We start from the raw sequence: 119,781 nt of genomic DNA, 5'->3' as shown, positions 1-119,781 counted from the left end.
GTAATAAATGTTATTACATTTAATGTAATTGTACAGTAAAATACTGTTAAAAGTATTTTTTTTTTGCATGACACTTCATATTTGATGTTTATGGTTGAAATAACATGTTTCTTAGTTTTTCTTATCAGTTGTGTACATAAGGGTTTAATCTTACATCTTACACCATGATGGGGTTTAGTGTTTGTGTAAATAAGACACTGTGCATTTTCTATATATAAGTATTGGCCTCCTCAGCTCGTAGAAAAGCTGTTTGTGAATTCTGGTTCATCATGTGAATTTTCCATCAGTTTTTGGTGGTTATCAGTGCATTACAATGGTTCAAGATATTAACACTTCAATATGTTAATATGTCTAAAATGTTGCTAACACATTTTTTTACGGTGAAGTTCTGGCAACCACTGCTGCTGGTATTTTACTGTAAATGTCACAGATTTTTTTTTACAGTGATAAGCAAATCACACAGTAAGATTAAAAAAAATGAATATTTCAAAAACGTTTGATTTAACCAACATGTAGCAAGCTCTGTTGTTGCTTTTGTTAAATAACTTTTTCATTAAAGCTGAGGTTTGTTCAATACAAATCTATGACATGAGATTTCAAATATTCAGTAACAAGAAAAGCTCAATCTTACCAACACACAATACAAACTGTTTGAGGTAGCCTATTTGTTTGCTGTTTATTTCTTCCAGAGTTTCTTACATGGCCAAAGTGAACAGAACCTGCGTACTGAGGTAAGTCAGGTCTTATTTTCACATTCCTATGACATACAACATTTATAAACCTCATAACATGCATTACATTTGTGCATTTATATACAAATAGAAAATAATTGCCTATGCTGATAACAAATAATTGTGTTAATGTTGGCTAAAGACTAATATTATATTGTATTAGAAGTTTTTTTTCCCCCATTCTTTGCCTAATTTTACATGCTTTCAATAATTAACTAATAATACAAATATTGAAAAAAAAAGACAATAATGGCAAATACCGATTATATACCCATCACAAATATGCCCCACGTTATATCTTTAACAATTGTACACACTCTTGCACACCGGTCAGAGTAATGGTAGTGGCAAAAAATGGCATGTTCCTGTGGCTCAGTGGTAGAGCATTGCATTAGCAGTGCAAAATGTCATGGGTTCAATTCCCAGGGAACAAACATACTGGTAAAAAAAAAAAATAATAATAATGTATAGCCTGAATGCACTGTAAGTCACTTTGGATAAAAGTGTCTGCTAAATGTAAAAATGTAACTCTAACCAATTAGAAATACCTTTATTCATGCCCACTGCTCCTGCCTGCAGTTATCCTTACTTGGCAGAAACTCAGCAGCAACATCATTTGGTGGTAGTGTGTGCCAGTTATTTTGATTTACATACTTTTCATAGAAGGTTGGAACAATATGTTTTTATGTTAGAACAATGATCCTGGGATTTATAGCTTCTCCAGAGTGTGAATGAATAATACAAATGTGTCAGACAATCAGCTAATTAACTTAGCATGGTTGACCTAATTGTTTAATTTGTCAGTGGCAGTTCAGCTTTTGCACACTATTTTGGTCTTGTTTGGTTATTTTGACTCTTTTAATTTTCGAACATTTAATGTTTAACATTGTCAAAAAATCCAGGTGATACCAACTCCAGGGCAAAAGAAACATGGCTGTTAAATGTTCTTCACTGTTTCCATTTGTGCAACAGATACAGATACATACGATTTGGATTTTGTTTCTCACAAAATCTGACTTTTCCATTCAGGATTCAGATTTTTTTTTCTCGCAATTCCGAGGTTACACTACGCAATTCTGAATTGTGAGTTTATATCTCCCTTTTTTTTAATCTTCTTTAGAATAAAAATTAAAAAGGTAATTGCGAATTCTCACAATTCACTTTTTTCCCTGCAATTGCAAGTTTATGTCTCACAATTCAAATTTATGTCCTGCAATTCTGACTATATATGCATATATATATATATATATATATATATATAGCAAAAAGAGTCAGAATTGTGAAAAAGAGTTGAAATCATCTTTTTAAATTCTGTGGCGGAAATGGGCTTCCATATTAAGCATTTTTGAAAATCAATAGAAATCTGGTCATACAAGAAAATTAAGTTGTTACTTCAGAAAAAAAACAACAGATAATGTGGAAAATCTCTTGAAGGCAATGACTCATGAAAGAGACATAAGAGTCTCTAAAAGAGGTATTAAATACAGTTCCTGTCGTTTTCAATCAAAATTCATGTGATCTCCATAAGATGAAAACCTCCATTGGCCTCTCGTAATTCCTCTTTCTTACGGGCCTGAACCAGGGAAAAGACCACGGCAGCAAGGGTGTTCCTCCCGAGAGAGATCCCTCTGCTGGTGCTTCTCTCAGCGTAGCTTGAGCTCTGTTCCCTGCTGCTAACAAAGTACGTGCGGACCCCACCCCGCTGTTCGCTAACCCCTTTGACGTAGATATCTCCTCTAAGCTGTAGCACAAAGCCGCGGTCAGCCAGGATACGGCTTGTGGCCTCTGGGACCTGAATACGCCCACTGAGCCCTGTGCTGTCCATTCGGCTAGCAAGATTCACAGTCATGCCCCAGATATCATACTGGGGTTTAGTGGCGCCAATCACTCCGGCGACTACAGGCCCGTGAGAAATACCTGTAAGATAGAAAAACAGCTTTATGCACAATAAAGTTGTTTCAGGAGAAGATTAATAAGGTACTACATTTTTTTTTTAAGATTACAAAGCAAACATTTTCTCTTGGAATAAAATGCATCAGTTGTATATAATAAGACCAGGAAGGTGCATCAAGAAAGTAAAACAGGGTCAAGCAACATGTTGTAATTTTAGATTTCAATTCAAAGATTGTATTATTGTTATAATAATCTTAATTACCCAATGCAATCACATGAAAATCATATTGATGGTTTTGTTTAAGCTCATTAGTGTGTCTGAACTGGCGCCGAGCAGGTTAAATTAATTCACTTCATAGCAAGTAGTCATCAAACAAATAAAGCAAATCTTATTTAAAGTGATATGTTAATTACCAGTAGATTTTTGTTTATTACTAGTAGAGATGCTAAATACAAGAATAGCACAATCTTACCGACACGCAACTGGAAGTTGTTTGAGGTACGTTTGTTTATTTGTTTCAGAGTTTCTTGCATGGCCAAAGCGAACAGAACCAGTGTACTGAGGTGAGCCCACTCATCTTCACATTCCTATAAAATACACATTAATGAAACGGAGCCTTAATTTAGAAAAAAATTTACTTTTCAGTTACTACTTAACTGCTACTTAATTGCTAGTTATATTTCTAAATTGTAAATTATTTGTGATTATTTCTGAATACTTTTTCTATGTTTTATCCTGACCGACCTGGCCAGAATTGAACAGATAGTTCACCCAAAAATGAAATTTACCCCATGATTTACTCACCCTCAAGCCAGGTGAATATGACTTTCTTCTTTCAGATGAATACAATTGGAGTTATATTAAAAAATGTCCTGGCTCTTCCAAGCTTTATAATGGCAGTGAATGGTGGTTGAGATTTTAAAGCCCAAAAAAAGTGCATCCATCATAAGAAATGCTCCACATGACTCCAGGGGGTTAATAAAGGCCTTCTGAAGTGAAGTGATGCATTGGTGTAAAAAATATAAATTGAAAAACATCCTTATTTACAACTTTATAAACCATAATCTCTACCTTTGTTCACCCCTTGGAGCTGTGTGGAGTGCTTCTTATGATGGATGGATACACGTTTTTGGGCTTCAAAATCTCGACCACCATTTGTTGCCATTATAAAGCTTGCAAGAGCCAGGACTTTTTTTTATATAACTCCGATTGTATTTGTCTGAAAGAAGAAAGTCATATACACCTAGGATGGCTTGAGGGTGAGTAAACCATGCTATTTTTCATTTTTTGGGGTGAACCATCCCTTTAACATTTTAATATTTTTTATTATATATTAATTATTAATATTGTATTTATTTATAAAAAAATCTGATTACAATATTGATCTAATCAAACATATTGTAAATGGTAAATGCTTACAATACTATCAGCAACACTGGCTGATACTGATTTTGTCACCAGTATAGGTGGTGCATCTAGTTATATTGTCAGGCATACAGCAAATCAAACGAAGCACAGACCTGTTTTCCAGGAGACAGGCCAGATGCAGCCATGTAGCAGCTGCCAATGGTTTTGATTTTCTCTAAGTCCTGGAAGTAAGGCTCTTCCAGTAGCTAAGGGGACAACATGGAAAAAGATTAAGCAAGCCTGTTTTGAAATTCCTGCCTGCATTTGAAATTTCTCACTTTTGCAATGTCTTATGATAAAGTCAACATTTGCACATTTGAAATACATTCCATTAGTAACATCAGAGTTGTCTGGTCTTGGGCTTCAACATTTTGCACAATTTCACACACCTCATCAAAGTCAGCGATGATCTCATTAAGAAGGCGCAGACATTCCACATCTTGATGAATCAGCTCTTTCTTCTCGTAATAATCTGTAAAGCCTGGAATGGAAGCAAACATCACCCCTACTCGCTCGTAGGATTCAGAGAACAGGTCCTTGGAGCCAAAGAATTCATACAGAGAAAATGTAGGAGTGTTAATTATTATTAATGGATAAATGAAAATGCTCCATAAGTACTGAAATGATTGAAATTCTTCAAATTAGCCTCAATTTGAAAACAAACAGCTGGATAATTTTATTACATATATTATTATTATTGTTTTTATTTCTAACCAAAGTTTAACCAAACTATTAAGATTTGTCATCAATAATCATGCAACTACCTCATTGTTCCTGTCTCTCTCAAGAAAGTGGCGTGCGACATGGGCAGGAAGGATGTTGTACAGCAGACACTCATTATGCTCCCTCAGTTCCTTCATGTCCTCTACCTCCTGTCTGGCCTGAAGACGCCACAGGAAGTCAAGTCTTGCTGTAGTTTCTAACTGTAAGAATAAGTAAAATATTAATTAATTGTTAAAGGAACACTCCACTTTTTCAAAAATAGGCTAATTTTCCAACTCTTAAACTTTAGAGTTTAACAGTTGAATTTTACCTTAACTATCTTAGTACACGATGTAACTACAAAAGAGTTAAGTTTTAAATAGGAAAAATATAGAAACTCTTTGGTAATTTTTGAGCGAGATGCGAACGGTCTAATCAGATTCAATGATCTATGCTAAGCTAAGCTAAAAGTGCTACCGCCAGAATCTGAGATCGGCTGAATGGATTCGAAAACAGTAAAACTCAACTGTTTAACTCTAGGGTATTTGGAAAATGAGCCTATTTTCAAAAAAATTGGAGAGTTCCTTTAAATATGTAATGATTAAATTATTATTCAAATCACTAGCAGTAGCATGTGATTTTGAATTCCTATGATTAAATACTTGAATAAGATTTTATTATAATACCTGTCTACTGTTGTAGAGGACAACCACAACAAACATGGCCATTAGCAACACAGAAACGCCTTTGCGTCTGAGGTACTGATTTCTGGGCAAAACACACACATATAAAGCTTACATAAGCAAGGCCACAACAATTCAACAGTCCATGAAGTAAATAGTTTTCTTGACTTTCTAAACAAGTTTGATGTAGTATATGAAAAATAATAATGACTAAGATTGAAAGGATAAATCTTTGAAAAATCTAGTGCGTAGACATGCAATGTTAAACTTTTGAAAAACATGCATACAATTTCCAAGAAAACAATTAGCAGATCTAAAAAATATAAAGTGGCATACATTTTGTAAAAAACCTAATCTTTGAATGCACAAAAAAAACAAAACAAAAAAACAAAAAAAACAAACAAACACAAAATCATAATTTTAATATTTAACTTTTTTTTTATATTTACTTTTTTATTTAAGTATATTGTCAAGTTATGGTTGGTGTTATTTGACTTTAACTAATCTTGCTTATAAAGTATAATTTTGATATTTGACCTGGAAATATACTGTAACTTTCAAAACTCAAAATTTCCTCTATATAAAAAAATAAAAATAAATGTCTAGTTCAAAAATTGTTGGATTGTCGGTGTCAAAGTCAAACACAGTACCACATTAAGGAAGACTGTTTGACATAACTTCTTTGATAAATAATTCTAATATTGTACCTCTGAATTTGGCCGTTTTGGTGTTGGCGGACAAAGAGCACATGGAAGGCTACCTCAATGAGGTATGTGTAAACTGCAATGACTAACATTAGTACTGCCAACTTCAACAGACAGCTGAGCCTCAGGAACACAGCACACGTCACCATGGCCACCATACCACTCAAAACAAAGAACTGCAGAGAGACGGACAGTTTTACTGAATTTGGTGCAGTCATAAGCATAGGCAATAATGAAATGTGGTAAAATTAGGTTGGCTGTATCAGGATAAGCATTACTGGAAGTTGTCTCACTTGTGACACATTTGTATTAAATATGTATCTACTGTACCTCAGGATGAGTGCAGATGTTTACTGGCCACTGTGCACCTTGTTTTGAGTTCTTGTTACTTTCATTAGCCTCTCCAACCATGTTACACCACAACTGTACAAATCAATAGAGAAATAAACAAAGGCAGACAGGTTTAAGAGAAGTTTTTTAATTTGGCCAAAACAACTAAAAATTCCGGCACTCACAATATCACAGGAGGCCACACCAAAGTTAATAGCAATAGCAGTGAGGGTGAGCAGGTTCCGGATACTCTTGGTCTCATGTATCCAGCAGCACAGATGTTGTAAGTACGGTGGAGAGCGTTTAAATTCCTCAGCCAGTGTTATTAGAAGCAGTAGCACGTAGACAAGCAGGAATACTAAAAACTGGATTACCATAGGATAGATTCTGTGGGACAGAACAATATTGAAAATGTAATACTGCTACATTTCAAAAATCAAAAAAAGTGCACATTAGGCTTGAGAGAATAGTAAGAGCTCACTGTGGTGAGGGGAAGAGGACCTGAACAGCCATGATGAAGAGGAGCATTAGGAATGAGCAGGCCAAGTTGGACTTGAACATCTCGTCTCTCATCTGAGAAAACTGAAAGTGCAAATCTTTAAGCAAAAATGCCATGCAAAATATAAAAGCTGTTCTTCGGTGGTCCATACCTTTCCCTCGATGTGTCTGTCTTTGAAGACTAGTGTGATGGGTGTGATGTGTTCTTTGCGCATTCGCTCACTACTGCGCACCTCAATGGCTTGCTTGATCCTCTTGTTGATTTCTCGAGAGCCAGCACAATGAGAAGTAATCTGATTGGGCAACTGCACTAGGGAGCCATTGGTGAAAGTGGCTAAGATCTAAAAGATGACAATAAAAAAGCACTGAATGCATTTCATGTGGGGAAACAAATTATACAACTATTATCAATACAGATAGATGACTGTTATAAGTTTGTTTATTTGTTGTTAAATCATTTTGGTCAATATATTGCCAATATATTTAACTATGTACTAATTTCTTTAGCAAATCGTAAAAATATTGTTTATAATTAGAATGATATATTGCTTTTTTAAGTATCAGCATCAGTTACAAAAGGATTCACTGAATAACAAATTGTGGCACTATTTAAAAGGTTTGAAAACTTTTCATCTTATGACTAACTAGAGAGGACATTCAGATCTAAGTGAGGTTTATGAGGCCAACACAGACTCACGCAGTTCATTCCAATGATGTTATCAAAAGGAAGCTCAGCACTCCATGTCGTCTCATCTTTGCTGGTCTTCCGGACTTTAGGGGGCTCCTTGTCTTCCTGTGGCGTGTGGCAGATCAGAAAAGTATCGATCTTGTGTTTGCGTAAAAACTCATTCCGCTGATAGCCTTGACCTTCTTCTGTCTCATATACCCCATCTAGACAGTCCAGGGTTGCTCGTGATATATGAATCCTCCTATTATTATACAATTTGATACATTATTCTAATATCAATTTTATTTGGCTAAAGATATGACCATGCTAATGATTTGATGTACTTGCCCTGGGACCCCTCCAGCTTCTAGCATGTTGGCAACATCAACGTCCCAAGACCACACATCAAACTGCCATTTCTGCAGACCCAAAACCCCACACAGAACCGAGCCAGAGTGAATGCCAATACGCATGTCCATATCTCTCTTCAGCTCCTTACGTACACAACTGACAAAGAAAGAGGGACGCTTAACATCATAATCTCTTTTGTTTTCATAAGCAGATTTAGATGTAAATCGTCATAAAGCATCAATAACAATGCAGGAAAAATAGAATACAAATGTTCCAAAATATCAGACATGTCCAATCCTGCTCCAGGAGGGTCAATGTCCTACAGAGTTCAGCTCCATCCTGCCTCAACATGATGTTTCCAGTAATCCAGAAGACCTTGACTAGCTGTTTCAGGTGTACTTAATTAGGGTTGGACCTGAACTTTGCAGGACAGTGAACCTCCAGGAGCAGTATTGAACACACCTGGAAAAGACCTATGAAAGTAAAATTTTGATACAGTTTTGATAGCGCCACAGAGCAGAAATAATTGCATAAAAGGCTTGCTTATAATCTTTGCACATTAAACTGGGAGAAACCTTTAAGTAGATGGACAAAATACATAACATACACACCGTATAGTGTTGATCATTGCCAGACCCATCTCTACACAGCAGCGGGCATGTGCAGTTTGGGGCTCTGGGACCCCAGACACACAGTAATAACAATCTCCAAGAATCTTTATCCTCATACAGTGATTCTCCTAAAATATCAAAAGATATCTTTCAATTAGCTTCAAACCTTGTATAATTTTGACACTAACTGTTTCCAGCTGTCTGTGAAACTCAAAATTTAATCTTTCTCACCTCAGCTAGGCGATCAAAGCGACCAAACAGCTCATTGAGTGTACGCACCAATTCCTGAGCTGACATGGTCATGGAGAGAGAGGTGAAACCTTTTATATCAGCAAACAGGATACTGAGACAAGAACAAATACAAGTTCATTTCATGCACCATTCTTGCAACCTAAATATACTGGAGGAAAATACTACACAGGGAGCTATGTGTACCTGACGTCTTTGTATTGATGAATGTAGGTTTTATGGAACTGTTGAGGAAGCAATTCATCTTCCATAGCAGTCATATCACCAATCATCTCCGTAGCAATAAATCGAGGAAGAATGGACATCACCAATCGCTCCTAGTGTGAAATGATTCCTCTTATCTTCTGAAATTTCATATTAATGATCTAAGAACATCTTATTAAATCAAAAATCTCAAACCTGTCTTTGGTTCTCTCGTTCCATTTTGACTCGTCCTTCAATGCAACGCCGTGTCTCAAGGAATGCCTGCCTCTGAGCACGATCCGATAAGTAGTGGATGAACAGCCCTGCAGTATTCATACCCATGTACAACAGACTTTTTGCTAGTAACTGAAAACCAAGAGTAAAAGTTAGCACAGTTACTGAAATGAACAAGACAAGCTTCATTCATTCTTGTATTTATCTTTCAAGTTGACAAATGGTTGAAGATTTTTTTGAGATTTTCGTTTATTCATGTCCTAATAATGGAGCATTTATCAAAAAGGAGACAAAGTACAACTCAACAGATGCATAAAAATCTGAAACTGACTGACTCCATATTTAACGGGTTGGTCCTTGTGGTGATCTTCGCTTTTAAGGAAACATTGATTTCCTTTTACTTTTTGACACAGCTGAGAATCAAGAAGTGAACTTTGAAGTTAAATGAGCTTTGAGCTTGAGCACAGAACCTTTATTTACCTTTCTTACAATGGCCGTGTCATTGTAGTTCCTAAGGGCATCCACCAACAGGTGCAAGGCAGCGGTGGAGAACCCTATGAAGATGGACCACAGTAGAGGTAGGGGCAATAGTGTGTAGGTGGCGAAAAGGGTGAAGAGCACATACCAGGATTGGTTCTCCAACCCATATGCCAAACCACCCAGCGCCTGCACAGTCTGGGACAACCAGCTTGCCAGCCCAGCATAGCGCAGGTAATCTGGAGTCATCAATCCTTTACAGGTCAGAACTAAGACACATATGACTGCTCCAAGTCCCATGAAGAGCCCAGCCAACCATCCTTGCTGAGAGTCCACCATCTCTGGGGCCACAGCCAGGTAGATGAAGAGAATATGGAGTTTGGTTAGGATATCAATGACATTAGTGACTACAAGTGAAGTTCGGCGCTGACCAGATGAGTGTTGCTGGTATAGATGCTCAAGATCATGAGATTTGAATTTGTGGTGGAGAACTGGAAGGAAAATGCCACGCACTGTGGAGCCCCAGCTTACGAAGAAGTCAGCATCACTGAGTGAGTCAGTGGACTTGCGTGTACAGGTGGAGTTGCGCTCTCGTAATGGGTGAACGCGAGCTGCAGAGGAACGCCGCTTATGTGTGCCTGCGTTGCCCCGCACAGCTTTGCTACGAATCTGCCTGTTGATGTCATCGATGTAGGCATCAGTAACAATGATTTTGTGAGAACTGGCTGCTCGCCCCTCATGATGCATTCCTCGTTGGTCAATAATGTGACGTACTGCATTCTGCCACATTAGTTGCTTGCGTTTCAGGTTGGGAGAGGGAGGCATAGCTGAGCATACCTTAGGCGAAAGAGTGACTTCTGTGAAACTCAAAGCCATGATCTGAACCTGATTTAAACAGGCTTTAGATCCCAAAACTTAGCTCAAGATCTCTATCAACTGCACAAACCTAAAACAAGACAGAAAAGAAAAAGGTTTAATAGTCTGGATGGAACTTTGAAGTTGTATCAGAATGAAAACCATAAACTTTAAAATGAAACATGACAATAAGCACAGTACACTGTAAAAAAAAAAAAAACAATTGTGATTTTATCATTAAAAGACTGTAAAATGCTACAGTGAAAACCTGTTAACTGGTTTACAGTAAGTTTCCATACTACTCTGAACAAAATTATAAATGCAGCACTTTTGTATTCCCCCCATTTTTCATGAACTGAAATCAAAGATCTAAGAATTTTTCTATGTACACAAAAGGCCCATTTCTCTTAAATAGTGTCCACAAATCTGTCTAAATCTTTGTTAGTGAGCACTTCTCCTTTTCCGAGATAATCCATCCACCTCACAGGCGTAGCATATCAAGATGCTTATTAGACAGCATGATTATTGCACAGGTGTGCCTTAGTCTGGCCACAATAAAAGGCCACTCTAAAATGTGCAGGTTTATCGCACAGCACAATGCCACAGATGTGGCAATTTTTGAGGGAGCGTGCAAGGTTGCAATGTTGCAACGAACTGTATACAAATCCTGGGAGCTGAAAATATTTCAGTCCGTGCATTGGCAAGCATACTCAGTGGACATGTCACCTATTGAGCATATTTGGGATGCTCTGGATCGGCATATATGACAGCGTGTTCCAGTTCCTTCCAACATCCAGCAACTTCGCACAGCCATTGAAGAGGAGTGGACCAACATTCCACAGGCCACAATCAACAACCTGATCAACTCTATGTGAAGTGATCACACCAGATACTGACTGGTTTTCGGACCCCCCCAATACAGTGAAACTGCACATTTTAGAGTGGCCATTTATTGTGGCCAACTTATGGCACACCTGTGTTTAATCATGCTGTCTAATCAGCATCTTGATATGCCATACCTGTGAGGTGGATGGATTATCTCGGCAAAGGAGAAGTGCTCACTAACACAGATTTAGACAGATTTGTGAACAATATTTGAGAGAAATGGGCCTTTTGTGTACATAGATAAAGTCTTATATCTTTGATTTCAGCTCATGAAAAATGGGGGCAAAAACAAAAGTTTTGCATTTATAATTTTGTTCAGTGTATATTCAGTGAATAAATTTAATTACACACAAAATATGGTAAAATTCATTGTATAATTTACAGTGACAAACCGTAAATTGATACTCCCAGATTTCACTGCATGACACTTCATATTTGATGTTTTTTTTTGTTGAATTAACGTTACTTCTTAGTTTTTTTCTTTTCAGTTGTGTTCATTATGGTTTAATATTACATCTGTTAAATTAGTGTATTATTTCAGTATCATGTGCGTTACCATGATGGGGTTTAGTGTTTGCATGAATGACACTGTGCACCTTCTATATATTAGTTTTGCCTTCTTCAGCTCGTAGAAAAGCTGTTTGTGATGAGCCCTGGTTCATCATGTGACTTTCTCATCACTACCAGTTTTTGGTGGTTATCAGTACATTACAATATTTCAAAACAGATAGTAGTACTTCAATATTTTGGTTTATCAACATTACTACAGTTAATGAAATATGGTATTTTATAGCGAATTTAAGTCTGTAAAACCTAAAATGTTGCTACCATTTTTTTTTACGGTGAAGTTCTGGTAACCACAGCTGCCGGTATTTTACTGTAAATGTCACAGTTTTTTTTTTTTTTTTTACCCTTAAAATACCCCCAGAATACACTCTAAACAAGTTCAATCCTACCCAGAGTACCCCCAAAATGAGTTGTATTCAAATTTAATACTCCCCAAAATACACCTAAAACAAATTCAATACCCCTTAACAACTACCAAAACAAGGTCAGTATCCAAGAGAACCCCAAAACAAGTTACCCTCAAAACTCCCACATATATCCCTATAATTTAACCAAAACAACAGTACACAATGCACAAAATTTGTGCATTAAACTGCATATTAAAATAAGGAATATTGCTGCAATAGGTCAGACTATTCATTCAGAATGATTTGCAGAAGATATTATTCATTTATACTGTGCATATAAATGCAATAAAAGTAAAAGCAAATGAAAGGATACTTGCCATTGTTGTGGTGCTGCAAGCTTGATAAATCATGTAATGATGCATGCATCTGCTCCTCCATGAACAATAGCCCAGTTAAACTGATCCAGACCCCAGCAAATATCTAATACAGTACATTCTTGTCTCTCAAAGGTGGGATACTCTGCATCTGAGTGCAGAATGAGTCTACTTTGACAGTTTTCCTGTCTGCCATGCATCATAACTATGCTTTGCATTATTTGTTCGGATACTTTTCAACCATGTTATCCATCACTCCGCCTTAAAAAAAATAAAAAAAATCCTTGGCATTGGATAACGTCAAGGCCACCCCAGTCCTGTCTGCAGCTGATTGACTCAGTTTTGAGTAGCACTGTCTACAGGTAATGAAGTGACTGCTTGGCCAGATGGTCTGAAAAGCTGTCCTGACCCTTCTGAGAGGTAGCAGAGCACAATCTGCTGAAGCTTATCCTATGGAAGAATCTCGACTCTTAATGGAAATGTTTAGAGGCAAAAATAAGTGGGCTTGAACTCTGCGCTGAGGCAGTGATAAAGGGGCTTGGGATCTAATGCACACAAGCACACACACACACACACACACACACACACACACACACACAGAGAGAGAGAGAGAGAGAGAGAGAGAGAGATAATAGGTTGAAATATAAGGGATTATCTACTCAGCAAAAGCACACGTGATCCATTAAGGCCTCATGGGCACAGCTAACAGGATAAAGTCAGTGACAGTTGAGTTTACGTGTGGAGGTAATTGCTAGGTTAAAATCTAATTGCTCTGAAAATCTAGTTTATAGAAAGCTATTTGTTTATTCCAAGTTTCAAAAAGTTGTTAAGTCTTAAATATAAGTTTATTTTCACAAAATCTACAGGCTATCTTGCCCCATTGTTAGACTATAGATAGATAGATAGATAGATAGATAGATAGATAGATAGATAGATAGATAGATAGATAGATTAGATATGTTTATAGATTAGTTATTATAGGCTAGATATTATTAGGAAAAAATGTGCTCGTTTATGATTGGCTGACATCTGCTCTTGAACAGACACAGTGGAGGGTTTTAGTTAGCAGGCTAGGCCACTGATTCAAGGAATGTGGGAAGTAAGCTGGATAAAGTGCTTCTCACTGATCTGGTTACCACCGATATATGCCAGGTCAGAAAGTGACTGAACCATCTGTTTCCTTTAACACATAAATAATCATTATTTTCACTTGAGTGGATGACTTGAGCTAAAAAAGGTTGAGCTGCCTCTACCTGCTGCCTTAATTTTTACAGTATTTATATAATATAATAGCCTAAAAGGCCATTTATACAAAATGTGTTTTTGCATTCCACCGTATTGCTTTTCCAATGTTTTTCTATGTAAATATGTGCTAAATGGTCAAATTTGATTGTTGTGTCTGTTGCATTATCTTGAGTGTCATGGTATTCTAAAAACGTGGCACTTAAGTTAAAAGCATTTAACTTTTATGAAAACACACCTCTAGACACCTCCTTTTTTCACTCCACTGCTCTCATTTAAAAAAAAACAAATTCAATCTGTGTGAATGGCCCATCATTTTGTAGCTTTTGTGTTTTAGTTTGTAATGTTGAGGTTATACTGCGATTTTCAAAAACAAAAGGCAAAAGTGATTTACAATTATTCATTTATTTCGCTATATAAGCCGAATGGAAAAAGTATATGCTTCTGTGCATAAAACAGAGCCACTTTTTCCATTGAGCAGTGGCCTTGGCATTCATGTAAACAGGCCTCATCTTTGTATTCTGCATAATTACAAACATGCTTCTTACTCATGCCTCAACGCATTTTACACTCAAACAAATCAATGTCACAGAATGAAACAAAAGAAAACAAAAGTGCCTCCAGTTAAAAGATTCGCTATTATGTAGTGAGTGTAGCTAATGAAACATTTAGGAGTACAACATTACGGATGATGAAACTAACATTGGTTGGGTAAATGTTACATATTCAAACATAAAGAACAAGGCAGCTCATTATCAAATGCCCTTGAAAATAAACAAATGTAATAAAGATCACAAAACGTGTACTTTCAGGTAAATATTTAAAAATATAAATAATGGTTACATTGCACATATAGACTCACATTGTGTTGTTAACACCACAGTTCCATAAAAATTACAGTGCATTACAGTGATTGTTACCTACATAGAAGTGTTCATATACAAGGGCCAAATAAATCATTGTTGAACTAATGCATGTTGGCACATCTACACAGCTCTGCTAATGTAACAGTTTTATGTTAGTTATATTTATTCCAGTGCTGTTGTAAACAAAGCCCCTTTGTTCTTGTGTTATCCTTGGACCAGATATCATTACTGTGGCAGATTTACAAATAGTTTCTTTCAAGACTACAACACTTCAGAAAAAAATTAAATAAAATATAGCTTGAAAAAAAAAAAAAAACCACCACCATATTTCTTAAACTGGTTGATTTATATTATCTCTATTAAAATTGAATTCTCTTCAAAAGACAAGCAACATTCTAAAGAGCAGATGTTAAATGTGAGTAGCCTTACATAAAAAATACATTTTATTCATTTATTTGTAACAAAAATGTACAGTACATTTTTGTAAATAAATAAATAGATTTTAAATAAATTATATTGCACTGATGTAAATGTATTGGACACGTTACATTTTCTGCTCATGCTTTTCCTCCTCTTTGGAGTGAACTAAGGTGAAGAACTGGGAATCATGTAGGTCATAGCGTCCCTGTGAGGTGCATCGGGATTAAACAACAGCACTAGAATGCTAAGTCCGACTAACAAATCAGTTGGTAAATAAGTGGTCTTTCACCTGTACATCTATGGGAGTAAAGAAGCACAACAGACACAGGACATACTGGGAAAGGAAGGATCCACCAATTTCATCCTCATGCTCCAAGCTAATGTGACATGCACATGATTTGGGCTGAAATCTTACAGCATTATTGTTGTTTCCCTACTACAACTTTTAACATCAACATGTATTTTACATTATAAACAGGACAGATGTGTGTCATAGTATAAACAGTGTCGTAGCTGTATGTCAAACTCTGCTGTTACTAAGTCTTTGTTGGAGTCCAGAGGCTTCTCCGTGTGTCTTAAGCGTAATCCTCACTGAGAAGGGAACTCTGCAAATGCGAGGTAACTCTCCAACTCCAACTAATGGCAATGTGAAGCTGATCAACTTAAAACAAGGGAACATAGTTAAGTTTCGGCCTTAAGGAGTCATTTGTTGGTTTTTGATGAAATCTTGAGGGTGAAAACACTTTTGTGGTGCCACAATGATATTTGTACTTCAGACATTCTGATAGCATATTTAAACTGCCCTGACAATTGTTTTAATGCACATTTAATAATCAAAAAAATTAATAAATATATAATTAATACAAATTCAACAAACAAAACACCACAACAACCAATCAAAACAAACACAAAGAATGTTCATTTAAAAAAAAAAGAAGAAGAAGAAGATTTAGATGGCACAATGAAGATGAAAACAATCTGTTTATGGCATATCTCAGACACGATGTGGAGATTGTGTTTGTAATGGAAACCATGTGAGATGCACTTGTGTGTGGGCATACACTCCTACTTGATATTCTTGAGCAGCGATGTGCGAGCATTAACCACTGCTTTAAAGGCATCCTCACTGCCTGGGGCCACACACTTGTCCGGGTGCAACAGTACAGCCAACTTCCTGTATGCCTTGTTAACTTCCTCCCTACAAGCACAAAATGAGAAAAACCTGTTAGTGTCATGTTGCACACATCAAATAGACTTTTAAAATGATGATATGGCAAACCACTGTGGTCCCACTAAAGAGGGATCACAGCGAAGAATCAGCTAAGGAACTAGCATTGTGATTGGCTGGGAATGAGAAATGACACAAGCTCATGATTGGTTTCTCAGGGTGTTGGGGAAATCTCAAAGAGGTTAATTAAGCTGGCAGGAGAGAATTTAGGGATGGTAAGTGGATTGAAGGCATTCTCTAATGATCTGACCCACGTGAATAAACCAGCCAAGCTAACACAAATGGCAGTGTTGCATCAATAATACTGAGACAATAGAATTCATTGGGAAATAACAGTATCAAACTTGTTGCTTGCTATTAAGCATCTGACATTCTGTTAAATATTTCAGAGAACAGGAGAGTAAATACTTAATGGTTATTAAAGTAACATAAAACACATTATGTCCTCTGTCACTGGTGGGGATTCCGTATGTGCGAAAGATGGGAACACATTAACTTATAAACATCAATTGACTCTTATAACTTAAGAGAGGTTAGGTGGGGTTTAATAAAACAGAGCCAAATCAACATGCTAATCCAAATGCAACACAAGGCCTAAACAATGGACATCTGCTATTTTTAAATGCCCAAAAACGTATAGATTATTAGTGCTGCAATCCTGATTTTTGATGGCATGATATCTGGAGTACATTGTTTACAAACAAGCTTTTTATTGCTGGTTAAAACTTTAGAGAACAAAGCCTAGTGGCGTACTGTATAAAATATAGTACATTCAATATTTACATTTATTTTATTATTATTAAACTATGTGATATATTACATTTTTGGCATTTTATCAGCCATCAGCAACCATGCATGCTTTTTTAAATATCCACACTATTTTTTTCAGTCCACCATATCACCATCAAATAAATTTCTAATATACAAAAAATAAATTATACAATACATCAGTTGTATAACATTGTCAAATCACTGGTCAGGCATTAACAAAAATGGGATGCATTGCATTAGACAAATTCATATATTCACCATATATACACACACACTACTGTTTAAAAGTTTGGGGTCAGTTAGATTTGTTTTTAAATAAATGAATACTTTTATTAAGCAAGGATGCATTAAAATTGACAGTAGAGACATTCATAATGCTACAAAAGGTTTCTATTTCTATTTACAATAAATGCTGTTCTTCTGAACTTTCTATTCATCATTGTGAAAAAAAGATTCCACAAAAATATTAAGCAGCATTACTTTTTCAACATCGATAATAATAAGAAATGTTTCCTAAGCCACAAATCAGCATATTAAAATGATTTCTGAAGGATCATGTGAACACTAAAGCCTGGCGTAATGACTGCTATGCCAACACAGGAATAAACTGTATTTTAAAACATATTATACAAGAAAATAGTTATTTTAAATTTAATACTATTTCACAATATTACTGTTTTGAATATTTTTGATTAAATAAATGCAATCTTGGTAAGCATAAGAGGCTTCTTTCAAAGATGGGTAAATGGCATGAAGTAGAGTGTAGGAAATCTATCATTTAATTAATTTACCACGATACTGTGCAACAGAGACTATTATACAGAGCAACAGTTAATATCTAAATAGCAATTAATCCAGAGTATGATAAACAAAAGTTCAGCAGCACTAGCAAACACGTTTAGCATGCAATTTACCTTGTGGCCCCAGGTTTAACCCCCAGCATATCCCAGCTGTCTTTGCTGTTACGGATGCGTCTGATGGTGTCGGCCTGTTCTTTAGTAAAACCTACATTGACCTCTGGAGTGGGTCTCTTCCCTCCATTTTCACACATGTCAGTTATGGATGAGAAAAAGGACTGTGGAGGTGGACACACATTAAATAAACAACAGTCAACAGAATGACAGGGGTGTAATCTGTAGACGCCCATGAGAGCAAATACCTGAAACATTTCATTGATGCCTTCACCACTCTGAGCAGAAGTTTCAAAGTAGTGAAATCCTCTGCTCTCGGCCCAAAGTTTCCCCTCACTCTCATCCACAACTCGTCTTTTCGTCAGGTCAACCTTTATGGGTGAGAGACCACACTTTATAACAGTCTCTCTCTTATGTTAAATCACAGATTACACATTTAAGCGCCTGCAGCACCTTGTTGGCACACACGACGAAGATGATGTTCTCCATGTTGGCCTGTGAGCCCATTTCCTGCTTCATCTCTGTGAGCCAGCTGTCCAGAGCGTCAAAACTCTCCCTCAGTCCAACATCATAGACCAGAATCACCCCCTGAGAGTCCTTATAAAACTCATTGCGGACCTGTAAAACACCCCTCATCAATTCCCCCCAACATCAGACTCTCACAGCCATCACAAGCAAATAACCTGTGACCAATTTCTATACATGGCAACAAGAAAAATACTAAATGCTGATGCCATAAGGTTCTCCAGGGAGGAAATTACATGGACAGCAGCTCAATACTACCACACTGTGGTTAGTCTGATGTACTCATAAAGCTATAACAAAAAACTATTCTTAATTTCATTGTGTAATTAAAAGAGCCATTTGTTTACACATTTTTTACATTAATTTGAAACACACTTAATCATGTGCATACACATACAACTATAAAATAAATCAAGCAATACCTCATAAAAGAAAGGATGTCCAGCCATATCAAAAATGTTTACTTTTATCTCCCTGTCTCGAACCTGAACCCTTGAGGTGAAGAAAACCAAAAGAAACAAACAAAACATTTCATTTTCATTCCATCAGTGAATCTCTCTAATTGTACTTTATTAATAGACACAACTGTCTTTTGCATCTAAAAATACGTTTTTTTTGTCCTTTTAATATTAAACATCCATGCAAAATGGTAGATACAATCAATGAATAAATAAATAAATAAATACAATTAAATGATAATATTTCCAGCCAGTAGAACCTGGTGTTTATGTGCCATTGATATGATCAGAGTTACATTTAAATTACATTTATTCATTTAGCAGACGCTTTTATCCAAAGCGACTTACAAATGAGGACAATGGAAGCAATCAAAATACAACAAAAAGAGCAATGAAATTAAGTGCTATAACAAGTCTCAGTTAGCTTAAACGCAGTACACGTAGCAAGTGCTTTTAAATAATATAATAAATAAAAAGAAAACAGATAGAATAGAAAAAGAATAGCGCAAGATAGTGTTAGAGGTCTTTTTTTAATAGTATTGTACATATAGAACTGTTTAATAAATGAAAAGAAAATAGAATACAAAAAGATTAGAAAGGTAGTTTTAAAGAATAGATTTTTTTAAAGAATAGAATTAGAATAGTGAGTGCTAAAGTTAGAGGGTCAAATAAAGATGGAAGAGATGTGTTTTAAGCCGATTCTTGGAGATGGCTAAGGACTCTCCTTGGATTGAGTTGGGCAGGTCATTCCACCAGGAGAGTTGAATGAAATTCTTGCCTTCTGCCTTTTGAACCTCATATTTAATAATAATTACAAATAGAAATCATTTGTCAAGTCCACATCACTTACTTGGTTACACCATAATCTATCCCAATAGTGGCTAGATACTTGGGCACAAACCTCTTCTCACAGTACCGTTTAATAATACAGCTCTGAAACAATAAACAAAAATATTATGAAATATTACATGCTTTAGGAAACCTCGTATGCTACTGTACCTACTGTGCAGGATAACCTAAAAACAATATCATACTAAATGAATAGCTCCTAAATGAAACAAACAGATTACTAACAAAAAATATATTTGCAGTATCAGTATCCATGTACATCAAATACATAATAAAACATGTATAAGGGGAAGGCAGTTAGTTCTTAGAGAGAACATTAAGTGAACATCAAACTACTGATACGTTCAAACACATGTATCATTAACACACAGATCATCTTAACAAACACATGTAAAGAACCACCTGATCTATGAAGTCTGTATGGTTCACAACAGTCTATTCTTACCTTCCCCACCTCTGCATTTCCCAAACTAATGACCTTAACCCGTAAAGACTTCTTGTTTTCTCGCCTCTTCTGAACATTCGTGTCCATATTGCACTTATTCGCAAACCTCGTTCAAAGGAGAAGATGAAATATCACTAGAATTCACGTATGTTTATGTCTGAGTCGGTCCGTGGACACAGTGAGCAGCTGACTGTGTGGCTAACAGAGAGCCAGTGTATCACGAAATATCACGGATAACATTTTTTTCCTTAAACCCAATGTACATTTCACGCATGTTTTCCCCCGGACAAAAAACGCATATATTTTAGGAGGTAAAATTATTTAATCTCGACATGCTAACGAGCTAGCTGCGCTAGCAACGACTATTTGCTTAGCTACACGATTAAAAACAACAGATTCAACAGAGACTTGTAAAAAAATATATATATATATATATGTATATATATGTAAACTAGTGGTCTTAAAACAGCGTTTTACATTATATATTTCATAAAGACGTTAAAGTCAATTATAAGAAATAAGAATATTCTGTGTAATAAAAAAAAACTGGGGGAATTTATAGCAAACAGATTAGGGTTTCTATGGCAACCGCAACCCTCATATACAGATTCGACAGAGGGGAGTCAATAGGCGATGTCCGCTTCGTGAACAAATAATTTGAAGAGGAAGAAACGGTTGAATCGGTTCACAAGCTGTTCTCGACTCACTCACCAACTAAATCAAAAACTCTATCATGTCCGACTCGTGATTTGTCGAGAAACGATGAGCAAGCTGATTCATTTAATTTTCAGTGAATCGAAAATTTGACATATGGAGCGAAAAGTAAGTTACTTTTAAAGCTGATTTGTGTGCTCACGACTTAATACGGTCGTTTGATCATCACGCATATAAAAAAACGAACATACGAGTTGTTTTAATAAATTACATTTTATTAAATTGCCAAGCAAGCTTTAAGAGTTTAATATAAGTGCAGTCTGGGACACATAAACACACTTAATAAAACAAGCATTAACAAGAATATTTGGTTACAAATAGCTTAATTGTAATGTTTTAGAAGGGTAAATATGGGTAGATTAATTACATGAAAAAGGTAATGACCTATGGTATTGACAAGAACCGTATGATTTAGGATTTTATTTTTTGAATCGGTTCTTTGAATCTAATTGTTCAGAAGAACCGATTCGCGGAAATCACTAGAGTCAATTAGAAGAAAATTCAAACTACATAAAAAAAATATAAAAAAAAACAAAAAAAAATTCTGTCAAATTGACAATTCATTTATTGTCCTAAAATAGATCTTAAAGGCAACGAGAGGGATATAAAAAACTGCTGGAACACTATAAATGAGCCAAGTGAGTGACAATGGGATGGAGAGAGAGTGCAACAAACCAATAGGCAGGAAGGAAAGGAGGTGGTTTTAGACTCTCATTAACATACATAGCCAACAGTGGATGTAACTTTACAGCTCTAAAATTAACAGTCAAGTACTCCCATGATTTTCCAAAAAGGATTCAGATATAGATTTGGTTATAAAAGTATAGATTAGTCTCATTAGTTATTCTGATGAGAATAGTCAAGAAGATGCAACTTCCAAGTTTTCCAAATATTTCAGGTGTTCCAGATTTTTCAAGACGACTACTCGTGGATTGCAGTACACTGTTGGACCATCAAGTTGGAGGTGGTAAGCTAATTTTTAGGCTATATAATTTTTTTTCTTCTTCTTTTTCTCCATGCTATTGTTTTCATTTATAGCACTTTAAATACATTTGATGTTTTGAAATAGCCTGATTATTCATTAATTTAATCCATGAATTATTGATATAGGAATGCTCATACAACATTTAGCAACTGCAAAAAATAGTAAATGGTATTTGGTAATATGCTGCTATAAATCAACCATGTTTTCATTAACAATTCCCAGCTGTGTGTCTAAAACTGAAACACGTTCAGATTAACACTGAGCCGTTTCACATGCCATGGATCAGACGCTAGAGCTTCTCCCAGGCCAGACAAGAAAATGCACAGTAGTATCCTGATACTAGGTTTCTTTTAAATACACCATTTCTGACTTAGGTTTCTTTTAAATAAGGATTTATTATTATTATTATTATTTGTTGCTAAAAATAGGACATAATAGTAAAACTAAAACAACATGCATTATAAATTAACAATTCAAAACTGAATTTCCTTCTGTACAAAATATTCCTTTTTCTCTTTAAATCAGATAAAATATTAAAACCTCTAGACAAAAAAAAATCAATGTTTTATTAGACTCTCTTTATAGCAGTCAAAAAATAATGCATGTTTTATTCATTATAAAAACAAAAAAGACAACAGAAAATAACAGGCAACAATCAAATACTACTAGAGAAAGTGAGGAACAGGAGGCGGGGTTAGTTGACTGACGCATTGCTGCACCAATTGATTCCTTCCCTCTCTCATCCTGTGTCTTCACACTTTCCATCTCTCTAACGCCCTCCTCATCTCCCTCCCTCTCTGCCTTTCTCATTGTTAAATGGTCAGGAGGTGTGTGAGTGTATTCATCTTGGCTGAGGAGGGGCTGCATGTGAGCAGGAGTGTGTGTGAGTGCGTATTCATATTCGTATGCATGTGTGTGTTCACCTGTGTGTTAAATCAGCATTGTTCCAGACAGAGGGAAAGCTGTGCCGCGCTGTTTGGAAAATCCAAGGTCATTGGAGCCTGGTCACATGCGCTGTATGAGAGCGTGCATGTGTGATTGAGTGTCTGTGAGAGCGTCTCTCTCTCTCTCTCTCTCTCTCTCTCTCTCTGGCTATGTGACAGAGAAAAAGGCTTTAGGCAAAGAACAGAGAATTTCATCAGGTTTTCCATCAATGTACGGTAAGGGCAATTGTGTGAGTGTGTGATTTTGTGTCTAAATTATAATTCCCTGCCTGTGTTTAGGAAGGAAAGATTCATGTGCATCACAGGAGATCATGGCAGTGACAGCAGAATGATGCTGAAGCAACAGATTGCATGCAGTATTGCAGCTGTGCTCTATTAATTGTGCATATTTGATTTCAGGCTTTACCGATTTAGCTTCATCCACACTACTTTGCACCGAATACTCAAACACACAGATCTACTGCAACATTCATTTATTTCCTCTAAAGCATGTACACATATTATATTGCCTGCTGTATTCATATTATTTCATCTGACCAGCATGTTGAGGATGTTTCAAACAAACTACAGGCAGTCAGGCTGGGACTTTGATTTCTCACAGCGTGGATGCCTTAGAGATGACTGGCTTTAGCACTTCAAAACCAGATCGATTGCATTTTTAACAGCCTGAGAATTTTTCAGCCAGATTTCTCCACTCGTGCTAGGAAAAAATAGCTTTTTGAGATTAAGTCAGTTCCATATGCTGATCTATTATGCTATGCATCTTATACTTAAGGAGTTCAAAAGATTATTTAATCAGCAATGAGATATCATTTAATATTTTTCCAGTAGTCTAGAATAACAAAACTGATTTGTGTGTGTGTGTGTGTTTTATATTGATTATATATATATATATATATATATATATATAATCATATAGAGAAAAAAGTTTACAATGTTACAAAAACAATTTTTATTTCAAATAAAAGCTGTTATTTTAAACTTTCTATTCATTAAAGAATCCTGAAAAAAATATGTAACATGGTTTCCACAACATTATTAACTGTTTTTAACATTGAATAGTACTGAGAAAAGTTTCAAAATCAGTATATTAGAATAATTTCTGAAGGCTCATGTGACACTGAAGTCTGCAGTAATGACTGCTGAAAATACAGCTTTGCCAGGAAATACAGCTTTGTGCAGGAGTAAACTGCATTTTTAAATATATTTAAAAGACATTAGTTATTTAAAGTTATAATATTACTTAACAGCATTATCTTTTTTTACTGTGTTTGTGATCAAATAAATGCAGCCTTAGTCAGCATAAGAGATTTCTTTTAAAAACATAAAAATATGTACAGAACCCTAAATTTTAGGTCATTAGTATGTCATAAACGATTCTTTATTTTATTTTTCTTAATCCTACATTTTTGTGTTGATCCCAGTTTAAATTAGATTTTTAACCACAGTTTTCAATATATTTTCAGATATTTGGACCCTTACTGCATGTTATTTAGATTGACATTTTGTCCTCAACTGCAAATGATTTTGTAGGATGATATGTAATGTTTTATTAGCAATATAAAAAAAAAAAAAATTAACTATATCCTAAAGCTTCTTCAAAAAGGCACAACATTGTTCTCATACAGAGTCCTGAGTATGCAAATGATAGTTTTAGATTAACTACTAGATGCTCATAAGTAGAGCTCACAGTGACAAGGTTAAAGAAGTAAATGAATAGATAACATTGTTCGAAGTTCGCTTTCTGTATTTCTGCTTTTTCACTGTGACACCAACGTATGAGATTGAGTCTCTTTAATATTTTGTCCCGTTTTGGGCAATCTGAAGGGATATGGCATCTGTGATGGCTAATGTGCTAAATATAGCAGTCATTTCAAGAAGCTCTCACAATTCAGGGGAAATGTATTTAGAGTGACTGCGTCATGACGAGAGAGACAGTGCCCGGAGTCTGTGTTTCGGAAAGATTGATTTTCCATACTGAGTTTGATTCATTCACATGCATAGTGAGTTGTGTGTTATGTAAAGCCCTGTTAAAGCTGGATGTCTTCTAGTATGCCTATGGCAGCTTGGAGGATATCATATCAGCCATAGTAGTACATCCCAGCACGACTAGTTCTTTATTATGACATAATCTTCTTTGTCACAGTGCCAGCTATAGCCTTTGTTTTGCAGCTTATGCAGATGGTAGATGTGCGTGTCAACAATGAGAGTTGTTCCTGGCAACAAAGTATGCACTTACTTCCCTAGTGTTGATAACACACTCCTGGTTTAAATTATTTAGTTGTTTTTGCTTTCTGAGTGTAACATGTTAACATTTATTTATTATAGTTGTCATTATACAGCATTCTGATATAGCAAGTTAAAATAATAAATCTAAAAGCACATATTTTTGCCTATGTGCTTAGTTGGTGTCAGATGATTGTGCCAGGTGAATGATAGAGGTGAGTACACAGCCATAAGAGAATTATGGGGGTTGTATAAACCAGAGGGAACTGTTACCACCCTGTCTGAGAAGAATCAGAAAGCGCTTGCATTTAATAAATGTAGCTAATACAGTACTAGTAAAACAGTTCCTGTTGCTGCTCTTGTATGGAGTTCTGATTTATAAACTCGATATTTACTTCATGCTATACTTGAAGATGATTATAAAGATCTTCGGTAGGAGCACAAATGCTCGGGACAGATCATTTAGATTTCTTGCAAATCACTTGTTTGTCGAAAACTTAAATAGAAATGTTTACGATTTATTTTTTGTCTCCTACTTCTCTTAAAATTGCCTAATGATTTATTGACAGTACATTCATGCATTTAGCAGAAGCTCCAAAATATTTGAGGAGAATTCACTCTTTACACTTGATCATAATTAACTCCCTGGAAACTGAGCTAGACTAAGCAACATGGTTCATAACAATTAAATAAAAAACTAATGATAAATTTATTGTTTTAATGCACTGATGTTTTACTAGTTTGAATCGGTTTATTCAATTTTGATCTTTATTAAATTATAAATATAATATAAAATATAATAAATAAAAACAAAACAACTTTTATGTGTAGTATTATTTTATTATTACAAATAATTTAATAAAATTGATAAGAAATGTGGTATATTTATTTATTCATTTTGTATTATATATATATATATATATATATATATATATATATATATATATACACACATGACAAGTAAAAATTGATTGCCTGAATACACTGTAAGTCGCTAAATGCATAAATTTTAAATGCATATATATACTGTATGCATGGCTATCATTCAAAACCAATTAAATCTATTGTTTTGAAAGTATTTTCCAAAACGACAGCTCAACAGTAAAACCACATTTCAATTAAAATGCACAGCAGTACATGTAGATGGCTGATTGTTTGTCATTTTTAAGTGATTGCACATTTCAGTTGTTAATGACCCTGTTTTTTAACTGCACAATCACTCTAGGAGTGAGAAACTTGGAGAGCGTGAGAGGATTCACTGCAGTCTTGAGTGTGTGGGTGGAAATTTTCAGTGTCGACTGTCAGGGGTTTTTTCTTTCACTTCTGCTTCAGTTGCTTTAGGCGTAGAGGTGTCACGCTGATGTGTCAAAACACTAGCAGGAAGGCCAATGTGTGACTCACACTCTAGCTCCTCTCCCATCCATCCAATCGCAGTGTAATTGCCAATCACAATCTTGGTGAACGGCAGCTTGACAGTAGCTAGTCGCATAGCAGGCTTGAGTAAATAAACCTATGCTGAACTTGTATTGCATTTAAAATAAAAAATTTGAGTGAGTTTTGTAGACTGATGCTCTTACTGATATAGTTTAATATCTGTCTGCTCTATACACACTATTACATATTGTGTGTGATCTGATCGTTAATATTTGTTGACTAGAATGAAAAGCCTGTGTCAGTTTTGTGTGGGTGGTTGAACGCTGCTGTCTGATCGCTCTACTTGCCCTGGTTTGTTTACTTTCCTCCATGACGAAGCTCTTCTCTATGGTAATGGTGTAAACAGCCTTGTCCTTCCCAGGGGTCCTGCCAAGGTGCTGCCTAATAAATCATATTAAATAAAAAAAAAGATGTTTAAAATGGATGGATGGTGTATAGTTATAGAGTATAGATGGATGGAGTTGAGTATATACCTACAGCTTACAATAAGGTTAAGAAAATTAACCTAAGTGTTGCTATTGTTAACTAAAACAAAATATATTCAAATTATTTTTGGTCACTGATATTAAGCTGAAATAAAATGTAAATATTAGATGAAAAACTAAAAAATGTTGCCTTGGCAATCAAATGAAATAAATAAGTTTAGGTTGCAGTGCTAAAATTAATAAAACTAAAACTTAGAAATAATTTAAAGCTAAATAGAAATAGAACTAAAAATAGATAAAATAAAAAAAAAACATAAAATTACTCAATTGTAAATGTAAACTGAAAATATAAAAATAAAAGCTGATTTAAAATAATAAATAATTAAATACAAAAAAGAAAAGAAAATTCTAAATATTTAATTAAATAAAAGCTTATGTTTACCAGAGTTCATATTACCTAGTGCAGTAACTAATGTAAACATATTCAATCTTATTTTAAAATTAAAATATTGTTATTCTCCTGAAATCATTTGCAACAAATTGATGACAATCGATGAATTATCCTTGTTACCACTTTTCCCTGTGATTTACAGTGTGTTTCTTTATATTTCTGAATAAGTTTCTTAAAACCAAAACAATTGTAAATGCTTTCAACAGATTATTTTCAAATCCATTTAACTGGCACACCAAGCTGCAGACGTTTCCTAAATGCAGATTAATTCCTTTCCCCTGAATCGACTGGCCTTACTTACTAGATTACAGCACACGGGTCTACTTTATTTAATGTGTCGATGCAATAAATAAACCTCACCTTGAGTATAATTACAAAGACTCTTGATCAATACTGCCCTACATACCGGAGATGAGATAAACAAAGGGGTCTGGAGAGATAACCTTCCAAACTTCCTTTTCCTTCACGTATATTATTTCTGTCCTTGTGTGCTCAGTTATTGTGTTAGGGTCTTCTTTTGTATTGCTGCCAGTCTAATTCACTTTCTCCCATTGTTTCAGGTGTTTGTGGATGCTGTGGGGCACTAAGACCCCGTTACAAGAGGCTGGTGGATAACATCTTTCCGGAGGACCCTGAGGTAAGGTCAGAGGAAATAAAAGCCGCTGAGCCAGAGAAAGGGATGCTTCACTAGGTTTCGAGTGGTTATCAGTCATCAGTGATCAATGCAGTGATGTAGACACAGGCTTTCAGTGACATTCATTAGTTTTAAAACCACTGTGACAGATCTGCTGCATGCTCACCTGATTGCATTCATCTGTTTTTACAGATTAGTTTGTCTGTTTCAGAGATTTTCATACTCAGGGTTGGAAAATATTAGAGAAAACCAATAATTTATACATCGTATTTTAAAACTTGTTTAGGAAATAAAAAGGTGTGTGTGTGTGTGCGTGTGTTTAATGTCTTGCAACGTATACATACATTTTCATCTTTAGCTTTCTCAGTACTCATTAATGAATCGAATTTCTATTCACGATTACAATTATGGATGCCGCAATTACGTAATCGTTCAAAGCAGCAATTAATTTGTTCAAAGTCCACTTATGTTATTCTGCGTGCTTGAGATGCATTTTTTTTCTTTTTACATGTTATCCTAAGGGTTTTTCTCATTTTTAAAATTTACATAAATAAATCTTTTTATGTCTTTCTCTAATGTTCTCTCTTTGCAATGTTCTCTTGCTCTCTGTCTGTCTGCTGTCTTGTCTTTTTGTGTAAAGGATGGTTTGGTGAAAGCTAACATGGAGAAGCTTACTTTTTATGCCTTGTCCGCTCCGGAGAAACTAGACCGTATCGGTGCCTACCTGTCAGAGAGACTATCCAGAGACGTTGCCCGGCATAGATATGGGTAAAAACAAAAATTGGAAGAAAGTGCAGTGATTGTTTCTGTCCGGCTCTGTGATTTATACCTGCTTTAAGAATCTGTGGTCATCACTGGGCAGTATCATGTTTGTGTCTCACAGGTATGTTTGTATTGCTATGGAGGCTTTGGACCAGCTACTGATGGCCTGTCACTGTCAGACTATAAACCTTTTTGTGGAGAGTTTCCTTACTATGGTGCGCAAGCTGCTGGAGGCAGACAAACCCAATTTACAGATCCTGGGCACTAACTCAGTGAGTGGAATTTACTGCCTTTACTCTCTAGTCAAATTCACTTACAGACCCTATTGATGTAGTTACAGATTTAGAATGCCATGTGAAAATGATCACTTGATAAATCTAGCTTGAGTCTTTGAAACTTTGAACTTTTTATGTACTTTTACTTTATTTTATTAGTTCTGTATTAAAATATTGCACTTATTCCATTACTTACTTCAGGCCCTCTTCATTCAGTATAATGCCATTCCATCTAATGTTATTTCCTTTTACATGACAAGCTTTTACAACAAAGATGAATTTATCCTCTGTACAGTAATGTGAAACTTCAACATGGTCCCTGAAAGCTTAGCACCAGCCCAACTCAATTGCTTATGATAATATATAGAGTTCTCAAGTTCAAAACCGCTCACATTTGATGCTTCCGAAATATAAGATTAATAAGAGATTACTTTCACAGACAGAGGCCAGATGGGGCAGGGCTTAAACCGTGTTGCCAATAAATGTTGAAAGATGTGTGCATTTTTTTTTACAGAATTTACGGGTTATGCAGTGTCTTCATCTGAGCTTAAAAGCGTGAAGGTTCTCTCTGTAGGTTTTGTGTTGGTGATTTTGGTGATTGGCAAATTTGCGTAATCAGTCTTCTGCAATATTGGTTGTTTGGCTTCTAAATGCCCCTTGAATTTTTATAGTTTCATGTTCTTGGCAGCCAGTAATTAACAACATTTTATTGCAAAAACCATGTGAGACACACACAATATATATATTCCGATTTTTCCGGAAGTGCACCGGCCTGCACATACTACATTGTAATCATTTGCTATATCATTTGTGTGGAAGTATTTCGAAATCTGTGCATAGGACACGTGCAGCAGTTCATCACTGGAAGTGCAGAGCTAGATACATGTCTAAGGCACATATAGCAGGAAGCGAACAGACGTTGGTGTACTGGCGCACAAATAAGAGCCTTTCCTGCGCATACTGAAGCTGCGCGAGCGTACTGTACCTGTCCGCGCCCTGCACAAGCGGAGACAGTGAAGGGATGTTCAGCTCAACTTCTCACCTGTTGGATGAGAAACGAAACAGACTAAACATGCAAACATCTGAAGACAAGAACTCCAAGGCACTCGAATATCTCAGTGAAAAAATTAAAAAGCCTTTATTACATTCTTGGTTTGCTTTTTTTTAAAATGCTGATATTATTATATTTATAATGATAGTTTCACACTTTATGACTTTTGTGTAAGAGATGCAATTTGAATTTCCTTTCTTTTTTTTTCTTTTTTTACCTCTCTCTCTGAGTTGCTTTACACAGAGTGACCAGGTGTTTCTAATTTGATTAATTAGCTGTTGTTAAATGAACTGAGACATTGTTTGTAATACACACCCTGATGAAGGCATGTAGCCGCAACGCGTAGGTGTACCTCTCACCATTTTTAAAAAAAAGCAAGCCAAGAATGTAATAAAGGCTTTTTAATTTTTTCACTGAGATATTCGAGTGCCTTGCAGTTCTTGTCTTCAGAGATTTACTATCCCACAACCAAAGAGCACCGAGACTTTATACCCCATGCAGCACTTTTGTTTTTGCATTACTTTAAACATGCAAACATGTTTGAAAAGCCATAAGTAAACGTCAGTTCTGTACAGGACAATTATTTTTATGTTACCTTAATATTACATTGACTTAATTTGATTTAAAAATCACCTGCTGTAGCACACTGAAAAAAGTGTTTCATTCATCCAATTAAAAAAGTGTAGGGTAATGATTCACATCTATGTTTTTTAACTTGAGACAATAGTTATTTATTTTTCACTGGCTCAAGTAAAAAAATATAGAAGTGAATCTACCCTAATTGTTTTTTTTTTTTTTTTAATTGGATGAATGTAACACTTTGCATCGTTGTTTAATTCGCATTATTTGATTTGAACATTTTGGAATAATGTATTTATATAGCATACTTTTATTTAGTCTCACTGGTAAAGACCTTTTTTAAATTTAAAACCAAATTTAAGAACTAAAATACTGAATGCTGATTAAGAAACCTCTTATTGAATGTGTGTTGATTGTATTGTTTGGACTGTAGAACTATGCAGTTGTTGCCTTTAATTTCACATGGTTACAGTTAATCTTTTCATTTAAGGCCAGTTCAATGTAGTTTCAACCCAATTCAAAAACAAAAGTAAATGCTGATGTCTGTGCCATCTATGTTTGTATTGAATGTAGTCTACTTACTGTGCAGTTACTGCCGTTAATTTCAGATGGTTACAGTTATTGTTTTCAATAGCCAAAAGCCAGTTTGGCCTATTAAATACCAAATAAACATCTTGTTTCTGCATACTTTCCTTCTTTCTTGTTTGTTGCTTAAAGAAAAAAAAAAAACGGAAAATCGGTATCGGAATCGGCCATGAAAATCATGATCATTAGTTAGTAGAATTAGTTCATTTCTCTTGGTTCAAAAGTGCGACTTATAGTCCGAAAAATACGGTACATGCATTTAATTAACATTTAACATTAAAAATTAGCAAACCATACCTCAAACTCATTAGCCGTAAATATATGTGACCGGTCTTTCTATATTTTTCTGCTCTTTCTCTTTAAGTTTGTGAAGTTTGCGAACATAGAGGAGGACACACCGTCATACCATCGTAGCTACGATTTCTTTGTCTCACGCTTCAGTGAGATGTGCCATTCCAGTTACGAGGATCCAGATATTCGCACAAAGTGAGCACCTCATTCCATTTTTTCTTTTTCAAATTATTATTACACCCAAAATTATGTTGAAAATTTAGTTTTTTTTTTGTATTATACAGTTTTAACATAAACCATAAAGTATGATGATTCACACTTTATTTTAACGTTCAGTTCTTATTATTAACTAACAATTAACTACAACTTTTGTGTCAGTAAACACATATTTAATGCTTACTAGTTAGTAAGGTGGTTGTTAGGTTATATTGTTTAGCATTAAGGATTTATTATATGGTCACATAGAATATGTGATTTATAAGTACTAATAAACGGAATATGCTGGTAATATGCATGCAGCATGATAAGCAACTAGTTAATAGTGAGAATTTGCCCCTATGCTAAAGTGTTCATCTTATGCATAGTTGTCAGTTGAAAATGAAACAGGTAAGATTTCTGTAATAGTACTAATAAACAAAATGCATTAATCTTAAATTAATTTTAATATATACAGATCATATTTAATATAAATAAGCTGTAGAATCAATAGATATCGCTTTAAAAGTTACTACATTTGACCTCACATGTTCAACTCTCTATTGCTAGATTATGTTAAAACTGTGTAATCTAAATGGATGAAAAATATATGTGCAATTCAATATATATATTAGATTTAATATATGTAACTTAGAATTTTTTTTTTCCACAAGAGTAATCTCTTACATATTACTCTTACTTATTTTAATTTCTTAGACTTGAAGTTAAATATATTATAATATTATAATGATACCAATATGAAATTATATTATGAATAATAAGAATGTTAAATTAATAAGCAATTAATTAAACAGTATTATTTATAATTATATGATTTACTGGAAACATCAAGGCTTTGTATTAATAGAGCAATTGGGATATTCAAAAAGGAAATGCATGAGTATGTGCACATCCATGTACAAGTATGTGTGTGTGTGTGTGAGAGAGATTTTGCCACATACTGATACAATTTAATCTTTTCTGCTAAGGGATAGAGTAGAATATGATTAGAAATTAAATCTGCTTTTGATATAAAAGGATTTTTTCCCCCTTTGTGATTTAATAATTCATGCATCAGAATTGCGCCATGCTGTGCACATTAATAAAAATAGCAATATATAAATCCATGTCTCATAAATGTGACTGAAGTATGTTTGGGCTGTGTGTGTGTGTGTAAGGATTCGTATGGCAGGGATCAGGGGTCTTCAGGGGGTGGTGAGGAAAACTGTCAATGATGAACTGCAGGCAAATATCTGGGAGCCTCAACACATGGACAAAATCGTGCCATCTCTCTTGTTCAACCTCCAACAGGAAGAAGGCGTAGAGAGGTCTGAAACACACTTACACGCTTGTACACACAATCACACGCGAAGAGAAATTGACACTTTTAGTCTAATGGAAGTGTGAATTTTCTTTCAGAGAAACAGCATCTTGCTAATAGCTATTAGCCAGTCAGTGTGATAACCTAATGAACTCCTAATCGAATGCTAATGACAACTGTGATATAACAGTAGACTGACTACAATTGAGGTGCAATAAAAAAGTCATTTTTCTAGAAGCTGCCTTACTGCTGTAAACCTAATAAACCCAAAGCCCGAGGGTCAGAAGCAGACCATGAAATCTGAACTGAACTATGAACTCAGAACCATAAAACTCTTCACATCTTCACCTCTGTGGAAATAGCTGACCAACAACAATCGGCCTATTGATTCAGCCCTGATGTGTGTGTCTTCTATTTTTGATTCCTACTGATAGGTCTCCTTCCCCAGAGACAGAGAAGGACAAGGAGAGTCCAGTGGAGCTGACAGAGAGATGCTTTCGAGAGCTGCTAGGACGAGCGGCCTATGGCAACATCAAGAATGCTGTGAAACCTGTGCTCATGTGAGTGTTTATGCACTACCCTGATTAAACACAAGAGGACAGCACAGAGAGACACATTAAGTATACCAGTTTAGTCTACTACTGTAAAAGTGCAATTGCAGAGTGTATAAGTACATAAATATGTAAAGGTACTTGTGGTAAACTTAGCATGAAATTAATGTATTTCAAATACATTTTAGTATATTTAGTTTTCATTAGGGGCAGTAGAAATATAGCATTGGAATGAAGAAAAAGAATTAAACAAGTTGTCCTCATTGTTAGCCTGAAACAATCTACACAGTAAAAGTAAGTGTAGTGTCAGTTACGCCAGTGTATTTTTTGAATTGCTTTGCCTGCTCTTTACTGCTTTAGTTCTGTTTGCTGAAGCTAATCATTAATTCACTTATTTCCAGGCACCTGGATAACCATTCACTTTGGGAGAGCAAAACATTTGCAGTCCGCTGTTTCAAAATCATTATGTACTCCATTCAGGTAGATGCAAACAACTGTGCTGAAATTTGTGTGTAAAAGTATCTGACACAAAATACAATGGAAGACACACTTTTGAGGAGCATGGCCTATTGCTACTAAATAATTATGTGTTCGAGGACATATTTAAACATCTTTAGAATATCTTAACTTTGAAAGTCTCAGAACACTAGTGAAACTATTTTTATATTTGCATTATTACATATTTTCTACAAATTATCTCATCAGCTCAACAGTTGGAGTTAAAAATCTCATAAATGTATTAATGAATTCTTATTGATTCGACATAATAACATTTCTTTATATATATATATATATATATATATATATATATATATATATATAAAAAGAGATGTTTGTTCATCAGTGTTACGGTAATATTAACTCGTCTACTGCTCCTCCTCAGTCCCAACATTCACATCTGGTGATTCAGCAGCTGTTGGGCCACTTGGATGCCAACAGTAAGAATTCAGCCCGAGTGCGTGCTGGGATAGTGGAGGTGATCTCAGAGGCAGCTGTTATAGAGGCCAGTGGATCCATAGGTACCAGATCATCTTTTGACCATTAGAGGGAGCACTAAAACCATCTCAGTAGACGAGCACTTTAAATGATTTCTGTCTGATAATACTTGTCCATTTTTGTTATTTATTATCTTTTTCCTTCAGAAGAAAAGTGATATACACACTTCTTATTTCAAATGTATCAGTGTTTATATGTTTGAGAAATAATTAGATTTTATACACTAGAAATCATACGCATTGACAGTGTTCCCTAATGCAGTTTTGGCTCTGTGCCGTACCGCTCCACAGGGCCCACAGTACTGGAAGTGTTTAATACTCTACTGAAGCAGCTTAGACTCAGTGTGGACTACGAGCTTACAGGATCCTACGACTCTTTTGCAAACATGGGCTCCAAGGTCATTAAAGTACACGAGGAGAGACAACTCCAAGAGGCCGTCATCAAAACTGTTGGTGGGTGAACACTGAATGTTTGTGAGGAAATCCTGCAGTCGTGGCAGTCAGATATTTTCATAAAATGACCATGGCTAAACTGTATAACTGGCTTGTCTCAGATTTCCTACATAGCTGTGCTCAGCTTCATATCAGCCCACATTCTTCAAATTATGACAATTTTATCTCAGTATTTAAATAGATAGATAGATAGATAGATAGATAGATAGATAGATTTATCAGCTGTGCATTATTCCTCTGTCTTTCTTTGTTTTCAGGCTCATTTTCAAACACACTGCCCCCCTACCAGCGCTCAGAAGTCATGTTGTTCATCATCGGTAAAATTCCTGTGCCAGGCATGTATCCGGCTCTGGGCTCAGCCAACACTGGGTGAGACAGGGTTACAACCTAGATTCTATCAATTAGACATGTTTACGATGTATTTTCTGCTGGCCCAAGAAGAAATGCAAATTTGCTGAGGAATTTAGCAGAAACGCTAACATAGCAAGCTTAATAAGATAAACGCTAACGTAGCAAGAAAATTGTGATTTGTCAATAAGTGTCTGTTTCTGTTTTCAGGGTTGAGGGCAGTAGGATGATCCAGGTTATGCTGCTAAAGTCTCTGCTGCAGGTGAGCTGGTTTGTGTCAGTCATGATCTCACGCTGTGCCATGCGGAGGTCATTTACTCCGCCTGCTTCCATGATATCCACAGTTGCTGATGCAGTCGAAACCCTCTGATGGTCTTGTGTGCCTCTGTTTCTCTATTAGGTTACAGCAGGATTCCAGTCTACAAACATTTTGACAGCCCTTCCCACCTCATTCCTGGAGCCTCTCTTGTCCTTCACTTTGATGGAAGATGCAGAGATCCGTCTCCTCGTTCTTGACATCCTCATCGGCATCATTGATCGCCATGACAACCGGCACAAATTCTCCCCTGTCAGGTCAGGGCGCACTGACAAACTCAAGAAAAATCTAGCAATCTACAATTTCCCTCTTGATAAATGATTAATGCTATGAAATATAGAAGGAACATGTTGTTGTAGTGCCTCTCAAAATTATTTAAAGTTTTTATATATATATTTAAAAATTATTTAAATATATATATATAACAAGTTTTAAGGTTACACTAGAAAACAAAATGGTTTAGAAACAATTTTCACTCAGAAATGAATAGTAAATTTGACAATTACAAAGAAATGCAAAGTAACATATTTTTGAAACCTGAAATGGTATTTATAATTTTCAACAAAAATAACATTTACAGTGTACCTGACAAAACACTTTACATTTACCATAGTATTGTAATGCATAAATCATAAATAATGATTAAAATGATGGCCAAATGACCCTTAAAGATGGCCTGTGTTAATATATTCTAATACCATGCTTAAAATAGCTTGTTTAAAAATGTATTTCGTGCTATCATACATTTCACAGTATGAATTGCTCTTATATATGTTTTGAAAATTGATATTATTTAATAGCACAAAGTGTTTTGCTACAGTAGGTCCCTGAGAGTCACCTAACAAAAGATTTTACAGTGCATTTTGCTATCGTTTTCAACAGAATTATCTCAGATATCTCAGCACTGAAGCTGAAAGTAGACAAGTGCTCCAGGCAGGATAACCTGTTCATGAAGAAACACAGCCACAGGCTATACCGCCACATTTACCTAGCCTGCAAAGAGGAGAGCAGCGTCCAGCGGCATTTTGAGTCTCTTTATACACTGCTGGGGTTGATCTGTGTGGAGCTGGCCAATGAGGAGGTGGTGGTGGACCTGATCCGACTGGCTTTGGCATTACAGGTCATTTCTCTCACCTCTATGATTTGTACATGGCTGTGGGGCTGAATAAATATGCCAATGGACACATAGGGACAGCATAATGATATATGTTAATTAATAAACCTAACACAAGTCGACCTTTACTTGGCATCTCTTTACATTATGCTCAAGTACTCACTGTATAATAATCAACTATATGTCATAAAAGTGTCAAGTGACTATACGTCATAAAAGTTTCAGTACAATAACAATAGACTTTTTTTCATTTCCCCTGATGTGTCCTTTTTCTCAGGACCTGGCCTTGATTGAAGAGGATCTTCCTGTATATACCCGCTGTGCCATTCACGCTCTGTCAGCTGTGTACCTGAACCTCATCAGTCAGCTGACCACAGTGCCTACCTTCTGCCAACACGTCCATGAGGTGAGACCAACTGTCTGTCTGTCCGTCCTTCTGTCGATCCATTTATATTTCTGTCTGTGAATCTATATACTGTATATATAGATCTATCTATCTATCTGTCTCTCTGTATTTTTTCCACAGGTGATTGAGTCAAGAAAGAAACTTGTTCCTTTCCTGCTGCCAGAGAATGTTTTTGTTGAGAGCTCAGAGTAAGAAACACTTACGTAGACTGTTCAAACTACCATAGTGTAAAACTACCACACAGCTTTTCTGCCGTGGTTCACACTAATAAACCAACAGAAATGCATACACGTTTCTTACAAACGTATATACTGGGTAGGGAACATACTATACAGTTTTTACTCAGTTCAGTGTCTTTCAGTGCACTATAACATCGTCCTGGGGACATTTTCAACTGTTATTTGCGGAGCAAATGGTTATGAAAGGCATTAAACCCACAACACATTCAGAGATCTCGTATCCGCCTGGTTTCTGCTAGCTCAGAAAAGTGTACCCATATAAAGCTGAAGAATATCTTTAGCCTCTTTTTCTTTCAGGATCCCGGAGAAGCTGGAGAAGGTTGAGGGAGAGGTGCTGTTTGCGCAGACTAAGATAGCAGAGATACTGGGTGGCAGCGGATACAACACAGAGAGACTGGCCACTGCATACATCCCACAGATCACAGGTCTGACCCTGAGCTTGAGCTTTAAATACAACGAATGATACAATGATACAGTTATATTCCATTAGACACATTCAGTGAGGGCATTTCACATTTAAATGTTATAGTACAGCTGAGCTTTTTTTCTGGAATTCTCCATAACAAAGTACTTTATGAAAATATTATTTTCATAGATGAAGACAGACTGTCCAAGAGGAAGAGTATTGGAGACACTGTCTCCCTGCAGTTAGAGATGGAGTCCAGAAACAGTCCAGAGAAAGAGCAGGTAAAACATCCTCGTCTTCACTACACTGTGTCTGCACACGTGTGTCCACGTTTTAGAATCATATCTAATATCAGCTGTGTTTATTTTTTATTTTTTACCTATGTTCGGTGTCTTTACAGAGATCCACAGCAGAGCAGATAACATTTGAAACTCTTAAACAAGCCATTGGTAAGTCTGCATGATTTGAGAGTATACTTGCATTAACATTGTACACACACTTCCGTTCAAAAGTTTGGGGTCAGTAAGTATATGTGTGTGTATTTTCTATCTTATATATACTATATTCTATTCTGTATATGCACCAAAGAATCCTGAAAAATATTGACATTTAAGACTGGTGTAATGGCAGCTGAAAATACAGAATACAGTTTTAAAAACAATTAAATATATTAAAATTTGAAAGCATTTATTGTAAATTGTATTTTTATTATATCACAATATTACTGTATGTAAGACATCATTTTAATTCATTTTTAAGTCATTTTTAAGTCATTTGTTATATTGACTTTTATAGTGTAGTTATAGTATTGGCGCAGAACTGTCCCTCTGATTAATGATCTCTATAAAAAATTGTTTTAAATCATTCTTATTCAGTAATCACAAATGACTGGAGAAGACATGGTACTAAAAATATATTGATAGTAGCAATATCCATAAATTGAACTTAAATTGAAAATTTGAAAGGGACATTTTCTAGGCTGGTCAATGTCACTTAGCACAGAATCACCTGTGTTTGTGTGTGTGTGTGTGTGTGTGTGTGTGTGTTTGTTCAGTAGACAGTGTGAATGTGGATGAGCAGGAGAGAGAGCGTAGAAGGCAGGTGGTGGAGCGGTTTCAGACCGCCCCGTTTGAGGAGATTGCAGCCCACTGTGGGGCCAGGGTGAGTCTAACATCTAGCTAGCATACACACTCTAATTTTATCATCACAAAGCACAAACACAGCTCTTCTGTTCAGCTCCTACATCTGTTTGCATCGTTTTACTTTGTGCATGAACTGTCTGCTTGTACTATTTCTCTCTAGGCTTCCCTGTTGCAGAGTAAACTCAACCAAATCTTCGAAATCACTATCAGGTACATAATATAAAAAAATTTTCTGTAACATTTTATAAATTAGCTTTCCTAATCATTCAATTGTGCATAAAGTACAAATATTTTAAGTAATAGCCATTTACAAATATGTAGAGTAGGAAACCACTACAGTGGAAAAAGGCTGAATTGTCTGTCTCATGTGATTGACACTTGTTCCATCAGTTTTTTTTCTCTCTCTCTGTTGGATAGGCCTCCACCGAGTCCATCTGGCTCTGTCGGAAACGGTCACGGCCGGAGCCACTCCATACCAGTCTATGAAATGCAGTTTCCAGACCTCTGTGTATACTGAGAGACCCAGGAGCCCTAGTCACCACATACAGCTGTTTTCATCCCACTACAATCGCTCCTTTCTAGTGTAATATCTGACTTTAGATAAGGATTAAGGCTGTACTTTATCCTGAAGTCTATTTATGCCAATAAAGCAAGATTATATACCATATGTTGGTTATATATGCACTTAAAAACTTAGTCTAGATGAAGAAGTCCAGAATTTATCGACAAATGATCGTATCTTGTCTGCTAGCGTAGAGAGCAGAATGAGGTTTTCATGTTCAGGTTACTGTGTAAGTGTGTACAGTCTGTTGTTCAGAGCAAGTGATTGGTACAACTTGTACAACTAAAGAGTAAAGCTGCCTTAAATTTTGTATCTTAAGTTAAGGAAATGTGTCCAAAAATGTCCCAGATGTGTTTCCAAAAACGACGTTCTTTTGTGTCTGTGTGTGTGGGTATGGACAGTTTAACTAAGTAAAAGCTTTGATCGCATGTTTAAACCGTCTCTACATGCTGCAATAACAGCTGTATTTAAAGCAATAATTATTGAATTAAAAAAATAAAACCTTTTGGGTAGAAGCTGAGGAAGCATACAGTAAATACTTAGTTACTAGTTTAACTCAATGCAGTATTCCAGTCAGAACTGATGGCTTAATGTCACTGTGTGTAAGAAAGTAAATGTGTTACATTCACATAGTGAAGTCAGACCTGTATCATTATTCATTATACTCTTATCGCTGCAGTTTCATACGTGGAGGGGTCATGATGTATAAACCACAGTACACACAGAAATAGCTTTCAAACCAAGCAGCTTTCCCTTGAATTAGCATGGCCATCTTGAACCCATTGTGAAATCTGCTTCGGAAATTTTTTTGCCTTTGGCTCAAATTCCAGATTGTGTGTATTCCTATTGGAATTTTGCTATATTCACTTTCAAACCAAGCAGCTTTCTGTAGGTCAATGCATGCCATCTCACAGGAAATTCTGTTGAGGTAATGACATTTTGCCTGCAAATGTGATCACATCTTTTCAGACACTACCTTTAGGGCCTAAAGGGATCGATTATCTACCCCCTTTTTATTTTATTTTATTTTTTATAATTTGTGTGTTTCATTTGTCTTCTGTTGTACTTAAATTTGTAAATAATTTCAAGTTTATATCAAGATTTTGTTATCCTGGATTTAAATGCAGCACTTTAAAGCTCACCGTGTACTGTAAATGTGGTGTATGCTGAAAAATACTTCATGTTGTGTTAATTTCATCTTAATGTGTTCTTGTCTAAAACCACCAGTTTTTTTTTTTTTTTTCCATAAACGCCCTTGGTCTTTTTTGATGTTGTTTGTATTTTAAATCATGAAGTAATTTTTCATGTTGTATTTTATTTTATATATGTTTTTGGTGATTTTTGGTGAATTTATTTGCAAGTATAAAAAACAAGTGGGTTTTATCTTCTCTGTCAATTTGGCTATGATGTTCATCTGATGGAATATTCTAGACTGCTTAATGTGAGGTGATTTTGTATGTATGAAATATAAGAGTTTAGTCTTTCCTTGTCAGCTGCTGCATGCACTGGGTGTTTTGACTGTGCTTTTACTATTTTTCATTCAAGTGAGATCATTACAACATGTGGATAGTAATTAGTCAACATAGTTCCTGTTATGTGTTTTTAGATACTGTCACTGTAAAATGAGGAGACTTCAGAACTGTGTTCTGTGAATGTTTGCCTACATGAAATCGTTAAGTGATGTACATATGTGATGTGGATAATCTGAATATCAATTAAAGACTACTTTTATGAATTCAAAGTCTGACCTGTGTTTATAGCTTTATTGGCAACTGCACATACTGCTGAATGATTCTGATGTCTGCTTATTTCTCAGAAAGGAATGATTTAGTTATTTTCTGCTTGAAACAATCATTCTGTATCACAATTTCAAACTTTACAGTATAATACTGTACATTTCAATAAATAATCTAAAAAGTATTTAATCACCACAGCATTTCTATGTACAGACTTCAGAATTTATTGTTGAATACAATGTGAATAAACTAAGCGTGAAGAATTAAGTACTACTGGCAACACCACCCCTCTTTTTGTTGACTATGCATGATAGGTTTGCTGGGAAGAAAGTATATTAAAAACAATCCCCTATCCACTCATCCAATTAAAACCCCCTCACTGGTCCTTTTTCTGATGCTCTTTGTTTATGACGTTTTTGAAGAGGGTGAGAAGGGGTTTCTGACTGCGCTCCTCCCAGGACTTCATGAAGCTTGCCAGTAGGCGGGCTGCTCCAGCGGAAATGGTTCATTTTGTAGGAGCCGTCTTTCTTCCCCTGCTGGTTTAAATCACTCTCCTTTTGAGGATAGTTGACCTTGTTGGTGGCCAGCTCTCGCCTCATCTCGGCTGGGAGAATCTCAGCAGATTCCTCCTCCACGCCGTTTGCGTACACCTTGATAGGCCGCCGCTTGCGACCCACTGGCTTTCCCCAACGGAAATGCTCCATGGAATAAGAGCGCTTGTGATCGTGCCGAGGGCTGGACTCAGGGTCCATTTGCTCAGCAGGAGCGAGGGCAGCAGGGGACAGGGGTGCGAAGACCTCGGTTTGCTCGAGTTCAGAGGGAGGCTGCAAATGGCTTTCTCCTGGGTAGACTGGGGTTTCATCTCTCAGATCAGACCTGCATACCTGTATGCAGTTCTTAGGAAGAGCAAAAGAAGAAGCTAGAGAGTTTTACATTTTCTACTTACATTTTCTATTTACAAAACAATTGTTGTGGTGTTGCTGTGCCCATTTTTCAAAACCAGACTGTATTTACTAGAACTTTTCTGTCATGCCTTCATCAGCATTAGTTAAATGCAAAAAGACAAAACAGAGAAGCTATTGAAAAGGCACCTACCTATCATGTTGTGTTTTTTATTTTAACCTTTTCTTTAGTGTGTAATATAATTGCAAATTATCTGCAAAGTTACACAGCACAAAGTCCACACCAAATGGAGTTAATTTCTCCAACAGAAAACACGAGCAACAAAAAACGAAATGTTTGGTCAGTCCTGCTATTATTTCTGTGACTACCGCAACACGTTTAAAACATTTGCATAATGCCTGCCAAATGGCTGCTTTGGTCTGTCTTCGAACACCAGTTGGGTAAGTGAATTTGCCACTTCACGGAGATTTATATATTTTTAGAGGCAGAGGGTGAAAAGATGCTGCAACACTTTACAGTATCAGGAAAAAAAATTTTTTGAAATAATGTGAGCCTCCCAAAAAGCATCACAAGCTCGTAAATTAGCAAAATATGGGCATGTAGTGACAAGGCCAAAAAACAAGCTAAGCATTATAACTGAAAAATAAACTGGCAAATGGTGGAATTGTTCATAAAATGGTCAATATGAAGACATAGAACATACCAAATGCAAACAAACTGAAAAGAAAAACAGCAGAAAATTTGAAAAAATAAAACTAAGACGAAACTTTTACATGCGGCCACAGTTGCATAGGTTACATCACACTGTGCTCTGCTTGTAAATTATTGACAAAGGTGACTTAACCAAAATGTTAAATGAATGATCTTTTTTTCTCCATACTAGCTGATGTACCAGAAACCCTTCAGGTAAACAAAATGCATTTTTGTTTCATTAGTGGCTTCTGGCACATTGCTAGATGGTTGCTTGCGTGTTTGGAGAGATTACACACTGACCCAAGTCAAAAAAGTCCAATCAAGAGTCTCTGTGTTGTTGATGTCCCCCTTTTTAGATACAAGTCTCTCTAATGTCTAATGTAAAGCCTTTTTTGCCCTCTTCTATATTTTGTTTGGCCACAATCATTAATCTGATCACTTAGTAAAAATCAACCTCTTCTCCGCAAGCCACATGAATTGAGTCATCATTCTGGGTTGTGGTTCAAATCCGTAATCCTAAACAATTAGCAATCATAGTAGTGACGCTTGTCTCACTATTAATCAATAAGACGTGTTTATTTGAATTTGAATTTAAGAGATAACTTGCAAATTGAGCTAAAAGAACTAACATTAGAAAATAAGCAGTCATTTGTGCAAGTAATATTGTAACTCACCAAGATGTTCTCGTCAGTTGTGAGGTCTCTGCAGTGGGCGTTCTCCCAACACTGAGCTCTGACTTCAGACCCACCCGCACACAGAACAGCCAGAGCCAAGAGCCAAGCAGGACACAACATCCTCACTCCCCTCACCATATCTGACAGAACACAATGGCTCATGTCAATATTAATAACATAGCAATAATCATATTTATGCACACTCAATCACATTTAATGCATGCATAGTTATGCAAAGCATTATTTCATTGCATGTCATAATTATAAGAACAAAGAAAATATTGTGATTTGAATGCATGTTTGTGAAATAACACACACACAAAAACTGTATATATGAATGATTAAACAAATAAATAAATAAATGTAAAGCTGAACCTCGCTGGATGAATTTCTTACCCACCTGTTGTGCAGAAAGAAGTCAGCCAACCAAGGTTCTACTCTCTGAGGATCTCTGATCTGTCTGGTTATGTGTGTGTTTGCTTGTCTCTGATGTCTGAAACCCTCATCTAGTTTTCTTTTATAAGCTACCTGTGCGTCAATTCCTCAAGGCCACCAAACTCTGTCATTTTTAATGGGTGGTGCAGGTAGGAAACCCGGTGCATCATCAATGATATGGATGAGTAATCCATCAAAGAGTGTCAGTCAACAGTGAAAAGTCAGTTGTGACTGAGTGTGGGATTAGGATTAGATTTTCACCCAGGTGTCAGTCTTATCAAATCATGATGGTCTTTCTCATTATGTTTAAGGGCATACGTGTCAGTTTACATGACTTAGGTGATTAAAGGTTTAACTCACTTCAAAAAAGCTTTAATTAAATTAAGGATTATGGGGCATGTTTTTGTGTATGCTAGGGCACATAGGTGCTAAACTTGTGTTGAAATGAATTGGAAGGTGAGGGATTTGAACAAGGAAGCCATCTGGGTACAGTTTTAAGGTTTGTGTTGTAGAAGTAGAACAAAAGCTCATAATACAAAATGACCATGTTTTGATAGGATTGAATGCCAGTAACAGATAAGGTTGAGCAGAAAATGCATTGCTGCATTGCAGTACCTTTGTCAAAGTTAAATATTCTTCATAGAGAGAAAATAATACTACTACTAATAATAATAAATAAATAAAAATATACAGCAATAAATAGATGCCTTACACTTTGTGTGAGATAAAAAAAAAGTTTTTTTTTTTTTTGTGGTGAGGAGATTCCAGGGGGAACTACACTTTAAAAAAGTAAAAGAGATCTGATCACCAACAACAACAGTTTTTTTTTTTTTTTTTTTTTTTACCAAACTTTGTATAGGCCTAAAGATAATTCTCATTATATTTAAATCTAAATCTAATTTGCATATTATAGTGTTTTTGGGGAACGTAATGAAAAAAGAAGTGTAATAAGGGGAGTAATAATTGACAAAATGTTCATAATAATATTTCATAGGAATATTGAAATATAATTTATTTCCCTATTAATTTGTTGTGTCTCCCAAAATGCGTTATAAACATGCTTTTAGACCCGGTGTCCTCATATGAGGACATGTATGAAATCAACATCCTGTTTTGTAACATTTTGATTTGAAACCCCATAACATTTTCCTGAGATGTTGATTTATGACACACAGGTAAAAAATTAGTCAGATTTAAATGATAGTTACAAAATATTATCATATTTCCATAAGATTATCACTAAATTAATATCAGACATTTTTGAAGACAGATGATAGGAAGTGGTCATGGTGAAACATCCAAACATTTAGAATCTCTGAAAAGCCCTGAATGTGCTCTATACAGGACATCAAAACAGTGGCATGTATAATCTCAGAGAAATTCACTAAAATACAATGTCATCATATGAGGATACAGGGTCTCAGGAGGTAAAAAAAAAAGGGTGACGTATAAGAGTGGAGGAAGGTGCACACTATGGGACTATGTTCTATGCAGGAGAAGAAACCTGAATGAGATCAAAGACTCAAAGGTGGTGGCAGGGGATTGTGTAGCTAAACAGCATATGATGGTGGTTTGTAGGATAACTTTGAAGGTGAAGAGGAGGAAGAGATTGAGGGCTCAACTCAAGGATAAGGATAAAATGGTGGAAGTTGATGGAGGAAGACTTGCTTGAAATTCAGGGAGGAGGTGAGACAGGAACTCAGTGGCGGTGAAGAGTTAACGAATGACTGGGTGACCACTGCAGAAGTGGTGAGGGAGACAGCTAGGTAGGTACTTGGTATAACATCTGGACAGAGGAAGGAAGACAAAGAGGCTTGGTGGTGGAATGAAGAAGAACAGGAAAGCATCTGGAGAAAGAAGTTGGCAAAAAAGAATTGGGATAATCAGAGAGATGAAGAAAGTAGGCAGAAGTACAAGGAGATGTGGTGCAAAGCTTAGGAAGAGGTGGCAAAGGCTAAAGAAATAGCGTATGACAAGCTGAATTAGTAGTTGGAAACCGAGGAAGGGTTAAATGACCTATACTGATTGGACAGACAGAGAGATAGAGGTGGGAAGGATGTGCTGCGGGTTAGGGTGATAAAGGATGTAATTGGAAATGTGCTGACAAGTGAGGAGATGGTGTTTAGAAGGTGGATGGAGTATTTAGAGGAACTGATGAATGTAGAAAATGAAAGAGAGAGAAGGTTGGATGATGTGGAAATAGTGAATCAGGAAGTACAGGGGATTGGTGAGGATGAAGTGAGGGCAGCTATGAAAAAGATGAGGAGTGGAAAGGTGATTGCTCCAGACGAGAGATCAGTGTAGGCATGGAGATGCTTAGGAGAGATGGCAATGAAGTTTTTAACCAGGTTAACCTTAGTATAATCTTGGAAACTGAGAGCATGCCTGAAGAGCGGAGAAGAAGAGTACTGGCAGCTAATTTGCAAGAACAAAGGAGATGTGCAGAGCTTCAGTAACTACAGGGGTATAAAGTTGATCAACCACACCATGAAGTTATGGTAAAGAGTAGTGAAAGCTAGACTGAGAGGAGAGGTGATGATCTGTGAGCAGCAGTATCGATTCATGCCAGGAAAGAGCACCGTGGATGCAGTGTTTGCTCTGAGAGCGTTGTTGGAGAAGTAGAAGGCCAGAAAGAGCTGCATTGCATGTTTGTGAATTAAGAGAAAGCTTATGACAAGAGAGGAGTTATGGTACTGTATTAGGTCAGGACTGGCAGAGAAGTATGTGAGAGTGGTCCAGGATATGTTTGAGGACAGTGTGACAGTGGTGAGGTGTGCAGTAGCAATGGCAGACTGGTTCAAGGTGAAGTTGGGATTGCATCAAGTTTCTGCTCTTAGCCCTTTCTTGTTTGCAATGGTGATGGACAGGTTGACAGATGGGATCAGACAGGAACACCCATGGACTATGATGCTCGTGGATGATAGTAGTGAGTTTGGAGAGTTGGAGGTATGCACTGGAGAGAAGGGGATTGAAAGACAGTAGGAGCAAGACAGAGTACATATGCATTAATGAGAGAGAGGGCAGCAGAACTGAACGGTTGCAAGGAGCAGAAGTGGTGAAGGAGCAGGAGTTTAAATATTTGGGGTCAGTTGTCCAAAGTAACAGAGAGTGTGGTAGAGAAGTAAAGAACTGAGTGCAATCAGGGTGAAGTGGGAGGAGGAAAGTGTGAGGAGTGATTTGCAACAGAAGGGTACCTGCAAGAGTAAAAGAGGATGTTTACAAGACAGTAGTGACACCAGTTAAGTTGTATGGCTTGGAGGTGGTGGCACTGACAAAAAGACAGGAGAAGGAGCTGGAGGTGGCAGAGTTGAAGATGCTGCGATTTTTTTTTGGGAGTGACAAGAATGGACAGGATCAGAAATAAGCATATAAGAGGGACCGCACAGGTAGGAAGATTTGTAGACAAAGTGAGGGAGGCGAGATTAAGATTTGGAAATGTGCAGAGGAGGGATGCAGTGTATGTCGGGAGAAGAATGTTGAAGATAGAGTCACCGGGCATGAGAAATGGAAGACCAAAGAGGAGGTTCATGGATGTGGTGATGGAGGACATGACAGGACACAGGTTGGTGTGACAGAGGAAGATGCAGAGGACAGAGCAAAATGGAGACAGATGATCCGCTGTAGTGACCCCTAAATGGGAGAAGCTGAAAGAGGAAATAGAAGATTTATAATCGTTCCATTTCACTATGCAACATGTACAGTCATGGCCAAAATGGCAGTGACATACATTTTGTGTTTTGCAAAGTCTGCTGCTTAAGCTGTTCTGGTGTTCATTCACATTGTTTCTAGATAATTGTCTAGAGTGATGCATTTTAAATAATTGATAAAAGCTTCTTTGGCCAAAAAATTAACTTTTCACAAATAAGTAAATAAATACAAAAATTGACTAATCATATCAGCATCACATGTGAAAGTGTGAATGAGTAATACTCAGGTGAAATCACTATCATACTGATTAGATTTGTTAGAGCAGACTGATTGTTATAAAAGGAGGAAAGAAATTGTAATTGTGCTTGTAATCATTGTGTTCTTGTTAGCAATGGTTACCTCCAAAGAAACATGAGCAGCCATAATCGCTTTGCATCAAAATGGCCTCACATGCGAGGAAATTGCTACAAAGATTATTGCACCTGAAAGAGCCATTTACCGGATCATCAAGAACTTCAAGGAGAGAGGTTGGACTGCAGTGAAGCAATCTTCAGGGTGTCCCAGAATGTCCAGCAAGTGCCAGGACAACCTCCTCCTAAGGAGTCAGCCATGTAATCGTATCACCAGCAGTGCAGAGCTTGCTCGGGAATGGTTGGTGTAAGAGCATCTGCACGCACAGTGAGGCCAAGACTTTTGGACAAGGCCAGGTGTCAAGAAGGGCAGCAAAGAAGCCACTACTCTCCACGAAAATCCCAAAGAGAACCTGTGGTCTAAAGAAAGTGGTCATGTCAATTATAAAATCATACATTTGGACACAATATGATGTTTAATTTAAGGGAAAAGTCACATCCAATTAGTAAGCTGTAATCATATCTCTATTTTATCTTTATTTTTTATTTTATATTTGCCTGTCTCTTTACAGGCTATTCACCCACATTGCACAGTGAATGTAATCCTATTAGAAAAGATTTAGAGGATAAGATGTCTGTCAACCCATAGTGACACTGTTAATAGCGCAGCATTTCCTACTAAAAGTGAGTGAGGATGAAGGGGAAAGGATGATATACTTTCTTGCAACATTCACAAAGACAAAAGGATTTGCCTGCCTAGTAAAAGGTAACTTTATGTATCTCATTTGTTAATTTACCTTTTCATTCAATTAAATACATTTGTATTTGCTATTTTATTTTAACCTTTGGAATTACAGGATTTATTATGCACATTCTTGATGTGTGCATCTGTTAAGTTGCATCTGTTTTCCTTGAATGTCCTCTAAATGCACTTGTAAGGCAAAACTTTTGATGAATATGATTGTGTTAACCTTGACAAAGAAGTTGTAATAAACATCTAGAAATGTTCTAGTTTATCAATAAAACATCAACAATTTTTCTTCACACCATTAATACATGTGAGTGTTTGTTTATTTATTTTTACAAATATTATGTTTTGGGAGAGTCATACTACAGTTTTGCAATCTGAACTTACCATAAAAAGGCTAAATTATTTGATATGTTAAGAAACTTATTGATATTGTCATAAGGGCTCCAGAGGTCCTCTCTTTCACATGACAAATATTAATAGGATTTATTATTATGATTATTATTATTATTAAGAAATAATAGTAAAAACTATGGCGAACTACAATAATGTGTTTCTTTTAAAGATACTTTTTAAATAATGTTAATGAAAAAAAAATGATCTGACATTTTTGACATTAAGCCCCACAAAAAAATGTCAAAATGAATTTGAATTCAGAAATCTACTGTTTAGTGAAGACGTGCATGAACTACATTTTTTTAAATCTACTGAATAAATTAAACAGTGTTGTGTCATAGACCCATCAATTCTATTATTTCTTTGTGCAGGATGCTGGGTGGCAATTTGTTGAAGATTTTTGGCAAATGTCAACCCAATCAGCTTCCTCCATCTCATTTACATCCCATCTGCCCTGGAGAGATCTAGTGACAGCATTAAACCATGAGGAAATAAGCTTTGCCAATCTAAGGACCCAAACAGGTTTCAGGGTCTGATGAGGATTTCACTCTCTAGTCCTTACTTCTTCTGGAGAACTTCAGTCTATTGTAGAATGGTATCACTGCTGTACGCTTTGTTACTCTGGGCAGCATGGGCTCAGTTTCCTGTTGTCAAAACCAAAGAGGCTGTTGAAGAGTCTAAAACCACACACAAAACAGACACTTCTCAGACTAACACACATCGAGTTAGCAGCAGCTTAATGCAGTGTGGTGAATACAGCAATGAAGTGATGCCAAACGGACAATGTCGTTTAATAGCCACATTACCTCAGCTGGAGGAGCAGAGGTGTCCGGACATGTTCCGCTGTACCGATGAAGTCTCCTACTGGCTGCGTGAGAACGAAGAGCGCAAGCAGCAAATGCAGGACCTGAAAGAGACCATTTCAGAGCTTCAAGAAGAACTGAGGAATCACAAGCATCGCATCAAAGTGCTGGAGCTGCAGGTAAGAGTTGTCCATCTAATTTTTCCAGTAAGAGCATGCGCAGCCATTTTTAAATTGAAAGGGTCTGGTGTCATATGGTTCCAGCTATTTTTAGCTGTACAAAATAACTCATTTTGCTGCTTGATAATCCAAACTGCTGGGTCTTAACATATTATTTGAATGTTATTATCTTAATTATGGACACAGTGGTTAATAATGTAAACAGCTTTTTCGTGTAGACAATGAGTGTTGCAATATATCGTCTTTTATAGCATCTCATGCATGAAACAGCATTTTAAATTTATTCTAATAACATGAAAACATTTGCATAAAGCACATTTTTACATTCCGCTGTGATGCTTTTCCATTGTTTTTCTATGTAAACATACAAGGGCGCCATAACGTGGGGGGGTTGGGGGTGTTTAATATTAGGACAATTCCCAGGGCCTGGCGAGGGAGAGTGGGCCCAGAACATGATTTTTACAGAGGGGGACCTCCCTCCCTAATCCGGAGTCAATATGCTGTTCAGGGGGCCCAGAGACCATAGTGGCGCCCTTGCAATACTATGTTAGACAGACGTGCTTGACCTTTGCTCTGGAAGATTTGCAGTATCTTGTTTATCACATTAAGTTCTAAAAATGTAGCACACACCAAAATGTATGGGATAATGGCTAACAGGACATGAAAAATTGTTTTTACTGACATAATGGCCTGGCAGCATCTCATCTGAACATAGTTCATTATTGTTTTACTGAAGCTTCTCGTCATCTGTAGCTTGTACGCGCTAGTTTGACTAGCACCTGGCACTGAGGTGAAGTTGGACTACGCATCTGAAAAGTCTCCCATTTGATGTGGCCATATAAATACGTTCTGTGTCTAAATAAATGCAATTCTTGTCAAGAAAAAAAAAACAGAAGCTGCATTTGTGGGTGGGGTAGCCAACCCTAGCTCTACCCCTGCATTAACTGCGTTAAATATTTGTAACACATTGAACTGGAAAAAAGAATTGCATGCGTTAATACGTTAATTTTGACAGCGCTATATATATATATATATATATATATATATATATATATATATATATATATATATTTATGTGTGTGTGTGTGTGTGTGTATACAATAAGATTTTTTATGGAGTGCAAAGTTGTGAGGTACTGAAGCAGAGACCAGCTTGATGGCTTTAAATACAATACGATACAGTCAGATACAGTCGGATGGTTGAATTAATTTCTGACATGCTTTACAAATTAATTTTTTCATTGTTTATTTAGTAGGCGAAGTCTTTTTTCTTTATAGCACACATTACATATTAACAGGTGTGCTGCAGCTCTGCCTTATACAGGAACCTAGAGACGGATGTTGAAGTAGTGCACTGTTTCTGTACTAATGCCTTCTTAACCCTGATCAGTTACTGGATTAGAGCTGGAACCTGTCCCATAGACACATAGTAGCAAGTCCATTGCCAACAATGCTTTACATCCATGTACAACTAAAAATATGTAGCCTATGACCTGTTACTTATATATGAATTGGCAACACCAAACAATGTAGTTTCTTTTCAATTATCTAGTGCCTCGTAAGATTGCAACACAAAGATTCAATATAATAACAGAGGTTATTATTTTCTAAGGTAAGGTATCTTCTGTCATCATTCTTTCATTAACAAAGTTGAAATAACATTTACAAAGTATCTACAAAGTATCTACTATGTTGGGTTCTTTACTCAAGTAGCCTAACTAATTGCTTGTACTCTTACTTATTACCTCATTCAAGCACAAGTCATACATTTTACTACCTACAATTTCATTTAGAACTTTTCAGTACATTTAGAACGCACATATTTCTCAGGTCATCATGACGTAAACATCTTTTTATAATATATATATATATATATATATATATATATATATATATATATATACACTGTATAAATGTGAGATTGTGTGTATTTGCAAGCACTGCTTAAACTGCATGTGCTCTTAATTTATCCAAGCAAAAGGCCAATTTTTATTGTGACTTAAACATGATTATATTTTATATATTGAGAGAGAGAGAGAGAAAGAGAGAGAGAGAGAGAGAGAGAAAGAGAGAGAGATTTTGTGTATTTGTTATTTACTTTTTACTGAGCTAACAAGTAAATGAAATCATGATCCAGTGAATCAATTTCATATAAATAAAGTTCCAGAAATCCAGAGCATCTTTTGTCTTTAAAGTTTAAAGAAAGTTCACTTTTTTTGAAAGTATGTTTAATATGCAAGCTTTTGGCTGCACACTTTTTGAATTCGATGCATGTTTTCTGTTAACTTTTTAAACCCGTGTGAATAATATTGTTTTGTTGGGTCACTTTCAAATCCCTAAATGAACTGTGTGACCGGATTAAGCTAATCTGTGTTAGTTTTCCATTTGTTTTCCTGTTTGCAAATATTAGATGAACTGTGTCCTCAAAGTGCACTTCGCTTTGAATTGCTGAATGTTGTTTTCCTGTGCTGGCAGCGTGAGGAGAAATATGGAATGAACTCGTCTTTAGAGCATCGCTTCCACATGCTGCAGGAGTTCAATGAAGAGGCCAATGCACTGCTGCACATCCACGGATCACTCATCTATGACATGCAAAGACAGATTCGCAACCTCACTATGATAGTAGAGCGTGTGAGGCGCAATCCTGGCTGTATGATCAATATCATCCGCACAAGCCCGCTCCTCGGCGCTCAGGATACCCTTCACCCAGGTCAGCATGACTAGGTACTTAAGATTTTGAAAGTGGTTATTGATCTTTAAAGGGATAGTTCACTCAAAATTGAAAATTGTGTCATCATTTATTCACCCTGATGTCATTCCAACCCTGTATGACTTTTGTTTTTTGTCAATCAAATGAAAGTCAAAACAACACTGAACCCCACTGACTTTCATTATATGGACGGAAAGAATAAAAAAACAGACTAAGACATTTTTTTTAAATCTTCATTGGGTGAGTAAATGATGACTGAGGTGTAATTGAACTACTGCTAATTAAAATGTATAACTCAAATGAGGAAAAATAATACTACAAAGTCATAAGCATCTCAGAACTCATACTGATATATTTTTAACAATAGCTTGATTTGATTAAATATTTGTTTCCTCAGAGGTTCAGCATGTACGAAACTGTCCAATAGACTGTGCATCCCTGTTCTACAATGGAGTCCATAGATCTGGGATTTTTACTGTTGTCCCTTCAATAGGATCCACTCCCGTAGAAGTTTATTGTGATATGGAGACCCAAGGTTTGCATTTTTGTGTTTATAGACAGGAAGTTTGGGTTAAATTAGGAGCATTAGTGGATGTTAGTTGGGATTAAAGAATCATTCTTTGGACCAGGAGGTGGATGGACCATGTTTCAGCGTCGACAGGATGGAAAGGTCAATTTCAACCGCAAATGGACAGAATATAGGGATGGCTTCGGAGATCTGCGTGCAGAATTCTGGCTAGGAAATGACCATATCCACGGTATCTCCAGCCAGGGAGAGTATTCCCTCCGCATTGACCTCGAGGACTGGAATGGCAAGCACAAACACGCACTGTACCAGAACTTCTGGTAAACATTTGGAAAGATTAAGTTCTTAGAATATTTCATTTTTTGTTTTCAGTATACTGTAATAAAATAATATTTCTGTAATATTTAATTGTATTAATACATTTCAATTCATAAATATTTTAATAATACAAATATTTAATAAAAAACAATAATATACTGTATTCATATTAAAATGTCTGACATATATACATTTAATACAGTAGTGTTAAATTACATTATATATAAAACATAGCAAATACTAAATATACATACAAATATTAATTATTTAAATATTAAATATTAATATTAAATTAATGCAGGTTTGATTTTTTTTTCTTTTTTCTGAACCTGGTCCAAAATGAAGCATCATATTGTTTTCATCTCTTAAATGTTCTTATGAGAAAATCCACTACAGATGCTCCAAAATTAAAGGAATATTGCACCCAAAAAATGAAAATATGCTGTAATTTTAATCACCCTCAGGCCATCCAAGACAGACAAGTTTTTCTCTTCATCAGAACAGATAAAGTTGCTCACCAGTAGATTTTCTGGGTGCTGTCAGAATAAATTGTTTAAAGTCATCTTAACGATGTATTTTTTTATTACAAACATGCAGCTTCTCACTTCACAAGACTTTAATAAATGGACTGGAGTTATGTGAATTACTTGTGGATTATTGTGATGCTTCATTCTGACGGCACCCATTCACTGCAGAGAATCTATTAGTGAGCAAGTGATGTAAAGCTAAATTTCTCCAGATCTGTTCAGATGAAAAAGAAAAAAACTCATCTACATCATGATTGGACTGCATTTTTCTAATTCACTCAAGCATAAATGATTGCTTTGGCAGGATTGAGAACGAGGACAACCTCTATCGTCTCCATGTATCGGGATTCAGTGGTACGGTTGAGGACTCGTTTGGCTGGTACCATGACAAGCAAAGCTTCAGCACTCCAGACACAGGTGACGTCTGTGCTGAGATATCTCACGGAGGCTGGTGGTACCATCAGTGCTTCTTCGCCAACCTCAATGGAGTGTATTATAAGGTCTTAAACAGATGAAGGAAAAATGAAACAATTCCAAGATATAAAATATGAGCCCAACCATCTTAACTGTGTCCTATGTTTATCTTGACCACCAGGGGGGGCGTTACTCTGCCAAAGGGATGAATCTTCTGGGGCCTGATGGGATTGTGTGGTACTCTTGGAAGGACTCAGATTACTACTCCTTGAAGAAGGTGAGCATGATGATCCGCCCACGGACCTACAGACCACGCCTCTCCCCATGACAGCCCACTTTAGGACCTGTGTAAAACAATACTGCAGTGACATCATCAGGTCATTGTTGATTCTCTGTGACTAAGCAATTACGTAAACTGTGGTTAAAGGGAAAGTCTCATCTGGACTCGTTTTGGTCAAACTTGTCTAATAATCTTGGTCTTTGACATACTGATGCATTCTATGAATTGTAACTAATATAATCAAATTATTAAACAGCATGCATTATTAGGTTATAATGGATAATTTTTTAACTTTAACAAAAACAATTATTTTGGATAATCATTATTAAATAGAAATAATTCATCACTTGATATAATTTTGATACATACTGTATACTTTGTTTAATGTTAATTGATGTTACTGTTACACTTCATTGGTTAGAAATACTCAGAGGTGTTTTTTAAGATTAAGTTTTTAAAGAAGTCCTGTGACCAGTTGCAACAAAACCCTTAAAGGGGTAGTTTACCCCAAAATGAAATTTTCCAAACCTGCATGAGTTTACTTCGTCTGTTAAATACAAAAAAGACACTTTGAAGAACATGGGTAATCAAAGAGTAGCCATTAGTAAATACAAGTCTTAAGGGGTTTGTTGCAGCCAGTCTCTGTATTTCATGAGAACATTTGCTATCCTATTTGACATGGCACATGCAAATATGTTTGCTGTTTAAGCCTCAGTGATTTTGTGTAATTTAGAGGCAACAGGTGCTCAAACAATCCCCAAATGTACAGCCTTTTAATGCCTAAATTTATGTTTCACAACATTGTTTACATTTTGTTACTACTTTGAGAATTTATAAAAATTGAAATCTTTCCAAGTTCTACCTCTCTGCTATAAGTTTCAGACTACTTCACCATGAGATAAACATATCTGCACCATCCATAAAGACTCTTTGTGCCTATCACACACTAACAGGACGGGTGGAACGGACCAGCGAATGAAAGTGGCACTGGACTAAAAGAGGTTTTGAGGGGCATCACATGATTTGATGATTGTTTGCATTACAAAGTCCCAGACGAAATAAGGGACTCCTTATTGTCAAAACATGGAAAATGTCTAAACTAAAGCTGCCTCATGTTTAAGGGAAGGGAATAGTTTTGGAGAAGAAAGTGTTTCTTTGCTTGAGGTCACGCTCACATGAACCCTCACGCACACTGAGGTCATCATGTTCATTTCCTCTTCCTTTCTAAGGTCAAATATTTATTTTCTCTTTCAAAGAGAAAAAACTGACCCTAAACTAGCATAAATACTGGATAATTTTACCATTTTCTCAAAAAGGTTATTTTTGTGCTCTTAATAGAACTGCAAAATCAATTTTGACACAAGGTCAAACAATGCAGAGCATTCATGGCCATCACAACTCTCCTCACAGACTTGGAAAGGTATAAAGAAAGATTTATTACACACTGGATGGCTAGTTAAAAACACATTTTATACACTGAGTGTGACAATGAGACTTTTTTTAGTTTTGTTTTGCATAGAAAATTTTACCTCAGGTTTTATTTTATCCAATACATACCACTAAACATCTGTCATATTTAATTTCACATACCACAAGAAAATAAAACCATGTCAGACAATTTAAGATGTTAATAAACTCATTTGGTTTAGATGGCCCAGTCTAAGTGAACATGACCCTGAGAGACCTCAATTTACATAAAGAAAATGAATTGTCTTAAAGGAGTAGTTTACTCATAAAGAAAAAAATACTGAAAATGTACTCACCGTCAGGCCATCCAAGATGTAAGGTAGATTAGTTTATTTCTTAAAGCAAAAACGTTTAGAAATGTAGCATTTTATCACAGAATAAGACTCCAAACAGCTGATAATTCAGTATCCACATCACTCCAGTTCATCAATTAATGTCTTGTGAAGTTAAAGCAAGTGATATACTTTAATGCTACATTTCTCCAAATTTGTTCTGATGAAGAAACAAACTCACCTATATCTTGGATGGCCTGAGAGTGAGCAGATTTTTTACCAAATTTAAATTTTTGTACGAACTATATTTTTTTTTTTTACGTCGGGGAGTGTTACATTAGCTTAAATAACAATTAAGATTTGTATTTCACCTTTTTCTGTGAACAAAATATTTGGTAAATGATGATATGCACATCAAATATAGTTTGTTCCCTTATAACCTATATTTTATAGATGACACAATGCAGCAATACAGAATTTTATGGAAACAATATGGTTAGTTGTGTATTAACGTAAAAAAAAAAAAAAAAAAAAGCAAAAGCAGCATCCTTTTTTAAAACTCCACAGAATCCTCACATTGTGGTATACTGTCCAAGTGCTTTCTTCAGCTTTTCAGCAATCTATACAATGGGAACACACAAGAATGTTACATACATACTATGTCGCATTACGTATGCAATGTTTATGGTGTCCGTACAAACTGGTATCCCATCACTCACCGTTTCATAGAATTTCACCTGTTCCTCCAGGTAGAACTGCATGAGTCTGTTGTAGTCATAGATACGGTTGCTATGGAAGTGATTCATCTCCGCTAGAGAAACAGATGGCAAGTCTAAGATTACACGTGTGACAAACACTACAATTAATCACACCGGTGCATGTATAAAAGACCACTGTGACAAGTCTTTCACACTTTACTAATATACCTTGCAATGCGTAAGACATGGTGCTGAGGTTCTTTTCCATGATGAGTTTATCTTGTTGGCTAATCTTATTCATCACCACCAAATGATCAGCCTCTTTTACTTTATCAATGGCAGCCTGAGGGGAAAAAATGCTTAAATACTATTTAAAAAAAATCTCTCTCTCTATATATGCACATATACACATTAATTTTTCATTTAAATGAAACAAAACTGTAAAACACTAAATATAGAAAGGCAAAAGGTGAACGGTTTATACCTTGTGAACTGTTATTGTGTCAGGGAAGCAGCCCAGTAGTCCCTTGTACTCAAGGTTTGTTTCCATCAGGAAGTGTAGATCTTTTTTTGGCTGAGAGACAAAGTTTATCTTATTGAAACAAAAGCTTAAACTTGCGGACAGTGCTAAAAACAGCAATCATGGATGTTGCTATCACTGGGTAGCCTTGTGGTTACAATTCTATCAAACTGTGAAAATAGCCGCACAGGATGTGAGGAAACTTGCTAATGATGAGTGAATGGCACTGGTAGAAGTTCAAGGACTGAACGGTTTGTTAAAGTATTAATTTGAGGAAATACTGTACTTCTGATACCTGTACTGCAACGATTTCTGCTATTTCCTCATACGTTTTTCCTGTTGCAGTCAATGCTTCTGTCAAAGTTGATTCCCCTTAAAATAAGGTACAAAAAAAAAAACCCACATCAATAAAACATGATTAGATAATCATAAGGTAATCCAAAATATTTTTAGATGTAATATTTAAGCTGAGAACATGGGGGCATTTTAAAGAACAAAGCTCCAGTTTCCTACCTTTGTATGCACTAGTGTTGAAAACTGATGAAAGGTTCTGAAATGCTTTTCCAATCTGCCGATACTCCTTTTGTAATGCTGTTGGTTTAAAAGCAGAAGATTTTTAGTATGGACAAATCACAAGATGGTAACAGTAATGAAAGGATCTACACAGAACATTTGACTGTACTTGATAATCATAGAGTTACTGTGGCAATGAGAAAATCAATTATGTGAACTCACGGCCTGTACATCTCTTCCAGTGAAGATGCCCAACAGCCAGTAGTTCTTTAACACTGTTGTCCATGGATCTAGTAAACTGGCTGTACATTTCAAATTTCTGCTCCCTACAATCACATCAAATAAGACAATTGTTTTATTAAATATAATATAATATAATATAACATAATATATTATATATATATATATATATATATATTTAAATTAATACAGCCTAATAGTCTTTACTGACACTTTTGACCAATTTAATGCTAAATAAACGTATGAATTACTTTCAAAAAGAAAAATCTTACTGACCCCAAACATCATACTTTGTAAATGACTATTAATATAAAAATATTATATAAATAATAGACAACAATTTTATATAATTAAAAAATATGAATTAAAAATGTACTGAATTAACTGAAAAAGTAATCAAAGGAGTTAAAAATAGTCTCACACTTGAGCAGGATCTAACTCTGGGAGATCTGGATCTATGTTGAAGAAGATTTTCACTCCCACTGTTTCATCTTTTTCTGCTCTCCGCTTCCCTAGTTTCCACTCCTAGTAGAAACAACAAATTAAACATAACTTACAAGACTCCCGGACTGCTATGCTGAACTTAACTATTCATTAGACAAAGTTAATATATTACAATGTAAAACACTTCTCAAGGATGGTTTCTCAATATCAGCAAACAGATGGCAATACTCAACAGAAGAGCTCTTCAACTGTTATATATATATATGCGTTGACTATGCATTTACACCAGTATATTAAACTACATGTCTATTACTAAAAGACATATTTTAACAAATGCACCTTCTCGTCTCTGTAGTTAAGGAAGAGCTGGAAAACGTCACTGTTTGAGATCACTGGATGCCGGCACATGCGGGACATCCAGCCCTGCAGGCGTTCCATGCGCATTTTGATAAATTCCTCTTCAAATCGGCCTAAAGAGAAACAGAAGACAGATGCTAGGAAGTTTACCAGGCAAACATGTATTTTTTGTGATTATGAAAAGAACAAAAAGACAAGGTGGTGCAAGAAGCTTTTCTAACCACGATTACTTTTTTGCTTTAATCACCTGTAACTTGTTTGTCAGGTAGACATGGGATTGGCAGAGCACAGGCAAACTTCTCCACGAGCCTCTCATATAACCAGTCAAAGTGTTTGTATCTGTGATTGACCGGTCTGTTTGTAGTCTGAAAAAAAAAAATCGTTGACTAGTTAGCAAAAGAATTACAGTGAGTCAATATTATTCAAGTAAGTGCTTCAAATGAACTTACATTAGGTGTGACCTGGTATTCAATGTAGCTCTTCAGGCCGTACATTTTTGACCCCTTTTTGGGATCAGCCACTACACAATCTAACTGAGTTTGTGGATACAACCATACAGGACCCACCTCACCCGTCTGCAAAATAAACATTCATCCTGTTAATGTATCCATTCACTATAGCACTTAAAACAAACCCAAGGTTGGTGGATTATTCTTTTATCCAGAATAACTGGAATCACATGACGAAGTCAAATAGCTTACATAAATTGGCAGTCTTTCATCTCCTTTAGCTATGTGCTTGGTAAGCAGATACACTTCTGGATTTGGAGTCTTAGAGAACCCTGGAAACCTATGGAAAAAGATGAGATTGGCATTTGTAAAGTTTCTTTTATTAATAAAATATTAATATAGGTAGTTATCAAGAGTAAAACATTACTTGTTGAGGGATAATTTCATAGTAGAGTGAGCCCCGCCCCGCTGCATCGTTCCGCCCTCTTCCACCTGTGAGCCTCCATAGCCGCCTGTCGACTTTCCATCATCGGAATCATCGTCCCATTCCTCATCGAAGGAATAGACAGAACCTACAGTCATGTGACACAACAATCATCATCACAGAGAGTAACAGAATAACAGACTGAAAAACTAAACTTCGGTGTATATCAAAATCCTCACACAATTTTTACACATCATACAGAAATGCATTTACATTTTTCAAAAGTATTACCCTAACTAACATCCTTTTTCCCACTTAAATTAATTAATATTTCCTACTTATACAAGAAGGCCATACTATAGAACCTTTGCGTTCCAAGATACTGATTCAGAAGATTCAGCAGTGCATTTTAATATTTAAAAAAAAAAGATACAAAAGCTATCATGAAATTACATATTAAGATGTGTATAATTTCCATAATACATCATTTTTTAAATGTGTATGCTAAAAGTGTACTACTTTTTCACAAGGGTATTCACAGCAAATGGAGGGGCCAGAAAAGGTTCTGCTTCCTTGTGCAAATAAACCTTTATGGTATACATGCAAATGTATATATACCAAACGTGTACAGTATATACAGTACCACTCTCGCTGTGGCGAACATGTTTCAGAACAACCCTGCTGTGTAACAAGCAAAGGCAACTGTAGAGATGCCTATACCTAACCTTACCACTGAAATTATCCACTTACTTCTACATACAGTACCTGCTTAGCTAAAGTACATAAAGGGCTTATTTATGACTTTATCTATGGTGTGCTGAAAGAGACAGTTCGAAGTCTTCACAAACAACATGATGTAATGTTGTAGACAGTAAAGCAGCAACATGGCTGATGAGCTGCTTCTGTTACAGAATGTATATGTGCCCTAATTATAAATACTTCATTATACACTTTAACACAGGACAAGGTTAAGCTTTAGCTTGGTTTTATGGCTACCATTAAAGATTGTGCAATATTATTAAAATTTAACCGTTTTCTATTATAATGCATTTTAAATTCCTGTAAATAACAAATCTGTATTTTAAGCAGCCATTACACCAGGCTTCAGTGTTTACATGATCCCTTACAAATCATTCTAATATGCTGAGTGTTCAAAAAAATGTCTTATTATTATGAATGTTGAAAACAGTTGTTCTGCTCAATATTATTGTGGAAACTATAGCACTTTTTAATTTCAGGATTCTTTTATGAATAAAAAGTTCAGAAGAATTGCATTTATCCAACAGGTTCTCCATAAGGGTTATCCTCTAGTCTACAGGGTCACTGAAGTCTAGAATTTTATTTATTTGAAACAGATTTTTATTTTTGTAACTATATTTGTATTTAATAGTCCCTTTTACAGCATTAAAAACACCTGGGTTCGTTTGACGTCAGGTTTGTTTGGATAATGTGAACTGCAAGCAGTGAGAATTTAAGAACCACATTTCCGCTTGCCTTCAGCAGAAACTGACTTCTGCATACTTTTGAACCTTTGCATAACATTTGTGACAAATAGACGCATGTGCTGTTATGTGTTGGTGCTTTGGAAACAAAACCAAATTTTTCAAACACAACAGTACCAAGAAAGCAATGGTATCAATCCATTTCACCACCTTCTCCAGCATCAAGTCGTTACCGACAATACAGCTGGCACTCTGATGATGCAAACTTACCATGCCCCCCCTAAAACCACCCTTTTCTTTAGATTAAAAACACTTATTGACCCCAAACTTTTGAATGGAATATAGATAGCTATAGGCAGATAATCAGATAATCAGTTCATGGAGGTTGTACTGTAAATGTTCTCCACTTACCATTATTGCCTGCTGGTTCCTGTTCAGCGTGGTTCCAGTTGTTTGCAGTCCAAGGCTCATTCACATTAATTGCCTACAGACACATAAAATCCAACATTAAATCATTCTTTTAAACACATCTACATCCATTCTGACCCTTAATACATTTGATTTGCCATTCTGTAGGTAGTGAAGTTGCCTAAATTATATAGTTTTTACTTTGAGTCTGGATTCTATCAACTCTTTCCCACACCAATCTCCTACCGATACCTGTGCTGGAACTGTTCATGTCTGCTCAAATGATGAATAACCAAATTCATTACAATTTAAGGAACATATGGTTTTGCCTTCCACCCACATCCTTTTTTAGGCTCCATCAATATCATTCATATATCACAACTATATTACAGAGAATCACCATTGCTGGGTTGGCCATATGGCCAAAATAAAGATGCCTTGCTCATATTCAAATTCTCACATAATATTTGCTTGTGTCTCCATACATCCCCTGACACCATATCTGAAATATAACATACAAAACAGATTTGGACAATGTCACCTAAAACCAATGCAGCAGTGATATTTCAGTACTTAGATATTCCTGTAAACTAAAGATATTTTCGAGATGCTCCTTAATTAGTCACTGCAACAACTGTTACTAATAACGCATATTCCACTTTCATTTTTCATCTGCTTAAAGCACGACAATTATTAGTTCTTGCTTTTTTATTGTACATGATTTTAATATTCATACACTCAGTATAAGCACAGGATATGGAACAATTGTTTTTTTTTTTCACAGCCCTAGTGAAAAAAATACTAAAATGTATTTGAAATACATTTATTTCATGCTAAGTATACTGCAAATTCATTTACATATTAATGTTCTTATTAAAAATATCCTACGATTTTACTTTTAGTACATTAAACTGGTGTACCTAAAGTCTGCTTAATTGGAACAACTAATTAATCTACATAAATTGTGCGGAAGTAGTGCTAAGTTCCAACTAAAGATATACTTGAAGTATATCTAATTGTGCTAAAGTGGAACTATTGGAAGTATACTTCAGGTACACTTTAAATATTTTGCATTTAAAGACCAATATTATTCAAAGATCATACAATCCTCATCAATAATGATATTAAAACACACTTTAGGCATAATATTAAGAAATGTGTATTGTGCACAAGTAGTATTCCAAAAAAAACTTTTATTTGAAAAAAAAAAAAAAAGGCTAATTTTCCAACACCCTGGTTTTCAAATCCATTCAGCCGATCTCTGGGTTTGGCAGTAGCACTTTTAGCTTAGCTTAGCATAGATAATTGAATTTGATTAGACCATTAGCATCTCGCTCAAAAATGACGAAAGACTTTCTATATTTTTACTCTTCTGTAGTTACATCGTGTACTAAGACTAAAACTTTGCTGCAGTACCGCAGGTGCAGCAGGTGCAGTGATATTACGCAGCGGCTGAAAAATAGTCCACTATTTTCAGGTGCTGCAGTCTTAATGGTCTGATTAGATTCAATGATCTATGCTAAGCTAAACTAAGCTAAAAGTGCTACCGCCATTTTAAATAAATTTTAAATAGATTACTTTTTTATTAGGGAGTGTAAAACCGCAATAATGAGAATAGACCTGCCATACTAGAGGTTACTTCACAAACCATGAATCGCATCATAAAAAGTAGTACCAATAACCTTATTTAATTGAGATTCTCAAATCGTAGAAACATTTTGAAAAAACATTAATATGTTTACTAAAAATGAAAAAGTCAGTGACAATAATTGATGAGTTTCTATTCTTAAATGGCTGATGGTCACAAATCAATTGAATATATGGTATAAAATATAGTTCTCTCAAATCTGACACAAAAGGCCTGGATGTGTTTTAAGAACTAAAAGGCCCTTGAGTCTGTCTCTGTCCATTAGTCTAAGACTAACAGCCAATTCCATCAATAGACATGACCTTGATGCTGCTAAAGACTAGCTCCCAGCCACGCAAAACCATTTGTCTCGCTTCCTAGCCACACCAATTAAAACCGTCTATAACAATTTTCCCTGAGCACAACATTACTCATGTGTTTAACGTTATTAGTACTTTGGTGTTGTGGATCACTCTAAATGTCACTGAAGGCTGATGAAAATGTTAAGTCATTAGATACATCTTTTCACCACTTGTACCATTCGCTCAGTTTTCTTGCAAATGTTCCTGTACTCTCGACCTGACATCACCTGGTCTATCCAGACGATGATTGAGAACAATCCATGACACTGTCAGGTCCTAGCTTGCCAAAGGGGGCAGTACAAGGTATTAACTCTGCAGGGTGCCCAAACTTTTGCAGACACCATTTTTTTGTTTTCTGTTATTTTGAAAGTGTAAATGATGGAAATAAAATCTAACTTTTTTTGACTTATTATAAGGATGTCTAATCTATCTTTTGATGCCTTTTGGAGATTTTTCCATCTTTTCTTGGCGTCTTTATGCACATTAATAAAAATATTTACCTGGGGTGCCCAAACTTTCGATCCCCACTGTACTTAAATATTTAGACATAATATTTTCAAATTTAATCTGGACTACAACATGCCCTAGATATTGTTTGAAAGTGTTTTGATTCTTTATTGTTTGTTCACACTTCACATTAGGGCTTCATTAGTTAACATTAGTTAATTCATTAGTTAAAATAAACTGCCAATGAAAAATTCTTCTGAACATTCATCAATCCTAGGCATTCCAATATTTAATAACATGGATGGATTAGGACACAATTGCATCGCTACCGCCGGCTCCACCGACGGAATTCCTGAATACCCCTTCGCTGCACCGCCATCGAGGGTGGTGAGGGAGGAGGAGCCCACGGGCCGGTTTCTGGCAGTAAAAGGTGCAGTCCACGACTTGGTGAGCTCGTCATGCACTTCTGGAAAGAAAGGCACTGAGGTGGGGCGCTAAGAACCAGCGCACGCCCCCCGAGAAACCAATCATCCACCCGCGAGGGTTCGGGACGTGGTGGGGGATTCCACTCGAGCCCTACCCTCTCGGCGGCCCGGGAAAGCATAGCTGCCACTTCGGGATCCGACTCAGGCTTTGCCACCGTCCCAGAGCGCGGTAGCGCAGCCGAATCATCATCCGACAGCTCTCCCTCCGATGCTGAGATCGACATCTGGTCGGGGGAGTCCCACTGGATATCGCTGGTACGCTCCTTGAAGAGGGCCCAGCGCGTTCCGTGGGTTGCTCCACTGGATCAGAGGTCCAAGAGGAGTGGTGGTCCCTAGAGGGTTGGTTCCCTGCGGGGTTTGCCACCACTGTGACCCTCAAACCACCTGTGCTACTGCTGGAAGTAGCGGCCGCGGCCGTAGCAACGGGACTCCCAGACAAAGTTGAGCAGAGCGATACTAACACTCGGCTAAGAAGCGAAAAGCTGGAATGCATTGCACCTGCTGCCTTCTTATACTCACGCAGTGATCAGCGTAATGTATAATTGCGTAATGTATAACAGCGTAAAGATAATTGCATGCCAATGTGCATTGGCTCGTTTAGTTTACATTCGAAGTAGATTGGTCTATCGAAGCGATATCCCATATTCGTCGGTTACCGACGTGGCATCGAGAGTGACCGACTGAAAGGGAACAAGTTATTAAACCTATTATACTGTAATATGGCCACGTTTCTGAAACTAAATTTCAATATCATGATAATACCGTATACCGCGATAAAAAGCATGAGCAATTAATCACAACATGAAAATTTGATACCAGCATATCCTTAGTATAATCACACAAGAACCACAAATAATAATAATAAAATAAAATTACTGATTCCATGACCTGTACAAGTCTAGTTTAGACACACAATTATTTTTTATAAATATTACTATACACTTTTTATAATAATACAAAACTTTGAAATAACACAAATGGAAGAATGGAAATATCATGGCTGTTAAGAGCATGAGGAACTTACAAATGTGTTCAAATTCTGACTGATAGCATATATTTAATTGGTAAAAAAAAAAAAAAATAATCGTTACGCATTGTCCTGATTGTATTCTTCTTAAAATATTATTCTCTCCTTAAAAGATAAGCCTGATCCAAGTTTAATGGATTAATGGTTTCATTTCACTTTTCATCTATCTGCACACTGCTACACATTTAAATATTATTGCATGAACAATGACGCTTTGCACAACACAAAGTGTAGACATCTGACAAACCTTCTAAGAGAAAGAGGGTGTAGAGAGTACAAGAGACAGAAAGAGAGAGGGAGAGACGGGTCCTCATGCCTAATGTCCTGAACCATAATGAAGCCCATTTACTTTCATTCTAATGCTTTCACAGGAAATGGATTTCAAATGCAGATGACACATAGGGCCTTTGTGCATCTTATGCTCACTAGAATTCTCATGAAATGAGTCTGGATTTCTAGTAAAAGTTGGCTGAGAAAATGAGGAACCAAAACTAATATTTGAATAGTGTGTTTTTTCTCGGTTGTGGGTACTTATTTTTACTGAGACCTGCTTTACATTTCATATGAAGAAGTGTGGAACAAGCAGATACTCATATTGCAACATTTCAAACATCTGAGCTAGAACTTCATGCAGCACATGCTCACCACAACGTCTACAAATGGGGCTATGAACAAAGAGTAAAACAGATGGTTGTATTACCTGAGAGTTTGCTGAACTGCTGTTGTAACCTTGATTGTGTGCATCAATGAACTGTGTGGCTTGCGTGTCACTTGATGCTTGTGTGGAACCAGGGTTGATCTTCCAACATAAAAATATATAAATAAAAATATTAATGAAAAAAGCAGCCTGGTATGTAAAAAAATGTAACTCTGAAATTATGTATTTTATGTCAGATCCTGTCTGTGCTTTTTACAGTCCATACTGTACATAACTCAAACTTTCCCTCCATATGAATCATTAACAAAAAAACAAAATAAAAAATTGAAATGTCATTACGCCTGAGGCATGCTGACTGTATATCTACAGGAAGGCCACACTGGGAATATGTTACACATCTTGGTAATTAGGGTACAAAGATAGACATACTGCACAGAACATGTGGGAATATTCTGCATCCGTAATAAAAGTGTGCTAAATACGTAATTAAAACTTTAATAAGTAACATTTTTTATTTTTATATCTTCTTATTATACTACAGCTCAGAAAACACACACACATTCAATGATTTCTCTTGATTTAAATTATGTGATACTACTGGAAAAACAAGAAAATCTGAAAAACACTGGTTTTAGTAAATCAGCTCAGCAAATGGAATAACACTCTGAACACTGACATGGTCTAGATAGACAGTAGAGAAAAGTTTGCTTTCATTTTGTCCTTCCCCACTCTAGAGTACTAAAAATAATCCCACACAATTTTATAATTTCATCCCATGCTCTGTATACAGAAGTGAAATCGAAAACAAAGCTGATGATTAGGAGGGTTTTTACCTCAATGTAGTCCTCGGGCACCAGGCCTACAGTTCCTCTGGAATTCCGAGCCTCTACCCAGCCACCGCCTACATTCTACAAAAAACAAAGCAATAGAGGGAAGATATTATACATCACATTGACAGTTCAACAGTAAATATATAATTTTAGCATATATATATATATATACACACAGTACAGACCAAAAGTTTGGAAACATTACTATTTTTAATGTTTTTGAAAGAAGTTTCTTCTGCTCATCAAGCCTGCATTTATTTGATCAAAAGTACAGAAAAAAAAATTTATATTGTGATATATTACTACAATTTAAAATAATTGTTTTTAAATTTATTATACTTTAAATTATCATTTATTTCTGTGATGCAAAGCTGAAATTTTAGGATCATTATCACATGATCCTTTAGAAATCATTCTAATATGATGATTCATTATCAAAGTTGGAAACAGTTCTGCTGCTTAATATTTTTTCAGAACGTGATACTTTTTTAGGATACTTTGATGAATATAAAGTTAAAAAAAAAAAAAAAAAAAAAAGAAGCTATGTTTTTAAAATATAAATATTTAGTAATAACAATATACAACCCGAATTCCGGAAAAGTTGGGACGTTTTTTAAATTTTAATAAAATGAAAACTAAAGGAATTTCAAATCACATGAGCCAATATTTTATTCACAATAGAACATAGATAACGTAGCAAATGTTTAAACTGAGAAATTTTACACTTTTATCCACTTAATTAGCTCATTTAAAATTTAATGCCTGCTACAGGTCTCAAAAAAGTTGGCACGGGGGCAACAAATGGCTAAAAAAGCAAGCAGTTTTGAAAAGATTCAGCTGGGAGAACATCTAGTGATTAATTAAGTTAATTGATATCAGGTCTGTAACATGATTAGCTATAAAAGCTTTGTCTTAGAGAAGCAGAGTCTCTCAGAAGTAAAGATGGGCAGAGGCTCTCCAATCTGTGAAAGACTGCGTAAAAAAATTGTGGAAAACTTTAAAAACAATGTTCCTCAACGTCAAATTGCAAAGGCTTTGCAAGTCTCATCATCTACAGTGCATAACATCATCAAAAGATTCAGAGAAACTGGAGAAATCTCTGTACGTAAGGGACAAGGCCGGAGACCTTTATTGGATGCCCGTGGTCTTCGGGCTCTCAGACGACACTGCATCACTCATCGGCATGATTGTGTCAATGACATTACTAAATGGGCCCAGGAATACTTTCAGAAACCACTGTCGGTAAACACAATCCGCCGTGCCATCAGCAGATGCCAACTAAAGCTCTATCATGCAAAAAGGAAGCCATATGTGAACATGGTCCAGAAGCACCATCGTGTCCTGTGGGCCAAGGCTCATTTAAAATGGACTATTTCAAAGTGGAATAGTGTTTTATGGTCAGACGAGTCCAAATTTGACATTCTTGTTGGAAATCACGGACGCCGTGTCCTCCGGGCTAAAGAGGAGGGAGACCTTCCAGCATGTTATCAGCGTTCAGTTCAAAAGCCAGCATCTCTGATGGTATGGGGGTGCATAAGTGCATACGGTATGGGCAGCTTGCATGTTTTGGAAGGCTCTGTGAATGCTGAAAGGTATATAAAGGTTTTAGAGCAACATATGCTTCCCTCCAAACAACGTCTATTTCAGGGAAAGCCTTGTTTATTTCAGCAGGACAATGCAAAACCACATACTGCAGCTATAACAACAGCATGGCTTCGTCGTAGAAGAGTCCGGGTGCTAACCTGGCCTGCCTGCAGTCCAGATCTTTCACCTATAGAGAACATTTGGCGCATTATTAAACGAAAAATACGTCAAAGACGACCACGAACTCTTCAGCAGCTGGAAATCTATGTAAGGCAAGAATGGGACCAAATTCCTCCAGCAACTCATAGCCTCAATGCCCAGACGTCTTCAAACTGTTTTGAAAAGAAAAGGAGATGCTACACCATGGTAAACATGCCCCGTCCCAACTATTTTGAGACCTGTAGCAGAAATCAAAATTGAAATGAGCTCATTTTGTGCATAAAATTGTAAACTTTCTCAGTTTAAACATTTGCTATGTTATCTATGTTCTATTGTGAATAAAATATTGGCTCATGTGATTTGAAAGTCTTTTAGTTTTCATTTTATTAAAATTTAAAAAACGTCCCAACTTTTCCGGAATTCGGGTTGTACACTACTGGTCAGTAATTTGGGGTCAGTAATTTTTTTTCTTTCTTTTTTTTTTTTAATAAAATCAATACTTTTATTCATCAAGGATGTGTTAAATTGATAAAAAGTGATAGCAAAGAAAATATATTATTAGAATATATATTATTAGAATTTTTTTTTTTAATAAATGCAGTTCTTTTTAACCTTTTATTCATCAAATATATTAGACAGCAGAACTGTTTCCAACACTCATAATAAATCAGAATATTAGAATGATTTCTAAATGATCATGTGATAGACTGGATGTTACATGTGACACTGAAGGCTGGAGTAATGATGCTGAAAATTCAGCTTTGCATCACAGGAATAAATTATTTTTTTTAAAGTATATTCAAATAGAAAATTATTTTTTTAAGTTGTGATAATATTTCACAATATTACAGTTTTTTCTGTATTTTTGATCAAATAAATGCAGGCTGGATGAGCAGAAGAAGCTTCTTTCAAAAACATTAAAAATAGTAATGTTTCCAAACTTCTGGTCTGTACTGTATATATATATATATATATATATATATATATATATATATATATATATATATATATATATATATATATATATATATATATATATAAATGAAAAAGTTTGGGGTCTACAAGACTTTAATATTTTGAAAGAAGTCTCTTATGCTCACTAAGGCTGCATTTATTAGATTACAAATAGAATAAAAACAGTAATATCATAAAATACTTACAATTTTATAAGATACTTTAAATTTTAAATATACTTTAAAATCTCATTTGTTTCTGTGATGGCCTAGCTGAATTAAGCGCCACATGATGCTCCAGAAATCATTCTAATATGCTGATTTTCTGCACAATAAACAACAATATAACGACATAATACTCTTTACTCATGTTAGAGCTCCATAGCTCAATAAATATGTTAATTAAAAAAAAAAAAAAAACTACAAATGAAAACACTTACTGAAACCAAACTTTTGAACGGTGCATATATAATGTTTTCTTTGTCTATAGCCAAGTGCCTGTCTTGAAACATTTGTGCTGAAACTCAGTATATCCTCACCTGGTTAGTGACCGTGAGTATTTCACCTTCTTTAACAGTCAGTTCATTGTTGCCAGGCTCAGCAGTGAAGTCATATAATACCTGAGCCTGAACACAGCAAACACATGGGTAACACAGAACAATAACTGCATGAATATTTCAGTATGGCATGGATAAAACTTTCACCTCTGTTTTTTGTTACTGAAAATGACTAAAACACTTCAATCTAAATATGTATTTAGATGTTACACCTGTAACAATATATCACATTAAAAACATAAAGCTAAGCTTGTAGGTGATTCCTCATCAGCTCCAAGAATAATATAAATACATTTCCATTTTTTCTAATGAATGCACACAGATCCCAAATGAGAATATTATGATGAAACACTTTTTTTTTTCGACAGCAATGTCACCTTTTCGCCTAAAAAGATCTATCTTACTACATGCTGGAAGATTTTATAGCCTCATTTCCACATATGAGGGCTCATCTGCATGACTGACCATCACACAACACAGTCAACATGTAAACCAAAACATTAGAACTGGTTTCCTGTGCCAAACCACCTCTAACCAAGCACAGCTTTCATATTTAGTGCGCTGAGTGTTTATCCATATCAAAAGGATGTGCTTACTTAAATGATAATGCTGACAAATCACTGTACACTGGATGACATGTTCCCTTGGGTTCTGTTTCTGACAGGATGCACCATGTTCCTGTTCACAGCAACAAGGTTGACACAGGCGTCTCAGAAAGCTTGTCTTTTTGTGACACGAGGTGCCTACCTACAGCATTTTGTGGCAGGTTTTGAGTCGACTGTTTGCATATATTTGTACCCAGATGACTCAGAACCTGCATATAATGCCCACGGATGCTACTAATGTGTAACTTTCTCAGTTTAAACATTTGCTATGTTATCTATGTTCTATTGTGAATAAAATATTGGCTCATGTGATTTGAAAGTCTTTTAGTTTTCATTTTATTAAAATTTAAAAAAACGTCCCAACTTTTCCGGAATTCGGGTTGTACACTACTGGTCAGTAATTTGGGGTCAGTAATTTTTTTTCTTTCTTTTTTTTTTTTTAATAAAATCAATACTTTTATTCATCAAGGATGTGTTAAATTGATAAAAAGTGATAGCAAAGAAAATATATTATTAGAATATATATTATTAGAATTTTTTTTTTGAATAAATGCAGTTCTTTTTAACCTTTTATTCATCAAATATATTAGACAGCAGAACTGTTTCCAACACTCATAATAAATCAGAATATTAGAATGATTTCTAAATGATCATGTGATAGACTGGATGTTACATGTGACACTGAAGACTGGAGTAATGATGCTGAAAATTCAGCTTTGCATCACAGGAATAAATTATTTTTTTTAAAGTATATTCAAATAGAAAATTATTATTTTAAGTTGTAATAATATTTCACAATATTACTGTTTTTTCTGTATTTTTGATCAAATAAATGCAGGCTTGATGAGCAGAAGAAGCTTCTTTCAAAAACATTAAAAATAGTAATGTTTCCAAACTTCTGGTCTGTACTGTATATATATATGCTACTAATATATATATACAGTACAGTTTACAGTAAAGTATAATTTACAGATGCTACTAATGTAGCTCATTAGGTTTAGACATTGCAAGTTTTTGATATTTTAAGTAAGTGTAAGTGATTTGTCAAAACTCTTTTATAGTTCAGTAATATATTTACTAATTCCCAACAGATAATAGCAATATACACAATCTTTAAGTAACAGCCTTAATAAACTTAGCACAACTTTTCATTTGCATCTAATTTTTTTTTTAAATAAAAGTAACCAATTTAACTATTTTAATCATTTAATCTAACTGATCTTTATAGTTATTGTCAAATCATTCTTGTGTGTGTGTTTTTCTAAAGTATCAAAATGATCAATGAATATTTGTTACAATAAAGACAATTTATCTCATAAGCTAACCACTGCGTGTTTACAATATACTTTCAAAATGTGTCTTTCGATTTGCAATGTCGACACAGAGCAGGTAATATTGTAAGCAAGAGGTACCAATCAATGACTTGTGCACAAGAGCCCCTCAGAAATGGCAAGGAGGTGGGCATGAAACATACGGACATCATGAAATTGATGTGTCAAATAGAGTCTGTAAAGTATTTTTAAACTATACTTAGTGATAAACAGAGACTAAATTACTCTAATTAACCTCAATCTGAAAAGGTCACCTACAGTATCCTATCAGTTCAAACCATTTTATAAAGAAAAACAGCAAGCTATGCATCACAGTAGTAAACATTGAAATGGAAATGCTCAATGAATTAATGCAAGTATACTCATTTCAAAATGGTTAAAGTATAATTTACATTACAAACATGCTCTTCTTACGTGTAACAATAATCTCATGTTTTTACTGTGTACAGTCGTGGCCAAAAGTTTTGAGAATTACATAAATATTAGTTTTCAAAAAGTTTGCTGCTAAACTGCTTTTAGATCTTTGTTTCAGTTGTTTCTGTGATGTACTGAAATTACAAGCACTTCATAAGTTTCAAAGGCTTTTAATCAACAATTACACGACATTTATGCAAAGAGTCAGTATTTGCAGTGTTGGCCCTTCTTTTTCAGGACCTCTGCAATTCGACTGGGCATGCTCTCAATCAACTTCTGGGCCAAATCCTGACTGATAGCAACCCATTCTTTCATAATCACTTCTTGGAGTTTGTCAGAATTAATGGGTTTTTGTTTGTCCACCCGCTTCTTGAGGATTGACCACAAGTTCTCAATGGGATTAAGATCTGGGGAGTTTCCAGGCCATGGACCCAAAATTTCAACATTCTGGTCCCCGAGCCACTTAGTTATTACTTTTGCCTTATGGCACGGTGCTCCATCGTGCTGGAAAATGCATTGTTCTTCACCAAACTGTTGTTGGATTGTTGGAAGAAGTTGCTGTTGGAGGGTGTTTTGGTACCATTCTTTATTCATGGCTGTGTTTTTGGGCAGAATTGTGAGTGAGCCCACTCCCTTGGATGAGAAACAACCCCACACATGAATGGTGTCAGGATGCTTTACTGTCGGCATGACACAGGACTGATGGTAGCGCTCACCTTTTCTTCTCCGGACAAGCCTTTTTCCAGATGCCCCAAACAATCGGAAAGGGGCTTCATCGGAGAATATGACTTTGCCCCAGTCCTCAGCAGTCCATTCACTATACTTTCTGCAGAAGATCAATCTGTCCCTAATGTTTTTTTTGGAGAGAAGTGGCTTCTTTGCTGCCCTTCTTGACACCAGGCCATCTTCCAAAAGTCTTCGCCTCACTGTGCGTGCAGATGCGCTCACACCTGCCTGCTGCCATTCCGGAGCAAGCTCTGCACTGGTGGCGCTCCGATCCAGCAGCTGAATCCTCTTTAGGAGACAATCCTGGCGCTTGCTGGACTTTCTTGGACGCCCTGAAGCCTTCTTTACAAGAATTGAACCTCTTTCCTTGAAGTTCTTCATGATCCTATAAATTGTTGATTTAGGTGCAATCTTAGTAGCCACAATATCCTTGCCTGTGAAGCCATTTTTATGCAACGCAATGATGGCTGCACGCGTTTCTTTGCAGGTCACCATGGTTAACAATGGAAGAACAATGATTTCAAGCATCACAATCCTTTTAACATGTCAAGTCTGCCATTCTAACCCAATCAGCCTGACACAATGATCTCCAGCCTTGTGCTCGTCAACATTCTCACCTGAGTTAACAAGACGATTACTGAAATGATCTCAGCAGGTCCTTTAATGACAGCAATGAAATGCAGTGGAAAGGTTTTTTTGGGATTAAGTTAATTTTCATGGCAAAGCAGGACTATGCAATTCATCTGATCACTCTTCATAACATTCTGGAGTATATGCAAATTGCTATTATAAAAACTTAAGCAGAAACTTTTCCAATTTCCAATATTTATGTAATTCTCAAAACTTTTGGCCACGACTGTATACACCACAAAAAGGAGAATAGCAAATCAACCAAACAACCACTAGCTGTGTGTTCAGTTTGGAAACTTGTATAAGAGTTTTGAAAATGTACCACTTCATGAAAAGAAAGAAAGAAAGGAAGAAGAAGAAAAAAAATCACTTTCAGCAATTCGTGTACAGCGTGACATAATCCACTTAACGTGACTCCCTGGTGTTGTACACAGGTGCATCTCAATAAAATGTCATGGAAAAGTTCATTTGTATTTCAGTAATTCAACTCACATTATGAAACTCCTGTATTCCGTGTGTAGATTGTGTATCTCAACAAATTAGAATACTTTATAAGACCAACATTTTTTTTGTAAATTTTTGTGCAATATATATTCTAATTTTGCACATAAGTTAAATTCACAACTTTGGTAGGAAACCCGGCTAGTGATTGTCTTCACAATTTGAGTTGAATTACTGAAGTAAACGAACTTTTCCACGACATTCTAATTTACTGAGATTCCCCTTTACATGCTATACAAATAAATGAATGAATGCATGCATGATTAAGTCCCCAAATGTGCACATATGCCGACCACTTACTAAATTAATTCTGGATTCGTGTCATAGTTCTCAGTTCAGTTTGTTGCAGCACGATTCAGAGCATAATTTATTTCGCATAGTTTATTTAGAACCTAAATATAATTTGGATTTACATTAAATGATAGGCATACTATAATGTATTTACTGTTGCCTGAAAAATGTGTGCACGTTTATTAAAATGTTATTTTGTGTTCATAAACTTGCCACTTGCCACTCCAATTTCGATTCGAGGGATTGGACTCCAAACCCGAGAACCGGTCAGTCATTGAATAAATTGTATAATCGGTTCAAATGATTCATTGATAAGAGCCGACTCAATAGAATTCGTCTACGAACAGGGCATCGGTACTGGATTTTAAAACAGTGTACTACAACAGTGTACAGTTCAAATAAAGTCACAGTAACTAATCTCTTGTTAAACTATTACACATTTTGTAAAAATCCGTTTCATAGAAATACAACCCTTGTTGCAATAGAACCTATTTCATCGGTGGTATGAAATACTACCATCGGTTTGGTAATGTTTCCTTAAAAATACAGTCTATTACTAAAGTAACACTGATGAACTTTGTGTACAACGTCAGCGATGCAACAGTTCGTATGAGACAAATGCGCCACAGTCATTTCATTAGCAGTGTTTATCCCAGTGTTATGCCAAAACTTACCTTCACTGCCATAATGATGTCAATTTAATCACCAACATGCGAGATGAACTCTTAAAATAAACAAAACGTAGTAAAAACAAACCTTCTGTCCCTAAAAGAAGTTACGGGTTTGTTTGTGTTATACAGCAGTGACCGCTCTCGATTAGCCAAGCATAGCTCGATAAAATCCAGTTATTTGACCCATATAACGAGAAATGGGGGTTAAAAGTGTAGACGTTTCGTCCTCTTTCCCTAACTCAGACCCGGAAAACTTCAGCACATTGGCCTCAAAACGTGGGACTTGGAGCAGCTCTTCCTGCAACTCACACACCGCCCGGCCCAGTAAAGTTCAAGTAAACAACAGAGACATTATGCAAAGAAACACCAGATTTCAGCATTTATTTACATTTATAAACCGTATTAGACATCAAAATGATGATTATTATTATTTGTATTAGTTATAAAGCTATTTAATTTAACACAAGCAGTTTATTTAAAAGCCTTTATGTTTTTTATGTAGCAGTGAAACGTTGTTTGTGACAGTGCTGGGGCGTGTCAGAGCAGGTTTGTTGAGGCAATGGCTTCTTCAGGGAAAGACTGAACTGCCACTGCCACTCCATACTGGTATGGTGGTGAGAAAAAAATAGATTAGAAAATATAAGCAGCAACAAATATGTGAACACCCATAGTGAGGTAAGATTGCCATCTACTGGTCTTTAAAGGTTAAGTCACATTTCCAAGCGTTTTTCATTCAGTGCTTTATCAATCACGTATGCCATTGAATTTCTTTAAGCTATTTTCTGTCAGACCTTAAATAGACATTTAGAAAATGTCTTTAAGATGTTATATTTATTTATCTATCTATCTATCTATCTATCTATCTATCTATCTATCTATCTATCTATCTATCTATCTATCTATCTATCTATCTATCTATCTATCTATCTATTCATTTAAAGTTGAGAGCAGACAATACAAGCACATTTGAAAGACTTGAAGTAGGTGAATGTGTGTGCTTGTAAGCTCATGACACTGATGATTACAGTCCCACCGGAGCAGAACTCCCTCAGTTGCCTAGGGAGATTCCCAGTTTGTTGAAGGTTATGTGGTCATTTTCAAGGTTTTGTGTGTGTGTGTGTGTGTGTGTCTGAGTGAAGGAGTGGGAAACAGAGGGGTTGGTTGGGACTGGGGTCAGGATGCCAGCAGCTGCTCAGTACTGATTTTGTTCCACTTTTGTTCACTGTCCTCCACATCAGCCTGAGGAGAGACAGAAGGGAGAACAACCAAACAGAGACGCTCTCTTGTGTGGGAATACAGATGACTGAGGGGAGATGAGAGTCAATGAGAGATAGACGCAGGTACTGGAAGATCTTCCAGGACATCTGGGCTGCTGCTAATATGATACACCCTTTGCATCCTGTGATCTTTGTTTGTTACTCTTGGGGTTAATGTGTATTCTCAGTGTGTAACTTTTACAAAAAAAGATGATGAAATATCACTCACATTGAAAACTATTAACTGAATCACCTGAATTTAAGGCTTAAATCGAGTTAAAAAGCAAATTTTGTTTTTATTTATCCTTTCTGTCAATCATGGCTTCACAATTGGTTGCAATTTTCATAATAATATGGATTTTATTTGTTTCATGGTTCAAATTTAAGAGATAAATGTCCAATGATGATGATAATAGAATGATAATAGGCGGCTTGAATAAAATAATAATAATATTTATATATTATATATATATATATATATATATATTACAAAGATTTATAATAATTTCAATAATTATTAAAATAATAATAGTAATAAAATAGGACTGATGTAAAATCTAAGTTTATAAAATATGTTTTTTTAATAAAGGGGAATAGTGTCAGAAAGGGCTGGAGATTAAATATTAGCTTGTAAATATAAATATGAATGAGATGTGTGATGAAAATAAAGGGAAATCAAAGTAATTAAACTGCAAATTTGTCAAATTATACAAGAAGAGTGAAAATATAATTCAGTTGTGTTTATTAGGATACATAAAATGGTAGCTTTTGAAAACGAACTAAGACAAAAGAGTTGTATTTCAAAGTTGTTCAAATTTAAAATTTTCATCTGACAAACACATTTCAGAAAGAGAGAGAGAGAGGTTCACACCAAGCCAAACAATTCACATTACTGTGGATAATGTTGAATTCAGTTATTCAATTTAGTAGTTGAATAAATACAGAAATAATCGTGTTGCATAACCTTCACTATATCATATCATATCATATCATATCATATCATATCATATCATATATATATGTTTTTATGTATGCGTATGTTTTAATGTACTTGTTCAAATGTTATTTCAATTGCTATATTGAGACTGCCTTGCTCTCAGTTGTTGAAGCACTTAGATTGGCAAGAGCGGAATCCAAATCTTCAGTACTTATCCTGCTTGATCTGTCTGCTGCTTTTGACACGGTTAATCACCAGATCCTCCTATCAACCCTACTGGCAAAGGGCATCTCAGGAACCACACTTCAGGTGTTTGAGTCTTACCTATCAGATAGGTCCTTCAAAGTATCTTGGAGAGGTGAGGTGTCCAAGTCACAACATCTAACTACTGGAGTGCCTCAGGGACCACTTCTCTTCTCTGTCTACATGGCATCATTAGGTTCTGTCATTCAGAAACATTTTCATACCACTGCTATGCTGATGACACGTAACTCTACCTGTCATTCCATCCTGATGATCTGACGGTAGCTATTCGCATCTCAGCTTGTCTAACAGACATTTCTTGCTGGATGATGGACCATCACCTTCAACTCAACCTTGCCAAGACAGAACTGCTTGTGGTTTCAGCAAACCCATTGTTTCATCACAATTTCACCATCAAGTTAGGCACATCAACCATAACTCCTTCAAAAACAGCCAGAAGACTTGGAGTTATGACTGATGATCAGCTGATTTTCTCAGACCGCATTGCTAAAACTGTCCGATCCTGCAGATTTGCTTTATTCAACATCAAGAAGATCAGACCCAATGTTTCAGAACATGCAGCACAACTCCTTGTTCAAGCTCTTGTTCTGTCCAGGCTGGACTATTGCAATGCCCTCTTGGCAGGTCTTCCAGCCAGTTCTATCAAACCTTTACAATTAATCCAGAATGCGGCAGCAAGATTCATTTTTAATGAGCCAAAAAGAATACACGTCACACCTCTGTTCATCAGTTTGCACTGGCTACCAATAGCTGCTCGCATAAAATTCAAGGCATTGATGTTTGCCTACAAAACTACCACTGGCTCTGCACCCATTTACCTAAATTTATTACTTCAGACTTATGTGCCCTCTAGAAGCTTGCGTTCTGCAAGTGAACGTCGCTTGATTGTGCCATCTCAAAGAAGCACAAAGTCACTTTTATGGACTTTTAAATTAAATGTTCCCACCTGGTGAAATGACCTCCCCAGCTCAATCCGAACAGCTGAGTCCTTAGCCATCTTCAAAAATTGGCTTAAAACCCATCTCTTCCATCTTTATTTGACCCTCTAACTTTAGCACTCACTATTCTTAAAAAAAAAAACTAACTACCTTTCTAATCTTTTTGTATTCTATTTTCTTTTCATTTATTATGCAATTATGTATGTGTATGTGTGTGTGTGTGTGTGTGTATATATATATATATATATATATATATATATATATATATACATATAAAGGATTATTAGGAACACCTGTTCAATTTCTCGTTAATGCAATTATCTAATCAACCAATCACATGGCAGTTGCTTTAATGCATTTAGGTGTGTGGTCCTGTTCAAGACAATCTCCTGAACTCCAAACTGAATGTCAGAATGGGAAAGAAAGGTGATTTTAGCAATTTTGAGCGTGGCATGGTTGTTGGTGCCAGACGGGCCAGTCTGAGTATGTCACAATCTGCTCAGTTACTGGGATTTTCACGCACAACCATTTCTAGGGTTTACAAAGAATGGTGTGAAAAGGGAAAAACATCCAGTAAGCGGCAGTCCTGTGGGCGAAAATGCCTTGTTGATGCTAGAGGTCAGAGGAGAATGGGCCGACTGATTCAGGCTGATAGAAGAGCAACTTTGATAACCACTCGTTACAATCGAGGTATGCAGCAAAGCATTTGTGAAGCCACAACACGCACAACCTTGAGGCGGATGGGCTACAACAGCAGAAGACCCCACCGGGTACCACTCATCTCCACAAATAGGAAAAAGAGGCTACAATTTGCACGAGCTCACCAAAATTGGACAGTCGAAGACTGTAAAAATGTTGCCTGGTCTAATGAGTCTTGATTTCTGTTGAGACCTTCAGATATAGAGTCAGAATTTGGTGTAAACAGAATGAGAACATGGATCCATCATGCCTTGTTAACACTATGCAGGCTGCTGGTGGTGGTGTAATGGTGTGGGGGATGTTTTCTTGGCACACTTTAGGCCCCTTAGTGCCAATTGGGCATCGTTTAAATGCCACGGCCTACCTAAGCAATGTTTTTGACCATGTCCATCTCTTTATGACCACCATGTACCCATCCTCTGATGGCTATTTCCAGCAGGATAATGCACCATGTCACAAAGCTTGAATCATTTCAAATTGGTTTCTTGAACATGACAATGAGTTCACTGTACTAAAATGGCCCCCACAGTCACCAGATCTCAACCCAATAGAGCATCTTTGGGATGTGGTGGAACGGGAGCGTCGTGCCCTGGATGTGCATCCCACAAATCTCCATCAACTGCAAGATGCTATCCTATCAATATGGGCCAACATTTCTAAAGAATGCTTTCAGCACCTTGTTGAATCAATGCCACGTAGAATTAAGGCAGTTCTGAAGGTGAAAGGGGGTCAAACACCGTATTAGTATGGTGTTCCTAATAATCCTTTAGGTGAGTGTATATATAAGACCTCTAACACTATAGCATGCTCTATTCTTTTTCTATTCTTTCTGTTTTCTTTTTATTTATTATATTATTTAAAAGCCCTAAGTATAATTAAATTAAATTTAATTTTAATTTTAAATTTTAAGTGTTATAGCACTTATATATCATTGCTCTTTTTGTTGTTTTTGATTGCTTCCATTGTCCTCATTTGTAAGTAGCTTTGGATAAAAGTGTCTGCTAAATGAATAAATGTAATGTAAAATGTGTATATATTGTTCCAAGTTACACTGTTGTATGTTCTTTTTTTCCTATGCATGCTTTGGCAGTGTAAAATGTGCTTTTGTCATGCCAATAAAGCTTATTGAATTGAATTGGGTTGGATTGAATTGAGAGCGAGAGAGAGAGAGAGAGATCACAAATTATCCTGTGATGCATATAAATAAAGTAGTGAAAAGTGTATTTGAAGATACATAACATTTTCCTAAAAGAATCATTTCTGATTAAAGATTGTTGTTGTCGTTTATTGTGTTTCACTCTACAAGTGAAAAGGAACCTCATGAACTGAAATGAAATTGCTTTTACGTGCATGGAACAGTAGAGGTCTCTCTAACACAGTCTTTTTCAGTCTCTGGTTGTGAGCATGAGTTGCATGTACTATGTATTATTTATGAGGTTTTAATTGCTTACAAAAACAGATGAAGTATGCACTTTAATTTGATTTAATGAACTGCTTCTAGTTTTTAATGTGTCGGTAACTATCTGCATATTGTTGATTAATAAAACATTGAGTGTGTCCCTTAACCTCTGTTATCACAATAAATTATCCCAAATAAAGGGTGGACAGTCAGTTTATTAAAGTGTTCTTCAGCTGAAATGGCTTTATATATTTTTTTATATAACCTGAGTTTGTTGACACAGAAATGTTGCTCTTTGATTATTTGCCCCTGATCTTTCAGGGGTATTGTATCCTGATAGGGCTAAGAATAAATCAAGATCCGCACCTGCAAATTACCCCGGGCATATTCATTATCAATGCTCTTATGTTGCCAAGGAAAATTCGGTGTTCAGAGGTCATGAATTACTTTTGGTGATTTGAGTGTGCCAGAAAGTTCATTGTGTTCAGTTTCTGAGCACGTGTGTCAATGGGATGTCTTTGAAAGCATCACAGGTGTATTCTCTTCCTTTGGCATTAAAAAAGGCTAATGCACATCAAATAAATCAAACACTCATTTAGATTAGAAAATATTTTAATTAAATGGTTAATGGATGCAGTTTGCTGGTGCAAAATCAATAATTATTAACAAGGCTGTGGTTTTGATCGTTTCTATTTTCTATATGAAAATCACATGTCCAGATAAGCACTATTTTTACTAATTATTCTTTCTTGAATATGTTATTTACAAACCAAACGGTAAACTTCTAAATTACATCCGACCAAATTTTACATGAAATGTTATATAGCAGCATTCTGCTTAGTCTCTTGTTTGCAAGGTTAACCTGGCAGAAGAAAAGAAAAACCATGCAATATTTTGTCCCGTTCGCTATTACCCTTTAACTTACAGGTACATTCAGAATTTCAGCAAATACATCAAACCTCATCCAGCTGTATGTTTAAGTGGTTCTAATTATGTGGAAATGCCATTAAAGTCCCACAAAAAAAAAAAAAAAAAAATATTCTTGCCAAAAACACTTTTCAATCCACATCATGGTTAAAAGCAAAGTTTTTTATATTGATCATAAATCTCAATAAACAAACCCCTCCCTTCTTCCATTAGATTTCCTCAGCGCTTTTGAATACTGCAGTAATGATTTAGAATAAATAGGGCTTCATTTACTTTAGGTTTTGTTTTGTGAGAGACGTTTATTGTGCAGGAACATACAGAAGTTCAGAACATTGATCAGCAATCCTGGTGACTGATCAATACATTCATAATAATGCTGCCACAAATGTAAACTTATACACAGTAATATATTCACAGCCAGTCATACAGCAACCCTTACAGCTGACAAGTGAGACAATAAAGCTATTTTTAAATTTTAGAAAGTGTTGTTTTGTGGACACATACAAAAAAAATATGCTTTTGTGCGTATGTAAATATATTCGTATGCTTATGTGATTTATTTGTGTTCTTGTTTTCAATGGCAGCTGTGACCTTACAAAGACCTTTGTATCACAAATCTCCCTTTGCATTGGACTTTGATGATGTGGAGAATGAACCAGTGGCACTGCCCTTATGAAACAAAAATTTGCTGGGAAAATACTGTGCACTATTTTATATTTATACTTCCATATATAGGAAACAAGTGCTTATATTTTCCAAAATACTGCAAAATATACATGGACCATGTATGGCTATTGATACATGAAAAAATGTATAATGTATAAATACAGCAATGATAATAATAATAATAATAATAATAATAATAATAATAATAATAATAATAATAATAATAATAATAAAAGATTCTACAGTATTATCTGTAATAGCTTTATTGAAACACAAACTTATCTTTCATATTCATCAAGTCATCTTCTTCACATATTCATACATTTTTATCTGACTTTATTGTTTGCATAATTGTCCAATTAATTGTTTACTGAAAACATATATTAAAACTTTAGGATACAATATATAGTGTTTATATGTTCAAATGTATTTATACAGACACACAGTACCATGTGAATATAAAATTAAATACGTTACAGCTATTATGAGATGCGGTAATTCATTCCGTATCATTCAATTTATTGTAAAATATTAACACAGTATATTATTCTGTAGATTTTCAAAACACACCAAATATAGGGTGTTACAATGAAAGACTGTTTTAAAAATGTATTTATGATTTAATTTTATTTGCTGTGTAAATATGACATTTTATTCTGTAAGTATTTCTAGACACAAATGAAATATAATTTAATGATTTCTCCTTTTCAACAATCGTTGTATTCCGTACTGTTTTGATATTTTAAATCACACATGTGAATGTGTTAACATGTTATAGTAAAACTATAGTTTTAATTATAAAACTTCACCTCTCAGTTCACTGTGATTCATAACATACATAATCAATAAATATCTTCAGTAAATATTAAACAATCAGATGTCAAACATTTAGTTGTGAAGGCATTGTGAACAATTCATTTTCTCAAGTGTATCAGAAATTTGAGCTAATTATAAATACCTTGTGTTGCATCTACATTGTATATTTAAAAAAAAAACACTACCTGGTGTATTTTAATAAAAATCTCAATATCCAATTCAACACTGCATGTCTAGGTTTGCTTATCGACTCCCTTAAACAACAGACCAGAGGAGACCATTAATATACAGTACAAAGGCCCTCCCTCGAGGTTGACCTCCTCTTTAATTGGCTAACACATGTAGGTTGTGTTTCATTAATTTGCCTGTGACCTCAGTTTTTGGGTATTTGATGCAGAACGGATTGCTTCATAACTGACAGTGTCGTGTGACTCGCATCTAAATGTTCTAATTAGTTTAAAGACAACTTTGCAGATTATGTGGCTACTAATAGAAATATATATTTATATTTCTGAATAAAGTTATGCATTAATCAGGATTTATTCTGGGAATCAGGCCACAGGAACAATAGTCATTGTAAAGTCACTAAAGTTAGCTTATCTGAAGAGGAAATCTGCACTTGCTTGTAAGATTCAAAATGTCCAATAATGGTCATAAAATAAAATACATTTTATTTTTAATGTTTTGCTTAATTTAAGAGGTTAAATCTCTAAATATAATTTTATGAGTTAGGTTTCACAAATATAATAATGTATAAAATACATATTTTTGGAACAACTATGTTTGTTGTATTGTGACAGCATTTCTTTTCATATTTGTAAACATAAATGTGTTTATTATACTATTTAAAAAAAAATTATGGAATATACAAACTTCCATGTATTTTTTAAACAACTTGAGGGTGAGTAAATAATGACTGAATTTTCCTTTTTTTAAATTTAAATTTAAAAATGATCTCAAAGGTTAGATCAGAATTAGATCATTGAATTTGGTCTGAAGCAGATACCTTCTGAATCCTCTATTATTCATACTCATGAAGAGTTATAAATGGAACAATATCCTGGAAATTATGACTATGCTTAAAGAATCTTAAAACACACAAGTAATGCAATGTCCGTCCAACAAGCTCATTACACGAACCTCAAGCTGTCTAACACTGATCCAAACTCCCAGTTGTAGGTGAGAAATGACAGAATTGATTATGTATTTGCAGCCACCTGTGGTTGGAGATGAGACACCTGGCATCAGACTGCTCCCTGCTGTCCTATTGGCTGATGTTGAATCTCCTGCCCAATAGAAGTGGTCTCCCCCTCTCTCGCCCCCAGCTCTGGAGCCATGCTGTGCGGCTGGGGCAGCAGGAGCTGCTTTTTACCCCAGGAGGGGCTCACTCCTGCTGGTCCGCTGGCTCGCTCAGCTGCTGTCCTGCTGACCGGGTGAAAAGGAGCCACTCGCTGGGGACCTGCCCGCCAAAGATTCCTGCACACTCTCACACCTGGAGATGTGAATTTGTACTCTGTCTGAACTCTATTATTTGTGCGATATGAGAGGCAATTGGCATTTTTGATGTAGAGAAAATCTGAGGTTTTCATAAACACTGTTGTGTGGTGTTTAATAATGCAGGTAGCACTCAGATCAAATCTGAATCAAGCAGATGAGGGTTTGCTATTACAGTAAGTACAGTTTCTGGAGTTTTACATATTATATACACTAAAGACATTTGTAATGTTACAAAATTATATTTTTAATAAATGCTGTTCTTTTTATCAAATAATTTTTTTTACCAAAATAATATTTTGTTTCCACGAAAATAATATGCTGCACAACATCGATGATAAAAAAAAAGTATATTAGTATGATTTCTAAAGGATCATGTGACACTGAAGACTGGAGTAATGGTTGCTGACAATTCAGCTTAATAAAATATAGAATTAGTTATTTTAATTATATTTCAAAATATTAGTGGTTGTATTATGATAATATACAGCATAATATTATGATTTGGTGAGCATAAAAGAGTTTTTGAACAATAGTGTATGTTATGGTTATTGTAGTTAACTAAAAGAGAAACTAAAATGAAAACCATAAAATAAAATAAAAAATAAAAATAAAAAACATTGTAGTTATATGTAATAAAATATTTTATTTCTGCCAGTTGCCAAGGCATCATTTCTAACTAAAACTAGTAAATATAACAAAAACTATATAAAAAAATATAACCAAAAACTATACAAAATCACAAAAACACAACAAATTCATAACTAAAACTAAATAAAAACTAATAACACTGATTCCAGTGTTATTGCAGTATTATTGAGATACTTTTATATTTTTATTCTTTATTTATTTATCTGTTTATTTATTTCAGTTTTAGTTAACTATAATAACCCTGACTGATTAAACATAAAATGATAAAAAAAAAACATAAATAAAATAGTATCTCAATGATACTAAAATAACACTGGCATATGTTACAGATTTTTATTTTTTTTAATCAGAAAAGTTCAACTTTAAAGTCTTTGTTCCTTCAAGTACTGTGTTTATATACAATATTATTAATTATTCTTAAAATTAAATTATAAATAATATTATAAATTAAAATTATTAAAATGAAAATGTATTACTCTTGTGAGAAGAACTTAAAACTACAAAAAAGGTTTAAAACCACCTGCATTGGTTGGGTTGGTTTTATGTGTCTTCCTCAAACAAAAAGAACTGTAGCACATCCTCCCTGATGGGTGGCCAGACTGACCACTGAGCACAGGTTTGGAAATGGACACTCTGTATTTTCTGCTCGGCGAACCATCAAGGTGGAGGTGGCTAACACATTTGAGCACACACACACTCCATGAATAAGTGCTTCCATGTGACGCCAGGCATTATCAAACAAGTTATCATTTCAGAGTGTGGAAGGTGTGTGTGGGAAGAGAGAGACTGAGAGAGAGAGAGAGAGAGAGAGAGAGAGAGAGAGAGAGATGTGTTATAATTACAACCAGTGAAGCATAGTCTTCATATAAAATGCATTAGTTTGACTTGACACATTAATTATCTGTTTTTGCAGATGTTTTGCAGCATTGTTGTGCAAACAATTTAACGGGGAGGAATTATGGGAAACTGAGCTGAAAATAAAATAAGTGGGAGTTTTCTTGCAGATTTACCTTCATTCATGCAGAGAGAGCAAAGTGATGCAGCTGGAGAAAATGGAACCGAAACGAAAGGATCATCCCAACAAGGTTATCATTACACCCTGCTCCTCGCCCTAACCCCTTCAATTTTTCTACCCACATGGATTTCAATGCACTCTCCGTTTTTTGGTGGTTTGTTGTAGTGGCGAGAAAGGGGGAGGTTGCAAGGCTTCCCATTCAAGCATCACAAAGTACCATAATCAGGAAGATAAAGAAATTACACATTATAGATTTCAAAAGGAGATAATGGACTATTTGTTGGTTTTTATGCTTATTTGTGCAAATCGTAGGTGCCTGATGATGCCTCACAGTTGAAGGATTGTTGTTTTCCATTGCTGCTTTTCTTTTAAAATATCTTAATTGCAGTGCAGGCCAACAGCATTTTGTTTTCCCAATGGTAAAATGGATTGCAGACACAGCTTTTTTTTTTTAACATTGATCTTAACAAAGGGAAACAGACTTTTAGCCTTCCAGACGTCGTCATGAAGGATGGGAGCATGCATTTTTTCTCAATGTGAAAGTTCTAATATTTATATTTATATTTTAAAGGAGTAAAACAGATTTTAGTAGCCTTGCTAATTCAGCAGAAAAGGACTGTTGGATTTATCATAATACTGTAAACATGTTTAAATTTTTGCTTGTATGTGTTTGTGTAAATTAAAGATTGCTTCGACGCGCTGTGAAATTTAAATCCATTCGGAATCCATGTGATCAGAGAGATTCACATGTTGTTGCTTTTTACACACAAAATTTAGCTGAAATGTTGTTACTGTGACTATACTTTAACCCGTTGATATTAGGGTACACACACATTCATCTAATGGTCTCTCTGTAATATGCTAATATTACTAATCTCTCATGCCTATTCTGAATAGCAGTCATGTTGGCTTAGGTAGCAGGCAGCCAGAGTTATGGACATGTACGATCTGAGTTTAGTAGGTATCATTATCTTAAAGACACTGGGGTCTTCCTGTCACATTATATTTGCTCAGACAATGATTTTTAGTGATTCACCTAAAATTTTTTTTACTGAAACACCAAAGTTTAGGTGATTAAATTTAGGTAGGCAAACTGGGAACTGAACTTAGAATGAAGTTAAGGGTGTTGTGTATTCAGGCTAGAAATTAAACGGTTGTAGCACAGTAGTAAAATCTATATTTCAGCCAAAACCAATTTACATATTGCTACTCTAGCATCATTTTTGGTCACGATGAAGAACGGCCACACATCTGCCATGTTTATCTGTTGTAGCTTATCCACGTTGTGTTAAATAGACACATAACATTTTTTTACTATTTTCAGTTGCGGAAATTTAGTTTCCATAGTGCAGACATTCCACTGATTTCTATAGTTTTTTTTTTTATTTATTGTTATTTTTTCATATTTTTTTAAAAATATTTCATGATATTTGTATCCAAAATGTACCCTTAAATCTAACTCTTCTAGCAGTTTCAGACTTTAAGACATTATTTAGTATTTTTATGAGGCCATTTTCTTTGTAGGCCAACCCTGCCCCATACAAACACACACTGACAACAATTGAAATGTCACAATTAATGAAGAAGATTTAATTTCAGTGTGTATAACTATGCTCTGCTCTCATTGGCTGGAAGATTGGGCATGGTGTCAGAAGTGCAGCTTTATCTTAGCATCACAAGAGAGATACTGAAAAAGAAGCCTGATCGTAGTATCTGTTTTTCCTCTCCCCGCCTGCTGTGTTTCGTTAAGCTTTATCAAACAGCCGTGTGTTTGTTTGCAAATGCAGGATTTCACGGGTCATCCTTTATCAGCTCGCTCTCCAGTCACCTCCAGACTTCCCAGCATATTGTGCCATGTTTTCTCCGTTGGCTCCAAAAAAGCCACTCATCCTGGCTGGTTAGTGTGTATATGTGTGTGGCCGTGCGAAAGGGAGCCATGTCCTCTCACAAACACATGGCCCGCTCACTTGCCCAGTCTCCAACCCTCCTTCACTAAATCATGAGCTGCTTTTGAGGAGCAATGTCGAGAGCATTCAAACGTAAATTTGGAGCAATGGTTTTCATGACGCATTCAGAATGGCTAACAATGTTATCATGACAGCAGCAGACTACGTTAGATTCGCTGAGATGCTCTCAGAGAAATCCTCTGACACCCCTAAAGGTGTTAGCGATCGACTAATCAGTGTATTTCTGTGGTGATCCTCCTACACCCTCCAAAGGACTGTGGGGAGGTCCGGTCCTCCGGTTTAAATAGGACACAAGGCTGCAGATACAAAAGAAGCCATATTAATGGGATAGCACTGTCCGATAAAACATTCTCCACTTCAAGCTTCCAAATCAGGTAAAAAGGTACATTGCTAATCCATAATGCCAGATCCGTGCTTTGTTCACTTGCCTAAATGTGAAAAAAGGAGGTAAGCAGGGCGACCCAGAAGGATGGAGTAGAATAGTTCAGAGGATCATAATCAGACGCCCTGATCCTTTAGTAGCTTTCCAAACGCTTGGACTGACTCCTTTAGCTGCTGCTTGGGGACAACTTTCAGATAAACTAGGCATCACAAAGGACTGAGAGGATTGTCTTTTCAGGATAGAACAGCTGCCTGTTTTCTCTGAAAGATGTAATCCATGTTTAGGAACATTTATCGACCGATTTTCTTTCATTTTTATGTGACGGATGGCTGTTGATTTGTTCTTCTGTATACAAAAGAAAGTTTACAAATTTTTATTTTTATTTTTATATTTTTATTAATTACAAATTTATACATTGGAATTGAATTCAGCTAAAAAATAAAAAATAAAAATACATTTTCTTAAATATTCAATAATATATATATATATAACATATATACACATTGGTAAAAATTAACAAAACAATTAATCATGCCTTTGTTAATTTTTAAAGATGTGACTTGACTGCCAAAATCTGCATTTGTATAAACACCAATGAGAAAAAAAATCCAGATGGTTGTATATGTGGTTGCTTCTCTCAGCATACATATATATACAGTATATATATATATACACATATATATATATATATATATATATATATATATATATATATATATATATATATATATATATATATATATATATATATATATATATATATATATATATATATATATTGATATATTTGCTGAGAGAAGCAACCAATATTAAGTAATATACTTCTCAAACTATTCTTGTAAATCATAATTACACAATATTCTGTATTACAGGAAAACAAAGTTTCATATAGCATATACACAACCATTCAAAGGTTTGGGCCAGTAAGATTTTTTTAATGATTTTGATAAATATTGTAAATTACGAAGCCCCACATATGACATGCAAGAAAAAATAAATTCAGTAAATCGTGTGCACGATATACTAATTTGTTCCCTCGATGTACTAAAACGTGCACACTATTACTGTTTCGTTTCCTCAATTTGAAAAATCATCCACACAATTTACTAATTCGTTCTCTTGATTTATAAATAGTGTACACGTTTTAGCAAATTGAGGGAACGAATTAGTAAATCGTGCGCATGATTTAGCCTACTTTTTTTACTGCATGCCATGTGCGTAAATTAAATTATTCCTGTGATGGCAAAGCTGAATTTTCAGCAGCCATTATTACATGATCCTTCAGAAATCACTCTAATATGATTTTGATGCTCAATAAACATTTATTATCATTATTATTAATGTTAAAACATCTGTGCTGCTAAACTTTTTTTTTTTATCTGATGAATCATTTTTTTAGGATTCTTTCATGAATAGAAAAGTTATTTTGTAACATTATGTTTTGCTGTCACTTTAAAATGAACTTATTTTGTAACAATTTATACTGATATTCAACTTTAGACATTCAGCTATAAATAACTTTGCAACTACATCTCAACTGGCAGTCATTAGAGTATTAGTAGACTATCTGCATTTGTCATAATGCCAGCATTATGTTTACCAGAAAGATTGTTTTAGTACATGACGTTTCTGTGTTATGAGACTTGGGTGTTTCAAAAGAAGAACATCTCATCTCTCTTCAATTCCCGGCAAGTTTTCTGGCGTCATATTTTCTGCCGTGGCCTTTTCTCCAGCTTTGTTGTGCATCCTTCAAGTGGCTCTCATTGATGTTTCATCTTTGATATCCTTTACATGGCCCCCGGGTGCCACGGGGCTTAGGGAGCCCCCTGAGGCAGACGGAGGGCCCCCCAGCATGGAGCTGAAGGTCTTCAGGGTCCTGACAGCATTAATGGAGGTGATTCTTGAGTGGCCTCTTGCGGCGTTCAGTGGTGGCCGCAGTGAGCTGCAGCTTTTGAAGTGATAGATCTTAAAGGATATGAAACAAAAGTAGGGATGGATTGAACTTCATCTGCCTACAGGGGAGGGAAGGCAGTGATGTCAGAAAGGAGATAGGTAGGGTGCGGAGGGGCGGAGGTGCTGGGTCACCGGTGAGCCAGACGAAAGAGCCTTTAATCCGAGCATGTCTTGTAAGGTCAGGAAAAGTTCGCAGGATGAAAAAAGGTCAAGCCAAAGGTTGTGCTGATTTATTTAGTGCCACATAGGGCAAGCTTTTCACCTGTACCCCTCTGGCACTACAGAGAAAAAAATAAGTTTTTGATTTTGCAAGTATGTTGCTACAGGATAGAAATGTACTGGTATGATGAACATGATTTGACTTTGAGAAAATATATAATCATTGGATTAATTTTAACTGATTATACTTTGTGGCCATATTTAGACTGCAATAATGCACAATATTTTAATAAAATATTCAGCTTGTCCATGTTATTAATGAAAGCAGTTAAACACAGGCAAAGTAATACAACGCAAAGAAGGTACATAAGCTACATCTGAAGGTAAATAAATAAATAAATAAATAAAGCTACATTTACTCTAACTCCTTAAAGAGATAGTTCACCCAAAAATAAAAAAAGTCATCATTTACTCACCTTCATGTTGTTCCAAAACCTGTTTTTTTTTTCTTTTTCTGTTGTTGAACACAAATAAAGATGTTTTGAGGAATGTTGGTAACAAAACAGTTGCTGGTAAATATCGACTAAAAAAAAAAAAAAGTGAAAGTGATGTGACGTGGTCAAGTGGTGTCCAATACTCAGAATTTTTGGTTTAATTATACTGATTTAATTAAAACAATACCTTTTAAATAAAAAATAAGAATCGTAAATATTTGATTAATTACAACATTAAGTACATTTAATTATTTAGATTAAAAAATACACATTAGATTAATTCAACATTATATATATATGTGTGTGTGTGTTTTGTGTGTGCGAGCGTGCGTGCGTGGGTGTGTGTGTGTGTATATATATATATATATATATATATATATATATATATATACACATAAGTTGGCAAAATAGTTTTAATGGTTTCCATCAAAATGATTTCATATGCTGATAATAGCTAAAAATGATTTCTGTCAGTCTTTACATAAAGACTGCTGTCTCCCTGCTGTTGATGTATTCTTTGGCATAATTAACATAATTAACATAAATAAAATCATGGCTGTACTAAAATGGACTGTTTAAAGCTACACAGTGCTGTTTTATTTTGATCCACAATGATGAGTATTTTTATATTTATTTGTCTTTATTGATTATTTAATATTATCAGCTGTCACACTGACTTAATTGTGACTGCTAAACCTGTAATACTTGCTCAAACTTGACACATAAGCATGGGCGAGTGAGCACTGAAAACACTAATTAAAAAGCAGGTGGAACAGCCCTGTGGACTGGCTATTAACCCTTTAGTCAGGAAGGACTGCCCACAGCCTTGCCACCCACAAACCCCATCTGTCTCTGAGGAGATACTCCAATACCATTTTACCCTCTCCAAAGAGAGAGAAAATCTGTCAGGATAAATGACACATTGAAATTGGGCTGTTTTATAATGTAGTAGACCGTCATTTTTTATTAAATCAACTATAAAATCTTAAACCGTGATTTTACTGAGTCAGTGAATTTAACCCAAGAAACAGGTCTGTATTTACCAAAGGCAGTGTGTAGACATTGAGCAAACTGATCGTATAGAGTCCAGTGGTGGCAATGGTTTCAACAATCCACTTATGCTTACGATGCTTTTTGTAAACCAGATCAACTGGTTTCTAGAATATAACTGACTCGAAATAAAGATTTGGTCACAGATCTGGGATGTGTTTTTTTGTGTTTGCTTTTTTATTGCCTATTATAATAACTAAAAACACATACAAAAATAAATATAATATAGAAAATAAAATATAATATATTTCCTAACATTATGTATAATGCACTATAAAGGTATTCTGGCATCACTTTAGTTTAGGGACCAATTCTCACTATTAACTAGTTACTTATTAGCATGCCAAAATATATCCCAAGATTTAATAGACAGTTTGATTGGTAAAAATGAGATTTTTCAGGCTTTACGGGGAGTTATTTCAGTCTGTCCTTTAGACAATGTAGTTTATAGCCATATGGAGCACTTTTAGAGTTTAACAGACGTGCTCATGATCTATCGTTGTATTGAACTGTGTTAAGATTCGTCAAAATGTATCTTTGGTGTACCAGGTGAAAAAAAAAATGCAAACAGGTTTGGAACAGCATGAGAGTGAGTAAATAATGACCAAATTTTAACTTCTGGGTGAACTATCCCTTTAACAACAAATAACAGAATCCCTTTGTAATTTATACAAATGGGCCCACTGCTGTCATGGCATGCCCAGTACCTCATCCTACATTCTGGTAGCAGGAGAAAGAGAAAGAGGGATAAAAGAGTTGCAGTGTTTTTCCCCTCTGTGAGCTTTTTGTTAAGGAGAACGCCTGAGGCCCTGACAGACACAGATAGGGACAGAGCGAGAGAGCAGTCGCTGCCAAGCTCTCTTCCTCCTTTGCTGGCGGGCCCTCACCGGCATGCTGTCCTTCTGACCTTGGTGGGCCTTACTGGAGAACAGAGATGGCAAAGATGGCCGTCAGCTCCTCTTCTGCTGAGCCGCCTGGTTTCGGTCCTCAGCCCTGAAGCAGGACTTCTGTTGGCTTTCTGCAGGACTCCTTCAGTCCACTCAACCAGGACTTTGATGCATATGTTCTGAAGGTGGCCGCCGCCGCGACTCAGGCATGGTGGCAGATGGCAGACCTTCAGGCCTCTGCTGGTCAGACTGGTGTTCATTTCCCAACTTTTTTTCTGCCTGAGTGTTTCAGAGGAAGACTCAGCAGTGCAGAAGAGCTTCTTCTGGTGCGAGAAAGAAACAGAAGGTGAAACAAATGGAAATAGATATTGAAAATGCCTTCAGAAGATCAAAGTGTAGACAAACCAATGCTAGTTACTATATAAATATTATTTAATGCAACTCTTAAGGCAACAACACAAAATTTCTCCTGATTTGTATTATTTTTATTTATTTTTTTAGAGCAAAGAAAACTAAAATATCTAAACTTGCTTGAATCATGCTTTTTTTCCCAGTCTGTTACAGACAATGCTTCATTGTGAAATCCAGTATGAAAGTGCAAAAATTATTTTAAAACGAAATTCTGTTTGGATGAGTCACATTACATGCTATTGTAAAATCATTATCTATGACTGCAAATTCTACAGTATATTAATGCACTATGGGGCTATGTTGCTTGGCAAACCACACAGTTTTACATAAACATATTACTTGAAATGTTATATTCAGTATATTATTTGTCAGAAAAAAGGCTTAAAAATGCTATCATTTTATAAAAACAACAGTGCAAAAATGCGTATTTTAAAATTGCTTTAATTTTCATGCAATTTATTTTCTAAAATAAAAATGTTGTTGTATGCATGTTTAAATATTTAAATAGTTTATTAAAAAAAATAAGAAAAAATACTTAATGAATTAAAAAAAATTGCACTGAATTAGCCAGTTAAGTTAGCAAATTACAGTATTATTATTTATTTATTAAATTAATTGATTGATTGATTAATTCATTAATTTTTTACCTACCAGGTGTGGGTGTTTTAAAGCACAGCTAAAAGCAGCTCATTACGCTGAGCAAAAAAAAAAAAAAAAAAAAAAAAAAAACAGCTAGGGAGTATCCATTCCCTCACATAAACTGGCAAACCAGACCAGCCTGGGAGAACAGATAAGACTAGTAAACCGACTGGTTTAAACTATTATACTGGTCTCTCGCTGAACCAGTCTACCTGATCTACGCTTTTATTTTCAGTTTCATTTTCAACATTATTTTGTCAATGGTCTGTTTTTATTGCCCTCATCATAAAAATTAAGCAAGTAAATCTTTAAAATTGGCTTGATGGGTTTTAATTATATATTCCCTTATGTTGTGAAAGTGACTTACAAAGCCAAGCACTTTGGGAAGCAGGGCACAAAATAGGTTTTTGACAGAGTGTAATTTAATGCAGGCAAGGTGAGGTTGAGATGAGGGAGGAAAGCGAGGGATAAACGGAGGGTGAACTAGAGAGATGTGCACTGTGTGTCCTTGAGACAGATCTCCTCCTCATCCCTTAGGAACCTGCCAACTCCTTGCTCATCCTCTAGAAACACAGCGCTCACGCACACATTCACATACACATGTTCACAAACACACTCTTCCAGACAATTACTGTCCTTTCTCAAGATGCTTGCAGGTATAGGCCAGCTGCCACATCGCACAAATCGAGCGTGCTGTTCAATGCCTTGGCAGAGGGCGACAGGGGACAGGCACTCATCTTTTTTCTTCATCCCTTCATCCGTATTTTCCTTAAAGTTGCATGGCGGAGGACAAAATGGACAGATGGGGAGGCATCACTGTCCTGATGTTTGGGTTCTAATTATATTAGCCCAGGCCCTGCATGGATCCACGATGAATGTTTACTCAGCCACCAATTTATAATCATTTAGTGAACACCTGTTTGGAAGAGTCAAAAAAAGAGAGACAGAATGGGTCAGGGGCCAGATGCGGAGAGCGGAGAAAGTCGCATATGCTGTAAACAGCCCGATGGCTGGGTGAAACACTGGGGCAGGCCAAGGATAGAGACAGTCGGGTGGTATAAAGGTCATGCCTTTGGAAATAGTGAAGGAAAGCCTTGATTTTGCTGCAGCAGCCCAGTTCGCCAATGAAGAAAAACCAAAAAACCTCCTGAGGCAGCCATGAAAATATTGAGCAACTTAAATGTAAAAAAAAAAAAAAAAAAATATATATATATATATATATATATATATATATATATATACACATCTGAAACATTTTTGTAAACAACTGACATCCATAAATAAATTGACTCTTTTAACGCTTTAATTCTTTCAAATGAAATGTTCATTCTTTCAGACTAAATGTCTGCTAAATGCATAAATGTAAATGTTAAACATCCACATGATTGTGGGAGTTTATAAACAGATCCAACCCTATTCTTTGTATGTAACTTATAGTCAGGGGTGCCACAAAGTAAGGGAAAGGGAGACAGAGTGCATAGGTCCCAGAGGTTGAGAGGGCACCGCTATGATATCATATGGGGGGCCCGACTGAGATTGCCAACCATCGCCAAAAATCTGTGCAATGGGCCAAGAATGCCTTGCGATGCCACTGCTTAGAGTAATACATGTGAGATAAATTGGCAAATGGTGGATCTTCATTGGTATTGATCAATGGTCATGATAATTCTTCTCTGGCTAATTCAGTTATTTCAGCTCACATGCAGATATAATTAGTTTATCTAGTCTAAGTTTAAGACTGTGATGCTTTAAACATGAAATATATAGACTGTTGAATCTCGGGTTTCAACAGCTTTGATAAGTAGGCCTAATAAATAATTTGATATGCAGCCATTAACTTTATAATCACAAAAAATGAATTATTTTCTCCTGTCTGTACCTGTTAGGTGTTATGTTTTTTTTTCTGTTAGTTAACATCAGTATTTATGACTGTTGACTGACAACTTCACACTTAGTAATGTATTTACAGTCTTTGTTTTCTTCATGAGACACAAATAACAATAATAATTCTTCATCAACCAAATTTACGTATGCGCACTTACAAGTTTCCAAGAAAAAGAAAACAAGACGTACACGTGCTTCTGGGGGGTTGTGGAGGGTGGGCACCAGGGACGTGCGGTCAGGGTAGGCAGGGTAGGCAGTGCCTCACCAAAGGAAATGTTGGAAATAAATTACATTTATTAATTCCAAGAGCTTTATTAATTCACCACATTATTAATTGCATTAATTTTATTCCAAATATTATTTTTTGTAACAAAAATTTTCAGGAATACACATAATATACTCATTTTGCCATTGTTTGCTCCTAAAAACCGTTGTTTCATGCAGGAAATTCAAAAGCCATGGCCATTGAGGCAGAGGTGAGCGGTGCCTCTTTGGTCCATAGAACGTAGTTTATGTAGATTTGCGCATGCGCAGTCAGTTCTCATGCTGTCTTGAATTATCAACATTGAGGCAGAGACCTAGCTTGCTTCATGTCACGTGATCTACTCGCTCTGACTCAATCCGCGCGCTTCCCGAATACTAGCATCTAGTATACTTGCGTGTCGGTGTGTGCGCCTAGCAGTTTGTAGGAGCGAATAAGCTGTTTTTGTACTTTAAAGCTGTACTGCTGACGCAATGTTTTCTGACTGTAGCGCCGTCACCAGACCAAAAGTGTGTGTGCGCCGTGGCTGTCTGTGCGCGTTTGCGCATTTTGATGGAGTGACTAGGCTGCCGCGCCGCCTCCTTCTCTGTGTCCCGCACAAAACATTTGTTTGTTGTATAAGTCATAAGATAGATGTGTCCATTAATTTGATTATTATATTTGATTGTGCATTAGCCTCACATGACTGACTTTGCTGAATGCAGGCAGATCTGATGATGCCTAAAATGAACTTGGGTTGCTAAATTAACTGAATGAATATATGAACATATATTTCACACATTGATAGGTCACAGCCTACCCATGACAAGATTTCACCGCACGTTACTGGTGGGCACCCTCCAGCAGAAACATAAATCAGCACCTGTGGTTTCAGGTTTGCTTTCTAATGGCATCAAATACTGTTTACATAAAAAAAATTAGCTACAGTACATGAAACTAACAGACCTATTGATATAAAAACAACTCAAGATGAGTTTTGAACAGAACAATCCAGGAATGCATAAAATCATCAACAATTAAAGGCACAAGATAACTCACATATGACATAAAATGGGGCCCAGACATTTTTGTAGACATGATGTAATGCAAACATTTGATTAAATGTTGAGTAGATCTTTAATCTGTATTCCGCTTGCGGAGGTAGCATTTTTCAGCTTTAGCATTATACGTCTGGCTGCTGGCAGTGTCGACACTGCCCTTACCAAAAAGTAGTATACTTCAAGTTTATTTTATTAAGTATACTTAAGTAAAGTTCAAGAATATTTTTAAGCATACTTTATGTAGCAAGTATACAAATATCAGTGTTCTAGTAGTATACTTATAAGTGTACTGTTTCAATACTCCTTGTGACTAAATTGGCCCACTTAGTATATAAAGTATACTTTAAGTATAACAGTAGCAAACTTTGAGTACACAACTAGTTTACTTCTATGTTTGTAGTTTGTACTGCAATTATACTAAAAGTGAACTTTAGGTATACTGATAGTTTACTAATTAAATACTTTGTACACTTTGAAGTATAGACTCAGTAAAATACTAGTTTAGCAGTTTTATACTCATACGTTTTCTTTAAGTGAACTTTACATCATACTTTAAGTATACTACTATGTCCCTGCTTAGGTTTGAATTTGGGTGGTGTTGGCGCAGTGGGGGTGGTTTTGATGCAGTGGATAAGACACATGCCTTTGGTGTGAGAGACCCAGGTTCGAATCCACTGTGAGACACCAATGTGTCCCTGAGCAAGACACTTAACCCCTAGTTGCCCTTTGTTCTCCAGAGACCTCTGACATATATAGCAATTGTAAGTCGCTTTGGATAAAATCGTCAGATAAATGTAAATGTAAATGAATTTGTATATATATATATATATATATATATATATATATATATATATATATATATATTATATTTTTTTTATATGGATATCTGAACATACAAAACATCCAAAGAAAGAACAGGGAATCTGCTTGTAAACAAAAACAAACAAACAAAAAAATCTAGCTTCATGCATTCTTTTTTAAACACTTTAATGTGGGTAAGTTTCATAAAAAATAAAGAAATAGCATTTTGAACAAAAAGCTGAAAAAAGCCTGACTGTAGTCGTTACCTCTTCACCTGTTGACATTTTATTCCATAACGTTCCAGTTTTGTGGTAGATTACATGTAAGTATCTGTTGTTTATTTTTTCTTTTTCACGTTTTTTTTTTTTTTCAGAAGATGTGTTCTAGCATCCTCTACCACATAATAATGAAAACATGGATTCTAGGAGAATGACTCAAATATATTTAGAATTTATGTAAGTATAAGTCAAGTATACTTAAATGTCATTTTAAGTATTTCTGAGGAGTACATAAAGCCCATTTCTGAGAAGTACATAAAAAGTAAACTAAAAGCATACTTTCCTATTTTTAGTTTAAAGAAGTATACTGATAGCACACTTGAATAAACTTCTTTTTCTTAAGGGTGAAGATCAGACTCGTCTAAATTAATTTTCTTTCGAAATTGCCATTATCAGCGCCTGAGGGAAGAATGTAGAGTTCTCATGTAGAGTTATTGACAAATTTTGTCACTGCTGTGAAATCTCATATGGTGTTAACCTCTTTTCTGATTTCGTCCATCCTCGCACTCTCTCTTTACATATCAGCCTGTCTTCCACAATTTCCTATGCTCCCTTTTTGCTCTCGCTTACTCTCTCTCAAAGGTCAGAGCTCTGAGTGGGTCTGTTTGAAGCATGGCCTTCTGCAGAGCACAGGAGGGGGGATCTCCACAGGGAAAGGGAACGCTCCCGCACCCCCGGCTTTTGGCCCTGTTGACTTTGGAAGACTTGAACAGGGACTTTTATTTACTTCCTTGACCTCATCCAACTTCCCTCTATTTGGATGTCCAGTTTGAGCTATGCTATATATATCAGTATGAAGCATGCAATGTACCTGGTTGCCAGAACTAAAGTGTTTGATTTTGGTAAGCAATTCCAATGGAATCATGTTGTCAATTAGGCCAACACTGAAGGCTAATTCAACATGGGTTCTTTGAGGAATTTCAAATGGATTTTAAAATAATGTATATATGCTAATATATATAATGCTAATTCTTTCCCAGTACAAACTGAACAGCTCTACAATGGGCTGAAAGGAAATTAATAATAGAACAATTATATCACATCGGTGTGGAAGAACATGTCTAGTTGATCTTTTTGTGGATTGCACTGTATGGGTAGACACATAAGAGAAGAATAATTGCAGTTTGAATCCAGGCACTGCTAGCGGCATTACCTGTCCCTGCTCAACAGAAGTACTCCAGGGACAGGAACATAAGAGAGACGGACCACAATAGTCCATGAGTGTTCTTTTGGTCAAAGCGCCTCTTTGGATTCACACCTACCAGGCATGTATGTGTGTGTGCTTCTGTGAATATGTCTAGAACAATAGGAAGGTGATCGCAAACCCTCTTGAAACTCCACGGTTAGTAATTGGCTTTTAACATATGTATGTGAAAAAGAAAAAACTGTTGTTGCTTTAATAACAGTAAAATGTTTAATTCAAGGGCCTGCTGCTGCTCTGATATCACAGTGTTTGTGGTTTGTTTAATGGTGTTTGATGTAACATGTTTTACCTGTAGGTGGAGGTTAAAAACAACAACAGTTGTTTACAAGTTTGGAATATCACATACCAGTGTGCAAGGGCAGCAAAAGGGATAATTATATTCTTTCATCCTCAAGGAGGGATGATTATCTTTAAGACACAAGCTCTAGTCCAGACATGCTAATGACATTGGAACACACTGCTTCATAGTCACAGCATCACATAGGCGACAACAAAAGAAGAAAAAAAAGGACACAACCTTCGATGGCCTCATATGCTCCTCCTGCCTCCACCTTATCGAGTCTTTAGAGGTGGGTATAGAAAGGTCGTGGGGTGAGGAGGGGGCTTTGTGATAGGGGAAACAGCAGTTGTGTTGCCATCCTGATGACTTAGTTTGAGTAGAAATCCTCTAATAAAAACATTGACCCATGTAATTGATTTTAATGGCAGCTCCGTGCCATCTTTCCAGCGCTGACTGGACGCCGGCCAGATGCCATCAGCGCTGCCCCTGGGGGACGGGTGGAGGCTGGGGCGGAGGGAGGTCCCAGATGAGTGCCTCCCTCTGAAGTGGAGAGTAACAAGAATAGATTAGCGTGCTTGATAAACACGGCGCGCAGCGTGCTCCAAAGGCAGCCGAGGGTACAACTGACCTTTTTGTTCTCTGTCAGGGGCAGAGGAAGCAGCAGAGAGGGGGTGCTGGGGACAAAAAATACCATCCTCCCCAACCACGGGAGACGACAATGTTTAGCTGCCACATGGCAACATCATCTCAGAGGACCTCGCGATGCAGCACAACGGTTTAACTGTATTAAACAGCAGTTTCCCGCTTCTACATGTCTTGTTTGTTCACAAAGCACTTTATGTGGTATCATGGTCTCGGCTGCTGTTGGGTTTCCACCTCTATTATACGTGGAGAGAACTGACACAGTATGATCCAAGCTCCAGGCTTCAGGGGGTGGCTTTTATTTACACCACTTTCTCCTGGTACTTCCAATGTCCTGGCAGCTTTTAGCCAAAGGGGAAGTAGTGCACGCCTGGAAAGGAGCGCTTGTTTTAAGTGCTTCACACTGTTTGTGTCTTTTGTTGACTGCTATCGCTTTCCATAGCTCATGGCGGGGTGAAAAAGACACACTTAAATACACACTGAGCAAATGAAGGTTAAGGTTAGCGTGAGCCTGACCGTGGGATAGTTTACATCTGCTAAGTACCCAGGGAGTGGCAGCCAACGATATCGACTCGATTGGGGGAAAAAAGGCTCAGGTGCTGTCATTCCTCATTGATTGGGCTGCACATCTTACAAAGCACTGTAGACAATGTTCCTGTGGCCAGATTTACACGCCGATAACGCAATGTCGCCCTCAACTGTCACATAGCTCAGTGAATGACTTCAAACATGGTGCGAGAAGGTCAAGGTGAAAATTTTTTCCGTAACGCCGGCTTGTTTGCCTCACCGGTGGACAATTTCGCATGAGGTGAAGCGTGAGGGTTTTGCTAAGTTTCCGAGTGCAACTTTGCTGTTTAATTTACCCTGCTTGATGTCTGCCAGATGTACCCGAACGTAGATAAATTAGCGAGCACTTAATGCTTATCTTACAAATGAACGCGTCTGTGTCACATTGAAAACGAACGGCTGGCCTCCTCAGCTAACCTTATACCCCATTCTCTCTCGCTCGCTCTCTCCTTGTAAAACACATGAGCTTGGGGGATTGAGGTTTCATTGAGCACACACTCCGAACAATACCCACGTGGGCCTGGAGAAAAACTGTGCTTAATTGTATTAATTTACTGCCTGGACTAACGAGGAGGCAACAAGGGGAATGGCACATCAATGGCAGCGCTATCTGACAGAAGGGGTTCTTGCAGAGGCCTGTGCACGGCTACAAGGCGACCATATTTCTCCTTATTCCGCTCTGTTGGTCTCTTCTGGCGCCTTGGGCTCGCCAGATGTTGTGGAAAGAAGGCGTTGTAACACAAGGCTACTGCTCCCTACAGCAGGTGGCGCCGCAGGTCGTTATTAGCACACGCAAGTAAACACGCAAATCTCGCTCACACACACACGTGGGCCTTGTTGAGCGTTTCTGCTTGGTGAGTGAGTGCAGATGAGCTGCCTAATTGGATGGCGAGTAACAGCCTGACAAGATTTCTTGCAAGAATACATATATCAGTGGATGTGATAACGAGTGAGCTGAAGCTGCTTGCCAGGCAGAGCAAGCAAAGCGCAGCGGACTGGTGGGACTCACTGGGACTGCAACTGCCTTTAGGGCATCCACCACAGAGAAACCAGCCCACTGCAGATCAACAGCCAAAATGGGCCCTCACTACAGGCCTTGAATGAAAATAGAACCCTCTGCATTTCACTCACACTGGCGCGGTGAATATGAAAGAGATGTGAAGGAATGTACGGTTGACTAGGAGCAATTTGTGGATGTGTAAACCTTTAAGCAGGGTCCCTGTCAGCCCAAAAATACTTTTAGGTATAACCTATGCATTTAGCCATTCAGAAGAGGACCTTACCATAAAAAAAATGTGGACTTGGACCAAATGAATGAATGGCACCACTAGTGGTATCAAACACAACCTGCAAAAAGAATGACTCTTTTAACCAAGTTAAAAATGTCTCAAATCTGTCTGAAACTGTTTGAAAAACACATAGCACTGTAATGTAATTTGTTAATCTGCAATACTGTTCTTTTGAACTTTCTATTAATCAAAGTATCCTTAAAAACATGTATCATATTTTCCACAAAGATAGTAAGTTAACTGTTGTCAACAAAGAACTGTTACACTGAAGACTAGCGCAATGGCTGCTGAAAATTCAGCTTTTTATCACAATCTAAATTATATTTTATAATTTATTAATATAGAAAATGATTTCAAATTGTAATAATGTTTCACAATATTACTCCTTTTACTATTATAATTTTTTTTAATCAGAAAAATCCAGCTTTGGTGAGAGACTTCTTACTGTTGCAAAATTATTTATTTAAAATAAAATTGCAAGTACTACAGTTTATTGAAGGATTAAACAAACTCAAGAGGGAAAAGCAAAATACAGGTTTTTGCTACATTTAATGGCAACGCAAATTCAACAGGGAATGGAGTTTGTAGCAAAGGGAGCTGGAATCAAATTCTATGCAAGTAAATGAACTAAGTAAGTGCTGGACAGACCCAGGGTGACATTTGGAATGCAGCATTCCCTAACTTATTAGACTACCGTGCAGTCATTATCATAGCATTGTTGGGCCAATTCATTTTCAAAGTGCACCAGATGTGCTCCCGCAATTATTCCAGCAAGGACTGCTCACACTCCCGGTCTTGTTGGAACTGCAAATGTCTTCTATTTGAATTCCTGGCTGACCTTCTCTGATTTTGCTTTTTTTTTTACATTCCATTTCACATGCCATGTTTTGCATCGGTCTGGGGCGAGTTTGGAACAGTGCTAACTATTTTTATTTATTGCAGATTTCTTGCTCAAAATATATCCTTCTGAAGCACTGAATGCAATAAAAATGGATAAGGCTATGAGTTATTCTGATAGTCACATAGGGCTAAACAATTGAACATGAATATGAATATTTAATAAAGACTGACAACCCGAAATTACTTAAATCATTTGTGTATTAATTTTGTCCAGTAAATCTGTCGTTTACTAGAGTAACTTGCAATATGGGGCATTTCATAAATGGGATTCTTGAGTATTTGACAGAAGCAGAAAATATAATCTAAGTAGAACACTGATGGCCTCTGGCATGTGTCACCGCTGGACACCTCTCCCGAGTGACACAGAAGAAGAAAGGAAGCAGAGCACATGATGTTAGGAGTTCTCCGTCTTGGGCAGTGACAATTGCTTGAAGCGTCTGACACCTTAAAGAGGTTTGGACACAGATGGGGATTGAAGACCTGTCATTGGTTTTTGGAGATATTGTCACAGGAACAGGTCCTCCTGGATGGCAAAAATATACACAAATGAAATACAGACAGAATCAGAGTCCTTTAAGGTGCAGAGCCTTTCTAGAATGGTTTTTGAATGGTTCAAGAAATTTTTGGTTTTACTTTTATTAATACATTCTTATTCACATGCAGAACATGTATGATACTTATACATACATACACACACACACACACACACACACACACACACACACACACACACACACACACACACACACACACACACACACACACACACACACACACACACACATATATATATAAGCTAGACTGAGTTGCTAAAATAATGCCTAAGTAGCTTGGGTACTGTATACTACATTAACATTATTCAATAGCATATGGCAGCCAAACGTCACCTGTATATCAATTTAGATTTTATGCGTCAATCAAATTAATTGAAAATACATCAACTACTGATGGATTCTTTACCTTGTGGTTTGTAAGTTTCTGAGGACAGCATATTGTTCAGTGCCCTTTTAAAAGAATAATATGAGGTCTTCACCCTGTGATGCTGTGATGCAGAGGTGGATCATAGGCTGTGATCTGTACTGTACCATTACTCCATGCTAGAAAAAGTCAAGAACTTATCTTGTACAGTGTTTTTTTTTCCTTTCTGTGCAAATGCTTTTCTTTTCACTTCGCTCTTTGCTTCCAATTAACTGAGTAGGCGTTTTATCCCATAATTAGTATCTTCATTTCCTGTCTGAAGCCTCATTATCAATGCAGCAAATTCACCCACAGTAATAGCTTCTAGTACTTAATGATGCCATTATTCTTAATGATACTGTTTTTAGTTACAAAGGAATAATTACAGTTCACTTCTACTGGATATGCATGGAGAAAACGGTGTATATTTTCCCTGTGTGCGTGTTTTGTTTTGTTTTAAGATGGACACTTGCCTGTGAATATATTTTTGTACAGTAACAGGAATTGAGCATCAGAAAGTGATAAATCAAAAGCTCCTCACACCTTTTTTTTCTTCACAGTTGAGCACATAACACATTCACAAACATTTGTTCGATGATATCCCCTAGGTTTTTAATCAATTACTGCAGACTAAATGTTTAAATGTGCATTATGTGAGAACGTGTGTTTACCACTTGCTTTTACTCATCCAAAATATCCCCATTTAAACACCGGGTGTGAACAAATTCAGTGACTCATAAATAAAGGTGGATACCCACAATTTACTTAATGGTAAATTTAAGTTAAATATGTCCAAGAGCTCTAAAATGAAACAGGACATTGACAGTTCAACAGTAAATATATAATTTTAGCATATATATATATATATATATATATATATATATATATATATATATATATATATATATATATATATATATATATATATACAGTGCAGACCAAAATTTTTGAAACATTATATTTTTTATGTTTTTGAAAGAAGTTTCTTCTGCTCATCAAGCCTGCATTTATTTGATCAAAAATACAAAAAATAAGTAATATTGTGATATGTTATTACAATTTAAAATAATTGTTTTTAAATTTATTATACTTTAAATTATAATTTATTTCTGTGATGCAAAGCTGAAATTTTAGGATCATTATCACATGATCCTTTAGAAATCATTCTAATATGATGATTCATTATCAAAGTTGGAAACAGTTCTGCTGCTTAATATTTTTTTTTAGGATACTTTGATGAATAAAAAGTAAAAAAAAAAAAAAAAAAAAAAAAAGAAGCTATGTTTTTAAAATATAAATATTTTGTAATAACAATATACACTACTGGTCAGTAAATTGGGGCCAGTAAAAAAAAATTTCTTTCTTTTTTTTTTTTTAATAAAATCAATACTTTTATTCAGCAAGGATGTGTTAAATTGATAAAAAGTGATAGTAAAGAAAATATATTATTAGAATATATATTATTAGAATGTTTTTATTATTTTGAATAAATACAGTTCTTTTTAACCTTTTATTCATCAAATATATTAGACAGCAGAACTGTTTCCAACACTCATAATAAATTCAAATAGAAAACTATTATTTTAAGTTGTAATAATATTTCACAATATTACTGTTTTTTCTGTATTTTTGATCAAACAAATGCAGGCTTGATGAGCAGAAGAAACTTATTTCAAAAACATTAAAAATAGTAATGTTTCCAAACTTTTGGTCTGTACTGTATATATATATATATATATATATATATATATATATATATATATATATATATATATATATATATATATATATATATATATATATATATATATATATATTATAAACTAAAACAATCAGGACAAAACTGGTTATGTGTATTTTGGCTATGGTATGCTGTGATGAGCTATCTTTCCTAATATTCATAAATGACATGTGAAAACCTAATTTCCCTCAAACGTACGCTCATTGTCCAACAATGTCACAATCTAAAGCAATGGACATTAATTAATATTAATAATATCATGTATCATCTAAGTAGTAATTGCATAGATCTAATGCAAATAAAGAATTAAAGAAAAACAAACACTGTAAGCAATATTAGAAATCTTTTACAATTGTATGCTATTTTGTATAATTAAATTAAAATCTAAATCCTAAATATGAAAATCAATTATTTTAAATTATATAAGTGAGTTAAGGCATCACAACATTACAATGTAACATATGAAAAATGGACATTCATTTTGAGATTTCCTAAATGTTTTTCATTTACTATTATAATTATTATTATTATTTATAATAATATTTAAAGATGTACTTTGTAATCTAGATGGTGGCAAAGGACAACTTAATATAAAAAAATGAACAATCAAATACATTAAAAATGAAAAAAGAATTTTTTATAACCAATATGATGTATATATATATGTATATTAAATTAAAAAGTAAAATAAAAATTTCTATGTAACATAATATTTTTGGGCCAAAAAAAAAAGGGCTCAAACTGCTGCGTACAAAGTCTTGTTCTCATGCCAGTTCAATTTGCTCTAATGTCACCAACTTCCGACTCTTGGTACTTGACAAAGCAGGCCATATTAGAGTGAAGTCAGCCATTTTAACCCCCCTATTAAGCCTCTCTCAGTACTCATTTGACTTTGGATAGAAGTCTAAGTGTCCTGCTTCTGCGGTCCAGCCTCGCTCTCAAATGTCCCACTGACCAGATGTCCAAGTGTACGCTGCAGAACTGCTTAACATCCAGTCCATCCTTCTGCTGTTCAAGGTTTCAATGGCTCATTCTACTGCAACAGAAACGAGTTTCAGAAGCTATTAAAACGGAGGACGTACCCTACGCCACAGGCGTAATGGGGCTTTGAGAGCCAGCATGTTACAATTGCTAATTGGTAGTGTGAAATAGCTTGTTGTGTTTTGCCACGTACACTGGGCCTGCCTTTACATTGCACACCCTGGAGACAAGAAGATTGTTTTAAAGTAAAAAGCGCGATATCGTTCTTCTGTTATGACTGTGTATTCGCACACGCTCACGAGCAGCGCATTCAAATGTTCACATTAGCCAGAACGGATGATGTGCGTGCTTATGTGTAAGAGCTGTTCAGACATCAGGCATGAGAGGCTTTTGTTGAAAAGACGGACTTTTTTCACGTGTTTGATTGAAAAGATGCTAGAGACTGCCTAAGGTAGTCCTCCTCTTTACTTGCAACATGAAACAGCATTTTAAAAATGTAATGCTAATCTGGACAGGACCATAAGTTTACATGCAAATGAGTGAATGAATATGCATGGCCGTCATCTTATGGTTTGCGAAAAACATGGGATTCTAAAGCAACTAAACAAAGGTCTTTGTTGCAGCTTCTCTCTGATACCTTGCCAGGGTAATTTCCATCTGTCTGCTCATGCTGAACTCCCCTCTCTCTCTCCATCTAACTCTTTTACTCCCTCTCTCTCTCACACACTCCTGCACCCCACTCAGTTCTGGCATTAGAACCACAGGAAACAGTGTCCGTTCCTTTACACGATGCGACAGTCTGTTCACCTACCCAGTGCTAACACGGCGTGATGTGCTTGTTGGCTGATCAGAGAGCCGCTGAGCTGAAACTTCTGACTCGCACCTGAGACACATTTCCCTCCACCCACATCTCTCCTCCTGTCCTGTGAACACAGGTTTGCTCCTCCAGCCCGCAAACTCCTTCTGTCCCACTAAATAATGCACCTCCCCGACCTCACAGCCGCCCGGCTCCTGCTGAACTCTGTCCTCTGTGTTCCGCTTTCCAGAGGAAAATGTTGTTGCTCAGAGGTTGCTTTCATAGCTCAGGACTCCTCAGTCATGGTTTATAGAAGTACCGACTTTGCTGCAGATGTTTCTGCAGAAATTTCTGGGAAGAAATGAAAAGTTAGACATAAGTGAGACAACTGATGACATGCGTTAAGAATGCAGAACTATAAAATTATTCAAATGTAGATAAAATATCCCAGATAATTTGTTTTCGGAGGAATTTAATGAGAAATGTTCGCAATAAAATCTCTGACTTTTCATTGTAAAAACATGATTTTGAAACAAAAGTAAAAGACTATATATATCATACTGTGTTTTATGACTTTTAATCATAACTGCAATGTATACTCACATTGTAAATGATAAATTGTGAATTAAAAATTGTTGTAGTGAGTTATAAATTCACTAATATGAGAAACAAAAGTTGCAATTGTGTGAGATTTAAAGTAACATTGAAATAAAATAATATTGTTTGATTTTGTGAGCCATGAAGTCACAATTGTGAGTTATAAAGTCGCAGTTAATAAGCAAAAGTTTGAATTGATATAAGATAATATTGTAAGACATTGTGAGTTAAGTTGCAATTATTAGAAACAAAGTGGCAACGTTGAGTTATAAAATCACATGAGAAACAAAGTTGCAATTGTGAGTTCTAAAGTTATTTATGAGAAACAAAGTTACAATTGTGAGATTCAAAGTAAGATTGTAAGATATTGTGAGTCATAGCTATAGTTAAAAAAGTTGCAATTTTGAGATTTAAAATTACATTTTAAGATATAAGATAATGATGTGAGTTATAAAGTCGCAGTTATGAGAAACAATGTTGCATTTGCAAAATTCAAAGTAGCATTGCGCAATATAAAGTAAAACTGTTAGATATAAAGTCATAATCGTGAGATATAATACTCCAGTTACAGTATCTTTTTATTTTTCTTACTCTGAGATGCGACAGGCTTCCAAACATATGATATTATGTGTCTTTTTCTCAGAAGAACAACCCGAGAAGTAAAAAAAACTTCAGCTAAAGACTATTTTCTAATAAGGAAATATCACCTGTGACTTTTCAGTCCTGCAGACCCTTCCTCTCACTCTTCTGCTTTAAACTTCCTCAAACCTGCTTTATACACTTTCCCCAGCGATTTTCCTACCAGTCTCTTTTGGTTAAGACATTCGTCCTGATTCCAGTAGAGATGACACATTGACTACTTTATCTAAATCAAGAGAGGTATTCGCCGATCATCTCGGCAAATTAATATTGTCACTCAGATTTTTCAAATCCTCCACCTGTGCTTTTTCTTTGATCACATTTCTCAGTAAAATGAAGAAGAATCTAACAGTGAGGGCAAGTCTACATTGTCCTAATTTCACTAAAACTGGTTTAATCACGAGACATGGAGACAATGGATTTTCCAATCATCTAAAAGAAGCACTTTTGGGATTGCTTGCAGTGATGAAATGACTTTGTTTCAGTAGTCAGAGATGCTTACAAAAATCTTCAAGTCGAGCTAAGGAGATTGGCGTGATGGCTAAGCGTATGTCATTTTATTAAGTTGAAAGCACGATTTAAAAAATATGCCTGCCCTTAAGCTGTAAAGCATGTTGAAATTGTGTGAGCATTTAATAAAGACACTCGGACATATGGCAGAGTCTTACTAAGACATCTGAGGTCAAGGGGGAAAAGTACTACAACGCTGAAACAGCAGTTAGAGCACTAATCTCCCACATAACCCAGGAAATGACAAGCTATCATATCTCTGACGATAAGCATTCAATCATTCACTATATTATGGAGAACTTTCTAACAAATATATACAGTATGATGTCAGTATTAAATAAGAGCAACAGACACTGATTTCGTCCTTTTAATTCAATGTAAATTGTTGCGAAAGCTCTGATTGTGACCTATAGATTTTAAATGCTTCATTTCAATGCCTTTATTTTGGGTCACACTGTTGTTAGACGTGACATGAGACAGATCTCAACAAACTGGTCCTTTAAATCAGATTTAAAGGACTTTATTTCAGATGCCTCTGGGATGGGATTAGAATATGAAATGGAAGAAATCTCGAAACTCCATCCTCTGAATCAGTCAGGGTTTCTGATGCAGTGGGTGTGACCTAACAAACTGCTTTGCGTTATATCTCTGTCAAAAGAAGACTTGATATTAGGGCAGAAAGCATAGTTAAAAACAGTTTGGCTAGAATACTGATTTTAATGTTTCTGACTATATACAGACTATACTATATAGAGTCTATGGACTCTAGGGTACAGCCGTATTGAAATTTTTGACACAAACCAAAGCGAGGCTGTAAGGAGTAGAAGTAAACTGCATTCAGTGTTCAGGTTAACCACATTGTTAAGCTGACGAAACGTCTTTCCTAAAGTCAGAATGTGCATCTACCTGACAAAGCTCTATGGAATCCACCTTATTTTGCAACATGGAAATATGCAATTTTCTGTAAATGTGCGAGACTTCTGATTCTTTAGATGATTTAGTTAAATAGCCATAAAGAATAACAATGTGCAGTAAGCAGTAGAAATACTTGTGCTATAAACCAGCGCATTTATGATTATGATAACTAAATAAGATAAAATAAGAAATACCAGTTTGTAATAGCAATCAGCATAACGGACTGTAACCGGAAGTTCTGCCATCCGTTCGATGACATCCGAAGCACGTTCAAGTTACAAATGGCTGCATACGATCTAACATTAAAAATAAAGTTATTATTAATAAACTTCACATATAATTGTAAATAATTGTTTTTTTGTATACATTTAGAGTTCTTGAAAGACTTTACTGCCGTTATTCTCAATGGCGTTTCTTCACCAGCAGGGGGAGACATGTGCTGTGTCTGTTGAACCGAACACCCACACACAATAATCTATTCTTACCTCTCCCCCTTCTGCTCTCCTCTCTCATCCCCTCTTTTCTTTTAGAAATAAAGGCCTGTGGAGAGAGAAGGATACCACCCTCATAAACCGTTTGTGCCGTGCGTAAGGGAAAGGGTGGGGTGGAATGTCACATCAGATAGGTCAAGTGCTAATTTTGCTCCTATCTGTCAAAACAAGACACAGTTTAGAAGCGCCATTAAATGCCAAAGTCAGACAGAGAGCAAGGGTTACTACCTGCTTTCACCTTCAACTTTTTCACCTGCCCTACTACTAATACCAGCAGAAGAATGTCAATGTTAGTTCTAAGAAACAGATCATTCGGTCTCTTCCCCCCCTTTAGTGGCACAGATCTGCTCGAGGGTAAGGGTCACAAAACTTTGACTGTTTTAAACAGACTTTGGAGTTTGGCAGTGTGGAGTGCTGGTTCTGACTGTGTGTGTACATGTCTGATTATCTCTCTGTGTTTGAAGTGCTGATTCACACACACTGATCCACTCTATCGAATAAGCAAACAGTGGTGTAGGGGGCATTATCACTCCCTGCAGCAGGACACATTTTGGCAAGAAGACAACAAGATGGGTTTTGATGTTTCTACATGTAATACAAAGTCTTTATAACTACCTCTGATAGCGCTGATTAAAAATTAAATTTGAGTTGTTAACCTGCAGTGTGGAGTGATACACTTCATTTATGACCTCTTGTTTTTATGACCTCTTGTTAACTGAGTGGTTACGTGGAATATTAGGACTATTTTAACTTATTTGTCACACTGTAGGACAATTTCAGGAAAAAAATAAATAAAATACCTATTGTATATATTTAATCTATAATTATATACTTCTTAAAATTGTTACTATTAACTTTGATACATTTTCTGACAATAAAATGAACACACTAACATTCAAAGGTTTTAGGAAATATGTTTTAGTAATATTTGTAATGTTTTTAACTTTTATGCTCATGAAGACTGCATTTATTTGTTGAAAAATACAGGAAAATTGGTTATATTACGAAGAAGTATTACTATTTAAATGAATTGTTTTCCATTTTAATATATTTTAAAATATAATTTATTCCTGTGATGGCAAAGCTAAATTTTCAGCAGCCATTATTGCAGTCTGCAGTGTCACATTACTGTATCCTTCAGTAATCATTCCAATATGCTGATGTGCTGCTAAAAGTAATATTCCTTATTATTATTATAACTGTTGAAAACAGATGTGCTAATGTTTTTGTGGAAATCTTTTTTTTTTTTAATGAAAAATTTCAAAAATCAGCATTTACTTTTGATCAGATTATTTTTCATTAAAAAAATTTATAATTAAATGTCATTCAAATTTTTGAACGATAGTGAACATATCTACTATAATATATCAGACAGAATAATACATCTATTTGTTAATATTTTATGAATTTACTTAACACTAAAGTGACATAATAGAAGTATTTTAATAAAAGCACACACAAGGGAAAGTATGTCTGCTGATGACATGATCAGTGTGTGTGGGCATGCACATATACTGTATGTGTGTGTGTGTGGGAGGTGGATAATGTAAATACAATATGTGTGTATCACTCCCTAGAGAACGCAAGCGTTTATAAGAGGGAGCTGCTTTGAGTGTCTCATTAAGAAGCAGATTTTGCATTAATTAAATCTTCATTTAATTTCCAGGTTTTTGATTTCCATTATAGGCTCTGGGTTGTATTCTAATCTCCTGTCTTTTAGTCCGGGTTATGGGGTCATCAGCCTTTATTTCATCAGGCTGACCCCTCTCCGGCCCAGCCCAGCCCTCAGGGGTGCAGTTAGCAGATTTACCCCGACCTTCCTGTCCCCCAACTGAGGCTCTTATCATCTCATCAACTATTCCTTATTTTGGACATTCTCTGGTGTTTTTCTGAGCACGAGAAAGAGAAAAAAGGCTCCACCAATAGCTTAATTTGTGTTTGGAGCTTTGTGAGTTCATGCCAAAAACAAGCCCCCCTTTTTGTCTTGCGTCCTTAAATAACTTCCAATGACAACAACATGTTTAAAAAAATAATATAATAAAAAAAATCAAGCAAACAAGTTTTGAGAGACCCCCCAGGACAGCCGGGTCGTCATCTTTCTCTCGCCTGTCTGTGCAATCTTTTGTGATTTCATGAGCGACGACCGTGTGACGAGTGTGTGTCTCACATCCATGACTTGTCTTTTGTGTGAATATGTATTCAGAATTCGTGTCGCTTTTTGTTTGACTGACTGTCCACTTATCTGCACGTGGCGACCTTGGAAAGGGGTTGCAAACCAGAGCAATCGTGAAAAAGGTGCTATTGTGAGTGAACACATCAGGGGGAGTTCATTTATAGTGGGATATGCCTCAAACTAATGTGTGGGTGATGATTACATGACTTAGACATGCTTGTGTATTTGAGTATAACGATGGAGAGTGGAAAAACGTGCGAGCAGAGATAAACTGGCCTTACGTTTCAAAGAGAGTGTGTAATGAAGGCTGTGTGCATGAGGAAGCAGCAGCGCTGGGCATATTTGACCACACCTGAGCCCCTGTTGAAGGATGCAGTGACATCCCCCAATCGCTCTCTTTCTCTAACAAGACATAGAGGTTACTCACATTCACTCTCTGATCCTTCACATCAGAAGTGGCATGCCAATTCAAACATGTCCCTGCAGATTTTTGAGCCAAGTTGATATTAAATACTATACTATTTGCATCTAGTTTATATATATATATAAATATATACATTTTTGCAGTATGTTATGTTGGCCACCTTTCATGCTAATCAGTTCACTCACCCTCATGTTTTTCCAAACCTGTAAGGCTTTCTGTCTTCTGTGGAACACAAAAGAAAATATTCTGAAGAATTTGTTAACAACGGTTTCAGTTCCCATTGACGTCCACTTACTGTATGTACAATACAATACAGTGGAGGTCAATGGGAACTGAAACTTCTAAATAATTTATTTTGTGTTCAGTATAAGAAACAAATTCATATAGGTTTGGAATAACACAAGGGTGTGTAAATGATGACATAGGTATAGGCATGACATTTTTTATTTCATAATTATTTATTTTTATCAGCTATAAAAAAATACATCATAATAGCAACATATAGTCAAATGACGAGACATAAAGTCACACTGTGAGATGAAGTTGCAATTATGAGAAATAAAGTCCCAATTATGAGAAATCATAATTACAGAATATAATTTGCATTATAAGATTTAGTTACAATTATAATAAAAATGCAATTACAAGAATCAATGGCATAAGTGCAATATTGTCGCAATTGCTTTTTACATCAATTGTAAAATTCAGAGAAACAAAGTTGCAATTATGAGAAATAAAGTAGCAACTATAATAAATAAAGTCACAAAAAAGGATGTTGTTATTGCAAGATGTAAACTAAAATTGTGATATACAAAGTCGTGCTGAAAGATCGTAAGTTGTAAGGCACAATAGAATATACATATTCATTTATGGGGAATAAAATCACAAGTTCAAGAAACAATGTCATAACTGCAAGGTATAAGGTCACAGGATAAGATATACAGTAGTTACAATTTTTGAGAAATGGGTGGAAATTGGAATCCAAATGTCAAGGGGAAGAAGTGAGCATTGACATATATTCAGGTTTAAATGTTGTCTATGTGTCATATAAGTTTTAAGACACTCAAAATGGGGCAACATATTTTCCTTTTGTACAATGCAAATGTGTGGTTCCAGATGTGACACACAGGCAGACGTGAATTTGTATAGGTGTGTACATATGTGCTCAATCTCATGAGAGACATGATCTGTGTCTTTGAGTGTAAAGTGGCTGTGTCTTTTATGACGGCAGTCCCCTTGCCATTGTCAAGCGCTGCTGTGCGTCTAATTGTCAAGTGACGATAATCCCTAGAGAAATGTTCAAAATACAGTATCATTTGCTTCATTAACATTAATATGTTCAATAGCAACACCAGTTTCATGGTTCATTAATTTATGATCCGTGACAAGATGGGGTTTTTTCCCTCTGCATTTTCCTCATCACTCTATAAAAGGATACACTCTACAAAGTTTACACTTCTTCAAACCTCTATGACTTTTTTTTCTTCTGTCGTACACAGAAATATATATATATATATATATTTTCAAGAATGTTTCAGCTGATTTAGTCTGTTTACTGAAAGCCAATGGGATCTAAAATGACAATGGACCATGTTTGTTTTATTTGCATGTTTTATCCTCTGCACTCTTGGTTCTCATCAGAAAAAAGGACATGCTACCTGCTTCACTAATGTGAGCATTTCAAGGTTACGTTAAGAAATATAGCTTGAGGTCTCTTTTAGAGAAGTGTATATCAAACTGATAATACTTCTCAGAGAAGTGCACCCGTTCTTATTCCTCTCCACAGTCTTAAAAGTGCAAAGGGGAACTCCTTCATGCGTGAAAGGAGAAGAACAGAACAATCATGACAAAAGCACTTCACGGACACTTCTCGAATTTCCCTTTTTCAATTACCTAGAACTTCCTTTAAAATGCAACCCCACAGTCTATTGTTCCTGACAAAGTGAAACGACTTTCTCCATGTCCTGAGCGTAATTGCCTGGGGGTCTGAGCCATGTTCAAACTTCCAGTGATGTCTTACTTCAGATTTTTTATGGCCTCTTATCATCTTTAAAACAAAAACACACACTTCAGATCTGACAGACACACTTTTGTGTCTACATGTAAACAGCAGGAGTAAAAGTGCTCCAGGCAGTATTATTTGTAGACGCTGTTATGTTCGATATTTGTTATTTTATGGTTTAACAGTGTCAGCAGATGTCACTTTGGGAGAAAGACACACCCAGCAGTTTCCTGGGAAGTGATTGCACCTGTCTTCTGCTATCAGATGGTGTAAAAACTACTCACAACTATTATAAATAATTATTAACATGCAATGCATATAATGCATATAAGAAAGAAGTTAAAAAAAGTTGTTATTCTTATTTTATTTTATCAAAAATTAAAATACATTAGGGTGAGTGACTGATTGCAGAATTTTCATTTTTTTTGGAGGTCTATCCCTTTAAATATATAATTAAAATAGCAAGTTAAGGACAAGTTACCCTTGACTGTTGCAGGGTACGCCAGGTTATTACTATCTCTTTGGGTTAAACAGTGCAATGGTTGGATGGGTCTTTAGTAACCTTGGCTGGAATAGAGCTGTTAGTCCCTCCCTGAGGTAAAGGGGATTTAGACCCAACATCCAGAGCTCTGTGTTGGTCTTCGCTCTAACTCACTCACTCCAGGCCATTGTGTTCTGAGCACATCCCCCTGAAAAAAAAGAAAATAAATAATAATAATAAAAATAAAAAAAGCAAAGGAAAAACAATGATGGACAAAAAAGCCTACACCAAGGGCCATCAGCTCTCCCCGGAAGCCGTGGAACTGACCTCCTTGTCACTCTCACTGTCCGTCCCATCTCCCTAAACGGTTCTGCGAGATGGGAGAACCCACCGGCACCGGGCCAGGGGAGGCATGTCCTCTCACCTTGAGAGAGTCGGACGAGACCTGACAGACTCCAGGACTCAATTTCACCTCTGCAAAATAAAATACAGGGAGAAGAGGTGAGGAAAAGAGAGACTGAGAAAAACAGAGGGACAGAGACACACAAAAGAGGGTGGTGGTGTGGAGGAGTGGAGTGAGGGGGCAGGGTAGTGGGAAAAAAGCCTTGTGTTGTTTTGTAGGAAGGCTACTTCTGTTTTGCCACATTAGAGCAGTTATTTTATAACAAAGAAGAAGAGGAACTTATTAAGAATTCTTTAGAGGAGCCGTTTCTTTTCTTTTCACCAGTCAGTCGTGTGGGAATTAATTTGCAGTACAATAGGTCACGCAGATGGTGCCAACAAATCCATCACCATTGTGATTGACACACACAAAAAAAGAAGCTAAATTTGAGCAAATTAAATATCTTGAATACACTGTAGATAATTAACCCTCGTTTTCTGTTGAATGTTTTTATGGTGCATGTATAAAAATAATTAACACAAATTGAAATGAATCCTCATTTTTCTTTTACATTCTTTTAGAATCTCTCTCTATCTCTCTATCTATTTATTCACTGTAGTTTTTACTTGGGGTCTCTGGAACCCCAAACACAAGTAACATTACATTTTGAGCTATTAACTATATAGCTATTACTATAAAAAAAAACAAAGCAGAGCAAAAAATGTAAAATAATAATAATACATTTTTTTTTTTTATAAAACAAAGACAACTCTGAAAAAGTTCAGTAAAATAAAAACTTGCCACAACATAATGAGCCTAGGTATAGGGGCAGAGAAGGATAAAGATATAAAGAGAATGTGTTTATGAGCCGAATTCCAAGGTAACACTTTCTATGAAGCCTGTATTTATATACCTGTACATTATAAGAGTATTCTTAAGGCATTTTCATGAATGCATAACGCACTACAAAAAAATACTCATAATATGTTATATCAACTCATGAATAATCACAACAATTATAATACATCGTATTTGTGGTTATAAGTATGATTAATAATAATGGACTGTATCATATCTTGACATTGTTTATTTAAGATCTGCACAGTATCTTACTACAGCATGTGAATCGACTATAAGCAACTTTGCAACTACATGCCAACTAACTCTCATTAGAGTATAAGTATGCTCAAGAATGGACAAATCTAGTATAGTAGAATAAGTTGATATACTTGCAAATACACTTACAGTCAGTTTATCTGTTGGTTGACCCCACAAAATAAAGATTTAGCATTTATTTACAGTAGCAGACATACTAATAAGTTGATACAGTATGTAGTTGCATTCAGAGTTACTTAAACTGATATTACAATAAAAATAGTTCAAAGCAAATGTGTCATATTACACATCCATCTGATCTGATATCTGATGTTATGGCTGTTTGAGAGAAATTTTTATTATTATTATTATTATTATTATTATTATTATTATTATTATTATTATAACTACTGCTTATAAGTGGACTTTGACCGCTTTAAGTAAAGTACCATAAGAAAAATGGCAAGATATGAGACTTATAATACATTATAACTATGAGCAGGGGCGTAGATCACGCGGGGGACGCGGGGGACGTGTCCCCCCACTTTTAACATCACGGAAATTCGTCCCCCGCACTTTTTCGGGCAAGTGTGTTCACATAGAGGTTTTCAAGAGCTGGTGTGAATAAATATAGATTTAAACTCAAAGAGACAGGATAGTCTGCGCATGACCTGATGTTTTTTTCGAACCGAGAAGGCGAAATGAACATCATAGAGCGCTAAACACTCCTACAGTGTGCGTGCGTGTGTTTCATTCATGCTCGAAGCCGGAGGGCGCTCTCGCGCAGAAAGTCATATCAGGAAACTCCTAATATGGGCAACAGCGTCCAGCTATCGCTGTATGAAAACAGTTGTTTTCGGGTTTGTTTTTTTCAAGTCCAAAAAAATCTCCAGCAGGTGATAAATAAAGTATATGAACAATGCAGTGCTAATTGGCATAGCATTTATTACAGTATATAAATATTCTGCCTTATTATGTGATAAAAACATATTTATCACATATTTGTTTGTAGTATATAAACAAATCATTATTATTTGTTATTGTCCAGCAGTCATAGATTTCTAAGCCAAAAAACAAACAAACAAACAAACAAAAAGCTAGAAATTAGAGAAAATTTAGTTGCGTTTAGTATCCACTACCAGTCAAA

General features: G+C 35.9%; 5 protein-coding genes and 1 pseudogene across 13 annotated transcripts; 2 read left to right on the top strand and 4 right to left on the bottom strand.

Annotated features, from left to right (window-relative positions):
• Positions 1–1,982: 1,982 nt before the first annotated feature.
• si:ch211-132f19.7 (adenylate cyclase type 8) lies at positions 1,983–10,788 on the bottom strand. The gene is made up of 18 exons (XM_059519171.1): positions 9,725–10,788; positions 9,227–9,376; positions 9,014–9,144; positions 8,810–8,921; positions 8,579–8,706; positions 7,965–8,123; positions 7,647–7,878; positions 7,102–7,290; positions 6,933–7,033; positions 6,637–6,838; positions 6,452–6,544; positions 6,125–6,297; positions 5,421–5,502; positions 4,797–4,955; positions 4,422–4,568; positions 4,146–4,238; positions 3,098–3,212; positions 1,983–2,648 (listed from the first exon to the last, which is right to left on the bottom strand). The coding sequence occupies exons 1-18, from the start codon at positions 10,595–10,597 to the stop codon at positions 2,242–2,244; spliced, it is 3,546 nt and encodes a 1,181-aa protein (XP_059375154.1). The 5' UTR covers positions 10,598–10,788; the 3' UTR covers positions 1,983–2,241.
• Positions 10,789–15,294: 4,506 nt separating this feature from the next.
• On the bottom strand, positions 15,295–21,055 carry LOC132111658 (dnaJ homolog subfamily C member 27-like). 2 transcript variants are annotated; one of them, XR_009424837.1, is made up of 8 exons: positions 20,465–21,055; positions 20,021–20,103; positions 19,135–19,204; positions 18,641–18,805; positions 18,436–18,558; positions 18,191–18,351; positions 15,567–16,475; positions 15,295–15,482 (listed from the first exon to the last, which is right to left on the bottom strand). XR_009424837.1 is itself a non-coding variant. In XM_059519170.1 (8 exons), exons 1-8 carry the CDS (start codon positions 20,549–20,551, stop codon positions 15,935–15,937), a joined length of 822 nt encoding a protein of 273 aa, XP_059375153.1. In that variant the 5' UTR covers positions 20,552–21,055; the 3' UTR covers positions 15,295–15,934. The 2 variants fall into 2 exon arrangements, 1 of the variants encoding a protein (XP_059375153.1); XM_059519170.1 differs by having other exon boundaries at positions 15,295–15,938; positions 16,347–16,475.
• A 95-nt stretch (positions 21,056–21,150) lies between these two features.
• Positions 21,151–41,082, top strand: LOC132111655 (protein EFR3 homolog B-like). 6 transcript variants are annotated; one of them, XM_059519164.1, is made up of 23 exons: positions 21,151–21,286; positions 22,077–22,142; positions 28,204–28,280; positions 28,918–29,045; positions 29,161–29,311; positions 31,894–32,015; positions 33,194–33,343; positions 33,771–33,896; positions 34,289–34,367; positions 34,771–34,906; positions 35,174–35,335; positions 35,593–35,704; positions 35,894–35,945; positions 36,084–36,256; positions 36,882–37,119; positions 37,391–37,519; positions 37,640–37,707; positions 38,056–38,183; positions 38,354–38,445; positions 38,565–38,613; positions 39,219–39,325; positions 39,467–39,516; positions 39,724–41,082. In XM_059519164.1, exons 4-23 carry the CDS (start codon positions 28,939–28,941, stop codon positions 39,821–39,823), a joined length of 2,331 nt encoding a protein of 776 aa, XP_059375147.1. In that variant the 5' UTR covers positions 21,151–21,286; positions 22,077–22,142; positions 28,204–28,280; positions 28,918–28,938; the 3' UTR covers positions 39,824–41,082. The 6 variants fall into 6 exon arrangements, with proteins under 6 accessions (XP_059375147.1, XP_059375146.1, XP_059375148.1 ...); XM_059519163.1 differs by having other exon boundaries at positions 22,077–22,145; XM_059519165.1 differs by lacking the exon at positions 21,151–21,286 and adding an exon at positions 21,781–21,816 and having other exon boundaries at positions 22,077–22,145.
• Positions 41,083–41,612: 530 nt separating this feature from the next.
• On the bottom strand, positions 41,613–44,478 carry LOC132111659 (pro-opiomelanocortin-2-like; annotated as a pseudogene).
• LOC132111657 (fibroleukin) lies at positions 42,705–55,803 on the top strand. Of its 3 annotated transcripts, XM_059519167.1 has the most exons (8): positions 42,705–42,947; positions 48,880–49,073; positions 49,823–50,433; positions 52,908–53,142; positions 53,540–53,677; positions 53,772–53,988; positions 54,818–55,013; positions 55,109–55,803. In XM_059519167.1, the coding sequence occupies exons 3-8, from the start codon at positions 49,987–49,989 to the stop codon at positions 55,253–55,255; spliced, it is 1,380 nt and encodes a 459-aa protein (XP_059375150.1). In that variant the 5' UTR covers positions 42,705–42,947; positions 48,880–49,073; positions 49,823–49,986; the 3' UTR covers positions 55,256–55,803. The 3 variants fall into 3 exon arrangements, with proteins under 3 accessions (XP_059375150.1, XP_059375152.1, XP_059375149.1); XM_059519169.1 differs by lacking the exon at positions 48,880–49,073; XM_059519166.1 differs by lacking the exon at positions 42,705–42,947 and having other exon boundaries at positions 48,677–49,073.
• A 1,248-nt stretch (positions 55,804–57,051) lies between these two features.
• Positions 57,052–76,629, bottom strand: LOC132111654 (sorting nexin-9-like). The gene is made up of 18 exons (XM_059519159.1): positions 76,303–76,629; positions 71,113–71,199; positions 67,881–67,955; positions 67,090–67,188; positions 62,445–62,517; positions 60,595–60,739; positions 60,420–60,507; positions 60,168–60,293; positions 59,966–60,083; positions 59,701–59,831; positions 59,339–59,442; positions 58,900–59,003; positions 58,678–58,755; positions 58,460–58,536; positions 58,129–58,218; positions 57,873–57,987; positions 57,666–57,757; positions 57,052–57,566 (listed from the first exon to the last, which is right to left on the bottom strand). The coding sequence occupies exons 1-18, from the start codon at positions 76,312–76,314 to the stop codon at positions 57,519–57,521; spliced, it is 1,662 nt and encodes a 553-aa protein (XP_059375142.1). The 5' UTR covers positions 76,315–76,629; the 3' UTR covers positions 57,052–57,518.
• Between the last annotated feature and the right edge of the window lie 43,152 nt (positions 76,630–119,781).

Source organism: Carassius carassius, chromosome 31, assembly GCF_963082965.1.
Source record: "Carassius carassius chromosome 31, fCarCar2.1, whole genome shotgun sequence".
In the NCBI taxonomy this organism is placed as follows: Eukaryota; Metazoa; Chordata; class Actinopteri; order Cypriniformes; family Cyprinidae; genus Carassius; species Carassius carassius.
The sequence above is the reverse complement of the archived record's forward strand: the minus strand, read 5'-3'. Positions and strand labels throughout refer to the sequence as shown.

Coding starts and splice junctions, on each gene's coding strand:
- si:ch211-132f19.7 (XM_059519171.1), bottom strand. CDS start 10,597: ATGGCTTTGAGTTTCACAGAAGTCACTCTTTCGCCTAAGGTATGCTCA. Junction 6,298..6,451: donor ACATCTGCACTCATCCTGAG/GTACAGTAGATA, acceptor GTCTCTCTGCAG/TTCTTTGTTTTGAGTGGTAT. Junction 2,649..3,097: donor CAACTTCCAGTTGCGTGTCG/GTAAGATTGTGC, acceptor TCTATCTTACAG/GTATTTCTCACGGGCCTGTA.
- LOC132111655 (XM_059519160.1), top strand. CDS start 22,046: ATGCAACTTCCAAGTTTTCCAAATATTTCAGGTGTTCCAGATTTTTCA. Junction 28,281..28,917: donor TCTTTCCGGAGGACCCTGAG/GTAAGGTCAGAG, acceptor TTTTGTGTAAAG/GATGGTTTGGTGAAAGCTAA. Junction 34,907..35,173: donor AGAGGCCAGTGGATCCATAG/GTACCAGATCAT, acceptor ACCGCTCCACAG/GGCCCACAGTACTGGAAGTG.
- LOC132111654 (XM_059519159.1), bottom strand. Junction 62,518..67,089: donor GCAGTTCAGCAAACTCTCAG/GTAATACAACCA, acceptor ATGTGTCTGTAG/GCAATTAATGTGAATGAGCC. Junction 57,758..57,872: donor CATGTCTTACGCATTGCAAG/GTATATTAGTAA, acceptor CTGTTTCTCTAG/CGGAGATGAATCACTTCCAT.
- LOC132111657 (XM_059519169.1), top strand. CDS start 49,987: ATGAGGATTTCACTCTCTAGTCCTTACTTCTTCTGGAGAACTTCAGTC. Junction 50,434..52,907: donor TCAAAGTGCTGGAGCTGCAG/GTAAGAGTTGTC, acceptor CTGTGCTGGCAG/CGTGAGGAGAAATATGGAAT. Junction 53,143..53,539: donor TCAGGATACCCTTCACCCAG/GTCAGCATGACT, acceptor TTGTTTCCTCAG/AGGTTCAGCATGTACGAAAC.
- LOC132111658 (XM_059519170.1), bottom strand. CDS start 20,551: ATGGACACGAATGTTCAGAAGAGGCGAGAAAACAAGAAGTCTTTACGG. Junction 18,352..18,435: donor GCATCAATGAAATGTTTCAG/GTATTTGCTCTC, acceptor CCACCTCCACAG/TCCTTTTTCTCATCCATAAC. Junction 16,476..18,190: donor GTTAAACCTGGGGCCACAAG/GTAAATTGCATG, acceptor TTGTGCTTGTAG/GGAGGAAGTTAACAAGGCAT.